General features: G+C 38.1%; 1 protein-coding gene across 2 annotated transcripts; it reads left to right on the forward strand.

Moving 5' to 3' along the window:
* Positions 1 to 14,706: 14,706 nt before the first annotated feature.
* Snca (synuclein alpha) lies at positions 14,707 to 110,653 on the forward strand. Of its 2 annotated transcripts, none has more exons than XM_021165283.2 (6): positions 14,707 to 14,905; positions 16,938 to 17,084; positions 26,046 to 26,087; positions 28,647 to 28,789; positions 109,041 to 109,124; positions 110,065 to 110,653. In XM_021165283.2, the coding sequence occupies exons 2-6, from the start codon at positions 16,964 to 16,966 to the stop codon at positions 110,095 to 110,097; spliced, it is 423 nt and encodes a 140-aa protein (XP_021020942.1). In that variant the 5' UTR covers positions 14,707 to 14,905; positions 16,938 to 16,963; the 3' UTR covers positions 110,098 to 110,653. The 2 variants fall into 2 exon arrangements, with proteins under 2 accessions (XP_021020942.1, XP_021020941.1); XM_021165282.3 differs by lacking the exon at positions 14,707 to 14,905 and adding an exon at positions 15,666 to 15,852.
* Positions 110,654 to 144,179: the final 33,526 nt, after the last annotated feature.

Below are 144,179 nucleotides of genomic sequence, written 5' to 3' on the forward strand. Positions count from 1 at the left end.
GGATGGGTGGGGGAGCTCCCTCATAGAAGCAGAGGAGGGGGGTTTCAGGTGGAGATCAGGAAAGCAGATAACATTTGAAATGTAAATAAAGAACATATCCCCCCCCCAAGACAAATATCACAGAGAGAGAGAGAGAGAGAGAGAGAGAGAGAGAGAGAGAGAGAGAGAGAGAGAGAGAGAGAGAGAGAGAAAGAGAGAGAGAAAGAGAGAGAGAAAGAGAGAGATGCAGAGAGTGGAAGAGGCAGTTGAGAGAGAGAGAGAGAGAGAGAGAGAGAGAGAGAGAGAGAGAGAGAGAGAGATGCAGAGAGTGGAAGAGGCAGTTTAACCAGGACAGTTGAACAGAGACAGATTGCACAAAGAGAACAAGCTAGACACAGAAGACAGAATAAACCAGGGGATGAGAAAGAGGCAGAGTAAAACATATTGCCAAAGTTAGTATGAGGTCAAGCAGAGCAATTTAGGGGAGGCTGAGAGAGAGAAGCCAGAATGAATAAATCAGTGTGGAGAGGATTTTGAGCCATAACAGCTGAGTTGAACCATGTAGAGTTAAAAAAAAAAAACAAAACAAAAACAAGAGAAGGTGAGCTTATTCATCATTAAGTCTTAGAGGCTGAAAACATTCTAGACCTAGATAATACTGTATGGAGGCTAGAAGCTTCCAGGACTAGGCCTATGTTAGCAGAGAGAGGCAGTAAGCCTCTGATATGACAATTACATTAGGTGAATAATAGTTACAATTACATTTAGGTAGCATATTTTCATTATTCATCAACTGACAGACATTTAGACTGTTTCCATTTCATGACTATTATGAATAGAGAAGAAATGAACATGGCCGAGCAAGCCTCTCTGAAGTGGAATATAGAGTTCTTTGGGAATATGCCCAGGAGTTATACAGCGTGATGATATGGAAAACTTACTTCTTCTCTTTTGTAGAATCTCTACATTGATTTTCATAGTGAATGCTCTCCTTTTTTTCCAACCATCATTAAATTAATGTCTGCCTTTCCTAAGTCTTACTAGAATTTGTTATTTGTCCATTCATCTTAGAAATCCTGAGTGGGGTAAGATGAAACCTTAAAGAAGTTTTAATTTACATTTTCCTAATGGCCCAGGATGTGGCATATTTTAAAAATGTTTATCAGTCATTTGTCTTTCATCATTGATTATGGAAGGCTCTCTGAATAACTTTAATGGCTCATTTTTGATTAGATTGTTTTCATGATGTTTAGATACTTTTTAGTTCTTTGTACATTCTTTTTTATTATTATTCATTTATTTTTTACACTCCATATTTTATCCACATCCCTGTCCAGCTTCCAACTGTTCTACATTCCATACCTCCTCCCCAGGCCCTTGTTTCCACATAGATGCCCTCACCCCCACACCACCTGACGTCTAAACTCCCTGGGGCCTCCAGTCTCTTGAGGGTTAGGTGCATCATCTCTGTATGAACACAGACCTGGCAGTCCTCTACTGTAAGTGTGTTGGGGGCCTCATATCAGCTGGTGTATGCTGCCTGTTTGGTGGTCCAGTTTTTGAGAGATCTTGGGGGTCCAGATTAATTGAGATTGCTGGTCCTCCTACAGAATCACCCTTTTCCTCAGCTTCTTTCAGTCTTCCCTAACTCAGAAACAGGGGTCAGCTACTTCTGTCCATTGGTTGGGTGCAAGTATCTACATCTGACACTTTCAGCTGCTTGTTGGGTCTTCTGGTCTGCGGTCATGAGAGGTTGGTCCCTTTGTGTGAGCGCTCCATAGCCTCAGTAATAGTGTCAAGCCTTGGGACCTCCCTTTGAGCTGGAATCCATTTTGGACCTGTAAAGGGACCTTCTTCAGGCTCCTCTCTATCTTTTCTCAAATGTATAGCTAATAAAATTTTTGAAAATTTTCCTCAGTTTTCAGAATGTCTCTTCACACAAAGGATGGTGTTCTTTTAAGCTTCACAGCCCTATTTGTCAGTTATTCTTAATATCTGTTCAACTGTGTCCTGTTCCACAACCTACAATTTGAGGTATATTTCCTTTCTTCTCTGAGGAATCACGTTATCAGATTTGTGTTGAGGTGCTTGGAGTTGGATTTTGTACAAGGTGAAGTAGAAGAATCTAGTTTCACTTTTCTACACATTGCTATTCAGTTTGAGGAACATAATTGAACTATTCTGAACTGAGATTCTCCACACTGAACAGAACTGAATTGAACTGAATTGAAATCTCTATCCTTCCCTGATGTTTAAGTAGCCTCTTCTTCGTGTCTGTTCTTGTGAGAGTTAGACATATCTTATCTCTGTCTCATTCTGTAAAATCTCTGTCTGTACCTCAATTAGACATCATTGTTTGGGATTAAAGGTATGTACAAAGGATATGTCTAAATCCCAGCCAGAGAGATTAAATGTATGTCTAGTCTGCATTCCAGTAGAATTATATCTTTGTATGCGATTCCTTGCCCAAGCATCCATGTTGCTTGATTAAAATCTCTACAGCATTTATTCCAACATATTTTATTTTTTTCTGTGGTTATTGTCACCACTTAATTCGATGACATAATTATTAAAATAATTGCTCTCCCCCTGAGATATAGAAAAGGTCATCATAAATTTAAAATTAAGGTGAAAGAGGTGGAGGAAGACTGAGCTACCTCATCTCTATGGTAGTTCAATAGATACTTCCTACTGGCATGAGGATTCTAATTGACTCCCTATCTTCTGAATTCAGAGTGAGTTACATATAACACACTATATTCATTAACACAATTAAAGGATAAGTATTAATATTTGGTAGTTTTTAATGTGGTCAACAGCATCCAACAATGACAGGAGAGTTTGAAAAAATTTCATAGGAAAATTGTCACTGGTTTTAATTAACACTTAAAAGGTGTAACTTTTTTTTCTATGTTATTAAGCTCTATTCCAAAAAGTGTTAAGTTCATTTTATCTATTTGGGAAAAAGAAGAGGTAGAAAATGTCTTGAGAAGAAGGAATATTGTGATCACGAGGCTGCAGTGAAATGGGCCATGTCGACTAGAGTAGTAGAGGAAAAGTAATAGAGGAAAAATCATGTATTGTAAAAATGACAATTTATTATCAGCAAGGTGGAGCAGTAGAATGTTTGTATGCTGCCTAGATAGGAATGAAAGAGCATGCTCTTTTCTTTGATGGGAACAAATGACTTTGTACAGAAGCATTTTCCTGGAGATAGGTCTCTGAGATGCGGAACTTTCCCTAGTGAAGAGGACCATGTTTCCTTCTGTGCTGCCATGAATTTTTTAGTCTTGCTCATCTTTGGCTAAGCCTCAGTGTTTGTGGATACCAGATGCATTGTGCAGGTGTGATGTGGAAACAGGAAACCTGACTACTTGCCATATTCTCAAACATATTTCTTATCTCCCTGAAGCAAAAGTAGAAAATAAAACACTTCTGCTATCACCTATTCTAATTAAATGCACATATAGGATTATTTATTAAAAATAGTATTTATGAAAAAGGCTGAAAGCTCTTTGATTTTTCAGTTAACTCCTTTATGCACATGGCTATACCGCTGATATCTGATGAATATGTGTCTGATGCTATTTGTGTTCATCCCTTTTCTGTTGCTGTGACAATATACCACAACCAAAGCATCTTATAGAAGGAAGAGTTTATTTGGCTTATGGTTTCTTATAAAGATCCTGAAAGGAAAGGAAGCCCTGAAAACCCATTGTGTGAGGCTTTGAAAATGAAGCCTGGGTTACAGTAGATACCCCAAGACTTTAGAGATTCCAAAGCCTTACACAGTGGTCTCTCAGGTCTTCCTTTCCTTTCAGTATCTTCATTCAGGATGATCTTGCCACATATAGCTTAGTCTCAGAAACTCTCTGAAGCAATGGAGAAGACTCCATGAACCCTTAACTCTTAAAAAACAAACTTCCACGATATTCATGGAAATTATGATATTCTTGGACATTATTCTATCTCTGAAGATGCATCTTCCATTAGAGTCTATAAAGAGGCAAATAATAGAAAACAAGGCAGAGAAAAAAAATAGATAAAGGTAAGTGGCCAAAGGTTTGTAAACAACCTGAGCCAAAAGTTCCTGGCCTAGAAATGAGTAGAGTAACCAGATCATAAGGATGGTCAGAATCTCAGATGCTTAAGGGAAACTGTACTCTCGTACATAACAAAGTCATTCTGTGTCAGCACCAACATGGCTCCAAAGAATCAGATCTGGTCAACAGCCAAATCCTTAAGAAATCTAGCTCCAAGTTCATTTCCAACTGACTATGGGTAAATGTTATGTTTTCTTCTGAGTAATTTTCTCTAAATGATTTAAAGAAAGGGTGAAGATAATTTACAACTGAATTTAAAGGTTACTAAACAAAATTCAAACTTTATTTTCCAGTTCTTTTTCAGATGGTTTTTTAAAAAATATAATGATATCATTCCCACTTTTCCCTTTCTCTCTCCAAACTCTCCCATGTGCCCAATTTGCTCTCAAATTCATTGCTTCCTCTTTATAAAACTGTCGTTACAATTTTGTATATTATCATTTTTAATACTTTATAGTATCTACAATAACAATAATTAATATAAATATAATACTAATATATAATATATATTTTCCTATACATAAAAACACCATCTCCTTGGACTGTATAGTGTTACTGTGTGTATATGTTTTGTGGGTTGGTCATTTGGTATTGGACAGATCTTCCTTGGGGAGCACTATTTCTACCAGTCTCATCACTCCTTAGGAACCTGCAATTCTTTGTGTAGGGTTTGAGGCCTCTTCAGTCCCTATTCACGTTAGCATGTCTATTGGTGTGTTCCTTGTTTGGGTCATGTTTAGGCAGCCATGAGGATGAGACTTTGGGTATAGTTTCTTACATTTCTTGGAGACACAGTTTTATAGCACACTCTGTGCACTTCTGGCTCTTATAGTGTTTTTGCTCCCTTTTCACAAGGACCTTCAAGCCTAAAGGAAGAATTTGTGTTGTAGTTACATCAGTTGAGGTGTGGCTCCACAACTCTAAATTTTAATTGGTTCTGGTTTTCTGCTATAGTCTCTGTCTGTTGCAAAGTGAAGTTTCCTCAATGAGGGAGGAATGAGAATTATACTTACCTAGAAATAGAATGACATATATTTCAAATGTATTTAGGGATTATAATTGTTTGTAGGCTCTCCAGTGTTCATGACTTTGCAAGTCCTGTGAGGTTGGCTAAGTTTCAATTACCAGACATGGTTTCTCCCTTGTTGTGCAGGTCATAAATTCAATTAGAGCTATTGGTTGTCACCAAGATATGCATGCCACTTATACACCCTAAGGGTTATCATTCCATGCTGGTCACTTGTGTTTCACAGGCATATATCTGGGTAGAACAAGGGGTTTCTTCCCACCTTTGCTAGTGTACATGGTACCTTCTGGTACTGTGAAAGCTACTCCTTAGGGAGGAGGCTTTCAGGTCAGTTCCAGCTTAGGGCCTCTGTGCTCTGTGTTTGAAGTACATATTGTCTTCAGCAATAACAATTTACCTTCTACTTCTGAAGAGCAACCAAAAGCAATAATATCAGTAACATATAATGTTTTCTGTGTCTCTTCTATAACCCTGACCAATAACTCAAAAGAGGTTTTCTCACTCATCCACCCCTGTGAGTATTGTTGTTGTTTTAGATTTTGATATAATTGCAATATTTCACCTCTCTTCTCGCCCCTTCAAGTTTTCCAGTATACCCCTCCCAGGTTTCCTTCACATTGAATGTTCTCTTTTTCTTTAACTGGTATTATATAATATATGTATATACATATTTATTCCTCAATATAACCTACTCAACCTGAAAGTGAATAATGTTACTTGAATGTATGTTTTCAGGGCTGACCACTTGGCACTGGACAAGCAATTTGTGTGCTCTTCTCTACAGAGACCATATATCCTGCACCCAGATTTTCTCAGCTACCTATTGTCCTTCATGTAGCATTGAGGGCTCATGGACTTTTCCCTGTCCACTTTGACATTTCCCCTTGTGCTATCCTTGTTCAGTTCAGGTTTGGGTAGTCATGAATGTGAGACTTCATGGGTATAGCTTCTGACATTATTAGCAGACATAATCTCATGCAAATTTTCTTGATCCTCTGGCTCTTACAATCTTTCTGTTTCCTCATTCGTAAATGTTTCCATTGGGACTGGGCTCTAAAACTTTGTATTTTGATTGGTTGTAGCTTTTCTGTAGTGGTCTCTATGTGTTTCAAAGAAAAGATTCCTTGATAAGGAGTAAAGACTATACTTATCTGTGGGTATAACAACAAATGGTTGTAGATTGTAGCTAGCGATTATGCTGGTTTAGTAAATTAGTGGTTGTAGTTTCTCCTCCATCATCCATGACTTCACTAGCACTGACTAGTTAACTAGGTTTTCAGGTACCAGGCATGGTTTCTCTCTTGCTGAATGAGTCATACCCACAATTAGAAGACTGCTGGCTAATACTCACAAGTATGCATGCCACTCCTGCATCCTTTTGGTTATCATGGACTCTGGTGCCACTGAATCACACTAACATCACCTTTTTTTTTTATTTTATTGCTTTCAAGGAACCGAAAATAGGGTCTCTTTAGGGAGCTTGAAATCTTGCTTTGTGGAGTATTGCCTGAGGACACCCTTCCCTTCATTTCAATGCAAAGTAGACCTGTCCTTAATGGTAAAAACCTTTTTAATAATTACAGCCTTCCTTCAGCACTTGCCTTGGCTGTAACATAAACATACTAGTGGTCTTTTTCTCTCTAAACTGCACATTTTGTATTTCTGCCCCAGTTGCTCTTTCTTTCACTATAGATCTGCATAAGTGTTATAGTACAACCATTCCACAGATTCATCATTATGTTGTCTTACAATCTCTTCCACTAAAGAAATTCATCCATTACTTTTCAATTGAGTCTCAGGGAAGTATTCTGCTCAGGACATGAGCAGAAGGTGGCCTCAAACCATGATGAAAAAATGAATAGCCTCCAACCCACTTGCTGTTAATGTCCTTCATTCCTTCTGAAACCTCTTGGTCCAGGCTTCTACAGTATTTATCACTCTCAACTCTGCTGTCTTCCAAGCTTCTACTAAAAAGACCTTTTAATCTCTGTCCATAGCATTCATCGGCCTTTCGCTTCCAATGTTTACATTCCTCCAAACCCAAAAGTGATTGGGTTCTTCACAGACATAGCCAACTTTTTGGTACCAACTTCTGTCCTTGTTTTTCTGTTGCTGTGAAAGACACCATGTCCAGAAGCAACTTTGGAGGCAAAGCTTTATTTCAGCTTGAAGGTTATAGTTTATCATCAAAGGAAGTCTTGGCAGAAACTCAAGGCAGAAACTGAACCAGAGTCCATGGAGGAGTACTACTTGCTGGCTTACTTCCAGAATCACATTCAGCTACCTTTCTTTCTTTCTTTTTTTTTTTTTAATTAATCTTTTTTATTAGGTATTTTCCTCATTTACATTTCCAATGCTATCCATAAAGTCCCCAATACACTCCCCCCCCCACTCCCCTACCCACCCACTCCCACACCTTGGCCCTGGCATTCCCCTGTACTGGGGCATACAAAGTTTGCAATTCCTATGGGCCTCTCTTTCCAGTGATGACATACTAGGCCATCTTTTGATACATATGCAGCTAGAGTCAAGAGCTCTGGGGTACTGGTTAGTTCATAATGTTGTTCCACCTATAGGGTTGCAGTTCCCTTTAGCTCCTTGGGTACTTTCTCTAGCTCCTCCATTAGGGGCCCTGTGATCCATTCACTAGCTGACTGTGAGCATCCACTTCTGTGTTTGCTAGGCCCCAGCATTGTCTCACAAGAGACAGCTATATCTGGGTCCTTTCAGCAAAATCTTGCTAGTGTATGCAATGGTGTCAGCGTTTGGAAGCTGATTATGGGATGGATCCCTGGATATGGCAGTCTCTAGATGGTCCATCCTTTCATCACAGCTCCAAACTTTGTCTATGTAACTCCTTCCATGGGTGTTTTGTTCCCAATTCTAAGAAGGGGCATAGTGTCCACACTTTGGTCTTCATTCTTCTTGAGTTTCATCATTTATGGCCCAACTTCATTGTTCACAGTAGACTAAACTCTTTTACATCAGTCATGAAGCAAGAAAATAACTACATATACACCCACAGGCCAATCTCACAGGTATCAGTTAAGGTTCTCCCCTTCTCAGATATATCTAAATTCATAACACATTGTAAGCACAACCAGGACACTATTCAAACAGATTTGCTTAGTGATGGGGGAAGCAAAAGGAACTGTCTTTGACTGATATGCTTGCAATGTTTTCAAATAGCTTCATCTCTGAACTAAATTTTGGGTTTTTTTTTCTTTTGGTTTGTTTATTTCAAATGTTTATATTTCTTTAATTTTGTAATGTAAATATGTTGAGAAATAGTATATAGTATATGTGGAAGAGCTTTAATTCAATCTCCTTGAACTTCATATCCAGTTATCAATCACTTTTTATAAAATTATATTTCCTTTTGTCCTAAATACATGATCTAGGAATCAGTATAAATACAATAAAATCAAGCATTTATATGTCAATAGTCTTTGGCCTCTTAGTCAATTTGTTCTTTCTTTATTTTTTGTTTGTTTTTCTTTCAAGACAAGGTTTCTCAGTATAGCCCTGGCTGTCCTGGAACTTTCTCTGTAGACCAGGCTGGACTTGAACTCAGAAATCTGCCCGCCTCTGCCTCCCAAGTGCTGGGATTAAAGGCATGTGCCACCACCTTAGTCAGTTCTTGTGGCTGCTTAAACATGGTTTCATCACTAGTTGGAAATAATTTACTTGCCAGAGTAAGATTAATGGAGAGTTTGTATAATTTTTCTTCTTTTTCACCAGTTAGTAGCACTCTGGACACATATGCAGATCTGCTTATTAATTGGGCAAATTTCAAATGGGCAGACATATTTTATTACATATATTGGTTTCACCTAAGAAAAGCAGAGCAATGTGAATACTCTTTTTTTTCTTTTGTTTGTTTGTTTCCTGATATATATTGCATAAGTAAGTGAGTCACCCATCATCACAACACTTGTTTGTATGCTTTAGGTTGCTATATGCTTAAAAAGACTCTGGGACCAGAATGGTTGGTCATGTCCTAATGGATGAAACACCTTTTCACATAAACAGTGGATGACTTAGATAGATACCTGAGCAAAAATTTTACATGGACAATTGCTTTGACAAAAATCGTGGAAAGTGCAGGATCATTATCAACAGTTTATAAAATGGTAAAACATGTTTCTTTGACATATGTCAACATTCTTAGGATGTATATTTTATAATCATCAAGGAAAGATTGTCTTTTAATATAAAATTTTAGTCAAATTTAAAATTTGTTTGTGAGGAAGACTGATACCATATTGAGTTTAATTTTTCTATCATCATTGATCTAATTTTCTTCAACTAACAGTAAAAATGAACCATTCTATATGTATTGTATGAAGTCTGTTCATTTGTCACAGAAACTCATGTTGATTTCCCATCTGTCTTGAGTGTTATTTTAACTACTTAAATCATCTCTGTACATAAGACCACAGCACAAGATAATTAAGGATCTAGAATGCTCATTCACTTAATTATTGCCCAAAACACTTACAGAGCTCCATTTTACATTTGAAAAGTTGTCAAATTGTTTTACTCTCTCTCTCTCTCTCTATATATATATATATATATATATATATGTATAAATATATATAATGTGTGTGTAGTAGTATGTTGTAGTATAAGTATTTATACAAATGTGTTTTAACATGTATAGTCTATCACTCTCTATTTTCAGTATCATTAAAAATTTTATGCTATTTCTTTGCTTGAGAAGAAACTGAACATTTGAGTAAAATAAATGGGATTTTTTCTTTGCATAATTACATTGTTGAAGATGTTTAAATAAGTGTTTTTTCATATGCATATATTAAAGATCATCTGTGAAACATCTATATGTGTTATGAATTAAAAAGACAACAATTTAGAAAGCCCTATTTCTATAGTCTAGGCTTTGACAAGTAAAGTAAGAATCCATACCTCTGTTCTTTCCATCTTGAGCATGACACACACAGTCTCTTTGTAAATTACTCAGGCTTTCTTATTCTGATATAAATACAAACACAAAATAACTTGTATTTTAATGAGAAAACTGAAGTGGAACTTAAATATAAATGGACTTGAAGATGCTATATTTAGAAGCTAAAGTATTACTTTGCCCCTAATTTCATTTTCTAATTTGTTTAATCACTTGTTCCATATTTGATATGGAATAACAAGCTTTGACAATTCTGATGATGCATTTTATATAATGTTGTAGGAAATCGTTTCAATGCTACTCCATACTTTCAAATTGTCTAAACAGGTAAAAAGTATTAGAATCTCTGAACTCCTGCTGGACATGCTCTTTTTATTGACTTTCTGTTATTTATTTCCTTGAAAGGCATAATAACCAAATCAATGCTGTAAGAAAAAACATAAATCCTCTTGATATGCTATTTTATCCATTTATTTTTCCCTCTGAACATAAATATTACTGAAAAATATATCTGTCTTATTAATCTGCCTGGTTTTGCTCACAAAAGATATTATAAGTTGGATTTCATAACTTTTCTATCTGGTTGGAAATATTTTACATACTATAGTACGATAAAGCTATTGATGGCAGTAACAGACATCTCAGGTATCTTGTGAATGGACTAAGAAATGATTCAGGGCTGCAAATAAGACTCAGAATGACCAAATTAAAAGAAATGCTTCCTAGCTCACCCCAAACATCAGTTTACGTAAAGATCTCCACTCATCGTACTAAAGAGACAGTTTAGTAATCAAGAGCTCAAATTGCTCTTGAGAACTGAGTTTAGTTTCGAGCACCTACATCCAGAGGCTCAAACAGTATGTATCTCCTGCTTCAGGTGACCTTATACCTCTAGGCTCCTTGAGCACTGGATTCATATTTATATACATGAAAGTAAAAATTAAAAATATGCAGTCATTTTTAAGAATGCACTCAGTTGAATTATTTCTAAAAACACTCTTATTTCTGTCATTACACAATACAAATAAAATACCTGCCCTATTTTACAGAGATTAGAGAGGTGAGGTGCTATCTCTAACTCACTGCTAGTTCATAGCAGCACACAGGTCCATCTAGCCTCTGAGTTATATGTGGACACCCTCTCTTAGATTTATGTCCTGCTTTCTGGAGTTGAGTGAATTTCTGGGGTTCATCAATAGGATATTTTTCCTCATTTTGAAGTAAATAAATTTCTTATATTCCAAAATATCAAATGTATTTTCTATTTGGTTTTATAGTCTTTAAGTCTTGACATCATGGACATCTTCATTTTCATAGGATTATAGCAATGGTTGTGATGTTTAGAAAGACATCCAACTGAATTATTCACATATGCCATGCTGTTTTCCTGTGGCCAAAGTTTACACCTGTTCTTCATTGTTGTTCATTACCCTCTGCTGCATATGGAATAATAGAATAAACTGCACAAAAGGTCAAATTAAAGATTTTCTTCAGACACTCCATTCCCTCTTCATTGATTCTTTTTCTCTTTTTAAATTTAGTGTCCCATTATTGTTCTGTCTCAAGTTTATGAATCTTTGAAAATGAAACATGATTATCATCTTAAAGCCATGTATTGGCAGCTTCTCTGCTGCACATACCATATAAGATTGTAAGATACATATATGCAGATCTCAGCAGCACATGTCTCATGTAATTACAGAAGATGAAGAAGGGACAGGCAGATACTAAGAAGCACAGCCCAGAGATAAGCATATTATCTCTGTACTCAGTTAATCCCATTAAACCAACGTTTTCCTCCCTTTTAATCACTCTGTCACCATCAGCTTCCTTCTCGCCATGACATTTCACTCTGCTTTCTTTGTAATAGTGCACTGTTAACCTCAGGACAAACCTCAAAACTCACTTGTCTCATGGGAAATCAAAGAGAGTGCAGGTCAAGTATATATTTGCCTAGAACATTAATCTACAGCATAATTATGTGATTAAGCTCAGTTAAGTCAATGCTATTAGCATGGCAAAATATTAGATTTCATTCATGGGAGAGCACCTGGTAACAAATGCACACATCACTCACATGTTCCCTTAAGTTGCTCTGCCTTACACTACAGGCTTTGAGTTTAAACTTGAAGTTTTAAAGTGATTTTCAGAACAAGGCTTTGATACTAATGGAGGTGCGGAACAGAAAGGAGAAAACAACAGGAATGTCCAGTTCCTCTCTTTCTTACAGAGGGCTGCAGCTCCATTATAAATGCAGAGACAAGAACCCACAGGTTGATCTTAGAAACCATCAGCATAGTTTGAAAAGCTGCTTACTGTGCTCAGAGTGCTTTGAAGTGTGGATAGAATAAAGCAGGAATATAATAATAAATCAAAATGGTGAAAATTATTTTACAATTTTATTGTAGTCTTTTTGCAATTTGTGCATGTGTGTGTATGTATGTATGTGTGTATGGAAATAATTTCCCAACACCAAAGAACGCTGATACAGATACTCCAAATATAACTGATATGTGTCTTCATGTGGACCTCAGCTCCTGATTTTCCATGTTCATATTCACATCCATTCCTGATCTGGGAGACTTCACAGACTGGTTTACAATGATAGAGGATTGTGCCTTCTGGAAAAGCCTATTGGATTATCTCATATCTGACTCTGATGTGATCTGAGTCCAATGCACTCTCAGAGCTCCAGTTTCCCTGTCTAGAAAAGTGACACAAAACTAAATTTATCCCCTTGTGATGATTAAACGGTTCAGCACCTCTGTTCTTTGCCAGACATAAAACACAGTGCACAGATGTGGAGTTATGCTCCATTGTAGGAAGCACAACTATCCCAGTGAGTCCTTCGTTGCTCGGCACTTGGGTCTTAAAGTATCTGACATTTTATTTCTCTTTTAACTGAAATCCCAAGGCTTAAAAGGAGATCCCTGTGAACTTATAAATATGTCATATCGGGAAATTAAGTAGTTGTCGCTGCAGTCTATCCAACTAACTGAATTTTATGGGTCACTGTGAAAATGCATTATTGGCAGTAATAAAAGAAGTAAAGAAACTAATAAACTAGTGATTTATGCAACAGCATAGGTGAACTAACACATGATGCTGACTGGCATAAACAAAGGCCATATAATCCACGGATATGTACAGAATCAAATAGAATTATAAACATAGTTCAAAGGGATGAAACATTTCCTTTTATCTTTTGAGATTTCACTCAGGTCAGACAACTGGCCAGACTGTGTGACTGAAGATAATGGAATCCAGACAGTGCTGATGTTAGGAGCGACACCTTGACCAGTACTGCTTAGTTTTGCATGCAATGAGTGTTCTAGATATTGAAATAGTCTCTCTTCAAAATGATATGCTATCACTGGGACTTTTTCAAAATCTGGAGACACTTAAAATCAGAGCAGTTCACTCTATAAACTATAATTCAATGTAGAATATCATTTGATGCCATCCTGGGTATTTCAGTCATTCTCACATTTATTAATGTATGCTAGAATATTTCCAGATGGAAAAGCATGAAAAGCTTAAATCTCTAGAAGGAGAGAAGCCAATAGTGACAGAGTAGCCATGCTGAAGGCACAGAATGATGCTTGTCGAAGCTGGTGATATTTATGTAGGAATCTTAGTCTCACAACTGTAAATATGTTTAAATGTTTTACATTCTAAAATTTTAGAGGAGAGGTGTCACCACAATTCACTTTCTCTTCTATAATAGAAAAAAAATCCTGGCTAAATAGAACATAATTTGGTAAAGTTCTGAGAGGCAGAAAACCAACGCCCAGGTGCAACCAAAACAGGCCTGGCAAAACATTTTCCCGAGGAGACTTTGTGTCCTTTCATCTGGCTTTAGACTATTGACAAATAGACCCCAAGAAATTGGAAGTCCTCCAGGAATTTGCTGGGGGAAGGAAAAGGCTGAAGCTTTGTGTCAATTACAGGGTGAGCATGTCTCCCAGGAAGAAATATCAGATATCAGATACTTAGTCAGAGCTCCTTGCAGAAGAGACTGGAGCGCAGACAGAGACAGTAGCTGGAAGCACACTTTGACCTACTGCTTAGTCATACATACCTCCTGACCTCTATCTAAACAAGATGAACTTGGGGCACTAAACCTCTGATCCTCTTCTTAATGTGGTCACATTGAATTACTCCCATTTCTAGTATTTCACTATTTATATGTCACTTTACCTGGCTGGTTGAGGACAGGTGTCCTAACTTGGCAGGTTGGGGATGCTAGAGCCCAGGATCTAACCCTATCTACTGCAGGGGTGCCACCTTTTCCTTTAATTTCAAGTAAACATGGTATGTGCCACTACTGTGTAGGAAGGTTGATTTTTAAAGGGAATAAGAATAGAAGGCATTGATTAAACAGATAATTTCTGTCACATTACTTGTACTCTGCATTTGTGGTTTTATAGCATGTCAAACCAGTTGCTTGTCCCTTGTTTCAAAATGCTTTTTAGACTTCAATTTTATTTATTTATTTATTTATTTATTTATTTATTTATTTATTTATTTTTCAGGATTCAGAAGTCAACTGACTTCAAAGATCAGAGAAAGCATTCCCTCCTACGACTTTTTCCCCCTTTTAATATAGTCAACGCTTGATTTAGCTTCCAGTGCCCAACACAAGTTCAGAATACATACAAGAAAGGAAAAGCAAGGCACTCTGCTGGGGGAGGAGCTTGGTACTCAAATTGGCTCTGCTATAAAACAGTGGTATTCTGCTCATCTCAGAAAGAAGTGGGAACGTGTTAAGTAACAGAAATTGTCTCAAAGCCTGTGCATCTATCTGCGCGTGTGCTTGGATTGGAAGAAGGGTCTGTTCGCTGGAGCTCCACGCAGCCAGAAGTCGGAAAGGTAAGAGGTGTGCAAAATCTGCCATTAAGTAGGGGCTAAGGAAGAAACTGCCTGTAATGGTCCCAGAGGGTGAATCCCACAGGCGCTACCTTCCTATCCTGTAACTCTATAGTAAGCCACTTTTTCAAGTGCAAAAAAGCCTTGAGGCAGCTGGTTTTCGACGGTTGGGGGATATTTATTCCTTGCTCCACAGATGGGGGAAAAAATCAGCGTCTGGCAGCCTCTGATTGGTGGAAAAGAAAATGGTGATAGTGGAGTGGGAATGAGGATTTGCTGAGCCTCCCCCTGCTTCTTCAACCTGTAACTCTTCCTTAGTCGGCTCCCCTTTACACCCAGAACCCTTTTAGACTCCTCCGAGGTAAAAACAAATGGAAATCTTAAGCTGTGTGAACAAAAGCAACCCCAAGGGTGTGTGCTCCCTCTCCATTGCCTGGCTCCGCGCACACACACCATTTCAGGCGGTCCAGCTCTCTCGTGTGGCGTCTGGGCTCGTTCTGGAGGGGGATCGCTTAGAGGAACTGGGAACAGACTGAGGCAGGGAAGGAGGGGGATGGGGCAGGAGAGGCGCCAGCTCAAGTTCAGCCACGATAAAGCCAATGGCCCTCTGAACTCGAGGAGAGGCTCAGGCCATCCTCTTTTCCCTCCTTCCTGGGGATCGTGCTCCTGATACCCACAGCCCTCACGCACCGCATCTCCAAACCGTCCCCTCCCTAGGAAGAGGAGCGAAGGCACGAGGCAGGCGAGGGGCGGGGAGAGGCGCTGACAAATCAGCTGCGGGGGCGACGTGAAGGAGCCAGGGAGCCAGAGCGCCGGGCAGCAGGCAGCAGACGGCAGGAGACGGCAGGAGACCAGCAGGTGTTCCCCTTGCCCCTGCCCTTGCCTCTTGCATTGAAATTAGATTGGGGAAAAGAGGAAGAATCGGAGTTCTTCAGAAGCCTAGGGAGCCGGTAAGTACCTGTAGATGGAGCAGCTCTGGGGATCTTAGCTAGCCGGAGCAAAGAGCCGGGACGCCTAGAGGAGACCAACTACAGCTGCTTTGGAGGTGGGGACTGGGCCAGTGCGTGGAAAGTACATCACTCGGCTTTCCTTTCGCTGGAGACATGCCCTTCCATCCTGTCAAAGCCCTAGGGAAAGGCCAGGTTGCCTGTGGCATCTGCTTTTTCAAGCGGAAACGCTAGGGTGTTTCATGTTGAGTGCTGGATGGTGGAAGCTTAGTGCTGGGCATTGGGTGGAATTTGAGCATCCAACTTTCATGCTCCAACCCGAGGTATTTCAGCTTCTTTCTGTAGAGGAAGAAGGGTCCATTTGGCCCATGATTAATAGAAGTGCAGAGGACAGTAGGCAACAGGTGATAAAGGGTTAATGAGCATGGGGTGCAGGGTCTTCTAGAGGATTCCAGCTGAGGACAGAGCTTCTTGGTTGGGTGGTGCTCAAGTGAGACTGCTCAAGTGTATGGACAGCGCCTGCTCTGGGCAGATAGCAGGCAAAGAGCTAGTGGTGGGCAGAAGGTCTTGCAAGATTAGAAAGGCTGGGCTGCAAGCAGTTCCCTACTTCTAGATTAAACAGTTCCCCTCCCTTCCTTCTCCAAAGACTGACACCTTTCTGGGTCTTTTATCCTCTTGCCCCTACTCCATCTCTGTACGCCCACCTCCCATGTTCCTTTTCTAGATAGTCTTTTTACTTTGAATGTAACCTTTGGGCCCTGGGAACTTGATGGGGGTGTCCTCCTCCCTTTCTGCAACTCTACTTCTGAAAGATGTATGTAAGAGCAGTCGAATGATCAATCTGGATCCATCTTATCCTTAAGTGGCATGACTTTTTCCTAGTGTTGAGTGACATAGCTCAAAAATCAATCAACACTGTGCCCAGCACGCCCCACACCCCTCCCCCAAAGAAATTACACTTACACCAGGACTGGGGGGAAGGCATACTGATTTCCCCCCTCAATTTCCTTTCTTTCTCTAGCTGTTTTAAACCTTATTATTTTTTTAATCCAAATTTTCTAATTCAAAATGTATTCTGTATTCTCTAGTGTGGAGCAAAAATACATCTTTAGCCATGGATGTGTTCATGAAAGGACTTTCAAAGGCCAAGGAGGGAGTTGTGGCTGCTGCTGAGAAAACCAAGCAGGGTGTGGCAGAGGCAGCTGGAAAGACAAAAGAGGGAGTCCTCTATGTAGGTAGGTAGTGACACTGTGACTAATGAATTGGGGTGGCTGGTGTGTGGTGTCTGATTCGTGTGCATCACAGCTTCTCAGAAGAGTGACAGCTATGTGGAGGTGAGAGAATATGAACCTGCATATTAGCTCTCAGAAATAAACAGGGACAATTCTTTCTTTCCTTAGATTCATTAATTTTGTTATTTACATAGGGTTTTTATTTGGTTTTCTGTTTCTGTGTATGAATACAGTGAATTTTAAAAATTGGCAACCCATGAAAAATAACCAAGAATATGCTTATGAATCAAAGACATGTATGGCAGTAAGCCTGGTGGCGTTTGGGAAGTGGAGGCCCAAGGACCAGGAGTTGATGGTCATCTTCAGCTACACAGAGAATTTGATGCCAGCCTGAGCTATGTGAGAACACACACACATGCACACTCTCTCTTTCTCTCTCTCTCTCTCTCTCTCTCACACACACACACACACACACACACACACAAAGAAAGAAAGAAAGAAAGAAAGAAAGGAAGAAAGAAAGAAAGAAAGAAAGAAAGAAAGAAAGAAAGAAAGAAAGGAAGAAAGAAAGAAAATGAGCCGCAAGTATTCATGGGACTTTGATTTCTTTCATCATCACTATAGGTAATACCTGCTAAGTTTAATAAATTATAATGCTTTAAACAATAGTTTTGCATAATTGTATTTTACAACTGTGAAAATACAACTCCTTTGACCCCAAAATAGAAGAAAGAAAGCAAGTCTTCTTTGGTGGATCTCCTTTTAGGGATCACTTGGTCAGTGGGAACAGCGGGACTTAAGGAACCTCAGAAATGTTTGTTTAGTTCACCTGTCAGAGATCATACATACTGAAGAGTAAGAGGTTGATATTTAGTGCCATTTTTTGCCTGACTGTACACATTGAAAGGAAGGCCAACACTCCCTTTCTCTGTCTTTCCCTGTGTTAAATTGGCTGTAACTTTACAAATCCCTTCCAGTACTTTCATGGAAGGAATAGACACCCATGCACACATGCTCATCCCCAGCAGAGACACAGGTGCACATGGGAGCACAGTTGCAGGGTTCATCTACCTCTCTTTCCTTCTGTGAACACTGTTTCCACCTTCTTAGGGGGGCATCTATCTTGGTGGAAGACTCAAGATAAACATTCAGACTGAAAAGGAGCAGAACAGGTGGCAAAAGTGATGTAGATGCTATCCAGAGTACCAATTGAGGCAAGCCATGCTGACCCTCCAAACGATCAGTGAGGAATTTATACTTGTAAATGTTTTCATGAATGTGTCTTTTCATGGAAGTTTCTAGCAGATCGCCTTTCCTAGTTCTTCATAGAATAATTTTACATTGAATTAATTCTCTTTTTCTACTTAAAACATCCTTTCCGAAAGTCTTGTAATGAGTATTGTAAAAGGAGGGTGTCAGTGAGCTAATTTTAGAGTGTTTTTTTTTTTAAATGAACTGTGAAGTATAATGTTTTAGATAGAATTCAGAATACAAAAGCAGTATTTGTAGATTTGTGGAAAAGCTCAATTCTTCCACAACTACAGACTTGTGACTGATTTTTTTTACTTCAGTTGCGTAAGAAACATATCTGTAGATCACTAATTTAAAGCAAATTTAGAAGTTGTTGAATATTAATTTAGTATATTACTCTTTCTGGATAATAAATGGATTTTGTCAAGTAGAACACTTCTTTGTTTTTATTGTTAATTTCGAGTTTGGGCAAATAAAGTGATTATATTTTTCAAAGATTAATTTTGTTGGTCTCTGTGAGGCCATTATATTGAAAGTGTAATTTTAATATGTCTAATATTATTAAAATTATCAATGTCTGTTATTATATTTAAAACATGTTTAATTAATCAATTGCTGATTATGTTCTGGGATCTAATTAAAAGCTGAACACATGCATAGAGTTTGGGATGAAGAGTAATGTGTGAAGATAAGAATGAGAGCTCAGATATTTGTCAACTTCTGTTAATGTTCCAACACATATTAGAAAATCTGTCATAGATGATCAGCTGTACTGTTGGCTATACTGATTATTACTTAGATAATCAACTGTGCTGTTAAAGTATGAAAACAACCATAGGTAAAAAACAGTGTGACTCTGCCTCCGTCTTTATCAACTCGGAGACTATAGAGAAATGAAAGGAATGTAGACTCTGGACTTGACTTGATACAGACAGAAATTTAATTCAAGACACATGTTGTCTGCCTTTAGCATCTGCAGGAGGTAACTTGATGTCTTTGAGTCTCCTCCCCTTTTTCACACACACATAGTCCATAAAAATGCAACTGCTTTGTAAAGTTAGTAAAGTTATGTAGTTAAGGTAGTAACTGAGTGCACTTTCATATTTAGGAACCTTGAATCTTGTCAGAGAAGTTGTTCAATTTACCTGTTACTCAGTCAACATAATTTCTTAATTTTTATCCAAGATATGAAACTATTATTAATACCTAACCTGAAGGATTAGAAATAATCTGGGCTTTGGACATAGCTCCAGTGGCACAGTGCTTGTCTGCCAGCGTGCAGCACTGGGTTCTATTCTGGTACCAGAAAAACAAAAGATTAAAAATAAAAGGTTAGACGTTATCAAAGAAAAACAATTTAAACTTCAGCACTTATGGCTGAAAAGGCTTGGCAGAAGTCTCATCTCATCTCTAATAACAAATGCCTTGGACAACTGCCTTTCAATGAATTGAAGACAGTGTGCTGATTGTCTCTGTGATATTTGCACAAAAAATTCAATTAACATATTTTAGTTTCATAATCAACAGTCTCAATGACATGATGTATAATTATAAATTGAATTTAAAGTCAAAAAGTTTTCTTCACTTCATGTTAGTTTTATTAATACTATAAAGAAAATCACCTTCAAATTCTGTTTCACTGCTTAGTGAAGAGCTGTGTTCACACATCTAACTCCTAAGTCTCACATGTGAGACTTAACTACATGTTGCTAAGTAGTCAGCATATAAACCAATGATATGACTCATTTCTCACATTCCTCTCCAGTCCGTACCCTTGTAATATTCCAAATAAACAAGACAGGGTGGGGTGGAAGGCAGGGTACATTTCTAGGCTCAGAGAAGCCATTATTATATTGTCCCCCAGCTTCCATATCTTACTTCTTATTTCCTACTTAATGCCTAATTTTTTTTTTCTATATCTTATCAGTTAGATCTCACCTGTAAACTGAAGATAAATTATCATTTATAACTTAACTGATAATTAGGATCACAAAGGTGAGGTATGGTTTGAGATACAGGGCCTTCAAGACTCATTTGTCTTTCATTAAAGAGACATTCCATGATTTTACCAAATGTCAAATTCTCTGTTACTGCTGAAGCAAAGAAGACAGACAAGGGACCAGCCAGTGAGCATTAGTTTTCATTAGTCATGCTTTTTTAAAAATTGGGTATTTTATGTATTTACATTTTAAACGTTATCCCCTATCCTATTCTATACCCCTTCCCCCAGCTTCTATGAGAATGCTCCCCTGCCACCCATATACTTTCACCTCAAGGCCCTGGCATTCCCCTACACTAGGAAATCCAGCCTTCACAGGTTCAAGGGCTCTCCTTTTATTGATGCCAGACAATGTCATCCTCTACTACATATGCAGCTGGAGCTATGGGTTCCTCCATGTGTACTTTTTGGTTGGTGATTTATGGGAGCTCTGGAGGGTCTTGTTGGTTGATATTCTTATGGGGTTACAAACCCCTTCAGCTCCTTCAGCCCTTCCCCTAACTCCTCTATTGGGGTCCCCATGCTCAGTCCAATGGTTGTCTTCCAGCATCCGAATCTGTATTGATCAGGCTCTAGCAGAGCCTCTCAGGAGACAGCTGTATCAGGCTCCTTTCAGCAAGCAGTTCTTGGTATTAGCAGTAGTGTCTGGGTTTGGTGTCTGAAAATAAAATGAAGCCTTTCTTTCAGTCTCTGCTCCACTCTTTGTCCCTGTATTTCCTTTAGACAGGAGATCTTAAAGGTTATTGTAGTGAAGATGAAGGATACAGAAGTGTTGAATTCTCTCACGCAAGCTGTTCTACTACTTGGGCAGGGTGCCCTGCCCACCACCATTTCCAGTTGTGATGTGAATAGCACCTGTCTCATAAAACACAACTTAAACACCTGTGATTCCAGTGCATAAATTAATAGTAATTATTCGAGGTACAAACTTTACTGCTAGCACTTCACCCTAAAAATCATCGCAAAAAATAATGAAAGCCCAATATAATTGGTGACTACAGTAAACTACTTCTTTCAGAATTTGTCCATGGGCTGCCACTTTCCATCTGTTACAAGATTCACACAAAAAGCAGCACCTATGGGTGTGCTGTCTTTTGTAACCTGCTGATAAATCCGTGTGATATTTTTACAGACACACTTCTCAGAAAGGGGAAACTGACCAGCTGAGGTGAAGTCACCTCAAGGCAATAAAGTGCAAAACTCTGGGAGCAATTGGTTTATAGAAAAATAACAGCTGACTATTCAGATTTCAGAAATGTAAATTGAATATTTAATAATTTTGGAAATAGCAATTGGTTCATGTGCGGGTTAGTGTATGTCAACTTGAAAGAAAGTAGAGCTAGCATATGTGGCCTCTAGTGTAGTCCTAGATAGTATGTACACAGTTCAGGGTCAGGAGTTAAATGTACAAGCTTACACTGAGGATTGTGACATACCAGAAGCCATTGTCTCAGAGGAAGTAATGCCTTCTTAACCCCATGCTAAAAGAACTATCAGAGTCAGATCATGGCATGAAGAGTTGTGGTTTGAATAGGAATGCCACCCAGAGTTTCACGAACCTGGTCCCAGCCAGTGGTACTGTTTGGGAAGGAATATGCAGTGTAGTCTTGGTAGCCGAGGTATGTCACAGGGAGAGGCTGTGAAGGTTCAATAGCTACCCATCATTCTCAGTGTACTCTTGGTCCCCTGCTTTTGGATCAATATGCAAGCTCTCCATTGTTCCTGCTGCCCTGCCCTCCCTACACCACTGTGGATTCTAACACACCCAATGTTTTAGGACATGAAAAAGATACCCACACCGTAAAGGCATATGCAATGAGAAGAAGGCAAGCTTTGTTGAAACTACTTAATAAACACGTTGTTTTTGCAAAAATTAAAAATTCTAAACTACAGAATATAAAATAAATATTAGCTTTAATATTTTACCATTTCCCAACATACTTATGTTTAATAATTTGACTAATAGCCCCCTCACCATCCCCTGCTTATACAGTTTCCCCATTCATTGTTAGGTCTTGTACACTGATCAGCTCAGCTTGTCCTCACAGCTCTACAGTCCCTTGCAAAATGAGCAGTGCCTTTGAAATGCACGCAGACAGCACCCATGCAGAACACATGTCCATTCTTGCTAACAAGTGTGCCTTTCTCTCTGCGCTGCTTCTAGAACTTTCTTGTGCTTTCAGCTTCAGCTTCTCCTTCAGAAGCATTTGTATGGGTAAGAACAAGAGTTCGCACCATGTCTGTATCATGCATTCAACAGTACTGAGGGCTTTACTTCAACGATTTCCTTTTATTCTTTTGCCAAGATCATGATGTAGATTTCGTTAACCTTTAGTGAAGTAAAGAGTTAAATCTGAACTCTGTATCGGAGTGGGGGTAGGTGGTTCTTTATTATCAAAATAAAAGTTCTTACATATGCTTTTTTATTTAAAGAGGGTTTAATTGACTCCTTTCTAAAATATTATTTTAAATAAAATAGACAAAAAATTCTCTTAAGGCTATGCATATATATCTTCAAAACTATTTACTAAATAATTTAACATACTTTTGTACATGTACTTAGATTATCTTATTGATCATATTATTCAACTTGTATAAATGCACATCTGAATTTTAAACAATTTTGGAATTAGAAATTACCTCATAGTGTTTGTCAACTTGACAGGAAGTAGAGATATGTGGGAAAAGGATATATCATTTGAGGAAATGTCTACCTCTGATTTACCCATAATAATGTTTGTGAGGATATTTTCCTGATTGACAACTGATGAAGGAGCACCCAGCCCACTGTGGGTGGCACCACCCCTAGGCAGGTGCTTTTGAGTGTTATAAGAAAGCAGGCTGAGAAAGATATGGAGAGCAAACCAGGAAGCAGCATTTTCCTGAGGTCTCTACATCAGAGCCTGCCCCCAGGTTCCTGCCATGCTTGGAGTTTCTACTTTTGGTTCCCTAGATAATGAACTTCCAAACTGGAAGCTGAGAAATCCCCTTTTCCACACTTTGTGTTTGGTCACAGTGTTCATCACAAAACAGAAGACTTTGATATGTACAGGAAGTGTTTACTCTAAATGTTGGTATCTGTACTTTATTACTGAGCAGTTGGCTTCTAGGAAGCTATGTATATGATAGAGTCTTTGTACTAGTTTTTTCCTACTTATTTTCTGTACACGTAGCAAGACATTTTTTTTCTTCTCAAATAGTGCATTTTTAAAATCCACTATTTTAAAGTTTTAAAACTTTCCCCCCATACACTGGCCTAAGTCTTTTTCAGCATATAAGTCCTCATGCCCTTTTTATCCTTTGCATTCTTCTGTGTCTAGATAAGATTATTTTAGTTAATGTTCCTCTCTCCATCTCTTTAGTTCTTTCTTCCTTGTTTTCTTGGTAATATTGGGGATCAAATTTAGGTCCTTAAACCTCAGAAAACAGTGCTGCACTAAGAGCTATGTCTTTATCCCTATAGGATAGCTTTCACTTAAAAATATGTATTTTTATATATTTGTATATATGGTATATATGTATATTGTATATATACACAGATATATAAAAATTTTATGCATGCAGACAAAATTATCAATATTAATTGTACAAAGTGATAGGTCTCATTATGATGTGTGGGTCTCCCCTTTCTTGGAGGCCATTGGCAACTGGCCTAAAAGGCTGAGGGGAGCAGAGGAGGTTCAGGCTTCAGACTACCATAAGTATGATGGATTGACTTCTGGGATCAGCTTTAGTGAGACATAACAACTTAGACAGTGGTAGGGATTTCTGGGTGGGTGTAGATTATTGGCCAGGACTGAGGTGCTGGGGATGCGTCATTTAAAGGAAGAGGAATTCAAAGAATTATTGGGAAAGAGGATGTTGAATCTGTAATCTGGCCATTGACAACATGATTGTCTTTACAGGTGAGGGACATAGATGTCTTATGCCACAGCAAGTAGGCTAAGAATAGGGAGAGAGTGATCCTAACTCCTGCATGTCTAAGGATGAGATTTTTCAGCATCTTGATCACGTCTCACTCTTGCTCTAGGCTAGTTCTGCTGGCTAAACATGCTCACAATGATCTTCCCACAGATGCATTTAATATTCAGGGTTATAGCCACCCTTCTATTACTTGTTTTTTTTTATTATTTGTATAGATGATGCTTTTTATATCTCTTTGTTATTCCTGCTCTTTCATTTTTGTTGTGTATACTCATTGTTCATGGTTCCATTCCATAAGGACATTTTTATGTAAGTATATAAAACATGATTTTTCACAATTCATGAATGTATTTTGATCATAACCTCCTTCTCTTATTCTTTCTCTCCCTTGCTCTTCCTCTCCACTTCTTTAGTAGACCCCAGCTGCTTTTGTGTACTTTTGCATATCTGGGAGAAAAAAATGATGCCATATTTATCTTTGTGAGCATGATGATCTGTCTTTTTCCCTACACATATCATCATTTCATTCTTTTTTATTTCTGACTAAAAGTCAATTATGAAACTCAGTGTGTGGAGAATTCTTAAAAAGTTATAAATAGAATTTCCAGCCATGTCTCTTCTGTGCAATCACCAGAGTCACCATACAAAAATGATGTACTGCATACCCATGCATATTTGACTATTCAACCACAGAGTGTTATGGAAGCAGCCCAGATACTCACCAGTGGATGACTGGAAGAAGAGACTCTGGTATAAATCAAAACCAGAGTTTTTCAAATGAACCTTAAATCTCCAAAATATTTAATCAAAAGGTGGTCATTAAACTGAAATTTTAAGCATTAGAAAGATTATTCTTAAAATGATTAACAAACTTTTAATAATATGTGCAATAGCTATTTATTTGTTTAGTAATGGCTCAAGGCATAGGTGAAATTCTTATTTTACATACAGACTTAGTTTGAAAGTGCCCATAACATGCTGTAACTTAGTATTATGCAAATCACTTAGTTATGATTTTTAATTTCCTTATGTATGAAATGAATACATAAGGTATTGAATGGCTGCATCAGAGGTGAGATGAGGTGAGGTCAATCTGTTCCAGGGGTTGGGCAGATGGTGACATCTTCTTTCCTCTCCCTTGTTTGTTGTGGATTGTGCAGTCTGCTCTGTTGTGCTCTTACAGCATTCTCAGGTCTGCACAGAGAATCTTACTATGCCTGTGTTATCTCCCCTTTCCTTCTCTCTGTAAATTGATGTAGAAAGCATCAAGCAAGGGTTATGTAAAGAGTCATTTTGCTTTGTGCATTGTGTTTTATGTTTTATCTGATATATAAAGGCACAAAACTTTTAGCCTCTGGTGCAGTTCCCATCCATGTTCACATTGTGTTGTCAAGCTACACATATCTGTTGCCTCTAACATGTGTCAGATCTTTATGATACGAACCATTGAAGCTTGTAGCCTTTTGAGCTCCACAGTGCCCAGTTGCTGTCTATGATCTCCTCAGTGGAACAGCACAGGAGCTTCATACTGCTGACTAACTCAACTGGCTACCCACTAAACCCTCTCCAGGATTCCCTCCTGAACTCAACCTGGATAGGCCGGTGCTAGCTTTCCTCTGTGGTGGTGGCCAGATCTTCCCCACTCTAGTGATTTCTGAGTGTGATTGGTGGTTGTTAGTCTTCTGAAGTTATCTTTGTACATTCCCTTCTGAATATCGAGAATTTTTAATTGGCTGCTGTAAATCGAAGGACAGTTTAATATTTATGCATTCAATTTCTTTGTTCTTTAGGTTCCAAAACTAAGGAAGGAGTGGTTCATGGAGTGACAACAGGTAAGCTCTGTTGTCTTTTATCCAGGGGTGATATGCCAAATGCCTTCTAGGCTAAATTAACTTGATGCTTACAGTTCAAGATATGAGTATAAGAGCCATTGTCAGAGGAACATGGGTCAATTTATTTTTTTATGTATCTAATTTTTAATTTTGGTATGGTGAGACAGAGTTTAGCTACACAAGCCAGAATGGCTTCTGCTTCAACCTTCTAAGAACTGGTAGTGCATGTATCACCAATGGACCTTGCATATTGGCTTTGTTTAAAGTTTGATGTTTATGCAATGAAATATTTTTAAATAGACAAATATGGATTAAAAACGTATAGTCCAATATTCTAATGGCTAAGAATGATGGATTTAGATTAGTCAATGGTATTTAATTCTAATAATTTGGTATTTGGGTAGTAGGCTAAATAAATTAAATATAGTGATGTTACTATTAATTTAAATATTTGATGTAAACATTTCTTTTGTATTTAGTATTTATACCATCAGTTATACTGATTAGATATTTCCTCTGTGATTAATGATCCTTTTTAGAAAGTATACTTAGTAGTGTGTTATTTTTAAAAAGCTGTATATTTTTATTTTATTTGTATCCACTTGGCACAACTTCAAAAAGATTTTCAGTAAGACTAAAATAATAAATATTGAACTATAGGACTAAAATAATAAAGATAAAAAATGACAAAGACAATGAATTGACTGTGGGAAGAAAGGAACAGAACAATAAGACGGGAAAAATCAAAGAGAAAATGATAAACATAACCAAGTTGCCAAAGCTTGGTGGTAGCTAAAGTCCCTTATGTCCATTTGCCATGCATCAGACTTCCTTATGTGGGAAAAGTCTTGTCAGAAATGTACTTGATATGATCAGGAACCTTGGCCGTGACACCATAAAACAAAGCAAATACATTGCATTAGACAGCATCACACAGTGGCAACCTGTGTCTTTCCAGTGGCTCTTTCCCGAGAATCATTTGCTGGCCATGGAGGAAAAGAGCTCCTTCTTTTTAGCACACTGATAAAGAATAATGATGCTAAAGCAACATTGAAGCCCAGGAACAAGACCCTTTTGGAAGTTCTTTCAGTTGCTGTCCCACAAAAAGTGCAGATAGCAAGATAGTAAGCAGACTGATTGGTTCCTGGAAGTGGAAACTTAGGCTTGACTCTAATAAGATAGATAAGACAGGTACAGAGTGCTGGAGGCCCACACTCAGAGCCACGATGTTCCAGTTTCCATAGTTGAGGGAGAAGCAACTGGTGAGATTCAGTCTATTGTGAATGCATTGTTCTCTATTGACAACTTTGGAAGTGTTTAATATTCCCTGAATGACAAGGATATAAAGCATGAGTTTTATACTGTGTGGGAAATAGAGTGGGGGCTGGAGGAGCAAGAGAGGTAAGAGGGGTATGGAAAGTTTCTGCAGTAGGCAACATTTTACAAATATTTTCTAGAGAATAATTGTCAGCAAGTTTGCATTTCCATAGTTTTATAATGTTGACAATTTAAATGCCTTTTATATATCATTTTAGTCTATTAAGGAACTTGAAATGCTCCACAGTAGGTAAAGACACATTATATAATATAACCCAGGATTCTTGAATATTTACTACTGAAAGTTCCCTTCCATATTTAACTATATCAAATCTAGTGTTTACAAAACACTATAAGAGACACTTTTTTGTTTGTTTGTTTGTTTTTTGTTTTGTTTTGTTTTGTTTTGTTTTTGTTTTTTTTGGGACAGAGTTTCTTTGTATAGCCCTGGCTGTCCTGGAACTCACTTTGTAGACCAGGCTGGTCTCGAACTCAGAAATCTGCCTGTCTCTGCCTCCCAAGTGTTGGGATTATAGGTATACGCCACCACCGCCCGGCTATAAGAGACACTGTTAAGCAGCAAGGACACAGTGGTGTGGTTGTGGGCATCGTGTACCACCATTCTACCAGTTTAGAACCCTGACAGTAATATATAATATCAAATATACTGTCACAATTAGTCAGACTATGAAGAAATGCATTGTCAAGAAAGGCCACAGTAAGTGCTATTTCTCCCCATCACATATAAATAAATTGCTTAATTTATTGAATAGTATTGGTGCTGCTCAAAAGTTAAGAATTTAGGAACATTTTGAATTCTGGACTTTCAAAGAAGTGCCATTACATATGTTTGAAATGTTACTTAGAAAGGATAATAGAAGTGACTTTGGGAAGTGAGGTCACAGAGCTGGCTTTGACACTGAAATTGTACAGGGATGCTCAGACTTGACACTGCACCTGGCTGCAATGTTTTGTGTCCACTCGCCTCAATGCAAACCAAATCCAATTCACTTGTTGCTATGTGTTATAATTAAACTCCCAATATTTTCTAATTTCTACACTAAATTCATATTCAGTGTTTGGCTGAAACATGTCACTTCTACCTTGCTGTCTTGTTTCTTCAGACTCCTGTTACCTTTGGTATATGTGTCTATAGAAATTGACAGCTGCTAGAAGTGGGGTTATTAAAGTCTCTGTCACACCATCATCTTTTACTCTGTTGTCACTCTTGATTTTCTTAAGTGGCTGAGAAGACCAAAGAGCAAGTGACAAATGTTGGAGGAGCAGTGGTGACTGGTGTGACAGCAGTCGCTCAGAAGACAGTGGAGGGAGCTGGGAATATAGCTGCTGCCACTGGCTTTGTCAAGAAGGACCAGATGGGCAAGGTATGGCTGCCTGTTTTATGCTCAGTGATAACCCTGGACACCATGGTCCTTGCATGCATCATAGAGCATGCACATGATGCACACTGTGGGGAAGGACTGCCTTTAAAGGGCTCTTATTTTGATGCACTGATGTCCTTGGGAAATGTCATGCACACAATAACCCTGATTGTTTTAGTTTCTGGAAGAAAGATATAGAACTAAAAAAAATGTAGTGAACACTAAGAGACCAGTGACATTTCAGAAAGAATGACTGCTTTCATGTAAATGGTAAGTCTGGAATTCCTCTTTATGGCAATAGCAAGCATTTTCATGAGTAATTTCTACTCTGAACTTAGCCAAAAGGTTGAGAAGCAATCATGAGTAATTTCTAAATTTTCAGAAAGAAGATCTTTCATTTGATTTATTTGGAATTACATCATCTCTTATTAAATGACATATTTGCATATGTAACAACTCATTACCAAACATGATTTTGCCAACTGGGAGACTTAAAGTTCATACCAAACACAGATCATGGTTTCATATGGTGATTCTTACATTTTCAGAATTTTAAATTTGCTTCTGGATAAATATGAGGCTGCAGTGACATATTCTAGGTATAATTTTCCTATCAAATGTTAAAGGAACAGAAAATGAGGACCCCTGAAAGATGATGTTTCACAAACCTCATGATCTTACAGTAGGATGAGTTTTGCATTTTTTATGTCACATGTCCTTCTATATTTTTTTGAGCGATTCCAGATTCCCCCCTAAAAAAGCCCATCTCAGTTTCTCTTGCTCTGGGTCTTTGTTAAATGACACCTTCCTTGCAATGCCTAATTTATTTAAAGTTGGAGCTATTCTCACCCATGAAAACCATAACCTTTCTATTCTAATTTCTTCTTGTTTGATAAAGTGTCATTGCATTTAAAATAAATTAAATAATCTACTTGTTTTGAGTATGTTATTTTTCTTTGTCGAGGTAGGCACTATCATAGTGTAAATATTTATTTTGCTTGTTGATACTTCATATGTCTAGGCAAGTTCCTAACTACAAATTCAGTAATGAATAAGAGCTTATTAAGGATAGAAAGAGTGGAGAAATGACAACTTTCTAAGGATTAATAATCATATACATGGTGTAAAGCCATTGGCTATTGACTGATCCAAAAGTTGTATTCAAATGGGTTCTGAAGTAGACATCCTGAAACCCAAAAGAAAGATACTTTCACCTGTGGGCAGACTACTGTGTGTCTTCTCTATTTCACTGGTCCTAGGTGGCAGAACAGACTGGGAAACTGAGGATGTACGTTTCATAGACAGTTCTGTTGTTAGGGCAATTAAATGTAACCCAAAATAATCTAGGAAGTGTTCAGAGAAGTGCTCAGCTGATGTCACCATGGGATTGGTCAAGTCAGCTCTGCTCTGAGTGCAATATGCTTTTGTGGTAATCTCATTTTTGTGGTAATAACTATATCAATGCCTATTTTCCATTTGACATTGTAATCATATGGTTATCTTTATCACACTTAAAATTTTAAGAGACACCAGATTACTATCAAGGAGTCTAGAATTGCAGGTTCTTTGACAATCAAATGAAAACAAGGGAACCTCTTGTCAGAAAAACACATGATCACACATATACAACAAAGCACCAAAGGAAGGCCATCAACAGACCCTCAATTTAAAACCAACTCCCGATGAGGAATGTGGAATTTGTAGAGAGGAAGTGAGTATCAAGTTCCTGAGTGACAGGAGTTCCCTGATGACCCTCACACACATCTATCTGCACATCACTTGCCTAGCTATGCCACCAATACATACCTTCCTTTGTCTACTGATTGAATTGTGCAATACTAGAGTGAGTGGAAAACCTTAGTGCTTTGGAATGTATAAAGGCTGGGAAGCATGTCTCATTCTATTTTCCACTTTGTCTGCACTTAAAACGTGCATTATAAGTCACAAATGGTTTATTAAAACACTTCACATCTTGTCAACTCAGACTTATTTTCTACCTTTTATAATAACAATCCGTATTTTAGTATTCTAAAGCGGAAATCTACCAGTGTTACAAAATGAAACATTTGCAGATATTTCTCCTAGAGGAATTAACTGTGGGCTCCTAAAATTTTCTAATATAAAAATGAAGCCATAAACAGAAATTGCAATAAAAAAATTGGGATAAAACCCTGTTGGTTTGGGGGTTAGATGGTTGATCTTCATAGTATACTGGTCATTTGGTAGCTATGAAAGCTTGTGCTAAGTGCCCAAGACCTATTCTTATGTAATGGGGAGCTCTGAGTTTTGCTACCTTACCAAAAAGCTGGTAAAGCCCAATTTAGAAATGAATTCTGAATATCTACAATAACTAAAGGAATACACAAATAAATGCCAGTAATTGTGGCCATATTTCTTGATGCAAAACATATCCACAGTTTAAATAAAATTGAATTTATTTCTAATGAAATTTGAAATATTTTATTTCATCTTTCAGATTCTAACTAAAATTATCTTGGTGAAAAGAAACAAGCATATATTCGTTAACTTTTAAAATTGATTGTCAGTGACCCCAATTGACCCATTTGTAACAAATAATGATTGTGTCTAGTGCGTGAGAAACTTGGAAGAACAGGGATTTGACCCATAGCTCTCATATACTAATAGAAGGCTAATAGAAGGGATTAGTCACACTGTCTTGGTGGTTGGGTCTCAAGGACCAGCATTTTTTTTTGTAAAGATTTATTCATTTATTTTATGTATATGAATACACCATTGCTTTCTTCAGACACACCAGAAGAGGGAGTCAGACCCCATTATAGATGGTTGTGAGCCACCATGTGGTTGCTCAGAATTGAACGCAGGATCTCTGGAAGAGCAGTCAGTGCCCTTAACTGCTGAGCCATCTCTCCAGTCCTGTTCCCAGCTTTAATAAGACAATTAATTATATTTATGATATTTATTTTTATCTATTTTTCTGAATAACTATGTCTGCCTAGCACTCAGAAGGAGTTCAATGATGATTAATTATATCTATCTTTTATTATTTATTTTAATTAAAAATAACAATAAAATTTAAAATGATTACTCTACAAAAAAAGATGAATGTGTTTATGTCATAACACATGTTAACAGCAGAATGTTATATTAAGTATACATACAACCACAAACTATTATAGCAATCAAGGTAATTAACATAATCAATGACTTAAATGACTGTGGTGGCAGTCAGGTATTATTAACTGTAACAACTGTGTCACATATTAAGTTTCAACGGTATTCCCTCCCTCCCAATTCCTCCCAATTCCTGATAAGTTATGAGCACCATCTTGCCATTTCTTCCACCTTCTAGCCCCTGATAGCCATCATTCTAACCTGTTTCTATGGACTTGATGTTTTCTTAGAATATATTCTACATAGAAGAGAGATCCCAAAGTATATAGCTTTGTTCCTCTGGTTTACTTTGCACTGTATAATGTCCTCAAGGTTTATCCATGCTGTGGCAAATGTAAGGATTTCCCTGTCTGTATAGACCTTTTGAAGGCTTAATAATTTTGCATTTGTACACATATGCACACATCTTTACCCATTTAGCTGCTAATTACTCTTTGGCATGTTTGCACATCTCAACTATTCTGAGTGGTTTCTTTCTTTATGTCTACCAATTCGATTTTCAGACTATATGGTAGCTGTGATTTCAGTGTTTGAGGACTAGCACTCAGTCTTGGTAGTGGCTCCGTTATATTTTAAGCAGAGGTGCTCAAGCTTCCCTGTCCTATACACCCTCATGATTCTTGCCGTGGGTTGTCCTTTTGATGACCAGTCTAATGGCTATAAGGTGATAATAGATCATTGTGGTTTTGAATTGCTTTTACTTAAGGGTTAGTGGAGAATTGTTTTCGTATAGCCCTTGGCTATTTGTATGTCTTCTTTGATAAGTGTCTCTCCAGCCAATCCATTCAGTGTGTGTGTGTGTGTGTGTGTATGTTGTTTTTGGTGTGTTTATATGTGTTATGTGTCTGTGGTAGGTAGAGTATATGTGTATGTGCATTTTATGTGTAGTTTGCATGTGTATATGTATGTAATATGTGCATGTGAGTTTGTGTGTGTGTTATGCAAATCCACTTGTCTATACAGGCATGTATAGAGTCCATAGATGGACATTGGGATATTTTTTTCAGTCAGTTGTTTCAGGATCCAAATGTATCCTTTCCTAGTGTTGAATTTACAGGTGTGCACTGTCAAGCCTGGCTTTTCACGTGGATCTTGGGGATCCAAATCAAGGACATGTATTTACACAGCAAGCATGTTACTCAGAGAGCCACCTCTCAAGCTTCTTTTGTCGATTTTTTTCTCTTAACCAAAATAGATTTTTTTATACAGAATATTCTGAATATAGTTTCCCTCCTCCAACTCTTCCCAGTTCTTCCCCATCTCCTGTCTCATTTGTATCCATACCCTTTCTGTGTCTCTTAGAAAACAAACAGGTATCTAAGGGATAATAATAAAATTAGATAAAACAAAAAACAAACAGAAGAAAAGCAGTGAAAGAAAAAGCACAAAGAACACAAATGAATGCAGAGACATACGTTTACACACACAGGAATTCCATATAAATCACATGAATGGAAGCGGTGATATATGCTTAAAGACCTGTAAGTTAAATACAGTGCCCTGACAAAATATTAGAAGAGAAAGAACCTCCAAAGATGCCACTGAGTTAATTTTCTCTTTGGCATCTACTGCTGGGCATGCAGCCCATTGGTTTGTTACTCCAGTGAGTCTTGCTTGGAGAAACCAAGTTTTTATTTGCAAGTGGTTATGGATTGGAGCTAGCTTCTGGTGAGGGCTGGAGGCATGTGTCCACTTCTCCTTTCATTTCTAGGACTCCATCTGGTGCAGCTGTGCAGGCTCTGTGAATGCTGCCTCAGGCTGTGTGATTTCCTATGTGGCCATGTTTAGAGGCCTTGTTTCCCTGGTGTCTTCCATTCCCTTTGGCTCTGATACTATTTTTCACTTTCTTTCTGTTGAGCACTGAACAAATACATGGTTTGCAAATTGTTTCTCCTTTTTACAGGTTACTCCTGTATCTTGATAGTAGTCTAATTTACAGTGGAGAAGCTGTCAGTCTGATGCAGCTTCTATGTGTTCCCACTCTAGCCAGTAGATTTTGAGTTTTACCACCACCCCCAAATATTGTTCAGACCAATGTCGAAAAATTTTTCCTTTGCGCTTTATTATAATAGTTTTCAAGTGTTGAATGTTGTGTTTAGCTTTTGGCTGTTCAGTTTTCCCAGCAATGTCTATTGTTGACTTCCTAGAGCTGCTTTCCCCATTGTGTGCTTTTGACACTTTTGATGTAGCTTGTCTGCTGTCGAGTCTGTGGGTCTACAGTTCTCTGTTCCAGTGCACACATTATGCCAGTATAATGCTGTTTTGGTTACTCAAGCCTGGTTATGGATTTTTAAATCTGGCATTCTGATGCCTCCAGATCGAATCTGAAATTTTGATATTATTGCTTGTTGCTCAAAGTGGCTTTGGATATTTAAAGTCCTCTGATTTGAGTCTTGTGGGTTTAGGGTTTTTGTCTATGTCTGTAAAATGTTTCATTTTAGTTTGGGGAAGAGGCACATCCCAGCTCTAAGTCATTTTGGTGATGTTGGCGATTCTTCAGATCCATGAATACAGGTTTTCTTCCCATTTACCTCTGTCTCCTCATTTTTCTTTAAATCAATGTTTTATAATTTTTAGTTATTTAGACTTTAAAACCTGCGTTCGATTTATTTCTATGTACTTTTTATTGATACTCTTGATGCTCTTGACACTATTTAAATGGAATTAAATGGGTTTCTTTCTTAGTTAGATGTCTGTGTAAAACTGATACTTAATTTTGCCTATTGACTTCATATCTTGAAACCACTTTATTTGTTTATTAGTTCAATTTGGTGTAATATTTAGATTCTTTACATGTACATGTCAATTTGCCTATATAATATATATGTATATATTATGACTGTACTATAAACAATCAGGCATAAACACTTAATGATATAAAATGTGGAAGATTTTAGAAGTGACTCAGTACTAGGTAGACCTGATCTACAATGTGCTATGTGTAAAAGCTTATCAGTTGTTACAAACTCATTCAGTTGATTGTTACTGTGGAAATTGACTAATATGAGTTGACAGAAATATAAGCTAGTTGTGGTTTTATGTACAGCAGATAAAACTAGTACCCATTTTCACAGAGAGAAAGATCTGCTTGTACCAAGAATGTTGAATTTAGGAAGTTACTGGCCTCCATGCTGTTGAGTAATGGCACAGTGCTTACAATGCAAAGCTAGTCACCAAGCATCTGTCTGGGACATCTGGTCTGTCTGTCTGCTTAATGGTGTTCTGTTTGGGCCTACTATTTAAACCAACCATTGCTAAATAAATGGACATCTTTTTAGTTCCATTTAGAGTGCTCTGAAAATTTGTAGCCAAATATTTAAAAAATGTTTTGAAAATGAGTGAAGGACTGAATCAATTGTGGAGTGTGCTGCCTTGCATATATGATATTGCTCTGCCTCTTATCCTGTGCTTTTAGGTATCAACCTATCCACATGATAACTCATAGTTTTCACACAGGTAAGCTTGAAGCACCAAAGATCAGGCATGTTAATTATTTTTCTCCAGAGTCAGAAGAAAGTGCTGAAGCATTGATAATTGTGAAACATTCATCATTAGATTATAAATATTTTTTGAATTTATCTGTCTGGTCAATTTTATTTTTTGGATTGCATTTTATTTTATTTATTTATTTTATTTAGTTATTTTTTTACACTCCAGATTTTATTCCCCTCACCCTGCCCACCCTCCGACTGTTCCATATCCCATATCTCTACTCCACCCCCTTGTCTTCACAATGATGTCCCCCGCCCTCACTCAACCAGACCTCTAAATTCCCTGAATAAAAATAATGTTTGAAAACCTTAATTTCAAGACAGAATAAAACACATGCAGTCTATAATCATTTCTTGATTGATAAGAAGAGAGCTAACCAAATGCAGAAAGAACAGTGTCATGTTTGGCATGGTCTTTAATGATCATGACATTCTTCTCCCTGCTTCCTGTTGGCATGATTGATGAGCGCAGTGCTGTGCACATTAAGTCTTAAACACTGAAATTGAGCTCGATCAGATGATATATGCTGCCTTTCGGTGAGTCATTTGATCACAATCTCACAAAGAATCCACAGGCCATAGGCAACATTTTGCATTTCTCTAAAGAAATATATATATATTAGAGGTGGAATCAAAGGTGAGGATTAATGAAATATTTTCCTTATAGTAAGATATTTTCCTTCAGTGTTTAATAACGGTCAATGCAATAAGTCATCTGAAAGCATTAGAACTCTAAGTTCTGTCTGTCCAGTCGAAGATAGTTAAGACAGTATTCAAACCTAAATGAAAGCTTTGTGAGACAGTGAGTGATCTGCTCTGATTGTTGTGGCAGTGGTGTCTGTGAGCAGCATTGGAATCTTAAAGTATGATAATACCCCTCAAAGGAATAAACACAATGGGCTTAATTAATCTGTTTCAAAATCAGTGATGTTCCATATCATCAGTAGCATTTTTGCAATGTGATTCATCTAAGATAGTATTTTCACTAAAAGGAGAACATGCAAATTGTGTACATTATCCTTGCTTAGAAACACACATGTTGAGTGGTTGTATTGTACATGAATGTTTCACTGCACTTATATGTATGGAGAGGAATTGTGAATCTTAGTGATTTCTAATTAGGGAAAGTTCTAAAAGGAAAAGAATTCTGTAATTGTAAGGAAAAAATAGCCTTACTGGACTTTTGTTTGTTGTAATTCCAAAGCACTGAATCATTTGCTAATATGTGATTGCTATCCAGATGGATCAGCAAGAAATGCATGAATCATGAATGCATGACCCCTGTCTTATGTATGTAGACCACTGAGGGCAACAGACATGATTATCCCTAGTGAAAAAAATGACCATAGTATGTATATTCCCTAAGCTTATATCTATTATAGAAGAGTTAAGTAGCTTTTGTTAGAAATGAAAGAGAATCTGTATTATTCCAAATAAATACTAACTCTGACGAGTGTTAAACTGGGTTTTTGTGAAAAGCAAATGAAGTAGCCTCAGACAAATAATAACCATAATAGTTCACCTGTTTAGACACAAGAACACAAAACTTTTCCCACTCAAGTTCTATGTTCAGTGGTTTATAATCTGCCAGCATGAAACCTTCAGCAACATAGACATGAATAAAAATGTTTAAAGGCCAGACTATGGATGATGCTCTTTACAAAAGAAATTGTAAGGCCAGCATGGTAGTATGACTTTAAGCATATGAGTGGACAAATATAAGCTATACTATGCAATCTGTTTATTTTCTCACAAATGCTGGCAGAGATTAATATTCTAACAAGTGCTAATACAGTTTCATGAATTGGTTTTTAATTTTTTTTATTGGCTATTTTATTTATTTACATTTCACATGTTATCCCCCTTCCCGGTTTCCCTGCATAAAACCTCTACTCCATTTCCTCTCCCCCTTGCTTATATGAGGGTGTTCCTCCCACTCCCACCTCACTGCCCTAGCATTCTCCTACACTGGGGCATTGATCCTTCTCAGGACCAAGGGCCTCCCCTACCACTGATGCCAGACAAGGCCATCCTCTACTACATATGAAGCTGGAGTCATGGGTCTCTCCATGTGTACTCTTTCGTTGGTTGTTTAGTCCTTGGAAACTCTGGGGAATCTTGTTGTTGGATATTGTTGTTCTAATTGGTTTTAGTTGTATACATGTGAACATTTATTGCTACTGTCCTTTCACATAAAACCATTGTATAATATTTTTGATAGGGTTTCATTTGAGCTGCTACTATAATATTTAAGATGATTTCAAACTTACATGATTTTATGGAATTTATTTATTAAAGGGATTAAAAATGATACCCATACATCATGCACACACACACACACACACACACACACACACACACACACACACCACACTTCTACAATCAAACAAGTTAACATGCCTGCTGTCTCACAGAGTTACTTCTCTTTATTTTTTAGTAACAAAAGCTAAATTTTACTCTCTTGGAAAATTGCTTGCATACACTCTATATTAGGTATTGTCTTTACATTCCTAAGCTCTCCAGACTTACTCACACAGCTGACTGTATTCTTTTTAATATCTTTGCACATCTAATTTGTATTTTTACTTTGTAATGAAATGGCAAACTCTTCATATGGAGACAGAATCTGATTATAATGTGTTTATGTGACAGTCACTAGTCTTATCCCAAATTCAAAGAAGAAGAAATAATTTGATTAGTTCCTTTTTTTGGATGTAGGCTTTGACTAGAAACATAGCTTGTATTGCTACTTATCAAAACCAAATGACAGAAAATGTTCTATAGTTTTCCAAATATTCACAATATACAACAATTCAGGACATAAGTCAATTACTGATATTTCCTTCGACAATTTCAGGAATAGAAATAAATAAGACCAGTTGTGTTTGCATTGGAATATATGATCATGAAACTGGAAATTAGATGTTATGTATCATGAATTTGATCATTCTGTTAGGTGAAAATGAATTATCAATTCCTATATAAGGTAATTGCTCCATAAGAAACTTTACTAAAATTTCTAATTACACTTTAATTTTTAGGTATACTTTAATAATCCACCCTACTCCCTGGTGTAGTGGAATTATTAAACATATTTATAATATTTTCATGGTAGTATTTAAATTTCCTTTAGAGCTATAATACACAGTAAAACAAACAGTGTAGTCTGAAATGAGTGAATAGATAATGATGAAATAAATGAAAAATGTGAAAAATTATGTATATTTCAACTTCCTTTCTGTCTCACCTTTCATTCATATTTTCTTATTCAAACAATAGGACTAATTTGTTTGGAACTCAGTTCAACAAATGAATACAGTTGCAGGTCTGTGCATGCAAGGAGTAAAATGAAATTTACATTTTAACTACATTTGTGAGGCGATGAATTTGAAAATTCACATCTCTATTTGATTATTGGGTGTCTGCACAAAAAAAAAAGAGAAACAATTTAAATATGTTATATGATTTCCTGTCATGCAACCTTGGGGAGTACATATTCAGCTTAGCTTGGACACTTTAAGTTTTGTTCAGTGGATTGTATGTTATCTGATAAGTCTCTGGGGGTAGGCATGTGCTTCCTATTTATGCTACCTAGCTTGGAGTTAATCTATCTGTTATAGAAAGTCTAAACACTACTAGAATATTTCACCTTTAATCTAATTTTACAACAAATGTAAAGCCGATACCTTTCAAAATATCTCTGCTAAAACTAACAGAATTGCTTATAGTAGCAATCATGTGTCCATGGAGGACAGCCACTGTAAGATTGACACAAAGGTAGTTCTAACATGTTCTGTTAGAGCTACTTCATACCTGCTACTTGATCCACTTTGACAGCCTGATCTGTATCCCCAGGGTCTGGTTTATATGCCCTACATGCTCAAGCATATAGAAAGTGTGACTGGGTATAGAGGGCAGCTCTGTACTTCATGGAGTGTGGCATTATCTCTTTCACCATGCTGGATGAGGTCACCACACTGCTTTGAGCACTGACATTTTAATCCATGAAATAGAATTGCTGAATGAAATGAGCTCAAAATGTTTTGTATCTCGATTCAGTGGCTTGAAATTTAGGACAGTTGTTTTTCAATTATGCATTGCCAGACCCCTGGCAACTCATTTAACCTTTCTTAAAAAGCGCTTATCCTCTGTAATTGGCCAGCCAACTGCGGAGTTGGAATGAAAAGGAAATGTAGCAGCAAAGGCAAACAATCAAATGGACTGGAGCATAATTGTGATATTTTTCTATAAAGAATCTGATGTTTCTATTTATAGCTTTGGTTTAGACATGTGATTATTAAGATGACTTTTTTTTTTTTAATTTTGGTATGGTTTGGCTTTGTTAAGTTTAACACCAAAAGGAATACATTTGAGAGAGGGAATCTCTTTATTGGGCTAAATAAAATGAGTCACATTCTTTGTCTTAGGGTTTTTTTTTTCATGTTGATATAATTAAAATCCACTGACTTAAGCAACTTGAAGTAGAACAGTTTTCTTTCACTCACAAATCATGGGTACAGTACATCATGGCAGGGAAGCGATGTACTGGCAGGGAGGCAGCAGAAACATGAAGCGTCAAGTCACTTACAAAAACACCTAGTCAAGTACAGAGAGTGAAGAATGCTAGCAATTCAGTCATGGCCTTTTTTTAATATATATAATTCAAGATCCTAGTCTAGGACATGGTGTTACTCACAGTGGACTGGTTTTCCCAATTCAGTTATCTAATCAACATAACCTCTCACAGGCATTCCCAGAGGCTAATCTCCTAGGTCATCCTAGATCCCATCAAATTTACAATTGAAGTTAGCAATAACACCTCTGTTACATTGAATTAAATTTCTCAAAACCACTAGGTTTTATTAAATGTTATCTTCATGTTTTAATTAGAAAGCATCCTGTTCAAAGGATTTTGAGAAAGACTGATATAAACAAAGTTTTAAAATTTATCTTTTAAATTGAAAATGCCAAGTACTTAGCATTATAATGCAAGGGCATAATTATCTTTCTTAGTGTCTCTTCACACCAGATGTACAGAGAATAATTCTAAGTATTCATGGAACACAGATACAAGATGGCCTGGGTAATGACCCTCCTCACTCTGTTTTCCTTGTCTTAGTAATAGTCGTTTTAGATCCCAGATAAAAGGACACTCAGAACAAGTGAATGATCTCTCAGCATTTTATATCACAATCTATTTTTTGGAGACACTTTTAAAAACATTCTTGAAAGAAGGACAAAGGCATAATCCCTGTGTTCCATGTGAGGTTTTCCATCAAATCATGGAAAAGATTCTGATAGTCTAGATGGTGAGTGTCCAGCTAGACAAGCTATGAAATTTTCCTTGCTCTCTTCTCTCTTTGTAGTGAGCCAGCCTACACTTCTTTCCAACACCTAATTTGGACCCCGATAACCTAGGAATCTGCCATTGCAGTGTTGAATCTCATGAACTGAGGTTAGTGTGGAAAGGGCACAGTGCTTTCTGCTGATGCTCACATGTTGAGCATGTCTGTGCCACAGGTTAAAAATGCAGTGATAGAAGCATCCCTGAATACACATGGTACACTGGCGGAAAAGCACTGCAACTATGCCTCTCCACTCAGTGTATTTTGTGTCTAAGAGTTTAACAGCTCTAGATTTACATATAAGGTTATTTATCAAAACATTGGTAATGATACATTTCTTAAATGCTAGAAACTTGGCAATAGCCACTAGGTTAAATACATGATGGCTTATCCCCTGTAATAATTATTTCAACAGAGTGGGTGACATAACAGGTTACTCTTGTTGCATTAAGTGAAAAGATGAGGTTATAGAACATATTAAAGTTTGTAAACACTTTTGTTATTAAAAACAAACATGTCGTGTGATGTCTGTCTGTATTTCTAAGCAGTCTTTTCATTTAATTATAATTAGAAATTAAAGGTACAACATTTTATTTTACTTGTCCAAATCCCAACTTTAATTGATTTATAAAATAATTTTAGCTATGCAGGACATTAATGCAGTTATTAATATGACTGTGACCATTGCTGTTTATTCATTAATTTAGTCACACATATATGTGTTGGCCTACATAATTCATACATGTGTTCTACTTTGTACCAAGTATTATAACTGTAGGGATGTAGAGGTTGATTTCCGGGACCAGTGCATTGACATCAATCATCTTGTCTCCTCCTAGTATGAAATCAGATTGTGTTGTTTTGTTATGTTTTGTTTTGTTTGTTTGTTTTGTTTTGTTTTGTTTTGTTTTGTTTTTTCAAAACAGGCTTTCTCTGTGTAGCCCTGGCTGTCCTGGAACTCACTCTATAAACCAGGCTGGTCTCGAACTCAGCAATCCACCTGCCTCTGCGTCCCAAGTGTTAGGATTAAAGGTGTGCACCACCACTGCCCGGCGAAATCAGATTTCTTTTGTGAAGTTCTGAAGCTTTTAATCATTAAAAATTCCAAGCTGGAATAGTTTTTATATATTACTCTTGATAATAATTATCAAATCAATATAAAATACAGTTTCAGCAATTCTCTTTCTTGTTGGCTTATGATAATTCTATGGCTTATCCAAATACCAGAACACACTTGAACAAAAAATTTCTATGAGCAAAGAATTGTATTACCCGAGTGGTTAATTTAATGGCTCATGTATATTTGACAAGAATTTCTGATCTGAGCCCTGATAATTAACTGACTTTGCTGATTCTTATCTTTGAACTCTGAGAGAGAGATGTCCTCATAGTCATTATATGCTAGGGTAACAAAATACATGCAATTGAGTAATTCATGAAAAACAGAATTTACTTATCACATTATAAAGCTGGGAACTCAGAGATCGAGATGAGTTTAGTGTCCTGGAGAATCTCGTCTTTGTTCTAAGATGACATCTTGTCACTGTGTCCTGGAGGAGAGCATTTTCAAGGTGAATAGAACTGAAGGGGTAAAATTGTCCCCTTGAACAGCACAAACCCCATATGGCACCATTACCTATAAAGAGCCCTACCTTACAATTGGGACATTAGTGACTACATTTCAAGTAATGGGTTTTGGGGATATTCAGGTCATAATAGCTATTATCTTTATTTTCATGTACCATTAGAATGTTAGCTTCTTCTTTTTATTAATATTATTCACAGTAGGGAGTAATCCCTGTATTATATATCATTCCCTATGTGCTTGTTATCCAGTTTGGTAAGACACAGAAAGCCACAAAAGCACACTCTGGAACTTTGCTATTATGGTCATTTCACTACCAGTAGTTAGACACATTCATAGTGTATGGGTTTATTTTACAACTGAACAGAAATCTCACATGTCATGTGGGAGTTTTTTTAACTATACATGTTTGTATTTGAATGCAACATTTAACTGTGCATTTTCCTTTGGAAATAACACCTTCCAAAACAATTTTCCCCAGCTCAAATACAAACATACACAATGTTTCCTGTAGTAATTAGAATATAAGAAAGAAAATGAAACTCTGAGGTAGGCCCAGAAAAGATTTCATGTTCCTTCTGCCTTTATTGCCTTTAACTAGTCATACAGGATGCCAGTAAAAAAAAAAAGTAAATTCCTTGAAAAAGAATACTTCAGTTTACTTAATGACAAGGATGAGAGAGACAGAGACAGAGAGAACACATATACACACAACTCTCTAGCTCTCTCTCTCTCTCTCTCTCTCTCTCTATCTCTCTCTCACACACACACACACACACACACACACACACACATGCATGCACACACATACACTCAGAGGATGTGTATTAAGGACTACAAATGAGATTATGCTGCTGTGATGGATGGGACAGTGTGATTTTATCACTGGACTCTGCAGTTCAATGGAACCCTGTAGGTCCTGCTGAAACCCTAGGCTGCTTAAATTCTTCAGCAATGATAGTTTCATTATACAAAGAGACATGCCAAAACACATTTGCTTTTGTGATTCTGAGTATTCACTTCTGAAATTAGTCAATGTTCCACAAGGAAAACTGTGATTTCCTTTATTTATAGCTTGTAATAATCTAGCTAGATATTTTTCATTTGGAGGCATATCTTCAATTTTAACAAATCTTTGTATTTCAAAAGCATATTCAAAATTCCCAAGAAATTTACCCTACTGCACTGTTTGTTCTGGTTGAAAACACTGTAAGTAGGTGTCTTAGTCAGTGTTCTATTACTGTGAAGAGACATCATGACCATGGCAACTGTTATAATGAAACTCTTAAAACTGGGGCTTACTTACAGATTCAGAGGCTTAGTCCAGTGTCGTTGTGGCAGGGACCATGGCAGCATGCAGATAGCCATGGTGATGGAAAATAGCTGAGAGTTCTACATCTAGGTCTGAGAAAGCCACTGGACCTAGCTTGGGTTACTGAAACTTCAGAGCTCTCTCCTAGTAACACTTCCTCCAACAATGCTACACCTCCTAATTCTGTTAAGTAGTGTCACTTCCTGATGAGTAAATATTCAAATATAAATATCTATAGGGCCATTCTTATTCAAAACATAGTTAGCAATTTCTCTTTGGTGGGAGGGAATCAACTGATACGCTATAGCACAACCATGTTCAATGCTGTTACCTGTATATCCAAGGCATGTTTTGTGTGCACTTATTCCTTCATTCAAAACACACCTGTGGTATCTGGAGGCCAGTGAGAATTTTGTGAGCGAGATGTGTGAGAGACACAGTCTTTCACTTCTGTACTTGCTTGACCCTCATCTAAGTGACGTTGTTAGAGAAGTCCAAAGCTGGCGTTGTAGCATCCTGCCGCCACAGATCATCATCCACACCTTATCCTATTAGTTTGGGATAATTACTTGGAATTAAAACCAATCCAATTCGTGGGGGAATTGGTTATGTAAATAATCAGTTTAGATTTTTCTGGATTTATTCACAGTATTTAAAGTGTAATTATTTCTGCCCTCACTTTTACATGTTATTTACCCAACATTTTATCCAAACCTAAGACAGGCTGCATGTGCACATGGGCAGGGCTTTTTTTTTTTTTTCTTCTGCAATCAGAACCATTTTTTTCTTGGAAAATTAATTTCAAAATACATTCAGTCAGAAAAAAAGTGTTTATAATGTTTGTCTGGTGTTTCACAAGAGCTGCCCTCATGTCCCACTGCTTACATATCTATAGTTTCCATATAAAGTTCCATTTTCTATGGGCTCTTCATGTTAGTTCCTCTATGTTTTCTCTCAATTTGAAATTTGTTTTCCTCAATTTCTTTCCTATGTGTTTCCATTTGGATAATTGAAAGAAGATGCACAATTTCTTAATTCTTATATTTGAAATAATTGAAATGTGTTTTAAAAATCATCACTGTTACTATAGCACAGTTTTCCACAAAAGTTCTATCTGTGGTCTTTGCACATTTCAGTGTGCCTGGCTGATGTTCAGTGTCCTAGGATGCACTGAAATGCTATTGCATCATTTCATCCAGTTATATTTCACATGAGCTGGTAGAGATAATCCTTTAGTCGGGACCTATTGATGCCTAGTTTTTAACAGTGTCATACTTTCCCTGTTTTAGCATGTTGTCCTAAGTCCTAAGACACAAGAATGATTAAGTTGAATGATTAAGATGTATCCTTAGATCCAGGATAATGAGCATAGCATCTCCATGGAATACCCCTTTCTCTTATTTTCTATTGAATTCCCATACTAAATTCAAAAATTAATCAAAAGGTACAGTTTCCTCAGTCTGCCTTAACACAAGGCATTCTGAGCAGTGCCGTTTTCTCCTGTCCACAGTGGAATCATCCCAAACCTCAACTTTTGGGCAACCATGAAGATGAAGGCTAAGATACTAAATCTTCCACAAATTTATCTTGATATTCTGTCTAGTCTCACTTTTACTGACAGTGGCAAACAGAGTTGAGGTTGTTAAGAGTCTGTTGTTGTTACTTATTTAATAGAAGGAAAAAGTAAAACAGTATTATTGCTACAGAGCCTTGATCAAAACCAAGACTCAAGGAAGTACAAATCCTGCCTGTAAGAGCATCTGGCAAAGAGACCCAAGATTTTGGCTCCATCCATATGCTATGTGATAATGTATGCATATGCTTTGGTTTTAAGAAACTAGAATTCTAAAATAGTCTGTATAGTCAGGCTATGTAATGTCGCTTTCTCTAGTGTCCTGTGGAAAGTGAGAATGCACTCATTAGGTACCTGGTCAGGAACAAATTGCTTCATTCTTCAGTTATTTAATAATGGAAACTTAAAAACCAAAAACATGTTTTAGAGGTGTGGTGATAAATGTCCTAGTGCCTGCCATAAAAGAGCTTAGAGTTTATAGCCTTGGTATTCTTTCGAGGTCTAAAGATTTTAATGCTTTATCCTGAAATTTATTAAATTGCACTGTGGTTGGTGAGTGTCACATTACCCTGAAAAATTATTAACATTATAAAGAAAGGACTGTCACCAATGAGTCAATACAATTTTTATAGTGTTTGATAAATTTCATATTTTGTATAACTTAAAGTGCATGGGATATTTATTAATTTCTATTTGTTGTCAACTCTAATGCTACATAAAATGTAATGTAATTCATTTTTGCAAATACATTTTAAAGTTTGTAAAAAGGACCCAAATATACTCCAAATCTCATAAATGGAAAGTGACCCTGAAAGAAAACCTACTGAGATTTAGTGACTTGAAAGTCCATGTTTACATGACTCATCATAAGGACTGTATCTCAAGGAATTTCATCTTAAATCATAGAATTCTCATGAATATAGTCATATGTATCTCAACATGTGGCCTTTTACTCAAAAATCCTAACAGTTAACAAATCTATATCCGGGGGCTGGTGAGATGGCTCAGTGGGTAAGAGCACCCGACTGCTCTTCCAAAGGTCCGAAGTTCAAATCCCAGCAACCACATGGTGGCTCACAACCACCCGTATTGAGATCTGATGCCCTCTTCTGGTGTGTCTGAAGACAGCTACAGTGTACTTACATATAATAAATAAATAAAATAAACAAAACAAAACAAAACAAAAAAAAATCTATATCCTATGAAATATTTAAACCAGTAGAAAATGTGTAGTGAAAGATTTATATCTTGTGTATGCAGAAGTCAAATTTTAAAAGTCACCCATTAAAAATCTTAGCTTAGCCTGGCGTGGTTGCACATACCTTTAATCCCAGCACTCGGGAGGCAGAGGCAGGCAGATTTCTGAGTTCGAGCCAGCCTGGTCTTCAGAGTGAGTTCCAGGACAGCAAGGGCTATACAGAGAAACCTTGTCTCAAAAACAAACAAACAAACAAACAAACAAAGAAACAAAAGAAAACAAAACAAAAATCTTAGTTTAACTACTTTGATATTCCCTGTATTTAACATTTTGTCTTTCAGTAGTATCTATTCATTTCTTTAGTGTTTCATTGGAACAGCAAAGAAACTCTATATGACAGATAGCCACCTGAAAGCTCACTATATAACTGTTGGATGACCAAATCTATATAGAAGAGGGGTGGTTAGGAAGAGAAACCCAAGCATTGCATCTGTATACACAGAGCATGTTTTGTCATTTTGGAATACAGTTTGGATGTTTCTTTTTGTTTTTGTTTGTTTGTTTGTTTTTACAAAGCTAACTCTGTATATGATCCAAGAGTCAAAATCATTGGTATTTGCTTGCTTGAGTTGAATACCTATGTTTACATGTGAACCTGCAAATAATTTGCTACCAGCTTTATCTGCAGTTCACCAGACATGGAGGAAGTCAAGAACTTTTTTAATAAGTAAAACACAATGCATTCATTTAGTGGAATTTTATTCAGTGATGATTAAAATTTGAGCCATGATAGCACAAAGGCACATGGAGGAAATTAAAATATATATGCCAAATGAAATAAGACAGTCTTTAGACTATGAACCAAGGATGTGATGACATATAAAAAATGTGATGGTTTTGGAATGCCAAAATTCTGAAGACAGTAAGAAAGCAAAGCTATAGTTTCAGGGGCCTCTGGTCAGGTGGAAGACTGTGTGGTCAAACAACAGGATGGGAGTGGGGTACAACTAAGCAGGGAAGTTTTATGACACAATCGTTTTCTATGGTAGGCATTTGCTGACTCATATAAAACAAGGAGGTGCCAACTATGATCTTCACTGATGTTATCTCAATTCTCATTAACAATAAGAACTTCAAGTTCATAAACTCAGTAAGGCAAGATAATAGCATGGGATTGTAACATCTGGAAATCCTCTTTATTGCTGTGTGATTATTCTGCCCAAAGTGTCTATAAAAACAACGTATTAGAAGGGTGTAAACACATGAAACTCAAGAAGAATGAAGACCAAAGTGTGAACACTTTGCCCCTTAGAATTGGAAACAAAACACCCATGGAAGGAGTTACAGAGACAAAGTTTGGAGCTGAGACGAAAGGATGGACCATCTAGAGACTGCCATACATGGGGATCCGTCCCATAATAAGCCTCCAAACTCTGTCACCATTGCATATACTAGCAAGATTTTGCTGAAAAGACCCTGATATAGCTGTCTCTTGTGAGGCTATGCTGGGGCCTAGCAAACACAGAAATGGATGCTCACAGACAACTATTGGATGGATCACCGGGCCCCCAATGGAGGAGCTAGAGAAAGTACCCAAGTAGCTAAAGGGTTCTGAAACCCTATAGGTGGAACAATATTATGAACTAACCAGTACCCCAGAGCTCTTGACTCTAGCTGCATATGTATCAAAAGATGGCCTAGTCGGCTATCATTGGAAAGAGAGGCCCATTGATCTTGCAAACTTTATATGCCTCAGAACAGGGGAACGCCAGGGCCAAGAAGTAGGAGTGGGTGGGTAGGGGAGTGGGGGGGGGAAGGTATGGGGGACTTGGGATAGCATTGGAAATGTAAATGAAGAAAATACCTAATAAAAAAAAGAAGGGTGTAAACTCTTGAGTATTGAAATTTCCAGAGTGCTCAGAGCCCCATTTACACCCTTTATCATCCTATGTCATGGAGTTGGTTTCACTGTGGTAAGAGTAGAAAGGTATATATGTAGGTTTAAAATGTATGGGAAAATATTGGTATATCAAAAATAATCTCATTACTCCACAGGCTGGATTTAGGCCCTCCTGCACATATGTAGCAGAAGTGCAGTTTGATCTTCATATGGGTCCCTAACTATTAGAGTCAGGGCTAACCGAAAAGCTGTTGCCTATAAGTGGAATATGTTCTTCTAGCTGGGCTGTCTGGTCTGGCTTCAGTGGGAGAGGAAGCACCTAGCCATGAAAAGACTTGAGTGCCAGGGTGAGGAGGACATCCAACCACTCAGAGGAGAAGGGGTGGGGGAGGCTTGGACAAGTGTTGTGGGAGGGGGTTGCAGTGAGCAGGATACAAAAGTGAATAAGTAAATAAATAAATACAACTGCAATCTTGTTACTGTAGTGTTCCTCAAATAAAGAGGAGCAGAACATGTCAAATGAGGACCTTAACCACGGAGGACTGGTAGGCATCAGCTATGTCTGTAGCTGGAGCCTGGGAGAAGTGTTTACTTTGATAGCTCCACACAAAACTGAAGCACTGGGAAGAGATTGTTGTCTTCTCCCTTCAGACTTCATGTAATCTGGATGCATTCAATAAGTATTTGTTGTGGCATTGTTGAGTAGTCCCTTTATAGGCACTGTAAAGGTTTCTTAGTGACACTGATGGTTTAATACTCATGTTTAATGTCCAGTCCCTGTATAGTCTTAATTGCTTGTCTTGCTTTGGAGGATTACACATCCTCAGGCTCAGACTGCATCTTACTTGCATTTGCACTTCTACAGTATTGATCTCATTTCACAGGCACCTAGAATGCATGGACTCATGAAATGATCCCATAACTAAAGGAGTAGCCAGCCATATATTTCTTGCTTGTTTGTTTATAACATTAGACAGGTGAATGCTGCAGAAGGTATATGCTGCCCATGGCCTCAGGGCATGACCTCAGGTCATGACCTCAGGGTTGACTGCCTTAGAGCACCTCTGGGTGCCCTTGCAACAATGCTGTTTTGCAAAGCCCATGATGAGCCACTTCTTATTATAAACACGTATCATTTCACATGAGAATGATAAGGTGAGTTTTTAATAATCTTTCTAATTAAGCAAATCAAGGTATGAAAGGAACTGAAGTGTTTAGCGCATGGTTACTACAAGGCTGTATGCACTAACATCCCAGTGACTAGGGCCAAGGTGGAGAGAACGTAGTAACTATTTACAATTTTTCTTTTCTCTAAATATTGCGATATATACTTTCTGTGTATTTATTATAATCCCCGTAAGAACAGATGGCCTGCACAGATTAGACAACTTCATTAAGTGACAAATTGTGGAAGCTGGTAATAAAAGCACCTTACAGCAACCAGTTAAACAATCAGGAGAGGTCATCATAAAGAGAAGGAAGAGAGCTAGGGAGAGGGATGGATTTGGAGAAGGGAGGACAACAGAGAGGTCATGAGAGCAGGGGAAGCAAACAGCAAGCCCTGTGTGAAAATGGCCTCCTGACTGGGCTTGCCATCTGTGAAATGCCTGCTTACCCTGGCCTGGCAGGCCTAGGACTGTCTGGGAACAGATTGCCTCACCTCATATGACCTCCCCCATGCCCTCTTTATGGAACTTCATTTGGCCAATGTCTCATAATTGTATAGACATGAAGCAGCATTTAGACATAGAGTAGTTCTTTATGTAGGACAGGTTTCTCCAAAGGGACTCTTCGAGTGCACCTCAATCCGTGAGAGAGATGTATTTCCCAACATTCGCTGCACAGAAGCTAAGGATTCTCTGTCCAACCTCTAGTGGTCAGAACACATCCTGTGATTCAGTCAACTGTTTAGATGTCAATAGTGTAAGTCTCAACAAGCCCCAGTGCAGTCCATATGGTTCTTCTCTGGGCATGGCAGGAGTAGGTGGTTGCCAGTGTCGGAAACATAAAACAGGTGAAAACAGACCTGCGGAGAGACAGCAGGAAAATAGAAGACAGCTCACAAGTACATCTGGTGGTGTTTATGAGATTTATTAAAATTCAACAAGGAGTGCTTAACATTTAGCAAATGAAGTTTGTCTTTAGGAATATCCTTGTGAGATTTATACAAGGATCTGTTAATAAAGGGCACATACAACACTCATAATACAGTCAGACATGTTATGTAAAACAGGACAAGAAAGTAATAGGATAACAGAGTGTTTGCACAAGGGATTTTGTGATATAACACATGATTCTTCTGCCTTAGCTGTTCGCTTTTAGAGGCTGGGATTTGCATAGTGATGCAGCCACACGAGACAGTAACCTTGACATTTTTGCAGCTGTACATATTTGCACACACCAAGACACATAGTCTTCCTGTCTAGTTACTATTTGATTCTTTTGTTCATCTCTTATTTATTACCAAAAGTAGTGTTCACAAAAACTGGATCCAAGATGTGCTCCCTGCTCCTGAGGCAGAGGGCTCCTGTGCAGGGCAGACCACTGTCTTCCGGCTGGGAGGGTGCCGGATGTCTGCGGCCCCAAAAGGGTGCTGCCTCAGCGGCTCTGTGGCTCCTGCCTGTCCCAGAAGCTGTCTGCCTCTGTGGTCCTCACTCTCACCTGTGCAGACTAAGTTCGGTGGAGTCCCAGAGCCAAGATGGTGCTCCCTCCCATTAAGTCTTATAATAAATTTAAAAGGATTATTTTGGACTTTTCTTGGGAATTAAACACACCCTTAATAAAAATTCTCAGGTGAAAAAAGAATTTTTTTTTCAGACTAAAGACTTGGTAAGTACATATTGAGAAGAAGCACATTTCTAACTTAAAATACACACTTTCTTCATGTCACATTTGGGAACACGATTGGTTTGTATATCCTTATATCTGTGCTTTCAGTTGAAACTAACAGCATTATTAAGGGAAACAATTTTTTTACTTTACGGCTAGCCTATCAAACCTCTTAATAAAATTTTATGCATAGTACAGTAATCAAGAGGTTTTTGTCAATATTTAATACAATGAATAGATGCAGAAATTATTGAAAATGCAAATTATTATTTTGTAAACCATGATACCAATGTTCAGGCCTGCCTTCATGCATTTGTGAGAACTTTTGACAAGCTGCTGTGAGTGTTCACCAAAGGGAACACACTTTTGGCAGGACCCTTCCATTTCCTACATGGACAGAAAGTGTTTACTGTGAAACAACTGTTTTTTGATGTGTACTGTGCTCTCCTGATTTAAGCATAAACCTCTTTTCTTCTTGAATGTAGAGTTCAGAGAAAGGATTTGTGATGACCCAAAGTCTTGACTTAAAGCAGGCAATGCTGTGGCTCATAATAAAAAGCTATAAGATGCTAAATGCCAAGCATACAGAAATAAGACATTGCCAGCCATCTGACTGTTGCAACTGGATGGTTTAAAAGAACATTTGTTTTCTCAAGTTGTCCTTAGACCATCCCAGTTCTAACAAGATCTTAAGTGAAATGTGAATGTCTGCATTTGGTTTCTGATAGGGATGTTTTAAAAACCGATTTTCAAATCATTCTGGCATGACTCTGAAAGCATACCTGGTCAACACTTTTCCCTTGTTCTTCTACCTGCCCTTAGATATTTCTAACCACCCCCATATCGGTATGGGGATATGAAATCAATAGTGCCTGGTATCTGAACAGGCCTGATGAACAAGAAAAAATCAAATTAAGTCATGTCAAGGTGAGTATCCAAAAGCCACAGAAGTGGGAAAGGAAAGAAAGAGGTGTCTGGACAGTGCTGAAAGAAGGCCATGGCTTCAGATTGTCTGTCACAGCAAAAATAATGGAACAAATAATAAGTAGAATAATTTTTCCATTGTCTGGCTTTCATAGTGGTGTTGTGGTTGGTATTGGCTTCCTGACTGATGAAAAATTTTATGTTTTTTGCATAGACTAGTCTTCTTTCTAGGGGATACATGTTGAACCTTAAGGGTTACGTTCCATCATCCACCTTGCTACACATACACACACACACACACACACACACACACAGAGAGAGAGAGAGAGAGAGAGAGAGAGAGAGAGAGAGAGAGAGAGAGAGAGAGAGAGAGGAGAAGAGAGGGAGAAGGAGAGAGAGATGGAGGAAGGGCAATAGGGAGAAGGAGAGAGAGGGAAAAGGGAGAGAGTGTGTTAATGAATAGAGAAATGAGGTAAAATGTTTATGATTAGAGATTCTGAGCAATGTGGGTATAATGCTCCTTAAAATATTATTGAAACCTTTCTGTGGGTTTGAATTTTGAATTAAGTAAAACTTAAATTACAAAATAAGCATGATTCATTGAATCTCCTATAAAAAAAGATTAATTATAATAAAGACAAAGTGGGTGTTTTGGAAAGTGGGAACTTTCTAAGCAAAGAATTTAGGCAACCAATTTCTCTCCTGCTACTGGTTACTGCCCTATCCAAGAGTGTGTCCATCATTCCTTCCTGTGTTTGGAGTAGCACATATCATTTGTTTTTTCCATACCTTGAGCTTTGATTCATAATCTAAGGAGGCTGGAAAAAATGTCCTGTTGTGTACATGTCAGACAGATAAGAGAACAGAATTTTGGCAGATCACTAGAAAGCCACAATAATCCCCCTATGAAGCACAATATGGGGGCTGATACCAGAAACTTTCCTCAAGAGGAGAGCTGAGTATTTTTCTTTTGCTTGAAACTGGGCTAGGAATTTAACAAGAAGACACAGTTCTGTCAGTGAGATCACAAAAGAATGTGTGAAAAATAATAATGCCTATTCAAAACTAGTACAATTTAAATAAAATGGAATATTCTAAAGTACAATTTAGCAATAAATTGCTGTAGGCAGACTGAAACTCACCATTAAATGCAATCATGTCAAGGAGAGAAAGATGAGTTGCAGAAATAGTAATTGCTAAAACAGTTCCCCCCTTTTTTGTTTAAAGATATTATACTTGTCAACATTCAGAGTCAAGATTGTAGTTTTAAAACCACAGTAAGAAAACATGTTATTAATGAAAATGTTGCATTTTTTCACAGGCAGCAATCTGATCACCTTGGTTGTTCTGTACAGAATTGACCCGGCCATGTATGTAGCCATGACCAGAATGCAAGGATGCCCATTTGTGCTGCAGATTTCCACCCACTCACATCCAATTCCTCCTCACAGAGTTTTACTAGTGGCATATTCAGAGGCCAGACATCCTCTTGGCTAGAACATAACCCTTTAAACAAATCTATATGCTATTCTAACGGAAACATTTTCAGGCATTGCCCTACTGGGCATAGATTCAAGTCAGCTTGTGGGCCAGCTTGAACTTGGCTCCTTGTGTGTGGTTCACCTCTAGAAGCATCTACTGCCAGCAGGACACTGGCAGCCCTTGTGAATGTAAGCTTGGAACTTTCTTCCAATATATGTTATCTTTTATTTGAAATAGTTTTTGGATTTATGAAGGAAATAAAAATGATTATGTAGGTAAGTAAATTATATGAAGAAGACTCAGATAAGTGTCTATGGTGACTTATCCCTTACTTTTCAATAAACTTTTTAGATTCCTTTTCACCCAGGCCTTTTTATTGCTACGTGAGCCAAGTGTTCATAGACTAGTTTTTAATAGACTATCAAACACTACTGTGACATTATGTAGAAGAAAAGGTGTTGCAGCCTGCCCGCAGTCCACAACACGAACGGTTCAACTGAGAATGGCAGTTCGAACTGAAAAGAGAGGAATCTAGACGGGGTGGAAGAAACAATGGAGCCAAGACAACAACGTTCTGATCAAGGCTCAATTTTACTATTTTCAGACACTCAGTTTAAAGGAAGGGGGAGGGAACCCAATATCCCGCCAAGTAACTCAGGGTCCAGTAGCAGGACGAACACGTGTGTGCCTCCAGGCGGCAAAGGCAGGTTCCAGCAGTAGGCGTGGCAGGACGAATGAGCCGGTAGCTCCACCCTTGAGCAAGCAGGTTCCAGGCTGGGGGAAGGGAGGCCACATTTCCTCCCATTAGTTAACAAAACAAAAATAAAAAAAGGGGTGGCCTGAGGCAGAAAAATTATCTATATTCAATAGTTCTGCCTGAGTTCTTAGGGCTAAAGAAAAAACCTGTTTCCGTGGGATTCCCTAACTTTTCTAATGGTAAACTGTATTTGGCTAAGACTGTCTTTATTATCCTAGTAAACCACTTAACAGAATAGGCTCTGACTTTATAATGCTAATTAGTGCTGAATAGGTAGCTACCTGTTTGCATTTTATGTAGGGCGTTGGAACCCTGGCTGAGTTTAACTAAACAAATTTAGAATAACACTGAGCTGATAATCCTCCGCAATTTTGGGTGACAGGCAGGGGAAACAGTGAGAAGGGGGTAAGACCACCTCTTTAGTACAAGGCCAGTTGGCTTTTTTATTTGGGTGGGAGGCAGTGAAAGGCCTGCCCTTACAACAGCAAGGTCTCCAACCTCTCTCCCCCCTATTAATTAAGTTTAAATAGGCAATGCTTAACAGAGGTGATCAAATGATTCTTTTCATCCATAGATGAGTGGGCCTTTAACCTTGACTTGGGTGGACATTGACCTGATTCCTCCCGTGAGCATTATAACAACTCACATCTGTGGCTCTTGGTATCTTTTGGGGAGGGGAGGCAGAACCTTGAGTATTTTTGGTTTTTAGCTGGAGTCAGATACCAACCTCTTTCAAATCAGGTGTGTCACACAGGGAACTCAGAAACGGTCAAGCTGGACCTTCCCTCCGCAGTAATCTCCTGCGCCAAGCGGTACCCATACTGTATTCATATGATTATGAATCAGCAGCGTAGTTTTGAGTTATGCGCGGTCTCTATATGAGACTTGTCAACCTCAGATTTAGCAAGGCCTAGACAAAAATTATGTCAGTATTAACACCATTAATTTTGGTTAAAATAGGAGCTGAAAGTCTTTCCTCTTCATACCTGTTATTCCCAATAGCCTGAGGAACTAAGGACACCTTGCAGTAACAGCCAGGGTGAAAAGCCAGAGGCCAGCTAAGGGACTAAGCCCATCTCTATCAAAATAAGAACTAATCTCTGTAAATATATATGAAATTTCTACTTCCCTAGCTCTCCTGGTAAATCTATATCTTATCTTAGACTGAAAACCACATGCTGGGATGTTCTTGGAAGGGAGATTAGCAGTACCACCTGTTTGCTCTTAGGGGCGGAGAACCGGAGAATGTAGATTGATCTGCTTGAGAAAAGGAAGAATTCTAAACAATGAGAGTGTAGCAATGTAAATTTTCTGTTTGGCGAAGTCAAGGTACTTTATTTAGATGCAAATTGTAAAGCTAAAGTTAATCCGGCCTCTTGTAGGGGAATTGGCTCAGAGGAAAACAGTTTTTTTTTTTTTTTTTTTTTGAGAGCTTCCACTCCCAGCTGAAATCTAAGCACAAGAGGAATTTTAGTCTTTAGAATGATACTTATGAGAAGAGACAGAATTTGTGTTTACCTGACGAATTAATCTCTCTGGTAGCCACCGTGCTTCATCTTCATCTCGTGAAAAAACACAAACCGAGCCTCTTCCCCAGATTAGAACTGGATCTGGACCCTTCCATTTTTTAGTCAGGGCGTCCTTCCATTTTACCAATGCATAAGAATTAGAAGTAACTGGGTGCCAGTGGCGTTCCGCTGCAGACTGACCTTTAATGTCAGTTTGCAAAAAGTTTAGGACAAATAAGGTGAAGGCAAGATGAGCCTTTGGTGACCTTGGGGGATATAGATGCCCCTCTTTTGTTTTAAAAAGCCAATTCTTTAAGGTGCTATGAGCACGTTTAACTATTCCTTGTCCCATGGGGTTGTAAGGAATTCCAGTTTTATGTTTGATACCGAATTCTTTACAGAATGCAATAAAGTTTTTACTAGAATAAGATGGCCCGTTATCTGTCTTAATAAGCTTAGGCAACCCCATGGTATTAAAGGCTTGTAGGCAATGATCAATTACGTTTTTTGAAGCCTCCCCTGTATGCAGAGAAGCAAAGAGAAATCCTGAACAGGTATCAATGCAAACATGTATATATTTTAGTTTTCCAAATTCTGCATAATGGGTTATATCCATTTGCCAAATATGATTAGGCATAAGGCCTCTAGGATTGACTCCTAGATGTGGCACTGGAGATAATGTAATACATTTAGGACATTGTTTTACAATCATTCTTGCTTGCTCCTTAGTGATCTTATGGCGGAGCCTTAGGGTGTGGCTAGAGAGGTGAAACCTTTCATGATCACGTTGGGCCAGAGCAACAGGATTTGAAACTAAAGCTTCTCCTATTAGAGCCCTGTCAATGCGATCATTACCCTCGGCCAGAGGCCCAGGAAGACCAGAGTGAGACCGTATGTGGCCAATATAAAACGGATTTTTCCGGGCAAGAATGATGTTTTGCAATTCTGAAAATAAGGATCCTGATGGCGTATTGAAGTTAAATGTGCCACAGGTTTCTAATAAGGGTACTGATTGAGCAACATATAAACTGTCAGTAAAGATATTAAAAGCCTCATGTACAGACTGAAAGACCTTTAGCACTGCTGTTAATTCGGCTAGCTGAGCCGAGAGACCAGGAGTCTCTACGATAACCTGTTGATTATTAATAAGATATCCAGCTCGCCCTTTAGAGGAGCCATCAGTAAAAATCAATAGAGCATTATTTAAAGGCTGTAAAGAAGTCATCTTAGAAAATATCATATCATGTACATTTAAAAATTTTATTAACCTATCTTGAGGGTAGTGGTTGTCTATAATTCCACTAAACCCTATTTGTGCAAGCAACCAATCTGTACTATGCTGTTTCAGCCAAGTGTCTTGACTTACGCTGTAAGGCTGAACAATGATATCTGGCTCTTTTCCTAAATAAGTCAATGCCTGCCTTCTTCCAGTGATAATCATCTGAGCCACTGCTTCGTGATATGGCAAGATATTACGTTTGGGAGAAATCCTTGAATGTATCCACATTATAGGAAATTTTTGCCATAGCAGTCCCGTAGGCGCATGAGTCGTATTAAAAATTAACAGGTGCAGCGGCAAGGAGTAATCTATATAGGTAACGAATTGCTCTTCAATAGACTTTTCCACTAGTTGTAAGGCCAGCAATCCTTCTGAGGTTAGGGATCTAGGGGAAGTGGGATCAGAACTCCCTTTAAGAATATCAAATAAAGGTTTTAACTCCCCTGTAGTAAGCTTTAAATAGGGGCGAAGCCAGTTAATATCACCTAACAATTTTTGAAAATCATTTAAGGTCTTTAAGTTATCTCTACGAATAACGATCTTTTGGGGAAAAACAGCTTGATCAGTGAGTCTAAAACCCAAATAATTATAAGGATCCTGAGTTTGTACCTTTTCAGAAGCAATTTGCAATCCCTTATCAGCTAGGGCTTTTTGTAAACCTTTATAACACAAAAGCAATTCTTGGGGGTCCTTTCCCGCCATCAAGACATCATCTGTGAAATGAACGATGTAAATATTTGGCCATTGTTGTCTAACAGGCTGAATTGCTTTCGCCACAAACCTTTGACATAATGTGGGACTATTAGCCATCCCCTGCGGGAGGACTGTCCATTGATATCTTTTCATGGGTTCCTTGAAATTTACAGAAGGAACACTAAAAGCAAATCTCTCACAATCCTTTGGATGCAAAGGGATGGTAAAGAAAGAATCTTTCAAATCTATAACAATCTTATAATATCCCTTAGGAATGGCCACTGGGGAGGGGAGCCCCGGTTGTAAGGTTCCCATAAGTACCATGGTCTCATTAACTTTTCTTAAATCTTGTAACAGTCTCCATTTTCCAGATTTCTTCCTGATAATGAAAATGGGTGTATTCCAGGGAGAGTGAGACTCCACCAAATGTCCTGCTTCTAACTGCTCCTGCACTAGCAAAGAAGCGGCCTCTATTTTCTCTTTAGGTAAAGACCACTGATCTACCCACACCGGAATATCATTATGCCATTGAATTTTTTCCGCGTGGGATGCAGGCAAGATAGTGGTCGCTATTGAAAATACTTTAAACCTCTCATGTTAGAGTGGGGGTTAAGATCCTCAAAGGTCTTAATTCCCTGTCCTTTTTTTACTAGTTCATGACCAGGCAGGAGTCCCTGCCTGAATGTCTGCTCAGTCACCATCTCCTTAGAACTGCACAGAATAACACCCATCTGTGACAACAGATCTCTTCCCCACAGGGTCACAGGCAAATTTGACATAACATGCGGCTGAATCTTTCCTGATTTCCCTTCCTCATCTCTCCAGGTTAGCAATTTGGAACTACGTTTTGGGTTACTGGCGTACCCAATTCCTTGAAGGTGAGTCAAGGAAGCAGTCAAGGGCCAGTTTGAGGGCCAGTCCTGCCCTCTTATAATTGTTACGTCGGCACCGGTATCTATTAATCCTTCAAAGCCTTTTCCATCAAGAGTCAATTTAAGGTTAGGTCTCTGATTTGTGATAGATTTAACCCAATTTACGCCCGAGGAGTCAAAATTATTTTGTCCTTCCTCACTTTCAAAGAATCTATACAGTGACTGGCATAAAGGGATCAAAGTAAGTTGAGCAATTTTTTGATTAGCAGGTATAGTTATAACACCACGAGGGCAAGCGGCTATGATTTTAAGTTCTCCCTCATAATCATTATTTATAACACCTGGATAAATCTGCAGGCCTTCTACAATAGAACTGCTTCGTCCCAAGAGAAAGCCACAGGTTTCTGTGGGCAGTGGTCCGAAGACTCCGGTAGGCAGAGTTTGGACTCCCATTTCTGGGGTTAATACTGCGTGGACAGTGGAACAGAGGTCCAGTCTTGCATTTCCTGGGTTTGACCTGACAAGCTCAAGAACTGATCTTGTTGGCTGGGCAGCAGATTTATAGCCCCATAAGCTGTCCTCTGAGTAACTCGGGGCCTGGGGCTGACCCCTTTCCTCGTTTCCCGGCACCGGGCGGCTCAAAACCCTTGGTTTATGCTTACAATCTTTTGCCCAGTGGCGGCCCTTCCCACACTGGGGACATATTCCTGGGGTACGGCCTGTTTGTCTACCCTTGGCGCCCTTGTTCTTAGGACAATTACTTCTAAAATGATCCAAGCTTCCACAATTAAAGCATGCATTATTTCCTCGTTTCCTCGAGAACATTGCTTGCGCGTGGGTTCCCTGCGAGAACTCGCAGGAAGGCCCGATGTCTGCGCAAAGACGGACATATCCCGCCAAATCTGTCTGTCCCTTATGCGGTTGAATCGCAGCTCGGCAAGTTGCGTTAGCATTCTCATAAGCCAGCTGCATAACAAAGGGACTACCTGTGTCTGGACTTCCAAGGATTCTACTAGCGGAAATCAACAGCCTGTCCACAAAGTCCTGATATGGTTCATCAGAACCCTGCCGAATGCTAGCTAAACTTCCGCTAGTATCTCCTTTAACTGGCAACCTTCCCCAAGCACAGCATGCGGCTGTCGCAACTTGCGCGTACACTGCAATGGGAAAATCAATCTGATTTGTCTGTCCCTCATATGGACCCTCTCCTAAAAGCATGTTGCTATCCCAGTCTGGGTTACCAGCCTGAGCATTAGAAGCAGCAGTTTTCTTACTGGCGTCTCGCCATTCAGAATCCCAAAGCAAAAAATCTCCTCCTGACAGGGTAGCCTTGGACAGAGTCTTCCAATCTGAGGGGGTTAAGTTTGACTCCGCAACTGTGTCCAGTAATGCTTGAGTGAATGGGGCTGAAGGACCATATTGCACAACAGCCGCCTTTAACTCTTTTAACAACTTGAAATCCAAGGTCTGGTAATGTCTGGTCCTAGCATCTTGCTGATCAACTACCTCGACCACAGGAAAGGCCAGCGTATTAGACGAATTCTGTCCTTTCCCATGAGTTTGACTCACAACTCTTTCTAGCGGCACCTGGTGAACTACAGAAGAGTTACTCTTCTCCGCTTCTGAGATCTTTTTTAGTTTCCGAAGCTCATTAGTCAGCCTCTGAAGCTTAATCTCAAATTCTAACTCGCTTAGCCGTGTGTCCCTATGAGTAGCACCTCCCGAAGTGGTGACTATAGGTGAAGCGGGAGATTCGCAAGAGGACCAATTCTCATTAAGGTAATGGGCAATTCCTCTATCTGAGTGATTTTTGTTAAAATTCAGTCCATCATCAGAGTTTCCACATTTATCAATTTTTGAGTTAAGAAGATCTTTTTCTGAGGAGGCCTTCTCTGATAGGCACTCCTCCTGAGATACCACAAGCTCCGCCTGAGGGCGATTTAGCCCTGGAAAAGTTGCATCTTTTATAGCATCATTTACAAGCGCCCAGAGACCTAGGGTAAAATTATCTGTCTGAGCGATATTCAGGGCCTCATCAACTTTCTCCCAGGTTCCACAATCTATCGTTTCTTCTTCTTTGAACCATGGACAACAGCTATCTATCTTATCTAAAAAATTTCTTACTAATTGTACTTCAAGCCTTACTCCTTTGGCCTGAAGCAACTCCTGAAAGCTAAAAACAACCGCCTGATCCATGACTTTAAACCCTTCCTTCTTCCACCTAAACAGCTTTCTAAAAAGCTGCGGCACACCGCCTGTCTCCGTATCTAGTTCCGATTAACGAACTACTGACCCCAAGCAGAAACAGTGTTGGGTCAGCACTGATTCAAACTTGATTCGTATCCTACCGCATCCTCAGCAACACTTTACAAAACTGAAATTTTAGGCTAGCGCTAGCATGTGTACCTGTCCGTTGCTCCGATGCTCCTCCGATACGAAGATCCTTTCCTTTCTTGTGGAGCTACACACAGCAGTCGTTTCTCTTAGCATCCCTCTGCCATTCTTCAGGTCCCAGTTCTGGCGCCAACTGTTGCGGCCTGCCCGCAGTCCACAACATGAACGATTCAACTGAGAATGGCAGTTCGAACTGAAAAGAGAGGAATCTAGATGGGGTGGAAGAAACAATGGAGCCAAGACAACAACGTTCTGATCAAGGCTCAATTTTACTCTTTTCAGACACTCAGTTATAAAGGAAGGGGGAGGGAACCCAATATCCCGCCAAGTAACTCAGGGTCCAGTAGCAGGACGAACACGTGTGTGCCTCCAGGCGGCAAAGGCAGGTTCCAGCAGTAGGCGTGGCAGGACGAATGAGCCGGTAGCTCCACCCTTGAGCAAGCAGGTTCCAGGCTGGGGGAAGGGAGGCCACAAAAAGGCAGGAGGACTTGGGTTTTAGGTAAACTGGAACATACAGTAAGTTTAAGGGCAACAAAGACTACATGGTGAGGTCCTGGATGTCCTGTCTCCAGAGAACAAAAAGCAAAAAAAATAGCAAAAAATCCCAAAACAGCAAACAACAACAACAACAAAAATACAAGGAAAGAGATTTAACATTGTCATATTATCTAACTTTTTGCATGGTAGCAACATAATAGTAGTAGCTCTACTACAGTCTGTTACCTATCACTGCTCATGATTTTATTCGAAAAATTACTGGTCAGATCCACAAGTATATACAAGATGAAGTTCACAGATGCAACTGCACCAACCACAAGCACTTTGGGTAGAATATGGCAGTATCCTAGCAGGGAGAATTTATGCTCAGGCAGCTAACAAGAGATTAAACCCAAATCTACTTTTGCCCTCCTGCAATGCAGTGAGGAAATCAGATAGCCCCTTTGCCCTCTTTTTACTTTTGAATTAAACTTCATCCACTCAATTTTTAAAATTCAAATCTATTTTACTAAATTAATTGTTTTATATATTATAAATACAGTTTTGTTGGACATCCTTCCTAATATCTTAACTGGTCCTTGGGAAAATTTGTAGTAAATACTAGAAGTACAAAATTGCCACTCAAAGTATTGTAAATTGCTGATGGATAAATTAATACATCATATCCAGTAAATATTTCACATTTAATATGTATTCACTTTTTAATTTTCACAATATTTTTTCTAAATAAATGCCTGTCAGGTCATGAAAATGCCAGTAAAATTTCATGAAATCATTTATCCATAAACAATCTTTTGATATTAGTGGGCTAGTTGATTCTATCAAAGGAATTTAGAGATTATCAGTAGCACACAGTTTTAGAATTCTATGGTCTGATTGTGTTACACCTCCTGTTAGAGTCTAGTTATAGCAGAATAGTTGCTGTCAATATCTTATGCATAATAGTAAGGCAGTGTGTTTATTGGTTGGAAACATGTAAATCTAACCACTTTATAAGCAGTAATAGTTTTTATAGTTTGACTGTTATTAATTTTTTATTAATAAAATAGATAAAACACTTAATGGTCTTTAGTTTTAACTTGTTATATATATATTCAGTCCTCTTTAATGCATCATAACACTTGTCAATAGCTATGATTTATTTATTATATTGTGTGTATGCAAATACCAGTATGTTCATTACATGTGTGTATGATCCCTGCAGAGGTCAGAAGAAGGTCAGATCTCAGGGAACTAGAGTTACAGAAGGTTGTGGACCACAGTCTAGGTTTTGGGAACAGAACTCAGATTCTTGCCAGGAGCATCAAGTGATTTCATAACTGCTTAGACATCTGTCTAGCCTTGTTTTTCTATTTGTTGGAGTAGGATGTGCTTCAAAATACAGTATCTAAATCTGTAGTCCAGGATAGCTTGAGATTCACTATACAGGCTTCCTCCTAGACTCAAGCAAATAGTATTGCTTTTAACTAACCTACATTTAAAAAATCCGTTTGACATTGTGTTTTAGTTGAACATATAGACTTACTTGAAGCAGTCCCTAGACACAGATCAGTTCATGGCTCAATTCCAAGATGGGTCTCATATGGTGTATGATAAAAGGAAAGTAGTACAAGAAATCCATCCAATCTTTGGAGGCTTGTAGAAAGGTTAACTTGACATCTTATCCCACCTTCTGGTGCAGGTAGGTAACTGACACAGTGATATGATGACTGGGCATGATGGGCCCAGAAAGAGAAAGCTAGATAAGCATGATGTTCCTTCAGAAGAGCAGCTTGTTTCATACAAAACAATGAAAAAATTATCACCTGCTGATGGAGAAATGGCTCATCATTTAAGATGACTTGCTATTCCTGCAATGAGCACCCACATGGTGATTCACAACTGTTTGTAACTACAGTTCTAGGAATACTACATCCTCTTCTGATCTCTATGGTCATTAGACATGTGTATCACACACAGACACACACACAGGGCAAAACATGTACATACATAAAAGGAAAATAAATAAACTTTTTTTTCACATTGAAAAAATATTTACCTCATCCTCACTTGTACATGAAATATGTGCCCAATACTATTTGTATTGTAGAATTTTATATTGTTTCCCTATACTGTCTTATACAAGTAAAACCTAAACTAGATAAGCTGATAATCTTATTTTATATATTTGAAATTCTTTTTAGATTGAATCTCTGTTTTCAGATTAAAATGAGTAACTACACATATATTCCACACAAAATAATTTGTAAAAGAAACATGATTATTTTTAAGTTTTATAATTGAGTAAATAGTATTGACTCTGAATGAGTTATTAAAGTTTTTCTTAATTCTCATTTATTGGGAAGGAACCATCAAAGAGATGGTTTACTTTACACTCATGGCAGTTTTTTTTTGATTAGAAAATAATTTCTTATAACATATCAAATTCCTAATGTTCTGGGCAAGCTTCAAAAGATGCCAATGAAATTTCCAGAACAAGAGTTCAGAGACAACTGTCTATGTTCAGGCAGGATGCACACTGTTCTTTATGTTCAGTTTTATCTCTAGATCCAGATGAACTGAGTTACAGTCAGTCAACTAGACAGGGAAAATCAGCATCTACACAGCTCTAGCTTTGGCTGGTGGAGCCATCTTACTACATAGCTTCCTGTGTTGTGGTATCATCAAATATTTTACCTCTGTGATATTTCTTTGCCTGTTGCATAAGTTTAACCAACAAAAACACATTTCCCATTGCCCATCCCAACATGTAATAGCAGCAATTTATTTAAAAATCGTAGTCATTTGCTCTTTATTGTTTACAAGACAATACTAGTACTTGTTAGTACATCCAATATAAATGTTTTCTTTCACACCAAGTCAGAGTTTCCTGATTCATTAGAGGGAATTTTTTATATGAGCAGAGGAACTCTCACGTTCCCCGCTTTCCCTTGTTAAAACATTCTGAGCTCCATGACCATGTATTATTCCAGCCCCATGTTTGGACACGGGTGAAGGAAGCATATCACATGTTCTTCCTAAGAGACTTAGAGTAAGTATGCAAAAGACCCAAAGGTTCTCAGGTCCAAGTCCCTATCTGTTCATAAGTTCATCCCTAGTCATTCATTGCTTCAGCTGCTGTTTATGGACCAGTATTGAGTCAACTTCACATGCAATTTCTCCCTTTCTACCATGACCATTTGTACATCCTCTTTGTTTCATGGTTTAATCCTGTAAAAGTATATATTTACTTTTGTTTGGCCTAATCTTGACCATAACCTAGATTGTACTATAGACTTCTTACTCTTTAAAATTTTAAAATGTGCAACAAAAATAATTTTTTCCTACTTTGATTGTTAATCCAAAAACTATTTCCAAGGTCATTATAACAGGTCCCAAATTATGAGTTATAATATTATGGTCAGTAGACCTATTTGTGCTCTATAACAGTGTTATATAATGTTTTAATAGGAATATTAAAATGGAAATTGGCCTCATGTGAACAATCCTTTATCCTTTCCCCATTTATCATGCCTGGTATATGTGAGTATGTATGTATGTGTGTATGTTTTATATATGTGTTATGTATATACATGTGATATATATATATAATATACATATGTGTGTATGTATATACACATATATTATATGTATATACATATTATATATTATATATATATAATATATATAATGTATGTTCATTCTGGTGCATTTGTGTGTGGAGGCAATAATTCTCATAGAATTTTTTAAAACATTATCTCTCACTGAATTTGGAATCACTGTTTCAGCTAGACTGCCTGGCCCTTGAACTTCTTCAAAGCCCCATGCACTGGGTTTATAAACACATCTATGCCAGCTTTTGGTTGTATGGTAGGAATACAAGTTAATTTCCTCCTTCTCTTCAGCAAACACTTTACCCATTCTTCATAATTCCTATGCTCTAAGCCAAGATATATATTATTTTAATGTGTCCACCATGGCAAAGGCTCAGAATTATAAATGTGTTTCTCCAAAACCCTCAGTTAAGAATGTGGCTGCCTAATTATGCATTTAACTAATAGACTTCTGAAATTAATAACCAATATAATATCATGATTCACTAAAACAAATATTTGTAGATTTTAATAAAGGCAGGTAATGAAGCTAAAGTTAAAGAAAACCTTCAATACTATTTATCACCATTTGTTAACAAAATATGATGAAAATATTTTGCCCATAACATAACATTGCCTTAACTATATCCATCTTGACTCAAAAAGATAGAAATCCTTTATGTCACTCACAGTATGTGTTTGCAGATGAATGCTAGAACTGAACACAAATGGGAAACTGGGTGTGCATTGCAGGGGCTCAGGTATAGGTCACAACTCCATCAGTCTCTGGACATCATGACACAGGTAGGAAGACCAAGAAGAAATGTGTTTTGTTTCAGGCCTCTATAATGAAATGTGAATGTGAAAAATCAAAACTTCACCTTGAAAAGCCTCTGTATATCTTATATGTTTTTCCCATTTCCTGGTGAATAGGTAGAATACAGGGAACAAAAACCACTGCTCTCATCCCAGTATCAGCCCAGACTCTTCTCCCAGTACAGCATCTCACAGATCTTCCTCCCCTCTCCTCTGAGAAGAGGGAGCCCCACTTCTCCCTATAACCTTACCTCATCCCCTGACACATCAAATCGCAGCAGGTCCAAGTATATCCTATCCCACTGAGGTCAGACAAGGCAGCCCAGCTAGGGGAGCAGGATCCACAGGCAGGCAACAGAGTCAGGAACAGCCCCTGTTCCAAACCATTCTCACTCCTAGTAATGCTGTCTTAGCACTATGCTGATGACTGGACCAAACATAAAATTTTTGTTCTTACTTGACTCTTACAACTTCAAACATTAACAGTGTAAATTTCCAGTAAGCTTTTGATTTTAAGACAAGTTAATTGGTGAAGAATTAGGCACAGAATTCTACATAATAAAATAATTACGGAAAAAGAATGTATCTAAGGTCAGCATTAGTATGGCATCTTATTCTCTGTTTGTCATGGGGAAACAAGCAATTCCATATGGATGGTTGAGGTCAGAAAGAGGCGCTGCTGATCCCACGCTGCTGTTCTATCTAGCACAAGCAGCAAGAGACTCTCCAAAGCCCAGGAAGCAAAAGCACCCTGCTTATGTTGGCTCCACTAGTGCAGGGAATTTCAAAAGATGGATGAATTAAAACATTTGAAAGAGGTTCCGCCTGACAGCCACTCATCTGTGATATATCCTTCTCTGTCATGATGATTAGCCATCTGTTCCTTTTCTAGATCTTACCTATCCACTATCATTACTATCCACCATCACAACCTACCACTAACATCATTAAACCACAGTTAAAGATGTGAGGTCTAGGAATGGTATCTTTAAGGTAGCATACATGTCCAGTGTGCTAGCACGTGCCCAGGATAGGCCCTGAGTTCTATCCTCCAGCACCATCAAACCACAAAAGATAAAAAAAATGAAGATATATGAACTATATACTTTATTAGCTTCTATCTATTACTAGCAATACAATGTCACACTCCATGGCAGTGGAAGGAAGGAGATAACAAGCATGCCACTTGACAAGTTTTTAGGCTTGTGACTGGTTTCCGGTTATGTTCATAAACGACACATGGAAAGGAAAAGTAGTTAAATTTGTGTGTTTGGATGGATTTACTTTGAGGACTGTGATTATGAAGCACTTGTTTCTATATTATTTCCTTTTATCCAAAGTAGAAGGGACTTAAAATTGTCTACGTTAGTAGTTCTCAACCTGTCCCTGTGGATTGCAACCCCTTTGTGGTTACATATCCGATATGTACATTATGATTCACAACAGTAGCAACATTACAGTAATGAAGTAGCAGCAAAAGAATTTTATGGTTGGGGGTCACCACAGCATGAGGAACAGTATTAAAGAGTTGCAGCATGAGGAAGGTTGAGAACCAGTGGTTTAAGGTCAGTGTACAGTCCCAGTTTGCAGCAGCACAGATGCAAGTGCTCCTGGGTAACTTCTACATGGTTGTTTTACTGTACTTACTGATCTAACTGTGAAAAGTGGTCAAACTGTTGCAGACTGAATCTGAATAGAAATCAAAATTCTGCATACTCCTGGTTTCATGATTCCTTTATGCACATCCTTCTGAGACCCTGGTTGTACTACACTGCTACCACTTGGGCCTAGAGCCCCTCTCACTGTGAAAGAATGATTGTATCCTTGAGGTTATGACTTTGTGAATTAATCTCAAATCAGGGAGCCACAGGACTTCCAACTTTATTTTCAAATCTGTGTGAACTCCCCTGTGAGATAGTTTATTGAAGCCTTTGGGAGGTGCAGCCAGTTGATTGACCAGTTATCTTATTTGCAATTGACTCTTTTATTTTATATGAAGCTCTGTTTGCTAAGAAGGATAATCCAATCAGCAGTCACTCATAGAACTACTCAGTTGATGTAATGAATAAAGAGACATTAGGGTCAGTGAAATGACTCAGTGGGTAAAGAAACGTTCTGCCAAGTCTGCTGACCCAGGTTTGATGCCCTAGGATGGACATAGTTGAAGGAAGGAACATTATTCCACCAGTCGTACTTTGACCTTCCCATTCTCACTTTAGCACATATGCACGCCCATACTAAATAAATGCAAAGTTTAAGAGAGACACTAAGACTTATTCAACCAATTTAATAACTTATTAGAATACTCAAGTACACAATCAAAGAAAGAAGTTACATTATGGGTTAATAGCAAAACACATACTGAGTGTTAAAAATTATATCCTGGAGGAGACTGGGGAAGGGTAGATTGAGAACTAGCCATATACAACAGAGGGAAGTTTCATCTGGTCCTTCAACATTCTTAGTATGGAAAGGAATATGGACTTGCAACTTAAAAGAACTCTAACGGCAATTCGTAAAAACATTAGAGTAGAATTTAGAACAGGGAATTAAAATTTTAAGTCTACAATCAATTCATACAAAAGTCTCATTATATAACAGTGTTTTTTGTACACTGAATACTGTGCAAATATTTTTTTTAAAGTATCAAGAACTATTCTGTTAACTGTGGCTTGCATATAATCAGACAAGATGGCATACATACTCTACATAACACACATTGGTATAAAACATAAATAAGTTGTAAAATCAATAGCCTACACATTATATTTTTAAAGTAACATTTTCTTATTTTTGTAATAAATAAGATTTTTGAAATTTAGCTTATTTAGCCAACTAATCATTGACCTTTTTACAAGCAGATGTAGTAATTCTTAAGTCCCCAATTAAAATAAAATGCAAAGTTTTTGTTATTGGTTTTGATACACTGACTCCAAACCATATGGTAGTATTCAGATATTTCTTGAAAACTCTGAAATCTTTTCATTGTCTTCTCTTGGAATTGTTTTATGACTGTTCTTCTTTAACAGGGAAGATGAATGAATGAACATTCGAAATGAATAGCCCAAGCAGCCCATGTTAGAAAATTCATTAGTTTTACTGGATTCCACTGAGGACTGGTCAAAAAATGACAAAACATATGAATGCAGTTCTGTGGAAGCTTCCTCAGGATTTAAATAAATTCAAGCAACACACACACACACACACACTTGTGTACAGGGAGGAGAGCCATTGTATTAGAAAATGAAACCTGGACGGTCATCAGGGTGTGAATGTCAGTTTCCACAAAATATATCAGACTCAAAGCTGAACAGGCACCAGTACTTTTTATGGAGACTTCAAACTCACAAGTATCCGTCTCCTCCTCCTGAACACTGGGATTATAAGTGTATGCCACCACATTTGGTGAAAGAAAGGACTTAAAACGGGATTCTAGTCAGACAACTTGAAATATATGGGTCAGAGTAACAGTATCTCTGGAATGCAGGCTTAAAACCTGATTAAGATCAGATACTTGGGTACCATACAGGGTTTTATGTGTGTATTGACAGATAATGGCAAAAGAAGATGGTTTTTAAAATGACTGATTCATAAGCAAGTCAACATTAAGTGAAACTTGAATGGAAATTTAGGTTTCTAGTAATAAGCATTTAGATAATAAGGAGTGCCTTATGATTATTAGATAATAAGCTGGTATCCCCTGTGCCTTGGCTATGACTCTGAAATGAATAGAATGAAGTTACAGTTAACAGAGATGCAGAGGCAGACACTTCCCAGAGCTACCTAAACAGGTACTTAGTGTATTTTGAGCATTCTTTCTGACAGGTCTGAGATGTAAAAGGAGGGAAACCGGTGCGCCCAGTGATTCTGGCGTTGCTGTGAACTGCTCAGAGGTGGTTTGTCATTGCACAGAGCTGTTCTCATAATAGTTATGATCCCACGCCTTAAATTGTTGGGAACTATGTTACTGTTTCTTTGTTTTTATTCCCTCTACCCTTGGGTTAAAATATACTTTTGATGCTTCAGCATAGTTATGAAGGGGACTTACTAGCAAGTGCTTTTTAACACTGATATTTGGGTCTCCTTGGTTCTATGCAAGTCATAAGTCTCCTTAACTACTTTATCTCCTGCACCGCCCCCCTCCCCCACCCATCCACAGAGCATCTGAATGGTCACTCCTGGTGGCCATGCTCCAGAGGTGAGTGATGTACACATGGGTGGAGAACCCAATTTAAAATAGCATTAGAATGTAGAAGAGACAAAGGAGCGCTACAGGAGTGTGTGCAGATATAAGTGCTGGAAGTCCCCAGACTGCTTTCTCCAGACTTTCTCAGCTCCTGGTGTTGCTGCCCACTCTGCTACCCTGGTCCTTACCTTAACCAGCTCCCTTATATGCTTCCATGTTTTATCCTTCACTAAGTCTCTTTCTCTCCGATTCTGGATGCTTAGATGTTCTTCCTTTTGGTTCCATGTCATACGATCATTTCTGTTTCTGCAGCAGCTAAACTGTTGGATAATGGTCTGCAGGTCTGACTTCTAAGTACCACTGTGAGCTCATTAACAATGGCTGCCATCTCCTTGTATCCTCTGCACTATACCAGCAGATGAAGTTGGACCATGGGCTCTATTCCATGGTTTATGAGTGCTCTGTGCTGGTTGGAACCCTATCGCAATGGACAATGTGCATACATTGACATTGTTTTGTTGTTGTTGCTGCTGTTGCTGTTGCTGTTGTTGTTGTTGTTGTTGTTGTTGTTGTTGTTTTTGGCAAGATACTCACTTCAGGGTTTTAAGAATATGACCCAACCTGTGCAAAATCAATAAATTCAGACAGAGGATTTTTCAGTTAAGAGTTAAGGTACAAATGAGAGATCACTGAAGGTTTTAAGCAGACTGTAAGGTAAGAAGGGAAGAAAGCTCCCAAAGTATATGCTAGGAGCTAGGGCTCCAGTGTAAAGGATGGCTAAACATGGGTCTGTTTTAAGGGGTGTACAAACATATTTGGGCTAAGCAGGCCCAATATTTACTTTCGAATGAAGGAAATTGCTTGTGACTTAACAGTTTGCCTGTGTAATGAACTAAAAAATGTAAACTCTTACTCCATAATCTCTTTAATATCTCACTTTTGCCAAAGGAGTCTAAGCTTATTGCCACCAAATCCCACTGAACTCCTAGACCAGCAAAAAGAAGGGAGTTCTACCAATCCCCATGACATGCTGCAATTTTCTAATTATAGATAGAAAAAGACGGTTGAATTCATTTCATGGGACCTTCACTACGTGTCCCTACAGGATACTGAGCCATAATTGACCCACACATGTGGTGTGTGATATTTGATCAGGGATCCTAGGCTGGAAAGACAGCTCAGTAGGTACCTTGCAAACACAAGGACCTGATTCTGATCCATAGAACTCAATTTTAAAAAGCTGATCATGATAACACACATGAGTGATCCCTGCTCTAAAAGACAAGGATAGGAAGATGTCTGGGTTTCTTGGATAATCAGCACAACCTACTTGGCAGACTCCAAGCTTGCTAGAGATATTGTTGGAAAGAAAGTTGTCAACAGAATCTGAAGAACAATACCAGAAACAGTCTACATGTCTGTTGCGGCCTGCCCGCAGTCCACAACACGAACGGTTCAACTGAGAATGGCAGTTCGAACTGAAAAGAGAGGAATCTAGACGGGGCGGAAGAAACAATGGAGCCAAGACAACAAACATTCTGATCAAGGCTCAATTTTACTATTTTCAGACACTCAGTTATAAAGGAAGGGGGAGGGAACCCAATATCCCGCCAAGTATCTCAGGGTCCAGTAGCAGGACGAACACGTGTGTGCCTCCAGGCAGCAAAGGCAGGTTCCAGCAGTAGGCGTGGCAGGACGAATGAGCCGGTAGCTCCACCCTTGAGCAAGCAGGTTCCAGGCTGGGGGAAGGGAGGCCACACATGTCTACACACACCTATCCTCCCCCCACATCCACATATACACATATACATGTATACCTACAGATAAACATTACCCTCCCCCACACTTGAAAATACACATATACACAACATTCATTTTAAAGTCACAGGCTACAGTTTTCATTGCCTTGGGCATTGCTCATTCTTTTTTGTTATGAAACTGCCAATGCCATTCCCCTCAATAATGTTATAAACTGTGGTCACATTATGCTGCAGTAGAAATGCCAGAGACTCTTCCTTTCTACTAGTATTCTGATGTGTTTATTCAGTTTCGTCCCACCTCCTCTATCCCTGTTTGCCCTTCATAGCGTCTCATGATAGCTGTTCTACTCACGATATCCATGAAATCAAGAATTTACCAACATTTTAATAAATTTAATAGTCATTTATTGTAACAACCATTTCAAAAACACTTGTTTCCTTAGAATGAAAAGTTTTAACTAGATAAATGTGGTTATCCACGAAAATATTAAAGAATATATAATATACATTGTATTATTGTATATATAATATGATATAGCACATAATATAACAGACACACACACACACACACACACACACACACACACACTTTACAAAAATGTTAAAAAATAATACCACACAGAATGTTGTGAGAAAACAGCATTAGTGTCTGATTCATCTTCTCATACTTTTAGAAATCTTCACCCTTTGTGTAAAGCCCAAAAGGTTCAGCCCTAAGGAAAACTTGAAATTTGGGTGTTAAATAAGCCACCAGTCTAAAAGTTGGACATTTCTGAATTAAGGCTCATGCCCCATTTCCACTAAGTGCTGCTTCAAAACAAAACAATGATAATGGCCATAAAAAACCTCTGGCAACTCTAATTTAAGGTGAAATATACTGATGAATGATTTATTTATCTTAGAAGTGCCAATATTTCACTCTTTTCAATGCTTGAAAGCAACTGAAATAGTTTCAGGAGCACAGGCATAACTGGGTTCTGGGATTTGGCGAGAAATGATTTGGCTGTGTGCCTGTTGCTGAGGAAATTAACTGCCAACACTGAGGATGTTTCTAAAGCCAAGCGCCAAATTGTTTGTGCTTAGAATCATGTATCAGGCTGGCCCTGCAAGATGATTCCATTCCAAAGGTCAGAAATACTCTGCCCTGTTTCCAGAATTTTATTCAGAAATTGGAAATAGAGACAGCTTCAAAATAGTACACATCTCATCTTCTCAGAATGAGGGCTTTGATCCAAGCCTTGCTATGTAAAATACATAGGAGGAAGAGGAACCTAATACAAACTTTGTTTATTCTACCCCCTCCCCATCTCTATTTTCATCTTCAGAAGTATTCTGCTATTTGGGTTAGTGGCAATAGCTTGTACCAAGTCGATGGCAACTCCACTCAGATAATGATGAGTTTGTGAGAACAAATTTTTCACATGTTTGAAGAATAGAGCTACATAGGGTTGAATCTGCCTTGCATTTTGATCTTTATCAGTTTTGTGGAGGCGTATCTCCATGATTACCCCTGTGTATGTTTACTTTAATTAGATAAATAACAAGAAACCATTGCTCCCTCATCTATGATTATGTGTATTCTCAGTGGAGTGAGAGACAATGGCTAGTAGCCATTTGTTTTCCTTCTTACTTTCTTACTCTCACTACCCAGTATTTCCTAATTAAAGCTATCAACAGCCACCATATGCCTGTGACATGAGTCTTACTCTGTGGAAACATGATCAAACAAACAAACAAACAAAAAACAGGTTGCATGCTCAGAGATAGGAAATGCTCAGCAGTTCTAGAAAAACTCACTTTCTTTTGCATTTTCAACTTGTTTTTATGTTAATTACAAACATTAACAGTCTAACAACGTAATGTGTTCACTTAAAGATAAATAACACAGCAGTTGATAACTGAAACTCAGATGTCAGCACTGGGTTAAGTGAATTATGGTAATTCCTCTAAAAAAAAAAGTGTCCCACCATTATTTTCTCACATCTTGTTAGAAGGGTATCTAACAAGAACCTTAGGTATGCATAGCCAGCAAGCATCTGGCTTCTCATCTCCATGGTGGAAGTAATTAAAGTAGGAAGTGCCCATTTTGACCCTGCTGTCAGCAGAAGAAGAACACACTAGGCTTGTTAGTGCAGCCTTAGCCAGGCCATCTACTTCCCTGACATGGGATAGGTATAAATTAGCATGTCCATCCTTTCTTGTCTTTGTAGATCATACAGAATCCAGGAAGCAACACATTCAGGAGTGGGAGGTGTACCATTTTAGCATAGGAAATGTACAGTTTCAGTGTCAATGCAGGGATTTACACTGTTTACAAAACTCACAGAATCCCTCTGGCTGGTGCTTTTTAGTCAAATATGAAATGAGAAGTATTGGAATTACAAGCTGGCATCACTTCCGTCATTGGAGACCTATTTCTGCAGTCACAGCTGCTAAAATAGCTTCATGATTCCTTTACTACTAAGAGTTTTGAGGTCCTGCAGATGAAGGATATCAGAGTACATTTCCTGAATCTCTCATGACACTCGTGATCAGCACACAAGACTTTTCTTTTGTCGAGAATTAAATAAGAATATGGCCAAGGAACAGAATTAGTATTGTGAAGAAGGTGTGATGAGATAAGATAAAGAATGATTCAGAGCTGCCAATCATGTATCCCACTTGCTGGGTTCATTGTCTCTCTATCTCAGGCATTGAATGAAACATACTCTTGTTCCTGACTATAAAATCAGTAATATAAAACAACTAATTTAATAGCATTTAGAAGAGACTCGATAGACCGGCAGGGAGAAGACTGTATCCACTGATTTAAAATATGTATTATGATACCATAAATTTTAAAAAGAAAGGAAGGATAGTCTTATGAATTCCTAAGTTTGATAGCACATCTGGGATGAATGGCGATCAGTTGGGTCTCCTTTACCTTCGTTGGTTCTTTGCATGTTCACCTCGAGTAATTGATTGTGTTTCGCTTGTTTGGGTTCTCTGCCATTCTCCACAGTCCATGATTTTTTTCAACACTGTTCCCCTTCTTGCCCATATTGTAAACATGTGAAGTAGAAAAGTGAAAGTGATTTTGGTGTCTTTTCTTCAGAATCATTACATTTTCCAGCAAGAACTAACACTGAAAGCTACCCGAAACACAAATAAATTAATAGAATTGAGCCATACAGTCATCTGTATATAAAGGTGTAATGTAAAAGGGCCACTATACAGGAAGGCAGTCAGCTTAAGGCTTGATTTTAAAAATGGCAGAACAATTATCCCTTTGATGAGATAGACTTACATCTTACAAGTGTAGTCATGCTACATCATAAATTGTCCTCATTTTCTAAATTAGTCAGAGGAGCATAACTTTTTTTTCTGTCTTTCTTTTTTTGTTTTTGTTTTGTTTTTGTTTTTCGAGACAGGGTTTCTTTGTGTATCCCTGGCTGTCCTGGAACTCACTCTGTACACCAGACTGGCCTCAAACTCAGAAATCTGCCTGCCTCTGCCTCCCAAGTGCTGGGATTAAAGGTGTACACTACCACCACAGCCTGGGTCTTCAGTCTTTGCTAAGTATGCTTCCTCCAGTATATGTAATGTTTCTCCTTTTTATCCCATATTTTCCTGTTCTGGGCAGCTGTTAGGATTTACAGATTGGTTGCCTTTGGTTATTTCCTGTTGTGCTGTGATAAAACTGCCCTCTTTTAATAAACATAGGCTTTGCTTGGCTTCAGAACCTGTTTTAGATGTGTGTTTCCAAAAAGGTTCCCATCTGTATTCTTAGACCCCTTAGTCTGCACAGGTGAGAGTGTGCACACAGAAGCTGACAGCTTCTGGGACAGGTGGGAGCCACAGAGCTTCTGAGGCAGCGCCCTTTTCGGGCTCCAGACATCCGACCACCTTTCCGGCCAGAGGACAGGTGTCCATCTGCCCCGAGAGGCTTTTGCCTCAGGATCGGCGGAAGCCATCTTGGTTCTAAGATGTTCTAAGGAAATTTCAGTTTAAAATGAGATTTTATGTTGATGTGATAAAGGTACAAATTTATGACAACTACTTTATTGTTGCAAGTTAAGAACCACATTGTAAACATACCCCCTAGAATACATTTAATTCCATAGCACTTAACTATATGTCCCTACAAGTAAGGTATGGCACTCTTCTGTATATAAAGGCATCCTCATAATCTTTATTATCTGTGTTTGGTAAACATTTGCCTGTTCAAATTCTGCTTCATAGTGAGAATTTTTATTTCGAAATATAGCAAACTAATTAAATCCTTTTTTTTGACAGTTTTCTGTATTATTTAAATACATCATACTAAAGATTTTAGTATATTAATTAAATTAAGATTATAATATTATTTCAAGTAAGCCCATCAATGAATAAGATATATATATCTACATAGGGACCCCTTAGTCACAGTCTAGTAGACTCAGGCTTCTCATTGTTTGCTTTTACATCCTTTCCTTTTCTAGTTGATACCTATGAGTTTGCAGGGTTGTTGTTGAAGGAAGTTGCTCCTGAAAGACTCTGTCCAGGCCAACAGTGGCCACAAGAGCAGGGCTAGATGCAAGTCTCTCTTTCAGCTCTACAGTGATAGTTAAGATGGCTGCCATCTTACCCTCCACAGCTACTGTCAACCATCTGAACTAGCAGTTCCACATACATCTCCCCTAAGCTTGCTTACATTAAGGCCAGCATCTCCTTTTCCCTGGTCTCTAGTTAGATCTTTCCATATTATATTTCCAACTACAACCTTTAAATACTTCCTCAAAACCTTCAAAACAATGCAAAGGATATTATTAACAAACTCAGTTTGTCACTGGTCTAACTTCATTTTCTTCTGCTGCTAATTTTCCAGCAACTGGCTTCCAGTGCAAGTAAAATTTTACTATCACCAACACAGGAGAGGTAAACATGAAGCCAGAGGAGTCTGTGTGTGTAGTTTGTGCAATAAGTTGGTCCATGGCCATTACACCAAATGCCTGGTTGTACTGGCTGACAACTGTCTTTCTACCAGATAGACTGTTTGCCCACTGTGCAATCTTGGACAACATTTAAATTTTTGTGTTTCTTAGCTTTTTCACATGTGACATGAGGATAAAAATTACTCCTACTTCATCAGATTTAAATAAAGTGTTTTAACATAGACCTACCCTATAAAAATTCAGTTCAATGATGGTATCATGAAGAGAAAACACATGACTTTAATTGAATTTTAGGGTTCTGATATGTGTGTGTGTGTGTGTGTGTGTGTGTGTGTGTGTGTGTGTGTGTGTGTGTGTGTGTAGATATAAAATATGAACCAGAGGATTACCTGGAAATAACTGGAAACAGAATGACAGAATTTGTGATAGATTCGGAATGACCATAGAATTTATATTTGCAAATAAAAGGAAGAATGATTCCACTGATCTGGAAACTAAAAGAGGGAAGAATATTTCAAACAGCTTTCAGTGTGGCTTTCTGTGATGCTCTCTGTCCGCTGCTGCAAAATAAAGCCCCCCCTCCCTTATGAGTGGTGAGAGTGACACTTCGCTGTGGGTGTTGGGTAACTATTTAGAATGCAGCTAGAAATTATATTGCTTAGAAATGTGGCAATAGAACTTCTCTTCTAGGGTCCATTGAGTCACCAGACACAGATAGTTGGCTGATCTTACAGTAACCAACCATGAATCTCCCCATATTTAGCAGGCCATGAGTCAACTAGGAGACCAGTATAGAAATTTGTAGCCAGTCAGAAGGCAGAGAACAATTGACTCTTGCTTGCTTGTCCCCATCAATACATTTACAAACACCACATATACTGAAGACATTGTGGAAGAGGGGGTAGAAAGACAATGAGACCAGAGGACTCAGTGGTTTGTTAGCATATGGGGTCTTCCTAATAAAATGCAAAAGGGGTATGGAGAGGGGAGTATGAGTGAATATGTGCATATGACCAGATACAATGTATGAAATTTTCAAAGAGTTAAATTCTCAATATAACTCCTAACTGCAGGCTAGAGAGTTATTCTTAGACTACAGATAAGTGTAGCCCTCACCATTCATCATAGAAAGCCACAGCTAAAAGCCATCTGAATTGCTTTTCCCTCTATCAGGTTCCAGAAGCCCAGTGGCTTCATTCTTCCCTTTATTTACAAATATAAATTCTATAGTATTTCCATTTTTTAAAATTTCCTGTTTTCATTGTTTATTGTTTGTTTGCTTGTATGGGATTCTTGTTGTTGTTGAGGCAGAATCTCTCTACATAGTTCTACCTGTCTTATAACTACTTGTGTAGACCAGGCTGACTTCAAAAGCACAGAGATCTTCCTGGCCTCTGCCTCCTGAATACTGAGATTATAGATGTGCACTGCCATTCCCAGCTACTTAGTTTCAAAAAGCTGTTCATATTTTGGTGCCTGTTTTTGTCAAACTCCAAGTGAGAAGATTTGGATTAAGATTTATAGCCCCTTTGCATCTGGTCTGCACCTAATTCTGATCCTAAAACAAAGTAACCTTCCTTTCAAATTATCTTTTATTTATCAAAATCATAGTTTAAATTTCCAGCATGAATATACAATTTGCCATTTAAAAGTAATGTTTAAAAGTTGTGACAGCTGACCAGAGACAAGGCCTACTGAAGATGAGTTCCAGTGCTGTGGAGGGAGAGGTCATGAATGGTCTTGATGAAGCTTATTGCATGCAAGGTCACCACAACTTCAGAAAAGACCTTAAGATACCAACTAACTATGTTATTGCTGGGTTTCAGAGAGCCTAAAATGTGGTGTGGATTGTATTGGCAATGTAACTAAAGAGCAAGAATGTTCATATTTTATGTGATTTTAAAGGTATTAAGTGTCAATGAACTAATTCTTTCAAGACCAGAGATAAATGAAGCATTTTATTTTTCTGTTTTCCTTCTTACTCTCTAGGAGGCTCATGTTGAAGACAAGTCTGAATAGGAATGCTTGTGGAAGCACTCATTAACTAGAATTAAAATAGCTCGCATGGATTCACCACAGACCTTACAGTAATGGGTCTGCAAGCCATTTAATCCTGCCACCATAACATTAGTCCTTTTTTAAATTTTTTAAATTTTATTTATCAATTTCAATCTGATTTTATGTAGTGAGGTTTTCAAATTTCAATGTCTTTGGTCCCTACAAGCTTTATTGAAAGATATATTCATCTGTCCAGGGCTAATGGTATTTATAAGCATAACTGTACTCACATGGATTTCTTAGAGGAACAATACATACAATTTACATTACCGCAAATTTTGTGAAGACTTTATATAAGTGTGCTCAGCTTATAGAAAGTATAGATAGAAAGTTTAATGGCTATCAATGCCATAGACTTTATGTTTGTAAAGTTAACAAGAAAGTCTACACTATAAAGAGATAATAGATAATTATATATAAAGTATGTAACTAATACCAATTCCTTTAATAAATTGTAGGGAATTTGGCAGTAAAATTACAGCAATGTGCTAGCCTAGTAACTCAATCACTGTGTATCACCTCTAAAATTCATTTTAAATTCAATAGTGAGCCGGGCGTGGTGGCGCACGCCTTTAGTCCCAGCACTCGGGAGGCAGAGGCAGGCGGATTTCTGAGTTCGAGGCCAGCCTGGTCTACAAAGTGAGTGCCAGGACAGCCAGGGCTACACAGAGAAACCCTGTCTCAAAAAAAACAAAAAAAAAAATTCAATAGTATAATTTCTCATAAGCAGTGGCTTACTCACTCATTGAACAAATGTTGAGCATTTGTGGAGACATGGTACTTATTCTAGCCAGGTATGTTGTTATGTGGGCTCATTCTGTATATACAGAATATAAGACATTATCTGAGAAAAGACAGAGTTAAAAAAATTCAACAGTAATGCTTGAGGGTGGTTATGGTTTGGCAAGGCACCCAGCTGTCCTTTCTAGAGAGTAACAACTTCAGCATTGGGATGAGAAATTCTCACTTCTTTGTACCTCACTGACCAGGGGTGAGCAGAGCTGCTCAGAAGCTCTCTTGGTGCCTAATACCCTCCATTCTTGTTAGTGATCTGAACTCTGGAATCTCCCACAGTTCCTCGTTCATAGAGCCTGTTTCTCTAAGTGAAAAAATAAAAATAAAAAAGGGTGCTGTAACGAATACACAAGAAATATGAATGGCGTTCTCACAGTGTTCTTGTGGAAATGTAATAGAAATTTAAGCTGATGTTAGGTGACAACTAAAATCTGGGAGGTGTTTTGTACACTATCACCTCTTTGGGATGAGATCTTATGAATGAGTGATGTCTAGTAGAAAAGACCTGTAATCATAGGTTTTGCTGACCCTTTTCCTAAATAATAGATGCTGTCTTAGAAGCGCCACTAACCCCTGATATTTTCCTCCAAGACTTCTGCAAACCTGTATTCTGCTTATTGTACATTGACCATGGCAGTACTGTCTAGTCTGCCCATCCAGGTCCCTATTCATATGACTCATTTGGCTGCAGCACAGGAGAGGAGTTAGCTTCACCTAACTAGCAGCACTGTGGCTTCGAGGAAGGGACATGGGAAAGAATAACCTGCCAACTAGCCAGCAGGCCTGCTCGTTCCCTCTTTACTTCCAATAGCAACTGCAGGATTATAGCCAGTACAGATCACTGTTAATATTAAAAGCTTGTGAATCATGGCAAATCATTGTCTTTTATGGTCAGAAAGAATGACGCGTCTTAAGTCTTTTCTGCTTAATTATGGTAGAAGATTTCTACATGTTCCTTTAATTAGAGCAAATATAATCAGACTAAAGCTTAGCAACTAATGCTATACTTATAGGAAGTGTATAGAACAGTGAATAATGTAGATGTTGGTAATATACCATGCTAAATTATCTTCTAAGAAAAGAAGGCAGTGTCACAAATGAAAGTAATTTAAGTGAAAGTGTTCCTATGAAGAATCACTGCAGTCACAAGACTGGCAACATATGAATGCATAATTCCTGTGGTTCCTTCTGTGATAATATGAACTTGATCCTTTTACTTCCATAAAGCAATGACAAGCCAAGCTAGAGGAACAAGAAAGCAAGCAAGGCAGACAAGTATTGCCTATTTTTTTCTTTTTTTTCTTTTCTTTTTTCTTTTCTTTTCCTTTCTTTCTTTTTTTTTTTTTTTTTTTTTGATTACACAGTCGGAACTCAGCAAATGCCTATATCCCCTGGTAGCCTTTAACAGTAACATTTTCATTGTCTCTGTCATAAAATGACTGTATGTCACATGGATTGAGTGAAAGGAAGGCACTGAGTAAGAACTGTGGATTCTGAATGTCAGTATAACCTGTTTTTACACCAAGGCTGTATGTTAACCATCTTGATCAATGATGCCAAACTATTCTAGATTTAGGCTGTGAGATAAACATTTGTTCTTGTATGCAGTTCCCCGATCATGGCCAAAGGACAGCATGAACAGAGGTGAAGGCTCTGGTTTCCCAGACAGTGGTCTCATGATCTCTTTTGCATATTTTATGGGTCATTCTTAACTACAGCCCAAGACTCTTGATAACAGGGCTCACATAGAATAATTGCAGGACAGGTTTAGTATAGTATCATTTTTCATCCTCCAATGCTAATCAGATTGAAAATAAACCTGTCACCGAGCCGAAGCGACAAGGCCAAGGCCATTTGCTGCATGTGATCTTTTCAAACTGGCTTGCTGCATTTCAGATGATTTTTCTGTCACACTCCAAAGAACACGAGTCCCTGAAGACTTTTGTGAATGTTTAGCTATTATCAAGCCATTACCTCATGGATGACTTCATAAATGTTTGCTTTTGCATCAGGTAATGGCATACAACATAATTTGTTCCTGGCTCCCCATTATACACACATATATCTCCTTTGACATTAGCTAATAAAATGACAGAAAGACTTTGATTTCTGACTGATAATATCACAAGAGCTCCCCACACACTGTCTCCTACACATAGAGTGGAATTTACAGTTTTATAATGTCCTTAACATTTTTCTTTCAAATGATTACATTTCAACATCTAACATTTATCCATACATTTATAGCAAAGCATTTAATTTCAGGAACTTTCCTGCTCCTAATTAAACGGTCATTTACTCTAGAGAAATAAGGAGTATATCAATCTCAAAGGCCACCTTTCAACACGCTCACACTTGACACTCTTGTTTCATTTACCCATGTTTTCTGTCACAGATTCTGATGGATTAATTTCTGATTTCTCTCAAAGCCTATCAAAAATTTTTTTATCATAAAATCATTTAAAGTGGTTATTTTTAGGAATAATTAATATTGTATGCTTGTGAAAAATATAGATATTTAAAATTATAAAATATTAGAGTTAATAAAATAAAATAATCATATAATGTGTTTGATAAAATTAAGCTAAAACAATATTTTATTTATTAAATTTACATATTTTCTTATATATATTTAATATATCTGTTCACAGTGTTCTTATAATAATCATCAAATACCCCTCTCAGTGGTCATATAAAGCAAATTTTATAAATTTCTCATTTCTGTTATTTATCTACCAATAATGTATATGTCATTGTCCTTCTATATAACACTCCTGCCTATTGGTTATGTAAAGTATGCTTTGTAATATTTTCTCTTTCTTAAAATTTACACATCAATAATTCATATACCATTGTTCCTCCATATCTGTAAGTGAAGGCTCCAGACCCTCTTCAGATGCCAATGATTGAGGTAGCATCGTCATCACTCTATATCTATAGGACATGGTTTTAGAACCCCCTTTAGAACCCTGGGCATTGGAAAATGCCCAGGAGTCAAGTGTTATCATCCATTTATATCTATAAGAAATGGCCCCAACACCCACTTTGAGAGGCCAGATTGAAATTGCCTGAATTCATTAAATTGTATAAGAAATACTTCCAACTTGTATCTTCCTACAAACTTAAATTTATCATTAGATTATTTATAGTACCTAACACAAGGTAAATGTCATGTAAGTAGTTGTTATAATGTAGTTTTATTTACTTTTGGTCTAGCATTGATATCAATCTATGGCTTCACAAATGAATAAGATTCTTTGCTTTGATTAATTACAGTTGCATCTTTTCCTTCTGTGGGTGTATTTGCTGTTTTTGGAGGGCACTAGGTTGTAGAACAGTTTGGTGATATTTTTGTCTGTTAGACTGGTATCTCAAGCACCAGGTTCTATATCCAATCTGCCCTTGTGTACTCTCTATGGCAAGTCTTTATCCAACAGTGAACCACTCTGATATTAAAAAAAGTTGTGGCCAAAACCATATACTTGTTAGGTGCTTATTAGTTTGAGGAGTAAGGTGACTGTTTAATTAGTAGGTTTATGATTGGAAAGGAAAAAAAAGAGTTCAGAAATGATGGGAAATGAGTGACAAGTATTAGATTATTAAATAGGAATTAGAGGAGGAGGATATGTGTGTGGGAATAATTGGTGCAAAGGGGAGAAATGCCATGTATGTGTGGAGGTTCGAGTTAGTAGACTAAAAGGAGTAGGTAAAAATATGTACTCAGATATCATAAACCAGGTCAACCTCTGATCTTTGGGAGATGTGACAATAAGTGGGAAAGGTACAGAAAGAAGGAAAACAAGGAAAAGAAAAAGAAAAAGAAAGTCAGAAAAGGAAAGAAGATGAGGGAGATAAGGAAGACAAGCAGGAGGAGAAGAAAAGTAAGAGAGGGAGAGAAAGAATGCAAATCAGTAACAGGTGGAGAGTGAAGGGGCCTGGGTTGAAGGCTACTTGATCTACTAGACTGTAAAGACAGAAAATAGATGTGCAGAGAGAAGAGCTAAACAGAAATAGGAAATCTCTGCCAGATATGTTACTGGTGGGGAGATATGGACGATATAAGGAAATGAGGCCATTGGCTTGAATGCTGTTTTTTCATCATCCTGGTGGATCTGGGGCTTAGGCTTCCTTGGTCCTGGTCTTTGCTTTATTCCTGTTGAGTTTTACTGGTCCAGCTCTCTTCTGTACTTACATTTCTCCTTGCATTTGGTGTTTCTTGACTATCTTTTGTGAACTGTGGATAGTGTGGATGCAAACTCTTTCAAACTGAGTTGCTGTGATTTTTTTTTATGATCAACAGAGGAGGCTGGCTTTGTGGTGCCCAAAGGACTGTTTTGAACTTGCCTTTCCTCACGGGGTTGCTGATGATGGCCTGAGCAGCAGTCACAGCAAACTTCCTTTTTAATATCTGTATTAGCACAGCTTTTGTAGATTCTTTGATAGGAAGCTTCAGTCCACTTTTCTGGAGTGTGATAGAAAAGGCAACTGGAGGTGGAAGCTGTGTTGAATTTAGATTCAGCTGGAAATCCAGGGTAATGGCAAAGAAAGTTTGTGCATCCAATAATTGACTTTTGTTAGTGTGTTGATCAAGTCAATACAGAGGCTAGAGAAGCTGAGCATTATTAAATACTTCTATTTACTTGTTTTTCCTAAGTAAAGATATGTTTTAGCATGGCTTCTAATCACCATTCTGTACAAGTTTTATATATATATATATATATATATATATATATATATATATATATATATATTTACTTGAATCTCATTGATTTGAAACCCACAGTTCTATATGCTAGTTGATTTTAAACCCTGTGGAATAAAAAGCAGAAAGAACCAGAGGAACTGGAGGACACCAGGAGAACATGCATTCTGAATAAAAAAAACAGGCTCATGTGAGATTGAATAACCAAGCACAGGGCCAACATGGATCAACACTAGGTCCCCGGCATACATATCACAGCTTCCAGTTTAGTGCTTTTATGGTTCTTCAGAGTGTGAGAACAAGTGGGTTTTGTGCCTTCTCCTAGGTTCTTTTCATTCTATTGGTTTATATTGTCCAACATTGACATGATCATTTTTGTTTTATGCTATTATATTTTATTTGCTATTTTTTTTATTATCTCTTGGAAGCCTGTTCTTTTCTAATGAGAGACAAAAGGTGGCTCTAGAGAGGAGGAGTCCTTAAAACCTTAAAAAAGTGTGTCCTGATATTTTGTATTTATATCATAATAATTATGTCTGAAACAAGCAGTCAAGTTCTAATTAGTTTCTTGTGCTATTGTATATTTTTGCTTTTGGGACCCACATAGACTTGTAAACAGCGTTACTATTTTTGAAATTCACCATAACTGCAAATTGAAGCCTTCTCTTCACTGGCCTGGGAGCCTGACTGGATGTCTGAACCTTATCCTTCCGAACCCCCTACTGCTGTACAATATGGTCACATAGGTGCATACACAAACCTGTCGGACTCAGTCTCCAAGCCATAAATAGTCTGTCGAATGACTTAATTGGAGTCTAGAAATGGAGCTGTTCACATATCATGCCTCTCTCTTTGTATCCCATTACCTTCCTTATGAGTTGATGAACAAAAACTGTTAACAGTTGAAGTCTTCAAGATCTTTGTATTTAGAATCAGCCAGTGAATAAAAGTTCCCAGAAATTTAAAAATGCCACCCATGATTAGCAACTATCTTTATTTTTGTCTTAATCGTGTCTATAATTATCTTTAACAAATGACTGACTGCATGTGGGCATTCGTTCCTGTAGAGGATATCAAACATGGTTTTGAAACATACAAAGATTTGGTGTTAATTGTAAAACACATTAAGCACACTTTAAAATCAAATTGATTGCTTAAATTTAGTTTTAGATTAAAAAATGACAACTCTTGAGATCAAAAAAGCAATTCAGTAACTCGATTAAATATAAACTTTATTCCTAACAGCTACTCAGCTTTATATAAACTTATCACTGACTGATGATGTGATAGCAAATGTGTTTTTAAAACTAATAGTTATGCTGTGTTCATTTTCTAAAAGCATAATTTATTTGACATTAAAGGAAACACCTAGTGACCGAATATATACTCGGCCATAGCCACTGCCTCTCAGAGACTTCCTATTTCACTTAGAGTAGGTCAATGAAGATATAAAATGGTTCAAGTTAACTGACATTGCAAGAAAAACTATGACCCTAGAATCCTGTGCATTGAGAGGATCATGCAATACAGAGATGAGTGCCCATTCCTACTGTCACATCAGTTGCAGGTTTCCATTGTTGAAAGTTAAATGAATTCTTACATGTACTCCATCATGGAGTTAAAGACAATGACAATGGCATGTCTGTGCTAAAAGAAAGCTGGTTAGGAACAGATGAAATCCTGACTGATAGAGTTTCACTAGTTATTTAGCTTATGTGTGTCTTCACTTGTCTGTTCAACAGATGACCTATAGCTGTTTAGTAGTGAGGAGGGGAGGGCTGAGCAATGAGTGTGTACCTGACAAGGCACTGAAGTAGGTTTGTGGCGTTTCATAATCTTAGACACTATGTTGGTATAGAGATGGATCTGTAACTGCTAATCATTGACTCTAACCCCACAGCTCATTTCCTTACCCAGAACATCTTCAAACCTAGTAGCTTGAGACTAAACATGTTTTTTTTTTTTTTTTCATTGCAAATGCTATCTTTGGGCAACAAGCCTCCTTCCCAGACCACTAGCGATTTCTTAGCATCTGTAATCTTTTCTCATACACTTGAGAATGAATAAGTTTGCTTTGACTTGCTTGGCTGTCCTTCTTGAAACCAGCTACCTATGAGTTACTCAGGGAGGAATCATGCAAGTCTGTTCCCCTTGCTAATGACCTAGTTTCTTCTGTCTGGAGTATTCCAGCTGGAGAATTCCCTGTGGATAGCAGTGCAATCCTTCATGCCAGACTGGAAATAAGCACTGCTTCCTTAATCTCTCCCACAGTTACTTACATCCATTGTGATTTTGTGAATGCAGGTACATACATATTTTTCAAATTATTATGAAATAACGGCATGAAATATGAATGTAAGACAGTCCGTTTTATATAAAGGTTATATAGAAAGGCTGCATTTCAATGTGGAACATACAGACAAAGAGTCAAACCATATCACAATAGCAGACTGTCAGGGATGGTCCCATTAGATTGTAGGATTGACATATTCAAAGCAGAAAAATTCCTGTATGAAGTTTTAAAAGATTTGAGAATCTTGTGTCTTAACTTCATGAAACTGCAGTCTGAGGGTAGATGGATTAGTTCAGTTATAGTAAGAATAAAATTTTAATTTTGTCTATACACTTGTTAATATTTTATGAAAAGAATTATTATTGTCTAGCTTAAGACATATTTTACTTATAACCAATTCTAATCCAGAAACAAACTTGGACACTGATACTGGGATGATAGTGGTGAGCAGGGTCACAAAATGCATGTATATGCTTTATACAGATGTAAAGATCTTTTACTACTTTGCTTATGAATTTATACATGCATATGTTTATGAATGCTAAATTTTATTGGTGATGGTTGCTAAAATGATTTCCACTTACTAATAAAAAACACATCACTGTTGAGCTAATGCATGCACATTTTTTTTTTTTTACCTTCTTGGAATACTGGAAGAAGAAATTATTTCAAAGTGTACATAAGGGCTTTCAAGTAATTTTGTGACTAGAGAGTGTGTAAATGGTTGGTTGATGACTTCAAATCCATCACTGAAAGCAGATGTATAGTATGGATTCCCTTATCTTCATTCATTTTCTAGCTGATGAGTATCTGGGCTTGTTCCATTGCCTATGCTTGAGAAGGAAGCTGAGGGGAGGAAGAGAGATACTGAGATAACAATGGAGAAAGAAATAAAATAGCTCATGTTTTCTCTCATATACAGAATCTAGATTTAAATCTATATTGCTCTAAGTATGACATGAAAATACAAATGAAGCATTGGGGAAGAAGAGAGGCATCCGTATGAAGGAGAGAAGGGTTAAAAGAGGACAACTGGGAGGATGTGATCAAGTACAGTGATATAAGCCTAGGAAAATACTGTAAGGAAATCAATCACTTCATATGCTCACTTAAATATTTAATTTAAAAGTGAACTTGGAATTTACCAATTGAAATAGACTCAGAATTCCCACATTCTCAAAGCATTTGCTTTCATGGATTGCTTCAAGTAGCAAGACATCTTTTTAAAGTGTTGAGGACAAGACTGTAGATTTTGCTGTATAAAAAGATGCTAAGAAAATAAAATAAAATAAGAAAGAAAGAAAGAAAAAAAGAAAGAAAGAAAGAAGAAAAAAGAAGCTCCGTCTGAGACAAAAGGATGGACCATCTAGAGACTGCCATATCCAGGGATCCATCCCATAATTAGCCTCCAAACGATGACACCATTGCATACACTAGCAAGCGTTTGCTGAAAGGACCCTGATATAGCTGTCTCTTGTGAGACAATGCTGGGGCCTAGCAAACACATAAGTGGATGCTCACAGTCAGCTATTGGATGGACCACAGGGCCCCCAATGGAGGAGCTAGAGAAAGTATCCAAGGAGCTAAAGAGATCTGCAACCCTGTAGGTGCAACAACATTATGAACTAACCAGTACCCTGGAGCTCTTGACTCTAGCTGCATATGTATCAAAAGATGGCCTAGTTGGCCATCACTGGAAAGAGAGTCCCATTGGACACGCAAACTTTATATGCCCCAGTACAGGGGAAAGCAAGGGCCAAAGAGCATTGGAAATGTAATTGAGGAAAATACGTAATAAAAAAAAGAAAGGGAAAAAAAAGAAGCTCCGTTTACACCAGTATTACATGACTTTATTTACAAATGGATACTATTCTGTCTTTCTGCTGGCAGCCTTACTGTCTGCTTGCTCAATCTTCTACTGATCTCCTTGCTAGACTTTAGACACTTTATCCATTTGATGTAATCTTCTCAGAAGACCAAGGCTGCAGTTACAGTCCAAATTCAATATCTTATTCTTTTCCTTTATCTTGAACATAAGTAACAGTTGTCTCTAAGTAACAAGGTCAAGGTTTTTGCTTTATTTCTGCCTCCCTCAAAACATTTCTCTTCCTCTCTACAAGTTTCAAACTTATTCACAAAGGAATATTGCAATACGGATGCTATTGTCCGCATTTCTTCCTGGAACAAGTGTTAATTGATCTCTTTGGGTCTATGTGTAGAGAGGAGTGGGGACCTAGGAAAGATATTATCTGGGGAGTTCCCTTGTCCTTGGAACAGAACAAAGAGATGCTGTCTACAAAGGCTTTACCTCCCCAGGGCTTTTCTGTGGCTAGACTCAATTACAGCTGGAGAAGCTGTGGCTTATGTGTTCCCAAGGCCATTTGACAAGATAGTCAGCTGTTTATTCTTGTTTCTTCCCTTGTACCTGTACTCCTCAGAAATACATTCTTCGAATAAGTGACACATTTAATCTGCAATCTTCAAAGGGCATAGTGTGTTCAAACACAAAAATAAATGAGACAATGCAATTTCTGAAATCGACTTGCAGTGATATCCCATGGGAGTGTACTCCAAACCATCCACCCAGGCTCATTGCTCTTCTAGGCAAGAGCCATTACAGAGAGCACAGCTGGAAACCTGGAAAACAGCTTTCCCTAGCATTTGTGGTTGTGGAGCTTTTCTTACCTACTTAGGTGACATTATAGTACTTACAGAGTCTATAAATAGACTAAGATATTTTCTGAGGTTAAAACAGTTTAAATTGTACAGACTATTAAAACTAAAAAAGGAAAATGATTCCATTACACTTGAACTTAGTTTACAGGTTGCTCTCATTAGACTAGATGAAGCATTTTTCAAAAGCTAAAAGGCTGTGGCGATTGCACAGAAGCAAAAACAACACATATCATAGATGTTATCTGATTATTTAATGGATAGGTGGGAACATTGAAACACTGCTTCATAAGATCTGAAGTGGGTTAACCAGTGGGAAGACTGATAAGCATTATCTAGGGTTGAACCTGTGCTTTCTACTGCAGAATACTACAAGTTACTTATAAAACTGTGAGGTGGTAGGGCTCTAATCAATCAAATAGTTATCAGGGCAATGCCTGAGTCAGTGAAGTTCTTGCCATTCACAAGACAAATACCTGGTTCCTGTACAGCCAGCCTATACTAGTCAGATTCCCAGGCTAAACAGAGACCTTGTTTCAAGAAACAAATTGTACAGAACCTGAAAAATGACACTCAAGGTTGCCCTATGGCCTGCACCCCCATCACCCCCAGATATACATGTGCACATATGCATGTGCACACATATAAATAAAGAGAAAAACAAAATAGTAAAATTGAGGGCATGCTTTGGTTCCCTAGTTCTAATATCCATATTCTCATGAAACTGAATGCTGACAAAACTTGACAAAAGCCAAGAATCACACAGGGTCTCAGAACAACCTCTCAAAAAGCATGCCTAACTCAAGTGCGACCTAAATAGGCTTCTTAAGTACCTGTATCTTACCTGTATCTAACATACAAAGTTGCCCGTTGATAACCACTGTGGAAGAAGTGTCAGTCTCTAGAGATGCAATCTGAGAATGACAGTATAATGATCCATTGTGTTATCTGTTTTTGTTCTTCTAAATATTTAATAGACGTTTGTAAGAAGATGTATAAGTTTCTGAGCAATGTGACCAAACTTAAAGCCAAATCTAGAGGACACTTTAAATTAGAGAATAAGATGTCAAATTAAAAAATATTTTCATATGTAAAGCAAAATTTGTGTGTGTGTGTGTGTCTGTGTACAATCAATTATAAAGTTCCCACATGTCTGCGATACCTTTACTATAGTATTAGAAAGTGCATAATGCACACTGAATGAATTCAATGGTTCTTTCTATTATTTTGAAAGTAAAAGTATTTTCTCATCTTCTTGGAATTTCAGACCATAAGGTGAAGACTGGTAAGTGGTTTCTGCCATACTGGCTTGCTGTCCCCTAAGCATGAAGCCACACATGAGTGTGCTCTGAGAGGCCCTGGGGTCTGGTAGCGCAGAATGAAGCCTCACTTCCTAATCGTCCTCTGTAACTGAGAGCTCTTCAGAGTAAATGTAATCCTTGATGTCACCTACTGAGACTGAGGTAAAATTCTGTAAAGGGAACTTAAAAAAAAAAGTGCCATTCCACGCTAGTGCCGGCTACTCTCTGACCCCGGCAGTCTCGGTGCCTGCATGGCTAGCCCCATGTAGCAACCTTCCATCTCGTGGTTCTCTTTTTGCAGATTGTAACCCGATAAAATTAAAACTCTAGAGGCTTGTGATTTATTAATCAGATTTATATTAGTAAATTATCAATCCACAAAATGCCTGCACAATGAACTCAAAACTCAATTAATATATACACAAGCTATACCCCTAGATAAGGCACATAAACCCTACTTATTATTTAATCACCTATGAAAGAAATCCCCAATATTTACAGCTCCTAGGACTGTTTGCTTCTAGCTCCTCTTCCTCTCCTACTGGTTCCATCTTATCTCTTCCTCTCCTTTCCTTTTTTTTCTCTTGGTCTCTCTGACCTCATCTCTAAAATCCTCAGCCCACTTTCCTTTTCTACTGCCCAATCACAGGCTCTAACTGTCCTCACCTACATATAGACAGCAACCTTCAAAGTTCTCAGTGTGTTTCTGACAAGGACTAAATCTTCAGAAATGTGTCAATGTAAGTCCTCTGCCCTACAGCCTCCTTTATTGTCAAGATTCTGGAGATTTAAACCTTGCCCGTATAACTCATCTTCTGGCAAATTCTGAGAAACTGTGCCTCCAAGTAATGTCAGAAGCTACACCCATAAAGTCTCATCAATATGACTGCCTAAACATGAACTGAACAATGACAATGAAATGCTAAACTGGAAGGAAAAGAGCCCATGGGATCTCAACTCTACACAAAGAACTATAGGCAGCTAGAGAAAACTGATAATGAGAGAAATAGTCTTCCCCAGGGAAGAGCACAACAACTGGCTATCCAATACCAGACAGCTCTGAAAATGCACAAATAAGTAACATTATAAAGACTGAAGAATTTTTATTTAGAAATATGTGTAATATATGCATACATGTACATATGTGTATGTAACAACAATGAATGAAAAAGCTGCCATTAGTTTGAAAAGGAGAAAGAGGGGGTATATGGGAGGGATTGGAGGGAAGAAAGGGAAGTGATAAATGATGTAATTATATTAAAATCTCAAAACAGAAAAGAACAACTCAATATCAACAATGCACATGTTTTTCCTATTATATAATAAAATCATATATGCTTAGGACAGTAGTTCCTTTTAAAATTCAGCCACAAATCATTGAGAGTTTCCAGTTTAAAAAAAGTTAAATTGTCTCACATATTTATGCTTTCCATTTTCAATTTTCAGTTTAAAATTGAGAAAAACTTATAAAAGTTGCAGATAAGGGTATGTGATTTCCTTATTTTTAAGATCTTCATCACCATGTCAGAATAAAGGCTTTTATCTACACCAGAACTGTCCATCATGGCACTCTATGTGGAAGGGTACTTGCACTAGCACATAGGGAAGAAATAATTCCATTAGAACTAAGGCTGGCTCTCATCTGTAGGATCTAAGTATAGGGAACACCATTACGTTACTCTTCTCATATCCCTTTTCTTCTTGGAGTGTATCTCCCAGCCTTAGCACAAAGGAGTTAGGACAATAGGTGATGGAAGGGAGTCCAAGTTTATCAGTCAAGTAACACATTACTCTAACATGGGCAGCCTCCGAATGTCTATGGGAAATATGCTTTAATGCTCATCTTACCATCACAGTGTTATCCCAAGAGAAGCCCTTGGGCTAGATGTGGGCCAGTCTCCAGTTGATCACTTCAGTTCTCAGCTTACTCCTCGTCTTGCTGTGCTTTCTCACCTGATAGTGGTGATACACTGTGAAGACAATTTTAGCCACTTGATGACAGCCAGCACCTGGTTCACATGTCTACGTTAGTTCAAATGATTCAGCCAGAAAAGTATATTAGAATTCACCAAAGATGTGTGAATTTCAAAATGACCTATTTCTTTAAAATGTGTAAAAGTACAATTGTGAAGGCTCATTCTAGAAGATTCTTTCCTTTGCTTCTCCCCTTTTCCTTAAATCTCTGAGTGAGAAAATGTAGCTGAGAAGCAGGCTTTTTATCTTAATATCTCCCCAACTCTGTTAGAAATAAAAGACTAAAAATAAATTACTTTAAGATTCAGAGCAGCAACCTGTCCCCAGTGTAGCTCTCTTAATTAATGTGGTGACCTGTGTAGAGAAAAGGGACAACTGTAGAGTCTCTCAGTAATTATCCAACCAAAGATTCAGATAATTACAGTAGGGAGGTTTTTGAGACACCGGGCATCCTGAAAACTTGAACTTCCTTGTTGACTTAGGCCTTCTATTCATTCATGTTGGGGTTTGTAATTGACAAAGTCAGAGCATATCAGAAACTCACACACTACTAAAGTCTCTGTGTTTGTACTTGACAAAGACAGCACATATCAGAAATTCAAACACTACTAAAGTCTCTGTGCGAGTTCTCAATAGAAAATAAAGTGCCACATAAAATGGTAGAAATTAGGGGATTAGCTAAAAATATAATTGAGAAGTGCTCATGCAGTACTGAGTAATGTGGGCCAGATAAAAGATATATTTTATATAGACTATAAGATATATTAGACAGCAAATTGAGAACTATTGTCAAAGATTGATACCAGACAACAATATGTTGTATTCATAGAGTATTCTTCAGTACTCCAGTAATGGGCAGTGTTGGAAAATCTTTATTCATGAAAGTTCAAACTACTCATTAGTTAAATTTCCTTTTTATTTAAACTCATAATTGGTAATCAAAATAAAATTCAATTTCCCCCTTTGCAGCTTTAAAAAAGTGGAATCTCAGTGGCCTTCAGGTGACTCACTGGACTCGTACATTCAGTCAATCTGAACCCACATAAATGGATTTGGTTTCATTAAAACCACTTCGCCCCAGTGGCTTTCTAAGCCTATAAAAAACCTGCTCTCAGTGACCCAGTGTAACTTAAATCACAGCAGTGCTTTCTCAAAACAATAAATGTTATCTTTTCCATGGGAGTCAAGATGAGAAGCTAAAATCACCTTAGAGACCAAGCTATCTCATAGATGTCCTGTCCTTCAATAAAGAAAGAATATTTGCTTTGTTCTGAGTGGCCACAGTGTACATTTTAGCCACAGACCATGCATGTTCTTTTTGTCACAGCTATGTAGTAGGCTACAAGATGGAAGGCTTATATTGACTGTTCTCAGTACACTCCTCATGTCTCCTGGGTTGCTCTCCTGCTTTGGTAGCCTTTTCTCACAGGTGCCTTTGCTGCACAGTACTGTGTGTTCATTAAGCAAGAGAGTCATTGTTTCTTCCAGAAAGAGAAGGCCTTTAAAAGAAAGGGTCTGTGGCAACAATGGCCTGTAACATGCAAAGCAGATGGAATGATAAATTAAAGAGTGGTTTGGGAGCAATCCGTGAGCAGCTCCATTTCAAATACAGTCACAAATGGTTGCACGTGATGACCAATAACGCTGCTCAACTAGTTGCAGCAGATTGCTGACTCATCCGGTACATATTTTGATGGTATATGAAGAAAATAAAGGGCAATTCTAAATTTTATAGGTGTGCTGTTGATATGCAGCATATTGGGTACTCAGTCAAATCGTAATTTATCAGTGCAATGGACGTGGCCTCATTCATTAATCAGTAGCAGTGGATTGTATTATGTATGTCTTTTGGTAGAAATATGACTAAGTTCACTGCTGTGGTTTTCACACTTGTTCCAGTGAATCATATAGATACATTTTATGTGTCTAAGTCATATAATCCAGCAGAGGCAGGTGGATCTGTGAGTTCAAGGCCAGTCTGGTCTACAGAATGAATTCTAGGATAGCCAGGGTTAAACAGAGAAACCCTGTCTTAAATAATCAACCAACCAACCAACAAGATATTTCTCCCCCAACTATATATATATTCCCAAGGAGGCTTTGATGGGGGCAGCAGCTAGCACAAGAGGTGGTATGCACTGCTCCTTCACACTGCTGGGCTTTCACACCCATCACATTTGTGCGACCTACATCACGATAAATCTGCACAGATTGAATGTTCAAGTACTAGACACAAAATTATGATTTAAGGAATGAATAATAAGCAAGAAGAGCCACAGTTTCAGGGGAAAATGCCAGCATTCAACAGATGTCACTAGGGAATAGCTCAGAATTGAGAGTTATCAAAAGCAAGTGATAGAACCAATATGCATTCTATCTATTTGTGAAAATCTCAAGGAGTAAAAATGAAATTTAATTAAAAGATTAAAGTAGCAAGAATGTATCAAATGTGGTAAGTTGAATAGTAAGTTTATCTAGAGAGATAATAAAAAAAAACAGTATTTGCTCAGAACAAATAAATAAAAACAGATCCAATTGTGTTTCATTTCAAAAAGGAACTCTCAATATTTAAAGTTCATTGTGTAAAATTGCTTTTGTATAAGTCAATTTTATGTTCAAATGATATTTTTTTCTTTTAGATCTTTGTTGGTTTTCTTTTACATCCAATATTTTAACACAGGAATTTAATTCATGAATTTGATAGGATTATGTTTTGCATATGTGTTACACATGTGTTTAACTTGTCATTTAGTAGCTGTGACATTGTAGGACACCTGACTCCTTTATGTCCCACCTAGCTGAAGATGCTCCTTGGAGAATTGTTGCTATCTGTTACTTTGGATAGTATTTTTTCATTATAGATACAAACAGTCTGTATGTTATTTTGTTCTTAAAAGATTAATAATTTATACTATCTTTAATTTTTAGAGAAAATGAAGACATTGGGCTGACTGACTACCCCTAAATGGCAAGGCCCAGGTTCTATTTGTTATGCTCCACTTCTTCCTCAACAATGCCCAGGTCCCATTAGTTACACATTGCCTCTCTCAGCAGTTGGCTAATTTCCTTCTAATTTATTTTTCAGACTCCATTATAGAACTTTTCCAATTACAGCTACATCTCAGCACTTAAGACCCATGCTTTGGTTTAACATTTGCATGGCTGCAGACTGAGCTTGAAGGCCATCACTGTCACTCCAGAGATAGAGATGTACCCTCAAGTTTTACTACTTTAAATAAGATAGGGTGAATGCCTGCTTCACAGGGTTACTTGGTGAATAAATGAATCCCCCTTTCTCTTTTGCTTTCTTATTCTGGATCTTATCAGTTTCAATGAGAAAAGAAAGGGTGTGTCATCTTTGGACTCTCCCATCAGGGTAGAGGACTATTGCTTATACATTAGTCAGAGATTTATGCTTGTTGGCTCAGTTGCAGACTTATTTCTCTGAACTTTAACCACCTGTGACCCTGGAAATTACTTCCTATTGTAACCATCAGTTTCCAGTTCCAATGAATGCTCTTGGCATGCAGACAGCTCCTGCCAGTGATAACAGCTCTCTGTAGGACACCAAGGCTAGGACCCATAGCTACCATGGCTAGTGTTGTAGCCTTCTGAAACAATTCTTCGTTACTATTCTCCTCATCTCTAAAGCAGTGTGTCATAGTTCCAGGGCTGGATTGTTTGGGTTGTCAGCTGTTGACAGCAGCCAGGATACAAGGTCTAAGTCATCTTCATGCCTGCGGGCTTCCTGGAACTTTCAGTGGAGGTAGGTGTGCAGCTTATTGTATCTAGCTCCTTCCAGCCTTCATGATCTTCATGACCTCTGCTCCCTGACATCTCTTCTCAGCTTTTCTCTGGAGCTTTTCAGCCTCTCTCTCTTCACTGCTGTGCAGCTGCTCTCCTTTCTTTTGTTGCCATATCAGCTACTCTACTGATGGCTAATTGACTGACAGCCAGTCACTCAGACAGACAGGGTAGCAGAGAAATTCTAGCTGCTGTCAGTTAGCGAGCTACACTCCACACCAACCCATTCCATAGTTTATTTAAAAGAAAAGCATGCATCAAAATAGTCTTCAAGATGAAGGCTTATCATAAATATTACTGATGTTTTAATGGTATTTAGCAATTTCTAAATCTGCCCAGTGCCTCTGTTACAGTGGCCTCCTTCTCTTATTTGTCTTTAAAACACACTTATAGGGGCTGGGGACAAAATAACCACACACTTATATATCTGATATCTTTAATGCATCATTTATGGTAGATTTGAAGAAGCATCTCCGACAATGTATACCAGACAGGATTTATGTGCCCTGAAATGTCTTTTTTGTCTATAGTTAGTAACAGTCCCTGTCTTGATGATCAATCAGACACAAATCCCAATAACTGATCACTGAAGACATATATATATATATATATATATATATATATATATATATAAGTAACATTATATGGAGTCAACAGGCTATGTTAGAAATGTATATCTATATACAAATACATGTGTATGTGTGCAATAATGATGAAAATATGACCTCAAATTTGAAGTAGAACAGAGGGTGGTATATGGAAGGATTTAGAGGAAGAAAAGGAGAAATATAATTAAATTATAATCTCAAAAAATAAAAAAATATGCTAAAAAAACCAATCAGTTCATCCCCTTTTTTCTAATACTTATCCAGATTCACACAGTCTTGGAATCCACAGATCTCACATTTCTGCATATTTTAAACAATGCACCAATTGCTTTCACTTGGGTCTGCCTTTATGAGGATATTAGCACAATGATCAGCCTTGAAAGGTGGAAGAGGTTTCTCCTCCTGAGTCAAAGACATATGTGAGTGTGTAGCCTTAGTCAGATGCTCAGTTTATAGTCATTCCTTATAATTAAAAAAAAATCTGGGTTGGTGAGATGGCTCAGTGGTTAAGAACACTGGCTGTTCTTCCAAAGGACCCTGTTCAGTTCGTAGCATTCACATGGCAGCTGACAACTGTCTGTAATTCCATCTCAGAGGGTATGGCTCCCTCACATAGACATTTGCGCAGGCAAAACATCAATACACATGAAAATAAATCTTAAAAGATGCTATTTCCTTAAGTTCCAAAGTTCTCTTCTATCATGAACCCAGTGACTGGGAGTTTTGGTGTCTTTAAACTTTCCTGTGAGAATTGGGAAGTTCCCTGTGGCTTTGGGATTTCCATGTGAGGTCTGTGCTCTGGCTCCTGCTATTTTCATAAACAGTAATGTAACTTGTCTCAAAATTTTGTATTTTTTCAATTTCTATAGTATTGATCTTGACAAATGTGATAATTTACAGGTAGTACAAAACCAAACTGTGGACAACTTTTAAGTAATCATTGCTAATTCAAATGAAGTAGATTATAGCTACTCCATCTTCATTTTTAATACGCAACCTGTCCAACATAAGGTTTCGCTGTCATGTGCACCTGATCCTCATGTTCTGCAGCCATTCTGCAGGTCACAGCCAGACTGATTTACCTGAAACCAATTTTCACCTTATATCTGCCAGTCAAAGCATGGTGGTTATTAAATGTGCAAGCCCTGTTGGCAAGTGTTCCGGGTACTCTGCCTCCAATTCCCATTAGCCCTAGGACAGTATCACTTTTCTTCTGCCATATTTTGTTCATGATATATCCCATTTTCCCAGCTAGCCTCAAAATATTGAGATTCAATACTGATGTTTCTGGGAGTAATCTCTCCTCATTTTGCACATGTTATTTTTACGTCTCAGTGCCCTAGGCCAAGGTTATAGTCTGTTTTTTCAGATCTCACATTTCATTTAATTTTCTAGAATTGATCATGTTTGAGGTGAAACATGTTTCACAATATGCTTTGCAATTAGTGACCTCGTTCACAGTATATGCAAATGTTTATACTGCTAATTCCTCCTTCTTTTGAAGAACCAATAGGCTGATATTAGCAGGAGCATTGTAGATTTGTCAGCATTAAGCATAGATCTCATCAAGGAGTTAGAATGTAGAGAAATAACATTTCTATTCAATTTCACGAAAGTTTTGTAGGTTTTCTGCTACATAAAAATGCAATGTCCTTGTGATTTGATCAATTCTTCATATAAAATAACTTTAAGTCTACATTTTCAGAAGTCTTATAACCTCTTAACCCACAAAATATATCATAGTTTTCAAATCTGGTTACTGTGCGGCGAGTTGCTGTCATAAGCATTAATACTGTGTGATAATTAATTGTCACCTTTAAGACAGTAACCTTCCTTTCTGTGCTGTGCTTATGTCACAGTTGTGCCTGTCCAATATAAGCAACATACAGTTTCGTAGAGAGTACATTAGGTCTTTTGTGAGTTTGAAGATAGAGACTCAAAGAAAAAGTCATGCTTTTCAGAGAGTTCTTAACCTGCTTTATTTAAAGAGAACCAGTGACTGAAATATTAAGAGCTGTTTTCTTGGCAGCATCATAAGAATCAATAAAAGGCTACTCATTCTCCAGAACCAAGGCTGGAAAGTTGTCCCACCAAGTGCGTTGTTGTAACCTCAGCTCCAGCTGCTGTGGGTAAGCCTGCAAGTGAAGGATCCTGGCAGCTGCACTTTAGTTTCTGCTCTGTGCCTTTGTCTTACACCAGGTGCTTCCTACCCATGGCTAGGACTTCAGCACCTGTTCCTACAGTCTGCATCTCAATTCCTGGGCAGCTGAGAGTTGGGGATATGGAATATGGAAGGAACCTGTGTCCCACTTTGACAAAGACAAACATTGAGGTTTTGTAGAGTCTCAAATGAAACTAATTGGTGAAAGCAGATAAATGTTTCTATTATAAAAAGATAAAAAATTAGGCCTATTCTGAAGAAAAACTTAGCTACAACTTAATAATATAAAAATAATGAGTACTCATTAATGAAATAATATGTGTTTATTGAAATATGTAACAAAATTAGAAGCTATCCGAATACATAGGGTCTCAGAAATATTCTGTTAAATAACTATGTACTGGTGATTACTGGCTAGTTTATCTCACCGTGTTTAATATCTCTAATGTCCCAGGTACCATTTGCCACATGGCTAGTCAGTTACCAAATATTTTGTTTAGAGAGGGAGGGGTATACTTTATCCAGAGTTTCCAAACGACCCGTCATATGTGCAGTTTTGAGGAAGGGACTCTGACACAAGGTGCTTGGAGTGGTTTTGTAAGGAAGCTTTTATTTGTTCCATAAAGTGATAAAGCTGGTCATTTTTCACAGATGTATTTCTCTGTCACATACGCATGCACTCTCACCACACAAGAGTGCCTGCAGCCACTGCTCACATGCATAAAGATGCTCACATTGTCTTATTGCAGATACTCTCTGTCTGTGAGAAACTGAGAATTCCTGTTGAACATTCATAAGTAGGTCTAAAGGAACCAGGCTGAAGGAAGATCCATTGAGAATGTTGAGCTGAGTGGTGGATTGACTTATTGAGAGTTTTATAATGTGTGTAATCCAGAAATAATGGATGCTTTAGAAGTAATAGACTATAAATAAACACCTAGTGCCTTACTATAAAGAGGAGAAAGACAACATTGAGCTCATCAGCTGTGATGAGGAAGTAATCTTTCTCTTTAAACTCTATGTGAATAAGTAAGCAAACTACACTTGATGACTAGATACAGCATCTGCCTCATGGACTTAATGGATCATGATGCCTTATTATAATAATCAAAGTGGACATAAATGCAGGGGCTTAAGAGGGATTGCCACCTTCAGTGCTCAGCAAAGCTTTGCTCCTTGTCAGCAGGGGAGAAGAAAGCTCTCAAGTGATGATAAAATTCAAACTATTCTAGTTTGAAGTTCCTAGTTGGCAGAACCTCCAATAAAATGGCTTACTACAAATTCAGAAGATATCATTGTCTGAGTAGCTCTCTTCATTAGAAGCAATGTGTTCATTGCCTCCTAAATAAACAGGTCCATTTTTATACTTGGCAAAATATCAGGCACACACGCGTGCGCACACACTCACACACACACTCAATTCCCTTAGCTGTCTGCGATTACTCCTCTTGATGCAAATAGTAACCAGCTTTAATTAATACCGGAGATAGTTGAGGTACTCAGATATTAATTATACCTCATTCATGGAATCTGGCTTAATGCTTTATTATGAAAGGTTTATTTACAAGAAGCTTCACAAAAATACAACATAATAATTAGGAGGGCAGACTTTGGAACCAGGTGCAGTCTGTTCAGCAGTGGATAAAATGGGAATCAAAATGACAGCCTTCTCTAAGGACTAGTTTGTGTTCAGGTAAAGTATATAAGGTCTTTGGAATGTGTCCAGACCCCAGTAAAGCACCAAGGAGAGTCTGGTTTGTTGTTGTTGTTATTGTTATTGTTTTTAAACTGTCATTCATTTATAAGTAAGATGGACAAGAAATCTTTTAGTAGCATTTGGTTTTAATTACCTTATTTTTTTTAATTTAACTTAGTGTATTCATTTACTTAGTTTTAAAATCAAGCCTTACTCTATATTTCAGCCTGGCTTGAAACTTACTAGGTAATAATGGGTGGCCTCAAGTCCTTGGCATTCCTGCTTGAGTCTCCAAGGGCAGTATTAGAGGCATGAAGCACCATGACAGGTTTCACCTTGCATATCGGGTTTCTTTATAATCTGGTTTAGAGTTCCCCTTTATCACTCATTTGTCCAAACAGATTTGAAGTTCCCAGAAATACTTTAAATAATTTTTAAAAAAGTGGCCACTAGCACTGTGTGACAATATTTAACTGTGACAGTATTTTCAAATCCTTCTGAAGTGTATTGCTGTGATCTGTGTGGCCCTACTTCCTCAGTGCTGATGATCCCATGGAGACACTGATAGCATAGTCAATCTAATAGGCTGGGGCCCACTGAGGAACTTTTCCTTCTAGATGGTAGACCTGGTATACTTCACTTGGCCTCAGCTCACATTCTTGCTTCATATTTTTTAAAGCCTTTTAATCACTCAGATAAGAAAGACATAGCCTCCGTGTTTTCTATAAAGAACATACGTAATTAAAAAAAAAGAGTTCTTGGTTTCATATCTATTGATTTCTAAACCTTCATAGTCTATGTCAGAACCTTACAACTCTTGTCAATTTTTGGATACAAGCATCTTGTTTTGCCTGAAGTATTCTTCATCAATCTTATAGTAAGATAGACTATCTACCATTTCTTTCTTTGTTTAAAGCAAACATCTGTGCCATTGCTTGTTAAAGTGTGAATGTTCCCTCCTTTTTCCTTTAATTTCTTCAGCATTCCCTAAGGTCTTCTAAAATGAAAGCATCAATCCTGTTTTATAGATGGCCAAAGTCTACCTTTTTTATTCAGTTACTGCTTTTAGGACTTCCTTTCAAAGACCATTGCATTAATAAACAGGATGCAGCTAGTTCTTTCTGAGCCCAATGTGCAGCAAATCTTCCTGAGATCATCTCACTTGAACTCTGATGATACCCTGTGACTTCCTTAACCAGGGAGTTTATCTTTAAAAGTCCAGTCCATACATGTTCAAAATAATAGTAAAAAGAACCTCATGTATACATGTAAACATACAAAAATAATACATTCCCTCAACAGTCCTAAAGCATTGAAAATGCAGGTTATTCTCAGGTTTCCATTGTTTGTTAGTATTTCCACCAGATCATATTCAAATAACAGGAACAAAAGCTGGCAGTGGTTGCCTCGCTGTATAGACTCATTAGATGAGTCAGCTAATGACTGGGTTGTGCATTCAAAAGGGCAGGCACTCTGCCACTTACCAAAGAGAATGAGGATTAAGATAGCATGTTACCTCCTGAAAACTCGCCTTAAAAATGCTTTTGCCTAGATACCTACTTAGTGTGCCAAGTGTTTTATACAACTGGGTTTTGAATAACTGATTAAAACCCTCTTAAAAGATTCTTCAAGTATATTTAATATATTATCTTGCTTTTTCCTTGTCTCCCAAAACTTTTAAAAGAATGAGGTAAAGGAGTGTTTATCTATTCTCTATACTGTTCTGTCCCTCTAAGAGATTAAATCACTGTGCCAGAGCGGAGGAGAACCTGAGCAATCAGACTTTCAAAGCAGAACACAGGCACATGTTCAATGAGAAGCGGAGTACACGTCATTTCCATGTAGGACGAGATTCTCCATGAATGCTACCGAACTGTATAAATTTGTATTCACAATCTGAAAAGTGATCTGAGTTTTCGGCATTGCTTATCAGTGTTCCCTAACTTTGCTATTCCAGTGTGACACATGCAATTGATGGCATAGCAATTTCCTGTTCACTGAGGGAATCTTGCTAGATGTAATGAAGCTGGATGTGCCATAATAAATGAGGGCAGATAAGTCACTCTGATCAGCAAGTAGCCTTTCAGATGAGCTAGGAAACTCCTATCTTCAGTCAGCTTGTGGCTAGTCATTTTGTTGTGGTTGTGGTTGTTAAAATCAGGCTATAGTTATGGTTTTGTTTTATGTTTTTTAAAACTCAACTACTGAACCCTTTAGTTTTATTATATATATATATATATATATATATATATATATATATATATATGAATATAGGGTGCCTGGTATAGTGTTTGCCTGTTAAAAGACATATATAGGCTAAAGACAATCTGGAAGTACTTGTTCCCAGGTACCATACAGGCAGAGTCATTTGGAGACATGGAACTGAGAGTAGATAAGCTTGTCTAATCAGCAAGCTTCAAGGATCTACTTGTCCTTCATGCCCATCATTAACCTGTCCCCCATCCTCTGCTGCCACATATACACACATATCCTATCCAGAGAATACAAGCACACGCTACTCTACTTGGTTGCTGGTGCATAGAAAGGAGCATTTTTCAAGTGTTATCTCCCAGCCTCATGTTTTCATATAGAACAAAGCCCCTCCAAGTTGTAAATTGTTTACGATGGTGAATATCTAGGCCAGGGCAAAAATTGGCAACAGAAAAGGCAGAATACATGGTAAATATCCTTTTTTTTTTTCTTTCTTCAAAACAGGGTTTCTCTGTGTAGCCCTGGCTGTTCTGGAACTTACTTTGTAGAACAGTCTAGCCTCGAACTCAGAAATCCGCCTGCCTCTGCCTCCCGAGTGCTGGGATTAAAGGTGTGCGTCACCACACCTGGCACATGGTAAATATCTTACACTTCTGTTCTAACAAGTTTTTTTTTATTCCTGCCAAGTTCACTTTTTTAATGTGTCCATATAATACATGGCTATTTCTCTTAGTAAAATGTGCTTTGTAATATATATTATGGACTTCCCTACGTGGGAAATGGAGTATATGGTGTGTACACTTTTTCTATTAAATTTACTTAACCGTTTTACACACACACACACACACACACACACACACACACACACACACATTACTCTCTCCCTAACAGCATTATTTTTCTTTCATCCCTATTAAGACCTTACTCCCACCATTGCTACTAGTCCCTTTCCCAGATTTATGAATTTTGGTTTTGTGACTCATTTGGTTTAGTCAGACCCTTTGCTGTGAACTTTTGGTTGAGACCACACATCAGTACATGATGTGATCTTCAGTGGGTATAAAACTGAAGGCAAGGATTTACCCTTTCCCCAAACCATCAGTATAAAGTAGTATAGAAGTGACAGGGTCATCTGAGTCCTTCTATCTATTCCTGACCTTTGACAGGCTCATGTTTGTGTATATACAAAATATTTATGCATATATCTGCATATATTATGCATATATTTATGCATATACAGAGCAAGCACCTGTAGCTTCTATGAGTTCATGATTGAAATTCCTATGATTTGCCATGGAACACTATTTCTTCCTTTTGGCCCTTACAATCTTTCTGCTGCCACTTCTTCACTACCTACTGGTCCTTAGAGGAGACAGGATAAGTGTAGTGTTTATACCTGAGCGCTAATACTCAGTGTCTTTTGTAACCTGTAACCACGTGTCTCTACATTTACCACTGTTCACTGAAAGGAGAGGTTTATCTTATTAAGGCTGAAAGTAGCATTTGTTTCATGCTACTGTGACAGACAACAAAGAAGAATGGCAAGAACCTGTACTGTTTTAGGGGTTTACTTGTGTCTTTGTGATGAACGTTTCTGGAATTTGATTTTTGGTATAATAAACCATGGCTTCTGGGAGAAATTTTGTTCAGCCCGTACATTTTTTTTTAATAGATCTATGTTATTTTTTATTTAAAATAGAATTCTGGGATGTATTTTATATTAGAGACATTTAACACAGTAAGATGTATGCTTAAATAAACCTTGCCCTATCATGTCAAAGTTCTTTTAAATATCTTCCTTTTTCTTTATGGCTGTTGTTTTCTCCATCTTTATGATCTATTGAGCAAATGTGTTACTGTATTTATTAATGGGTTGATTAGTATTACCTGACATTATAACAAAATACTGGTCTCATCCAAAATATATGTTTAGCATAAGAGCGGTAGGGTCAGATCTTGACCTGCTGCTTTCAGTGTTATAAGTGTAGATATCAGGTACTTGTTTAGCCCTTACCATTGAAAAACCATCATATACTCTTGCAGCTGTCTTTCAGAAACCCCAGTTTTCCTTTACTTCCTTGTAAATTTTGAAGCAGAGATCACCTTTTATTTTACTGTATTCATATTGGTAGATAGAACATTGTTATGTTCTTATACTAAATGTCACCGTGGAGGTGACAAATGATTGCTGACAGTAGACAGTAATTACCAGGGTCAGTTGGAAATTTTGGTCAGTTCTGATCTTAACTTCTTGTTTGTGTGAATAATCTTTGTTTTCTGTATTGTAACATTGCCACCAAGAATTAGCCTATACAAAACACTTGGTGGCAAACATTAGTGAAGATTATGATGCTAATAGATGTATGCTATACATGGGAGCCAAGTAGCATGTAAGCTGTGCATGGGGAGACAGTTAGGGTACAGTCTATGCATTAGGGGCCAAAAAGTTTCAAGACATTTATGAGGGTTGGGTAGGATGGAAACTGTACATGAAAAGACAAGGTAGCATGAAAGCTATATTTTAGGAACTAGGAACATGCAAGATATGTGTGGAGGTGGCAGGTAGGATATAAGCTATGCATTAGGAGTCCAGGCAGAATGGAAACATTTTAGAAGGATTCAAGCTATGCATTAAGAACCAGACAGAATTCAAGTGATAAGGAGGGGGTATGGGGGGAAGTGGGATACAAGCTGTGCATTAAATGCAATGTGACCTGCTGGCTATACATTAGGGGCTAGGTAGGATGCAGGATATACAGTAAGGACCAAGTAGCATGCATGAAAGTCCAGGTAGTACACGAGTATACAAGCTACACAAAAGAAGCTAGGTGGTATTGCAGCACAGATCTCTCTGAAAAAGAGGAGATACATATTTGATATCCTTGATACAGAATTTTGATGATCTTCTCTGCAGGAAAAATGGTGGATGAGAGCCTGTCTTTTGTATGGCCACTAAATCTGTACCAACACCTTGACCTGTACTAGATCCTTTATCTTTGCCCTTTGACAGGTCTTTCCCACCTGCAGGTTAGCAGTTAGTGTTTTGGGGTTTTTTGTTGTTGTTTTGTTTTGTTTTTTTGTTTTTTTTAATAGGTCAAGACACTCTTGCTTTTTTTATTTAGACAGCATCTCTCTTCTTTTGAGTATGTATTTATATTTTAAATGATACAGTTCTCTGTTCACAGATAAACTTTTGGACACATCCGTGGTTTCACTTTTATTATAGAAATTATGGGTCCTTTATGATTTTATGGAACCCTTGCCTACAAACTAAGTTGTGAATTTTTTAAAAATCTTTGATAAATATGTAGCTGGAGCTGTGAGTTCCTCCATGTGTACTCTTTGGATGGTGGTTTAGTCCCTGGGAGCTCTGGGGGTACTGGTTGCTTTATATCGTTGTTCCTCCTATAGGGCTGCAAACCCTGTCTGCTCCTTGGGGTCTTTCTCTAGCTCCTCCATTGGGAACCCTGTGCTCAGTCCAATGGTTGGCTGAGAGCATCCACTTCTGTATTTGTCAGGCACTGGCAGAGCCTCTCAGGAGACAGCTATATCAGGCTCCTGTCAGCAAGCACTTGTTGGCATCCACAATAGTGTCTGGCTTTGGTGACTGTATGTGGGATGGATCTCCAGGTGGAGCAGTCTCTGGATGGCCTTCCCTTCTGGTCATCAATGGGAGGAGAGGCCCTTGGTCCTGTGAGGGCTCAATGCCCCATTGTAGGGGAATGCCAGGACCAGGAATTGGGAGTGGATGGGTTGGTGAGCAGCGGGGGAGGGAGAGAGGATATGGGGTTTTCAGCAGGGAAACCAGGAAAGGGTATATACTTGAAATGTAAATAAAGAAAATATCTAATAAAAATATTAAGCACAAACACACACACACAAACTTTGATAAAGATAACTCCTCAAGATTTGTGGAACACGGTGTTACCTAAATGAATGCCAGGAGAGTACAATCTTTAGCACAAGAAAATGTAGTACTAAGAAACACAAACACATATACTATGTTTTTTAAAAAGTAACCAACCATTATTGATTTACAACTTTGATGATATTATGATTAAAATTGACATGAAGGGATTTTAATTGATTGTATTACATGGTAAACCCAGGAAGGAATTTCTAAGCAACATTCAGCATTATCTGGATGAACTCTGAAGGGCAAACACAGTTATCCCCTTATACACAAGGACACCCATAGCCTGTGACATCCTCTTCTACTAATGTATATCAGAGTTAGGAGCCCCCAAGGTTGGCCTTCCATATTGTTTTATCCAGTTTATAACATAAGTCTCACAGGTTACATTGGAAAATGCACTGAAGATGTGGTTTACTATATTTCCTTTCTATGAGCTGTATAAAAATCACGTAAACATCAGTGAGAGGGGTCCATTGTGTCACTTGCTTCTCCCAGTTAAATACAAATGAAAAGATCTCTTTGCTGTCTTTTCTCACTACAGTTAGTTGATGCTCAGGGATGCTCAGAGTCACAAAAGATTGATAGCTTAGGCTGGAATTGTAATGTGCATCCTGTGATCAAGTTCTGGGGCTGAACCACCACACAACCAAAACCTGGATTCTTATACTACCATGTAAAATACTGTTACTCTACATTTTGAAGTGAGGTGATTTGGGGACAGTTTAAAACTTATTTAACTTATAAACAAATTGTCCTCTCTGGATTTGTAACCAGAGATTTTTGATATCTATATAGTATGATAAGATGATCTGTAAGGTGCCCTGCCAAGCTGCCGAAAGCATGACCTTCAGAGTCTGACCTTGCCTTAGTGTCAACTCTTATTTCTTCCCTCTGCCCACCTGTCCATCATGCCTATGATAAAAGCAGAGGGAGATAGCATTTACAGTGAGCATATTGTCAACAGAAGCTGAGCATCCTTTGATCTCGTTGAAATAGACCACTTAGATTCTAGTTGCTCTTTGAGTATTTGCTGAACTCTGTCATTCAATAATTACTTTGGTGGAACAAATGGAAAAGAACAAAAGATCTTTGATGGAGGAGACAAAAAAGCCCCATCATGTCAAGCTGAATACTAGGGTGTCTGCATTGTGGAGAGATAATCTAAAATTTTGTCCAATCATATCTTTGTTCTTTTTTTTTAACTTCAAGTATGTATAATTTCAAACTTCAGCTTCCCAAAGAGAACTATTTCTTTGGAAGCATTTAAAAATGAATTATTGGGGCTCAAAATATAGCTCACTGTTTAAGAACATATGTTTTTTTCTTCCAGAGGACTCTAGTTTATAATCTAGCACCTATATGGAGAATCACAAGGATCTATAGCTCCAGTTCCAGGGAATGTGCACCACACATGCACATAGCCCACACACATACTCACAAATAAAATAAAAGAAAGCAATGAGTTATAAAACACATGTACTTTACCTTTTAAAATTTAGGAAAAATAATAATAATAATAATAATAAAATTTGTCAATATTTGTTTTACTTTTTTGGAACATTCTTACTTTTGCATTGAAATGTTATGTGGGTTCTGTCTACAAATGACATCCTGTTAAACATTACACCAAAAATAAGCTATCCTTATTAGAGAATTGGCAAATGATTTTAGAAAGGTTTGAATACTTTTATTTGAATACTGTTATTTGATTCATCATCACCCATTGACTACAAACCATTGTTACTACAGCATTGCACTTATGGAGAGAACTTATGGAATTTAGCTTTGGCAATTTCCAGTGTAATTAATTACCTGTGCAAAATCTTTTTACTCTTTAGATTGGTAACCCATGCTTGCACAATATTTTCCAGTGGTTTGGTGCACTTAGAATCCATCAATAATACAGAAGAATGCACTTCTGATAACACTTCTTGCAGCACCTCGAAGATAAGGTGTCTTTTTCAAGCTGGTTTTCAGAAGTTAAAACACTCTCTTATTGTGCTTTCTCTTCCCTCTCTGTAGGGTGAGGAGGGGTACCCACAAGAAGGAATCCTGGAAGACATGCCTGTGGATCCTGGCAGTGAGGCTTATGAAATGCCTTCAGAGGTAAATGCCTGTATAAAGAAAACCAAGAAAAACACTTTAGGTGTTTAATTGGGAACACATGCCATAAGAACCTTGCCACTATCAGATCTCTCTCACATTATGGTTGGCATAGTTCAATCAAGAAAATATTTTAGAGCAAATGATATTAATCTTTGAGGGAGAGAGTAAGGGATATAGTAGGTCAAAATAAAAACATTCTAGAACAAGAGACTGCCAGAAACAAAGGCATATGGAAATGTCTGAGTAACAACGGGCAGTTATGAATCATGGTTAGAAAACAGAAAAATGATAGATTAAGGCTGAAGACATAATCAAGGTTTTAGACAAACTGTAGAGCCCCAAGTTACCATCATTTAAGTTTATTTTTACATTTGGAAAAAGAAGAGTTTGATGATATGTTTAATTTAACAGCGCAATCCTAATTAGAGTTAATTTTGAGGAAGGCTATCAAATTTAGTTACATTGGGTCATTACTGTCATGAATGTTATCTGGATTTTGTCCAGGAGGCTTGGGCTTTCATATGAAAGAGCCTTCATGGAAGCAGTTCATGAAGGTAGAGTGTTCTAATGGGGGAGAGAAAGGAGAAGGATGAGTTCTGGAGGAGGCTTCATGCAGCTTACCTAGGTGTGCACAGCTCATACTGCAGTGCAAAGGAGAGAATCCAGAGACCCTGCCAATTCATACTGCAGGATGAGAGTACAGATCAAATGATATACCTAGAATTGGGCCTAATAATCTAACAGTGATGTCCTCTATAACCTATAGTTGATACGTATGAAAAAGACAATAAATGTTAATGACAGATAAGTTCCAAACACTGCTCTGAGGATCAATTTTATCTGATTGAAAGGCTGATCCCTCCCCTGCTGTGAAGCAGACAGTTGATATCTGTCACTTCACTGACAAGGCATGCTATTATTTTTTTTTTCCTGATGTTAGGAAGGCTACCAAGACTATGAGCCTGAAGCCTAAGAATGTTATTGCACCCAGTCTCCTAAGATCTGCCGTCTGCTCTTCCATGGCGTACAAGTGCTCAGTTCCAATGTGCCCAGTCATGACCTTTTCTCAAAGCTGTACAGTGTGTTTCAAAGTCTTCCATCAGCAGTGATCGGCGTCCTGTACCTGCCCCTCAGCATCCCGGTGCTCCCCTCTCACTACAGTGAAAATATGGTAGCAGGGTCTTGTGTGCTGTGGATATTGTTGTGGCTTCACACTTAAATTATTAGACGAAACTTAAAACACCTAAGTGACTACCACTTATTTCTAAATCTTCATCGTTTTCTTTTTGTTGCTGTTCTTAAGAAGTTGTGATTTGCTCCAAGAGTTTTAGGTGTCCTGAATGATTCTCTCTGTCTAAGAATGATGTGTTGTGAAATTTGTTAATATATATTTTAAAAATATGTGAGCATGAGACTATGCACCTATAAATATTAATTTATGAATTTTACAGTTTTGTGATGTGTTTTATTAACTTGTGTTTGTATATAAATGGTGGAAAATAAAATAAAATATTATCTCATTGCAAAATCTTTTTCCTGGTCCCTTTCACTTTAGTAACAAAATCATGCATATCGGGAACATGAACATGAAATGACAACTGACAGAGTGAACTAGAATGAAAAGTGCAACATGTCTTAAGGAACTGAGGGGATTTAGAGATGGAACATTCACCAGCAGGAAGGATTCTCCAGTGAGATTCAACACAGCCAGCTTTATCTACAGTTCTGCTCAGAGCTGTGGCTGCATTTGAGAAACACTTCATTGGAACTAAAAAGTGTGAGGGATAGTGAACTTTTACATATTCATAGGACACATTAGTATATCAGAGGCAGGCCATTGAAGAACCTTAATTTGGAATTTATGGCACATAGGTATATGTGTGTATATATATGTGTGTGTGTATGTGTGTGTGTGCATACAAGAACCCAGGAAGTACCTTAAAACTCCTCAGGGACCCCAAGCAGCAGGCTATGTATATGATACCTTAGCAGGTATGCAAAGGTAAAAGCAAAATGGAACAAAAGGCAATGTCAATTTGTGAATAACAGGGATTTGGGAATATCTTTTAGGAAAAGTTTTCCTTAGATAGGCTTAATTACCCAGGAATAAAGACAAAAACTTGAGTGACTAAAAAATTACTCAGTCCATCTTCCTAATTATTCAGAAGAAAAACAGCAAAGCCACAGTGAAAATCACTTGCAGAGAGTACACTTTCTGTAATGAATATTGTTGCTCCTGTATGGTCATGAGTAATTGATGCGTGTTGGACAGTGACAGGAACAGAAGAGGAGTGGGAGACCATGAAAACAGCACCACTGTAACTTCCTTCTGCCCAGTTGAGAAAATACTATGGAGTGTTGAGTTGCATGTGTGCTTTGACACTGGAAATAGGTGATAACTCCTTATCTATGTTGTTTAGGGTACATTTTATATTTACCGAAAGTACCCTCTTCTTAAAAAGGAAAGATACAAACAGAACACAATCAAATTGATGACAATGACAATGAGCACTGTAGGACTGGAGGCAGACAGGGCTTGACCTTGAGAACTGCTATTGATGGATATGGTATTGTAAAGATCTTCTTCTCTTAAGCAGTGCCCTGCTGTCAATGTGCGAGCAGTTAGTGAGTTTTTGCTGTTTAGCTTTCTCTTAAGAGTTTTTCACTCACTACCTAAAGGAAGCTCCTTAGTTCACACAAGCCCTGGTAGGAGTCCTGCCCTTGAGAAGCACAGTCTGAGGATGCCTCTTGACTAGAGATTTAGCTTTTCAGATTTAAATCCCAAATCAGAGCTCTTTGATTTGTAATGAGTCCATGAAGAACTTTAAAGAAAGCTGTCCACGGCAGGCTTGGGCCCCACAATTGGCAGCACTACACAATCAAGTGTACACTTTGGAATTTCAACTTTTGTCTTCTTTTCAAATGTCTCTCCTCCAGATTGTAAGATGCAAGTATACTTCATAATTTGTATAGCTATTTGTGGTATAATGGAATTTATAAATAGGGTGTCATACAACTAGTACATTTATAATCGATTCAGAGGCAGGAGGATTATGGTTTGAGACACTGTCTCAGGAAACATATCCAGATTGTTTCTACCTCTAATTCCTGGAGGAGTAATTTAAAAGCATTGTGATTTTATGAGCCATATGATTGCTAAGTGTGTCTCTTATTCTAATAACTGATCTATCTATCTATCTATCTATCTATCTATCTATCTATCTATCTATCTATCTATCTACCTATCTCTCATCCATCTGTGGTTTGGACATAGCCCCCAGTGCTAAGAATTTCTTGACTCTTGTTCTGATGAAATGCACACAATTTGGCTCCTGAAGCTGGCTGATGTATAAGAGAGAAAGTACTATATTTACCTCAATCAGCACAAGGATGGCAGGAGATATCTCTGTAAGAAAGAAGGGCAAAATGAAGAGCTAACTTAGCTAACCAACGTTTTGCATGATAGATGAGTAGTCAGGCATTAAGGGCTAAAAATACTAGAAAACTATATTTTTATGGCTGAATTTTGTAGAAGAATAAATAGTTTTTTAGAACTATGGTTAACTTCAAATGTCATATCACCTAATGGAAATATACTGAGAAGGCTGACAAATCCTGTTTGTATTTTTCTTGCTTCTATTAGTATTCTTTCCTTTGGAGGTGGGTGGGTATTACATAAGGGTCTTCAGAGATGGAAAGGTCAGAGAGAAGGAGGGGGGAGGGAGGGAGGGAGGGAAGGAGGGAGGGAGGGAGGAAGGGGAAGAGAGAGAGAGAGAGAGAGAGAGAGAGAGAGAGAGAGAGAGAGAGAGAGAGAGAGAGAGAGAGAGAGAGGAGCTTTCTGATTCCAAAGCTTTATGTTTCCCTCAGTTTCAAATACACAACAAACCAAAGTGTTAATATATTTCAAGACATGTATTCTGAGTCCTAGCCTTGGGCAGCAGAACTGTGAAACCATGATTAGCAACTTAAAGCTTTTAGACCCTATTTCAGTCCCCCAGAATGGGGAAAGATCTAGATCTTAAGATCCATCATCACTATTTCTTTATAAAAGTCCGTATAAAAGGCTTAGGCAGCTTCTGGGCAATTGAGCAACTAGAGATGTCCTGAGGTTCCTAACACACACCTACCATGCTCTTTGTGTCTTTTTTATCTGTTTGCTCCTGGAGTCTATCTTTTGCAATAAACTGGTAATATACTGAGTAAGTTGTATATTATTACTCCTCAAAATCATTAAAACTAAGCAGAGAATGTTGGGAACCTCTAATTAAGGAACCAAGGCCAGAAGTCGGGAGTAACTTGAAGACCCAGTACTCACTACTGGCATCTTTTACTGGAATTTTGTGGGACACTTTATCCTGAGTGCAGTATTTTTTTTCTTTTTATAAGAGACTGTGGTATTTAAACCCATCCCAAAGAAGAAAATACATTCTTCTAAAAACTTAGCACACCACCCTGGCATTGCCATGAGGAAGTTGTATTTCTATGTAGGATGGGTGTGTCTGCATTCTTTCTCCCTTAGGCATCGCAACACATCAGGACTGGCATGATCATGCTAGCCCTGTCTCTGGATTTGGATATACTTTAAGAAAACGTTATTTGACTAATATATATTTAGGTATGATTTTAATACATAATTTTAGGTCATTTAATTCTCAAAACAATGTCAAGAAATAGAATTTTCTGTCTCACTTATTACATGAACAAGATTAAGCACCTACTGTCTAATGAGTTTGATCAAGACTACCTCTCCAGTAAATGGAAGGATTTAGAGTTCCAGCCTTCACAAAGTCTCTAGAAGAAGAATGTGCCACTCATTAGAGAAATTTCTAAATGTCTGATCACTAGTGTGGATTGTACTGCTCAAGGTACAAATATTGGGATGTTTCTATTTTTCTTTAGGTGCCTTTGTGCTATGAGAGTTTTATATCTGAAGAGATATTTCTTTTTTGTTTTAAATTGGATATTTTCTTTATTTACATTTCAATTTTTTCCCTCTTTCCAGGTCTCCCCTTTGGAAATTCCACACCCCATCCTCCCTCCCCCTGCCTCTATGACGTTGTTCCCCCACCCACCCACCCACCCACTTCTGTCTTTCCTCTCTGGCATTCCCCTATACTGGGGCATCAAACAACCTCAGACTCAAGAGCCTCTTCTCCCAGTGATGTCCAACAAGGCCATCCACTGCCACATATGCAGTCAGAGCCATGGGTCCCTCCATGTGTATTCTTTGGTTGGTGGTCCCGTCCCTAGGAGCTCCAGAGGGTGTGGCTGGTTGACACTGTTGCTTCCTACATGGAGCTGCAAAGCCCCTCACCTCCTTCAGTCCCTTCTCCAACTCCTCCATCAGGGACCCCATGCTCAGTCCAATGGTTGGCTGCGAGCATCTGCCTCTGTGTTTGTCAGACTCTGGCAGAGCCTCTCAGGAGGCAGCCAAATCAGTCTTCCATCAGCAAGCACTTCCTGGCATCCACAATAGCATCCAAGTTTTGTGGCTATATATGGAATGGATCCCCAGGTGGGACAGTCTCTAGATGGCCTTTACTTCATTCTCTGCTCCACACTTTGTCTCCATATTTCCTCCTGTGAGTATTTTGTTCAACCTTCTAATAAGTACTGAAGCATCCACAGTTTGTTCTTCATTGTTGGGCTTCATATGATCTGTGAATTGAATCTTGGATATTCCAAACTTTTGCACTAATATCCACTTATCAGTGAGTACATATCTTGTGTGTTCTTTTGTGACTGAGTTACCTCATTCAAGATGATATTTCCAAGTTTCATCCATTTGTCTGCAAGTTTCATGAAGTAATTGCTTTTAATAGCTGAGTAGTAGTCCATCGTGTAAATGTACCGCATTTTCTGTGTCCATTCCTCTGTTGGGGGACATCTGGGCTGTTTCCAGCTTCTGGCTATTATAAATATGGCTGCTATGAACATAGTGGAGCATGTGTCCTTATTACATCTTCTGGGTATATGGCCCAGAGTGATATAGCTGGGTCCTCAGGTAGTACTATGTCTAATTTTCTGAGGAACCACTAGACAGATTTCCATTCTGATATTAGATAATTTAGTCACCCATTGACAGGTATTTTATTGTAGTTAAAAGATGCATTTCCTGATGATCTTCCTCATTTATTTCCAGTACAAACTGAAATGTTGATGTAATCATAACAATAGTCTGTCACAAGGCAAGCTTTGCCAAGTCTCCATTGAATCATTGGCTTCTGCCAAATGGCCAAAGAAATAGATACATTTTTTCTTAACTAGGAATTTTAATTGTGTTTATTTATCAGTGAAATAACCTAGTATATGAATATATTACCATAGTAAGGGAATGAGCTAAAAATTTCCATTGGTCAATGATATTGATCCTTTAATGTTTTGTGATAAAAATCCTAATTTCTAGTTATACTTTGATACAGTGAGGCCTTATTTTTATAGTTTGTGAAACATATGATAGAAGAACTCAAAATGTAGCAGAACAGATAAATCATCAGAACTTTTTGAAGGATGACTTTGCTTTCTTTAATCACAACATTTCTTCTTCTTTGCTGCTCACATGGTCACTGTGTTTATCTTAGATCTCATATTAGAATCAGTTAAAAATATTTCTTCAAAGAGCTATACTTTGACCCTATAGTAATGCTGAACAATACAATTTAACTCTAAAACCATCCAGGATTACAAAGGGGAATTCAAAGCACTCCACCAGAAACTAGAGATGAATATCCTGGGCTGATTACTCTTACGCGATTTATGAAAGTATAACCTTGCATTCTCTGAAAGGTCAGTGACCAGAAATCCCCGTTGTTTCTACAGCAACACAGCAAGTCATGCTGCCGTAGAAATTTGTTGCATTTTAAGTATGTTCCTCAAGCCTTCTTAACTGCCTTTTGTAGGTAAATAAACACCAGGTTTATACAGTAAAAGGAGATAGACACTAACTCATGTTCATAAATATGGAGGTTAAGCTGGGATCTAGTAACATCAAATCTAAGCAAATATAGTGGCAAATCTATGTGTTTATCTTAGGAATGATATGATATTCTTGATTTGGAATAGACAATGATGCATGCTTGGGAGCCTGACCAGGGGAGTGTTGAAGACCCAGATATCGAAACAAGACCCTTAAACATTGTCTCACCTATTGCTAGTGGTAGTACAAACAAATTATTTGATACCCAGATGGGTACCTCTATTTATTGGTCAAAAAAATGCATATGGCAATCATAGTATGTTAAAGCATTGCTCCACAAAAGATAAATATTATGTAGCATGCTTTGGATTATTGCTGGCTGGTAGAAAATGGTCAGTGAGTCTGTGATGCTATTACTGCTTAGAATGAGTTATATTCTTAGAGTTCTGTAAGAAACATGATGTCAGATATGCTCAGTTATATAATTTATATCTACTCTTAATAGAAAATACCAAACAAGGTTAAGATGATGTTGGAACTACTTTGGGGACTAGAGACAGAAGCTAATTTATATTGGGACATTTTAATAGTTTATTAAAAAACAGTACTACCATACATAGACTTAATGGAGTATTTTTAAAATTTCAGAACAATGATGAATTACTGAGAGCCAAATATGTGTATTATCCATAAACAATGTGTTGATGAAGCACATCTGTCTTTAGATCCAACTATATTCATCACATCACTTAGCTTTTCAACCAGGTGACATGATATATTATAGACTGATAGAAAGAGAATAAATATATATAAGTACATAGTATTTAGTGTACTTATAGATTAGGGTTCTGGTCATGATGGTAAAGAGACAAAACTCATAGTAAAAAATATCATGGTAAAATATAAAGTTACTGACCTAAAACTCATTGATATATAAACTAGAAGAAAAAAAAAAACTTTAAAAATCTGTCCATGAATGTCCCTCAGATTCCAAAATCTAATTCATTTCCCATATTTCTTTATGTTCTTCCCACTGGGTTAAATGTTTGACCCCAAAGAAGGTAATGTTTAGATGACAACGTCTACACTACTTCTGAAACAGCTGACATGCCAGAAGGTGTATTTCCAGGGAAAGTATTGCTTGTTTTCCTTTATTTCTACGGTTGCACACTATTAAAAGAGAGTGACAGATGAGGTAGTTTTTATGGCAGCTGCCTGTAGACCACCCTAAGGGCTAGAGTTGGAAGTTAGTGAGTAGGACAATATGAACTTGACATTTCATACCCTGGGTCCTCACAATATTTCACAGCATCAGCAACTAATAGCAGAATATTGTTATCCAACCTTATCACTCCTAACAAACACTAACTCATGTAAAATCTCTCTCTATATACACCCTGTCTGTTGTATGTGGCTTTACTTCTATGCGTAAATGGTAGGACCAGTCTTCAGAGTCTGCCAAGTATTTGTAATTTGCCAAGACAGGCTCCTGCTGTTAAAGATGTAGTGTCATGTTGAATGATGAGAAACTGTCAAGTGTTGGCAAATGTCCCTAGCCACCAGCCTTGAGAGACCTTAGCAGAATATGCAATAGCTTCCCTCAGGCAATTTCCTGAGCATGATGAACAAAAGGGTAATTACAGAGATAATACCTTTCTCACAACCTTATAGATCTTCTCTAAGCTAAGTGAAGATTCAGAAACAAAGGCTAGTGCTGTTGATAACAAACTTTAAGATTTAATAATCATACCTTGTGCTGGGGAAATATACTAGTACATATTTGATGTGGTTCTAAGGAGTCTAGCATATCTCAAAGCTGTGCCTCAGGAGAACTCTGGGGTATCATTTTTATGACGGCTGTCTTGTCATTGTCTGTGGTGACCAGACATTCAAATGCCATACTTTATTTGCTTCCTCCTACCAGTCTTAGTTCCAAGCCATTAGAAACATCCTTAGATCATCATTTTCATGACAGTTTCTGGATGAGATAGAAACAATTTTTTTCCAGAGTAACTCTTCTTGGAATAATAATGACTTGAACTTTCCTTTTTATGGATGATAACTTCTATTGACAGGTTTTAATTGACTTGAATTCCTGGAGCAGTTCCTCGGCTGACATACTTCTCCATCCCACTCCTCCCACCCATCACAGCTTATACAGACCCATCTGTCATCCTCCATATTTAATCCTGTAATATATTAAGATCAGATATGTTCATATCCGGTATTTAACATGTAACACCTATCTAATGTTTTCAACCATTAAATACTAACTTTATACATGTATTCAACTTGTCTCCAAATAATACTTTGCTAATAATTAACAAACAAGTAAGTCACCAAAAACCAGACACAAAATATTACAGTGAACTTAAAATAAGGCTGATTTACTATTTTAATGTAAAAAATTCTTAAATAGAAGAATAATGTAACTACAGAAAGTGTGGTAGAAAATAATTATCCAAATGTCTCTAATTAGCAAATGTCTATTTTAAAGCATGGCACCTGATAATGTTCTCATTTTTTCCTCCATCTCTCATCCCCACCCAATTCCCTCGCTCTTCTGCCTTCCATGATAGCTTTCTTCTCCCTGACAGGTGGGACTGAAGCATCCTCCCTTGTGCCCTTCAGCTTGTTAACCTTCTTGAATTCTGTGGATGCTATTTTAGGTATTCTGTACTTTTTTTTTTTACTAGTATCCACTTAGTGAGTACATATCACTCATGCCCTTTTGGGTCTGAGTTACTTCACTCAGGATGATATTTTCTAGTTCCTTCCATTTACCTGCAAAACTCCTGATGTCCTCATTCTTAATAGCTAAATAATATTCCATTGTGTAAATGAACCACATTTTCTGTATCCATTCTTCCATTGTGAAAAATCTGGGTTGTTTCCAGCTTCTGGCTATCACAAATAAGGCTGCTATGAACATAGTGGAACATGTGCCCCTGTGGCCTGGTAGGACATCTTTTGCGTATATGCCCAAGTGTGTGATATAGATGGATCTTCAGGTAGATCTATTTATAATTTTCTTAGGAAGCTCCAGATAAGTGAAGCCCCGGATGGCTAGCAAATTGAATGGAAACAGACAACCTCAGGAATTGGTAGGTGGAGGGGATCTTCTAGAATGTACCAGAGACCTGGGAGGGGAGAGACTCTCAAGACTCCAAGGAAGGGACCTTAGATGAAATGCCCAACAGTGGGGAGAGGGAAGTTGTAGAGTCTACCATCAGTAGAAAGACAAGATATCATGTAAAGAGATGAGGTTGCCACCCCACAGTCAAATGCAGTGACCAAGAATTGTTTCTGTCTGAAGGAACTACAGGGACAAAAATGGAGAAAAAACTGAAGGAGAGGAGGTCCAGTGACAGGTCTGGCTTGGAATATATCTCAAGGGGAAGCTCCAAGGCCTGATACTATTATTAAGGCTATGGTGTGTTTACAGAGAGGAGTCTAATATGGTTGCCCTCTGAGAGGTCACACAAGCAGCTAACTGAGACAGAGAGGCAGGTGTATATACTTACACCCAACCAATGGACTTTAGTCAGGTATCCCTGTGGTTGAATAAGGGAAAGTTCGGAAGAAGTTGAGGAGGTGTGAGACCTCATAAGAAGATCAGCAGTCTCAACTAACCTGGATCCCCAGGATCTATCAGACACTGAGCCACCAACTAAGCAGCATACACTAGCTGGTCTGAGGCCTTAGACACATATTCAACAAAGAACTGCCTGGTCGGGCCTTAGTGAGAGAAGAGGCATCTAACCCTTGAGAGACCTGAGCTCCCGAGGACTGGGGAGGTCTATTGGGGTGGAAGGTGTGGGGACATCCTCTTGGAGACACGTGAGAGAAGGAATGGGATGAGGAACTGTGGGAGAGCAGACCAGGAAGGAGGGGGGGGGAATAATGACTAAACTGTAAAAAAACAAAGATAATAATTTGAAAAAAAGTACTTGGCACAACCAAATAGCATCCTTACAAATTATACTTTATAATATTAAAGTGCATCTTAATTACAATTTTTTTCCTGAAGGAGAAATACTGGTAGCTCTCAGACTTACTAATAGCAAAGGATTTAAATCAATTGTACTACCTTCCTCTTAAGTCAATGAGTTCAAACACACAGGCACATGTTTCAGTTTGTCAGTTCTGCTATGCTTCCAAAAGCAGTTATCCTAGTCCCAAGTGCCATAGTGACAGAACTAAAAACACTAAAACACATTTCCTTAAGAAAAGAGCCTGTTGAAGTTACTGTTCTACCTTATCAAGATATGGTAACAACACTTGGGTACAGAGGTTCCTGATGCTACAAATCATGTTGGAAGAAAAGATATTGTCAAATTGGCTTGTTTTAGAGAAAAGGAAATGTCAGGGAAGATTACTGATATATAAAAATAGAAAATATTTCAATAAATTGTGCATTAAGGTTGAACAAATTGACACAAAATTTGAAAGGTGAAGCAGCACTCTGTACATAAGCATAGGTGGCATTCACCAGACAACAAGGAAGTCTGAGGGCAGAAAATATCATTACACCAAGTGAGGGGCTCAAAAGTGGAACTCCAGAGCTTTCCATGAATTGGTTACAGTATGAAATGCTATTTGTTTAAGATACCATATACTTCAGTCATACAACTTGGACAAATCATGACCTACTGACCCGGAAGTTTCATCCCCTCCTGGCTAGATTTCATAGTGTTGGAAGGTGCTGTGCAGCTACTAAAGGAGAAAAGTAAGCAGAAACAGTATTAAGCTGTGAGTCCAGTGTGGTAGTTTGAATATGTTTGGCCTAGGGAGTGGCACTATTAGGAGGTGTGGCATTGTTGGAGGAAGTATGGCACTGTGGAACTGGGCTTTAAGACCCTTCTAGCTGTGTGAAGCCTAGACTTCTCATAGCAGCCTTCATGTGAAGAGGTAGAACTCTCAGTTCCTGCTGAACCATGGCTACTTGGATGCTTCCATGCTCCAACCTTGATGATAATGGACTGAACCTCTGAACCTGTAAGCTATCCCCAATTACATGTTGTCCTTATAAGAGTTGCCTTGGTTGTGTATCTGTTCAAAGCAGCAAAACCCTAACTAGGACACTCCATGTGCTATTGTCATGAGTGGCCTTGTAAGACAGGCTTATTGGTGCAATAGTGTCACAGGCATGGAGGGAGTGAGTGTGTAATAGCCAACTACTTTCTGCTTGGATTTAAGCTCCACTCCACAAGATAAAATCCATATACTGCACATTTGTCAGGTCCAGAACTTATAGCTTCAGAGGTCATAGGCCCTAGTGGAAAACCCACTACTATTATTTTGCTATATATAAATGGTATTAAGTTGACTCTAAAGTTTTATTATTATATCCATAGATCAGTGCATCTTTCAGCCTTCATTTCAGAGAATTCTATATGCAATACACAGTGATTAACTGGAAGAACCTCAACTGGTCAAGATGCATGGAATAATGGACTTCAAAAATATTATTTCTAAATGGAGCATATATACAATATCCTCTCTTGCAAAGGCTTAGCAATCAGTGAGAAATGAGAAGTGGAGAAGGTATAAGAAACAGCCAGGGAGAGACTGAAAGGAAACTGTCTTCTGTAGACATCAGAGCATTTGAACTGATGAACTCTTGTGTGGTTGAAACAGTACACACAAAACTGTTGCAAGTCCAAGCCAGACCAAGCCTCAACATGGAGATGGGAGCTGGACACAAAATTTCACCTCTAGCTATGTGGCTATAGGTAAAATATATCTGATGGGAGAGGAAGAGACAGTATTCTCTAAGAGAGAAGTCCTTAGTAAGTTAACAACGCTCCAGTGAAAGGCTATACATCCAGTAACAGTTATATAGCACAAATTGGTCTTGATGTGTTAATGAAAAAATAAAAGGCACAACACATAGGTAGGGATGGGGGCTCTGGGAAGAGTAGTAGGAGTTAGTGAATGTGATCAAAACATGAAACTCTAAAATAAATGTATATGTATGCATATGTTTGACTTCATATCTATTAAATTACTCTGATACAGCACAGGCATTCAGCCAGGTAAATGATGATCTTATGATGATCTTGATATCTTGAGAGATGGACAAATTTCTGTTTTTAGAATAAAGTTTATAGTGTTGGTATGAATAACTTTGTTCATAAATAAATATACCTGCCTGGCAAAGTCCAAGGCAAAGAAGAACTTGAAACTTCATTCGCAACATATGCAGGACTCACAGTTTCTAAAACCCAGTGCATACTTCATCTTTCTTTGTTTCAGGGACAAACTAAAATTTTGCAGCATATAGATCTCAGGAAGAAAACTGCTTGGCACTGGGCACAGTGAATGTTCTCAAAGCACACCCTGGGAAAGTTAGGGTTTCAAGGTAGAGATTTGCTACCTCCTTAGTTTTCATTATGGTGGATGCATTTATCTTCTTGGTTCAAAAAAGAGTCATGGGTGGTCATGGGTGGTGTTGTTCTAGTAAAAAAAGCCTTCACTGTAGTCAAGTCAGAACAGCTTGGAGGATTCTACATTGATAAAGGACCAATTCAATGAAGTCTAAAGTGATAAAGTATACAGAAATTGAAAGTTTTGAGCTTCAGACTCTAACACAACTGGTAGAAGAAAATCCAATCTCTATTGTTACTACTATCATATTCTAGGAAATAAGCAATCTGGCAGTGCACACCTACCCTCTGCCTGGAAGCTAGTCCTTTTGACCTTAATTCAGCCCTACACAAGCATTGCCACAAAGTTGTGCACTGACTCAAAATTAGAGAGTCATATCATTTTTTCATTACTCAGCATCTTCATACCCAGCACTGAACAACTCACTGTTTTGAATTTGCATTACGTTTTTATATTCAATATTTAACTATTTCAGAAATTATTAATGAATTCCATGCTATAGAATGCCAGCGTGCCAGGAAATGGCTCTAAGGAGGAACAAACAAAATACCCCTCTAAGGCTTAGAATTCATTGCACTTTACTCCATGGAGCCACTATGTTCATCTTTTCTTCCAGATGTTTCTTATTGCTATAGGCAATGAAGTAATTGTGTGATAGAAATTTTATATAAATGTATAGGAAAGTAAACATCAAGTTCTATACCTAAACATTAAGCAATAAGAACAGAACATAAAATCAGGTTAAGAGCCAACCATATGTCTGTAAAAATATAATTTCATTAAATCCCTGGACATATTTTCAGAGCCTTCCTATCAGCCTCTGTAGCTTCTTGCTCACAGGAATTATCTGCATGAAAAAGAATCAAGTCATTAGGCATTATGTTTCCATGTAAAATTTCTTATACCAAGGCGGAGACAGAAGCTGTTTGTATACTCACTGAATGTCAAAATGTATCATTAGGCTTGTTATATTATTCAAGCATGTGATTAATATCTAAGTATAGGAGAGATAACCTTTCAAGGACTTCCCATAGAGCACAATGGCATTTGCTTTTGAAATGCTATCTCTCTGTTCTTTAAACCATGACCAAATTGTCTTGATCCTTTAAATGCAGAGACTGTAGGTTAATGAAAAAGGGAAGCAGTGCTAAGACAGAAAAACATCAGTCATCTTAGGACAGCATCAGCTTGAAGACGACAGTCCTTTTTTGGATTATGTTTGACATTTTTCATATATTTTAGGAAGGTCTTCCCGATCTAAAATTGTAGCAGATGGAGAAGCAGCAGGTGTGACTTCAGCAACTCCACAAGAGACAAGACTGCAAACTGGGCCAGCCACATACGGCCTTCCTCACTTGAGATTTGCAAGTAGACTTACTTTTAAAAAGATGGAGGTGTGTGTGTGTGTGTGTGTATGTCTGTGTGTGTTCATGTGTGTATGTTGTGTATATGTGCAAAATGTATTAAAATGATGAGAGTAGAGTAGTTTTCTGTATGACATATCATACATCTAGATATTAGAGCCAAGTCCTGCATAGGATCTACAGCATTAAGAGACACCAAAGTAAAAGGAAATTGAACCCTGGGCACTGGCAACTGGCTACTGTGCAAACCTACAGTTGTGATGTTTGGGAACAAGAGGTATGACATCAGCATTCCTGTAAAACTATAATGGAAGCCAGAACTGTTTTCAAACTCTGTCACAATGGCATTTTCACCACAAGACACCACAAAGTCCATATTCATAGTGACTCTTCTGGAAACCAACCTACTATGCTGTCATTTATGAAAATAGCACAAAACCATGTGTCAAACCCTTGATAATGACAGTGAATAATAACTTTTTGGCTTATGTATTTATTGTGTTATGGTTAATCATTTTACCTAGAAAATCATTTACTTCGAAAAAGAAAAAGGTTACTAAGAGATAATCTTGCATCTGTTTGCCATGTCTTTTGGTTGCAACACTCTGTGCCCAGTCACTGACCAGTGCTTTCTAGGTTTCACCCCTGAATGTCTGTAGAGTGATAGGATTACCCAGAGAAGAATCTCTCTGAGTGTATCTTTGTGCCACCAAGCTTTAGTCTCAAGACTTTGTTTTCCAAAAAAAAAAAACCAAAAAATCTTGCCTATTTCAGCAACTTTATTTTGGTATTTTGAAATTATAATCAATACTCATTAGAAATGTGGCCTTTTTAAATTTAATTTTTTCACATTCTATATTTTGATCATGGTTTTCCCTCCATCATCTCCTCTCTGATTCTGCTCACCTCCTCACCCATCCAATAGCATGCATTCTCTCTCTCTCTTTCCCTCTCTCTCATTCTCTTTCTCTATTTAGAGAGCAAATAACTTAAATAAATTTTTTTCAATGAAAGAAAAAAAATATTACGGAAGCAAAATACCAGTAAGGTAAAAATGTTTAAATAAAGCAAAGTAAAGCAATGTGAGATAAAAAGCTTTACAAAAAAAATCACTGAGTATATTTTGTGTTGGCCATCTACTGCTGGACATAAGGTCCCATCAGTTAACCAGGCTAACCCCAAACTCATGGGCTCAAACAATTTCTTCCTCATCTTCCAAGTAGCAGGGACTACAGGCATGCACTACCATGTCCTGCTGTTTTGACATTATTAAAAAAAACAAACACATTTTCCATTTATTCAACATTTCCATTTCTCCAAACTTGGTCTTACTTTTTTTTTTTTGGCTCATTGTCTTAAAGTTCTGACATGCTACTTCTGTAATCATAGGCTCTGAACATTAGATATAAATTGAGATTTTTGAACATGTATTATATGTTTTTACAGAGCAATTAAGATCTATTATAACTAAAGAATTGTTAGAAAAATCTAGAGTGCAGTCTTCTCATCTTCAGTGGATTAAGAAAACTTCATAAAACTCCAGAAAATCAAATAACCCCATTAAAAATGGGGCTCAGAACTGAACAAAGAATTCTCACCTGAGGAATACCAAATGGCAGAGAAGCACCTGAAAAAATGTCCAACATCCTTAATCATCAGGGAAATGCAAATCAAAACAACCCTGAGATTCCATCTCACACCAGTCAGAATGGCTAAGATCAAAAATTCAGGTGACAGCAGATGCTGGCGAGGATATGGAGAAAGAGGAACACTCCTTCATTGTTGGTGGGATTGCAAGCTTGTACAACCACTCTGGAAATCAGTCTGGCGGTTCCTTAGAAAATTGGACATAGTACTACCGGAGGATCCAGCAATACCTCTCCTGGGCATATATCTAGAAGATGTCCCAACCGGTAAGAAGGACACATGCTCCACTATGTTCATAGCAGCCTTATTTATAATAGCCAGAAGCTGAAAAGAACCCAGATGCCCCTCAACAGAGGAATGGATACAGAAAATGTGGTACATTTACACAATGGAGTACTACTCAGCTATTAAAAAAATGAATTTATGTAATTCATAGCCAAATGGATGGACCTGGAGGGCATCATCCTGAGTGAGGTAACACAATCACAAAGGAACTCACACAATATTTACTCACTGATAAGTGGATATTAGCCCAAAACTTAGGATACCCAAGATATAAGATACAGTTTGCTAAACACATGAAACTCAAGAAGAATGAAGACTGAAGTGTGGACACTATGCCCCTCCTTAGAATTGGGAACAGAACACCCATAGAAGGAGTTACAGAGACAAAGTTTGGAGCTGTGATGAAAGGATGGACGATCTAGAGACTGCCATATCCAGAGATCCATCTCATGATCAGCATCCAAACACTGACACCATTGCATTCACTAGCAAGATTTTGCTGAAAGGACCCAGTTATAGCTGTCTCTTGTGAGACTACGCCGGGGCCTGGCAAACACAGAAGTGGATGCTCACAGTCAGCTAGTGAATGGATCACAGGGCCCCCAATGGAGGAGCTGGAGAAAGTACCGAAGGAGCTGAAGGGATCCGCAACCCTATGGGTGGAACAACATTATGAACTAACCAGTACCCCGGAGCTCTTGACTCTAGCTGCATATGTATCAAAAGATGGCCTAGTCGGCCATCACTGGAAAGAGAGGCCCATTGGACATGCAAACTTTATATGCCCCAGTACAGGGGAATGCCATGGCCAAAAAAATGGGAATGGGTGGGTAGGGAAGTGGGGGGGAGGGTATGGGGGACTTTTGGGATAGCATTGGAAATGTAATTGAGGAAAAGATGTAATAAAAAATATAAGAGTTAAAAAAAAGAAAACTTCATAAAAGAAAATTGTCAAAATTTTAAGAGTAAGATGCTATCAAATTAAAATATTGTTTAAATAGACATGTTTACATTATAGTAATTCCTTATATTAATACTGTGAAAATTACTGTAAAAACAAGTAAGTAAGACTTCAAAGACTAAGAGATTAAGGCAAAAATATAAGTATTTTTGAACCAAAATTTTAAGCATTTTTGCAGAACTATTTTCTTGTACTTCATCTGAGATAGAATTTGATAACTTCCAAAACATCTTTTGATTGGGAATAACTTCATGGACATAGTTTTAAAACTTTGCAAAGCATCAAGTAAGTATAATCTTACCTCATCATAACTCATATAGAGGAAAATAACATTAAAAGTGGGTCCCTTGCTGCTCACATGGCTTTGGTAAGTCTCCTGCTGAACTCAGTATTATAGCTTTGGTGATCAATAACAACAGCAGGGAGACTCCAATGTGTCAGAAGTTTACACTACAGAAAAAATTGTATTTTAAAAAACTATTTATTTTAATTTTCATTGTGTCCATGTGAATGTGCACAACAGTGCAGTATCCATAAAATCTAAAAGAGGGTTTTGGATCCTCTGGAGCTGGATTGCAAGGCTTTATGATTCTTTCAGTGTGTCTGGTAGGATCTGAACTCAGGTCCTCTGGAAGAGCACTGAGAACTCTTAACCATCATTCCAGCTGCAAGAGTTTGTAGTACTTATATCATAATTCCCCATAATTTAGATGTGGTAAGTATCTGCAACACTCTTATATTGCCTTTCCAGATCACTTAAAAGAGCCCCAAGAGTAAAAAAAATCACCTATTTAAACAAATGGTAAGAGTAAAACCTTAAAATTTAAATTATCCATGGTTAGATGGAAAAAAAGAAACAGAAATCTTAGTTTTTAAGAGAGCTGAAAAGTTCAAAGTTTAGGTTTGCTTCTCATAGCGCCCATTGGTAGATTAAAGTATCACACTTAAATAATATGCAGATTTTGCATTTTACATAAAAGTTAATGGCCATATGTCTATGCAACTTTTTATGGCTGAACACATTTATATTTTGAACCACTTCTAAACTGGATGTGACCTAGAAAAGGTTAGGAAGCAGGAGAGGCACAATACTGTGTAATTGCTGGGCTTGCCTCATGAATCACAGTCTATCTTATTTTTATAGGATGTAATCTCTCCATTGGTTCTCAGAGAGTTAGGTAAATATTTTAAAAACTGAAAGGTAAATTAAACTTTTGTACTGAAGTATTTTTCAGAACTGTTAGCAGGTTTGGATGTAAACTTTTGTATTAATTCCTTGGGATTTTCATAGAATGTATTTTGAGCTTATTGATCCCACATTCCATTCCCAAATTCCTCCCATATCCATCTTATCTCCCAACTCCTCTCAAATTCATATTTCTTCCTCTTTTCTTATTTTTAAACAACTGAGTCCTTTTGTGCTGCCCATATACGTATGGATGTGGGGCCATGTACTGGAACATAGTTCATGTACCAAAATCCAAGCCCTTAAAGAAAATTCTCTCTCCCTAAGAAGCGATCAGCTGTCGATAGCTTCTAAGTTATGAGTGGGAGCTTATGAACTCTGTCCATCTCCATGTTATATTGACTGACTTGATATTTTGTGGGTCTTAGGCAGTCCACACAGAGTGTATTTTAGGTTTTCTTCATTTATCAGGGCAAGGCTGTCTTGGTCTGGATATCCTTTCAAATTTCTCCCTTACTAGTCAGCTGATTTACAAGGGAAAAACAGGAGGTATAATATTACCAATAAGTATGTGTCAGGGAGGGGACCTCACATCAGCTGGTATATGCTTCCTGTATGGTGGCTCAGTGTCTGAGAAATCTCAGGGGTCAAGGTTAGTTGAGACTTCTGGTTTTCCTCTAGGATAACCCTCCTCCACAATTTCTTTCAGGCTTTCCTTAATTTAACTACAGGGGTCATTAGATTCTGTCCATTGGTAAATATCTGCACCTGACCCTTTCAGTTGCTTGTCTGGCCTTTCAGAGGGCAGTCATGTTAGGCTCCTGTCTGTAAGCACACCATAGGATCAGTAATAGTGTCAGGCCTTGGACTCTTGAGATAAATCCCAAGTTGGGGCAGTCACTGGACTGCCTTTCCCTCAGTCTCTTCTCCATTTTTGTCCCTGAAGTTCCTTTTGACAGAAACAATTCTTGGTCAGAGATTTTGATGTGGGATGGCAACCACATCTTTCTTTCTTCTGGAGGTTGTCTCTACAAGTTCTCTCTCCCCACTGTTAGGCATTTCATCTAAGATGCCTCTCTTTGAGTCCTGAGAGTATCTCACATCCCAGGTTTTTGATACATTCTAGAAGATTCCCCCACCTCCCATCTCCTGAGGTTGCTTGTTTTCCATTCTTTCTGCTGCCTCTCTGGGCTTCTCTCCTGTTTTCTTCCACCACCAATACCTGATTATGTTCCCCTTTTCCCCACCCTCTCCCCTTTCCCACCCAGGTCCCTTCCTCCCTCTGCCTCCTGTGATTGCTCTTCTCCCTCCCAGGTGGGACTGAACCATCCTAACTTGGGCCCTTCAGCTTGTTAACCTTCTTGGGTTCTGTGAATTGTATCCTGGGTATTCTGTACTCTTTTTGGCTAACATGCACTTATTAATGTTCACGGCAGCCTTATCTGCCTATTCAGCTATTAGGAATGAGGGCATAATGAGGTTTTCAGGCAAATCAGACCAAAAAGGACATGTATGATATTTACTCATTGATTCTTCATATATAAAAAGTTATTTTGGCATTAGCTAGGGGTGGCTATGAAAACTGGTATTACTCCTTATTTTAAGATGACGAGGCTGTCATTATGACATCTTAGAGATTCTGTATTGTTAAAAAAAACCTTTATCAATATGTGACTATTTCAAATACTAATCTGTCCTTCAGTTTACTGTGTCCTTCCCAAGCTATCTTGTCACTAGCTAGAACATAAAATTAACAAAGCTTAGTAGGGTACACTGAGCTGTAGAAGTGATGGACATAGTCTAATTATATTACAAAAGGTATATTCATAAAAATATTATTTTCATAAGCTGGAATGCATGGAGTTTTTGTATGAATATTATTGAATTTTTATTTAACTTTTATTTTTTATGGTCAATAGAATCACTTTTATCTGAAAAAAATTTTCAAATAAATCTCTCTCACTTGCTTTGCTGTGCTACAGATTAAATTTGGATTGTTCTATCATTATTAATCATTATTAGAAAGCTGGAGATGTGGAAATGGATCAGTGGTAAACACACATGATAAAGATAGGCTGCAGGCATTAGTTAAGATTCTTATCCTTGAAAGTAACAGACACCATCTAGGTCTATGTTAAATAAATCTGTGCTTTCAGAAGATGCTAGTGACTATTGCAGAAGAGAAGGCAGAGCTCATCAGGGACAGGACAGGTTTCTGAAGTGCCCAGGTCTGTACTGCTACTGTAAGACTCAGCCGCCAGACCAGAAGCTTCTGTGTCTTTCAGTCTCACTAACCAAATTCTTGTGTTGTTCTGGCTGCCAGAGTTAAATGAGGCATATTAGATACAAGCAACTTGGTAGAGCTGTGAATGGAAGAACTCCATCGCTAGGTATGAGGTGTAAGTCCTAGAAGGGAGAACTCTTAGAAATACATGCACAGGCTAAGAGATACTTCTACGACTGAAAAAGCAGAGTATGGCAGTTTATTAGGTAGACTGTACTGACTATCAAAACTGATAAATACACATTTAAGGTAATATGTCTTCAGCACCAAGGGACAGATTATCCCTGTGTTTAGCCATGCAAATAACAGACATGCCCAGTTTTTTTCCCTTCTAATGCAGATACAAGCATCCAAAATGCTTTCACTGTTATTTTGGAAAGTAAACATTGAATTTTAGAAATCATCTCAGTTTGCTGTATTGTTCATTCTTTCCCTACTGAGACATTTGTCAAATCTTGGCTGCAACAATTGCCCTGAATTTTCTAGGAACTTGAAAGCTTTGCTGAAAAGCAATTTTATAGAAGAATAGAGTGATTTTCTATGTAATAGTATAATTATCAATAACATCTGGGCCCAGTCCTTCTGTAAAAGGACAAGCTAGGGTTTCCTTCTGAAGTGCGTGAGCTATGTAGCCTTCAGTACTCTTAGATAGAAGGATTTTACCCTATTACAAACTTCTCCTGATGAAAATGTTCCTTTATAGTGCTCTCTAGAGAAGTTATTAATTGTGTGTTGTCTTAGTCAGGGTTTCTATTTCTGCACAAAACATCATGACCCAGAAGCAAGTTGGGGAGGAAAGGGTTTATTCTGCTTACATTTTCCACATTGCTGTTCATCACCAAAAGAAGTCAGGACTAGAACTCATGCAGGTCAGGGAGCAGGAGCAGATGCAGAGGCCATGAAGGGATGTTATTTACTGTCTTGCTTCCCCTGGCTTGGTCAGCTTGCTTTTTTTTTTTTTTAATAGAACCCAAGATTATCATCCCAGGGATGGTGCCACTCACAATAGGCCCTCCCACCCTTGATCACTAATTGAGAAAATGCCTTACAGATGGATCTCATGGAGACATTTCCTCAAGAGAGACATCTTTCTCTATGATAACTCCAGCTTCTGTCAAGGTGACACACAAAACCAGCCAGTACCTGTGCTATACTTATTTATATCAGCATTCAAAATTTACCAAGGACTGAAGTGATTCTTCACATGATAAACGAATGAGAAAACAAACAAACAAACAAAGCCCACTGAGCCTTCCCAATAATTACATATAAGCCCTTTATTTTTAAACAACAAAACCTCATAGTTATTCTTTTGCTCATCAGGGTAACATCATAAAGAAACTGAGTAATTTTTGAGGATTACTGTTAACTAAGGAGAGAACAGTCTTCAGTGCTGTTATAAAAGCATACCATAATAGAAATGAACCAATATTTGCTTTCTCGCCTCTTATAATAACCAAACACTTAACTCCTTTAATGAACTGCTGTTGTTAGTTCTTGTGATTGATGGATGGATAGCAGGAAGTGCCATGCTTTTTGTCTGAGCAGATGAATGCTAAGCTGAAGTGATATCAGGGGGTTTGAGCAAGAGCAGATGAGACAAAAATAGAATGGAATTCTTTGTACATTCACTCGTGCTTTCAGATGAAGGACCATGGACCAGCAGAGTCTGAACAGTAGCTGGGAAGCACAAATGTCAGTGAAGAGAGGGATGCCTTGCTGTCAGGCACACTGGTGAATGGCATGTGTGCAGACAGCAGGGTTGTTTCACAAACAGCATCTCTCTTATCCTTTTTTCCTTTGGGGGAGAATAACGTACTTGGAACCTCTGACCCTCTATGGAGGGATACAAACAAGCCTCAGTGACATCCCCTCTGTAGAAGTGTGCTATCCTGTCTTGAGAGGAATTGCACAAGAAAGGAAGAGCAGGATTTTCTGTGAGCTTAGATAAGGTGTGTGTGTGTGTGTGTGTGTGTGTGTGTGTGTGTGTGTGTGTAATGGATCCCATTATGTTCCAGCGCTTAAAGAAGCATGGATGACATCCTTTGCAAGTCATAAACAATTCAGTTGCATGTGTTTTGTGCATATGTAATATGTGAAGATGGTAACTTCATATATTAACAATAATAACATAGTAATCTTTATCTAGTTGACTTAAAATGAACCTAGAGCTCTAACTGGAATTCATTTTATTACATGTGGAGATATATATGCCAAGAATTTTACTGCTCAATTCTAAGGAACCTGAGCAAATGAAGTATTGTCAGGAACTATGTATATTGGACTGAAGTGACCATAACTAAATATAAGATAATCATATACTTAGCTGAAATCTACTGCTTATGGTGAATTAGATTCATTCAATAAGATAGAAGTCAGTTTAGCTGTTTTAGAATTGGAATTTAAAAGATTCTGCATAGTAAAGAAAATAGGCAATCAGGTCAAGTGACAGTCTACTAAATGGGAGGACATCTTTGGTAGCTATATATATGATACAGAGTCAGAGGGTTATCATCTAGAACATGTGAAGAACTGAACAAAAAACCCATTAAACAAAAACAACAACAAAATCTAAAAACTAAACAAGACATCAAGCAGCCCAATCAATAAATGAGTTAATGAAATGATCAAAAGTTCTCAATGGATGAAAAAGAAAGGATCACCACAATAAAAATATGTTCAGTCTTACTAGCTATCAGTGAAATGCAGATTAGAACTAGACTGTGGTAAATATTATTCCTGTAAGAATGTCAGTCACTACGAAAGCAGTAACAAATTCTGGCAACATACTGACAGGAGTCCTTTCGTACACTGATGGTGGTAATGTGAAGTTGACTAGCCACTAGGAAATCAGCATGGAGGTCCTTACAAAGCTAAATATGGCTCTACCATACACCCCATCTACAACACTCAAGGGTATTGGTCCACAGGCTTCCAAATCAATATACCACAGAGATACTTATTCTTCAATGTTTACTGCAGTTTTATTCACAATGGCCTGTTAAATAACCTTACTAGATGCCAACAAGAGAGAAAGCAATAAGTATATGCACAATGGATTTGTAAGGCATAAAGAAGTTATACTTTTCAGAGGAAGATAGATGCAACTAGAGATATTCATTTTAAATGAGTTTAAATCAGGCTCAGAAGGACAAATATTTTCTTTCATCACAGTTCCTAAATTTATTTATGTCTATGACATGAAAATAGAATTGATACTGTTTAGTAGAGCCAAGGAACTAAAAGGAGGAGCTGATAGAGAAACAAGGCAGGCATTAGAAATTTTATTTACAGGGGAACGTCAGGGCCAAGAAGTGGGAGTGGGTGGATAGGAAAGGGGGGGAGGGTATGGGGACTTTTGGGATAGCACTGGAAATGTAAATGAAGAAAATACCTAATAAAAAATCTTTATTTAAAAAAATAAAAATCAGCTGGACTGTAGTGGCACACGCCTTTAATCCCAGCACTTGGGAGGCAGAGGCAGGTAGATTTCTTGCATATGAAGGTAACTTGGCTGTACTTTTTTTCCCCCCTCTGGTATTACAGGTAATGTTTATTGTTGTCTTTATATTTTTATTGTTTTTATTAGGTATTTTCCTCATTTACATTTCCAATGCTATCCCAAAAGTCCCCCTTACCCACCCACCCCCACTCCCCTACCCACCCACTCCCCCTTTTTGGCCCTGGCGTTCCCCTGTACTGGGGCATATAAAGTTTGCACGACCAATGGGCCTCTCTTTCCAGTAATGGCTGACTAGGCCATCTTTTGATACATATGCAGCTAGAGACAAGAGCTCCGGGGTACTGGTTAGTTCATATTGTTGTTCCACCTATAGGGTTGCAGTTCCCTTTAGTTCCTTGGGTGCTTTCTCTAGCTCCTCCATTGGGGGCCCTGTGATCCATCCAATAGCTAACTGTGAGCATCCACTTCTGTGTTTGCTAGGCCCCGGCCTAGTCTCACAAGAGACAGCTATATCTGGGTCCTTTCAGCAAAATCTTGCTAGTGTATGCAATGGAGTCAGCGTTTGGAAGCTGATTATGGGATGGATCCCCAGATATGGCAGTCTCTAGATGGTCCATCCTTTCATCTCAGCTCCAAATTTTGTCTCTGTAACTCCTTCCATAGGTGTTTTGTTCCGAATTCTAAGAAGGGGCAAAGTGTCCCCATTTTGGTCATCGTTATTCTTGAGTTTCATGTGTTTTACAGATTGTATCTTACATTTTGGGTATTCTAAGTTTCTGGGCTAATATCTACACATCAGTGAGTACATGTCATGTGAGTTCTTTTGTGATTGGGTTACCTCACTCAGGATGATTCCAATTGCTGTCACTTAACAAAACTTAATACAATTAATGTGATGAACAGCTATATTGGTAGGACAATCACAGAACAAGAACCACAGGGCACCATGGAAACAGGCTAAGAAAACCTGTCTTCACTGGTGACTAGATACTTTGGCAATCCACAGGATGATCACTTCATTCAGAAAATCAAAATAAACCAAGTGGAAAGATGAGTGCTACTATGACCAATAAAATACTTCAAATGTATGCCAGTTTCATATTCTGAAATCTGTTTAAAAGGAAAATGAGCTTCAAAGATAGATCACTGCATGCCCTTGTATACAGGTAAATTTTTACACAAAAGATCCATAAACACATGAAAGAGTCACAAAGTAATTCTAGAAGAAGCTGTAGCCTTTTACTCATAGAAGCCATAGGCTGGAAAGATGGAAATAAAAGAAGTTCAAGAACTATTGGATACTGGGTCTAAGCTAGCATCAATGCATAGGATAAGGAGCACCTAGTCAAAGAAATACTGTTCTAACGTCATCAGCTGCTTGGCCCCAAGAACCTTCCAGTGGTGGCTTCTTTGCTCTTGGACCTGAGCATACAATTTGCATAGTTCTATTCTGTTTTTGGAAGTTTCTTGCATGTAAATTGGTAGAGAAAAGAATGCTTCTACTGAACATATTTTCTCCTATTTATTCAGTCTAAGATGCTATCCCTGAAAAACAGTATCATCCACAGTTAAGATAAATTTTCCTGCTTCAATGAATGTAATTTAGATAACTCCCTTGCAAGTGTTCACAGAGGTATCAGAGGCTGTCTAGGGAATTCTGATCTTGTCAACTGGGCAACACTAAGCAACACAGGCTCTAGAGCAGAATGTCACCTTGCAGCAAATCCAAACAGGTAAGAAAGCAGCACTTATGTTTGCATCACCATACTATGAAAACATTGTTGTCCATTTATTTATGACCTATGTTTTCTTTGTAAAGGATGGTTGACTATAGTAACCTTAAAAATAAAGCTCCCAGTGGGGCCATTTGTCTGTATTCTAGAATAGTACAGGGAAGCTAGAGACATTTTCTTTCTCTCCCTGGAGGAGATTTGTTTACATTTCAAAACAGAAGTTCACATCTCTAAGAGGAAGAAGAACAAATATTGCAGTGGTCCTGCTGTGTTACAACATCTTTGACTTTATTTTCATTTCCTTCATTATTTAGTGGCAGAGTGTTAAAGGTGCCTGAGGTCCTCACTTCCAAGCTTGGTACCAATAAAAATAGGTGTATTGAAAGACAATTAGAGATATATGGGTGGATAGTTGGAAGGATAGATCATGGAGAGACACACAACCTATCATACTACCTTGTGAGTACAGTGATGTTTCATGTTTCTTACAATTTCAAATTTTAAATTGTGGCCAATCACTTATAATGGGAAAAGAGGTTACATGGAATTTCATCTCCTAATAGGGATTCTATGTCATCAGTCATACAAGTTTTTAAGTAAAACACTATCATCTACAGCAGAGAATTAATTCCATGTGCAAAACAACTTCTCAGTTGCTTTGAACGGTTTTATGAAAATAAAGCAGCTTTTTGGTATGAACCATGAGAACCTTAAAATTGCAATGAGGGGACAGAAATAATGTTCTGAAAATGGCAGTTTTTAGGTTGTTTCTGAATAGTGAGCAGTGTGTGTAGAACAATATGCAGATTCTCTTAAATTAAAACAAAAGCAAAAAGCATGTAAAATGGTAGTTAAGATTCACTCAAGTGCCAGATTTGCAAGGAATGTGATGATGTCTGCCATTCTTTAATCACAGTGCAAATGTGGGTTGAGTTTGCTGTGATAAACACTCACCAAAAGCAACTAGAGGAAGGAAAGGGTTGTTCATCTTATACTTGTAGCTTACAGTTCATAACTGAGATAAGTCAGGGAATGAACTCTCCAGGCAGGAACCTGCAGATAGGTCAGCATGCTATTCCATGCAGTATTACCTCTGACTGGAGAACATCAGTCATAGCCAAGTGAGTACTGCACAAATGACTAAGAGATAGGGGACTTTCAGATAGCATTTGAAATGTAAATGAAGAAAATATCTAATAAAAAAAGAATGCTGCATGCTTGCAATATCTTGCTTTCCTAGCTTTCTTACAAATCCCACAATCATATGCCTAGGAAAGTTTCTGGAATAGGACTCTGTATCAGTTAGCCATCAAGATAATCCCTCACACCCACGGGCCAGTGGAATCTGGGCTGAGAATCCCCTCTCAGGTGCTTGGAGTGACAAGGTCACAGAAAAAGTACCAAGGGGTGAACAAGGGGAAGAAATTTAAAAGGAACACACAAAGACAGTCAGATCAGATCAGATCAGATCAGATCAGATCAGATCAGATCAGATCAGATCAGATCAGATCAGATCACAGAAGCTCAAAGTGTTATTGACACGGGATGTACCTCTTATTGTGAAAGTAGACATTTGAGTGGTCGTTAGAAAAATTAAGAATATGAAGCTGGCATGAAGAGAGAATTGCACAGTAAAGGAGAGTAGGGGTTCCATACTTTATTGCAGCCCAAATGCAAGCAGAGCAACAGCAGTTAGAGCACACAGTATGGTGATTTTCAGATGGTGGATTTTCAGAGGGAATTTATGAGATCTCAGAAGGGGATAGTAGTATCCCTGAAGTGGTCTTAAAGAAATAATTATTGCCCTTTGGCTTCCATAAAAACACAAGCACACCTCAGCTGAAGGCAATATAGCTAATGTAGCTTTGACTGGTAGGGATGCAGAGTCCAATGTAGATGATATTGAAGTTAACCTAGACTCAGAACAGTATGTTGTGACTGTGTCATTCTCCCAGTGATATAAGCTCTGGTCTCAGATATAATTTGTGATGAAAACTATACTGTTTTCATTCTCTATTGTGCTATCCTTTTTATTAAGAAAAATAGCTATACTACCTTGACTAATACTTATTTCCAGATGGCTTAAGCATTGGACCTATTTTACAAGCTTTATCTCACATACTCAAGCAACTTGAGTTTTCTGAGATGAAGATGGAGAAGGAGGAGGAGAAGGAGATGGAGGAGAAATAGAAGAAGGAGAAGAGAAGGAGAAGCAGAGAAGTGGAAGAAGGAGGAGGAGGAGGAAAAGAAGAAGGAGAAGAAGGAAGAGGGGGAGAAGGAGAAGGAGAGGGAGAAGAAGGAGAAGGAGGAGGGGAGGGGAAGGGCAAGGGGTAGGTGAAGAAGAAGAAGAAGAAGAAGAAGAAGAAGAAGAAGAAGAAGAAGAAGAAGAAGAAGAAGAAGAAGAAGAAGAAGGAGGAGGAGGAGGAGGAGGAGGAGGAGGAGGAGGAGGAGGAGGAGGAGGAGGAGGTAATATCACAGAAAGCATTCCAAGGTCTAGTGAATTAAGTGAAGAAAACTTAACCAATGATAAATTTTGGAGCTTAACTTTTTAAAAGAGAAAATTATAAAGTCTTACATTTAGTTTTAATGATAGAATATGGGAGAAAGATGGGAGATGTCCATCATTAAACAAATACAGACTGAAAATAAACAAACAAAATCCCAGTTCATACTTATGCTTATATGGTAAAACATTAATTTAGATGGCACTCCCAAATACTACAGTACCCCCTTTGTAACCTAAAATATTCCCAACACAACAAATACTTTTACCAAACTGCCTTCTTATGTCTGCTACTGTCATTCCTCTCAACTTTTCACTGAACAACTTATGCCTATGTGGTGGTGTCTTAGTTAGAGATACTGCTGTGTGGTGAAACATCATGATCACAGTCAACCAATATAAAGGAAAACATTTAATTGGGGCTGACTTACAGTTTCAGAGGTTTAGTCCATTATCATGGTAGCATGCATGGTAGTGTGCAGGTAGACACTGTGCTGAAGAAGTAGCTGAGAGTTCTACATCTGGATGGGCAAGCAGCACTAAAGGAAAAAAAAACACAATGGACCTGACTTGAACATTTGAAACACCAAAGCCCACCCCCAGTAACGCACTTCCTCCAACAAGGCCACATCTACTTCAAATAAGTCCTCATCTCCTAACCATCCACTATACATTCCACCTTAGTTTGAATGCTAAAGCCTCATAGTTTGAATATTTGGTCTCCAGATGGTGTCCATTTGAGGATAACTAGGAGATGTGACCTTGCTGAAGGAGTTATGTCATTGGTTTTGAGATTTCAAAAGACACTATCTTGAGTTCATTCTCTATGTCTTATTGCTATGTCTCAGAATATGAGCTCAGCACCATGCTTGTCTTCCTGCTCTGTTATGCTCTCTACCACGATGGTCATGAAGTCTACTGTATGTACTTTTCTATTACTGTGAGAAGGCACCATGATCAACACAACTTATAGAAGTAAACGTTTATTTGGGGATTATCGTTTCAAAAGGTTAGTATCCAGGCTTTTTCTTGGAGAAGTAGCTAAAAAAACTTACAACATGAGACACAAGCATGAGGCAGAGACAACTGAGAACAGTTTGAGCTTTTGAAATCTCAAACCCCACCACAATGGCATATCCTTTGTTGAGGCTACAGCTCCTAATACTTTCTAACCAGTTTCACCAATTATGCACCAAATATTCGACTATGTGATCATGTGAGGGTCACTCTTAATCAATCCACCATATATTATAAGATTCCTCTGAAACTGTAATCCCCAAATAAACATTCTATTACAAGTTACCTTGTTCAAATGGTTGTTTTTGTTTTTTCTTTTTTGTTTGTTTGTTTTGTTTTGTTTTGTTTTGTTTTGTATTTCAATGCTGTTCATTGAGGAGTGAATGAGACTACTGCCAGACATGCCAATGGCACTTCACATTCAAGGGCCTGGAGTGGGACAGTCTCCACACCGAGTCACTGCAAAAGCCTTCTTAGAAAGAATCAGAGTGATATCAAGTGACAGCCCCATGCTACTGGTTTGTCAACAGTTGTTTGCAGCTGGTTGGCTGGTAAAGGCTTCTTTCTACCCCCCATAACTCTCACTCCATTTACAGAATAAACACTAGGTTGTGCCCCAGTCTGTAAGTTAGAAAGGACAATTTGCAAATTTACCTGGAATAAAAAAAAAAAAAAACTAGGATAGCAAAAACTGTTCTCAAAAATAAAAGAACCTCTGGGAGAATCACCATGCCTGACCTCAAGCTGTAGTACAGAGCAATTGTGATAAAAACTGCATGGTACTGGTACAATGACAGACAGGTAGATCAATGGAATAGAATTGAAGACCTAGAAATAAATCCACACACCTATGGTCACTTGATCTTTGAAAAGGGAGCTAAAACGATCCAGTGGAAAAAAGACAGCATTTTCTTTTTTTTTTTTTCCATTTTTTTAATTGGGTATTTATTTCATTTACATTTCCAATGCTATCCCAAAAGTTCCCCACACGCTCCTGCACCCACTCCCCCACCCACTCACTCCCACATCTTGGCCTTGGCGTTCCCCTGTACTGAGGCATATAAAGTTTGTACAACCAATGGGCCTCTCTTTTCACTGATGGCCGACTAGGCCATCTTCTGATTCATATGCAGCTAGAGACACAGGCTCGTGGGGGGGAGGGAGCTGGTTAGTTCATTTTGTTGTTCCACCTATAGGATTGCAGATCCCTTTAGCGCCTTGGGTACTTTCTCTAGCTCCTCCATTGGGGGCCCTGTGATCCATCCAATAGCTGACTATGAGCATCCACTTCTGTGTTTGCTAGGCCCCGGCCTAGTCTCACAAGAGATAGCTATATCTGGGTCCTTTCAGCAAAATCTTGCTAGTGTATGCAATGGTGACAGCATTTGGAGGCTGATTATGGGATGAATCCCCGGATATGGTAGTCTCTAGATGATCCATCCTTTTGTCTCAGCTCTAAACTTTGTCTCTGTAACTCCTTCCATGGGTGTTTTGTTCCCAATTCTAAGAAGGGGCAAAGTGTTCACACTTTGGTCTTCATTCTTCTTGAGATTCATGCGTTTAGCAAATTGTATCTTATATCTTGGGTATTCTAAGTTTCTGGGCTAATATCAACTTATCAGGGAGTACATATTGTGTGAGTTCTTTTGTGATTGGGTTACCTCACTCAGGATGATGCCCTCCAGGTCCATCCATTTACCTAGGAATTTCATAAATTCATTATTTTTAATAGCTGAGTAGTACTCCATTGTGTAAATGTACCACATTTTCTGTATCCATTCCTCTGTTGAGGGGCATCTGGGTTCTTTCCAGCCTCTGGCTATTATAAATAAGGCTTCTATGAACATAGTGGAGCATGTGTCCTTCTTACCGGTTGGAACATCTTCTGGATATATGCCCAGGAGAGGTGTTGCGGGATCCTCCAGTAGTATTATGTCTAATTTTCTGAGGAACCGCCAGAGTGATTTCCAGAGGGGTTGCACAAGCTTGCAATCCCACCAACAATGGAGGAGTGTTCCTCTTTCTAAACATCCTCGCCAGCATCTGCTGTCACCTGAATTTTTCATCTTAGCTATTGTGACTGGTGTGAGGTAGAATCTCAGGGTTGTTTTGATTTGCATTTCCCTGATGATTAAGGATGTTGAACATTTTTTCAGGTGCTTCTCAACCATTCGGTATTCCTCAGGTGAGAATTCTTTGTTTACCTCTGAGCCCCAATTTTATGGGGTTATTTGATTTTCTCGAGTCCATCTTCTTGAGTTATATATATATATATATATATATATATTGGATATTGGTCCCCTATCTGATTTAGGATAGGTAAAGATCCTTTCCCAATCTGTTGTTGGCCTTTTTGTCTTATTGATGGTGTCTTTTGCCTTGCAGAAGCTTTGCAATTTTATGAGGTCCCATTTGTAGATTCTTGATCTTACAGCACAAGCCATTGCTGTTCTATTCAGAAATTTTTCCCCTGTACCCATATCTTCGAGGTTTTTCCCTACTTTCTCCTTTATAAGTTTCAGTGTCTCTGGTTTTATGTGGAGTTCCTTAATCCACTTAGATTTGACAGCATTTTCAACAAATTGTGCTGGCACAACTGGTGGTTATCATGTAGAAGAATGGGAATTGATCCATTCTTATCTCCTTGTACAAAGCTCAAGTCTAAATGGATCAAAGAACTTCACGTATAACCCCATAGTCTTAGAAGTGTTGCAACACCATTTGAAAGCTCAAATTCCATGTCTCTCGTGAGACTAATGGCAATCTCTTAATTGTAACCCCATTTCAAATCAAAGTGCAACTTGCATGCCCTCCACATACAATATATATATGGGAGCTTATGAAGTTGGACTAAATGCATTTTCCATTATGATATGACCCACAAGCCTATGAAGGTCAAGGAACACAATGGGAAGTTTTTAATGGCAATGCCTTCCTCCTGAATGATTATACTTTTGAGTCTTCTTTCTTCAGTTGATTACTGAGGAGTATCAGGAGTATAATCTTGTTGGAAGAAGTGTGTTATGGTAGGTTTTAAGGCTTCAAAAAACTCACACAATTTTAAGTTACTCTGTATCTTTGTATCTCATGTTGTGAGTTCTTAGCTACTACTTCAGCACTGTGGCAGCATCCCTGCCTGTCTGCTCATATGTTCCTCACCATCATGGTCAAGGACTCTAACCCTTTAGAGCTTTAAGTTCCAAATAAATTCTTTCTTTTACAGTTTGCCTTGGTCATGGTGTCTTATAATAACTGTAGAAAATTAATCAAAATATCCAGCCTTGGACTTAGGCACCCAGCATATACGTAGAAGATGTGTGGCTTAGTCTGCATTTGGGTCCTGAACAATAGGAGTGTGTGTGGGGGTATCCCTAAATTTGTTGCCTCTCTGTGTAACCAATTCCCCTACCTTTGCTGTCTTGTCCGGCCTCAGTGGGAGAAGAGGTGCTTGGTGGAGGGGAACTCGGGAGGGGGGTACCTCTACTCTCTCAGAGGAGAATTGGAGAAAGGATGATGGGAGAGAATATGGAAGGAGGGAGCAGAAAGGAAGACAGACATCAGGATGTAAAATAAACAAGTAAAAAACCAAACAAACAAACAAATAAAAAGATATCTAGCCCTCTGCAAACACTTGTTTTACATTTATGTATACAATGCTAGAGTAGGCTAAAAGTTATTTTCCAAACTGCTGTCTGGCCTTGCTTCTGGGACTTCCAGGAACTTGTCCTGTTTGTTTATTTCTGAATAGATCCTGGAATGGGTCAACAAATCCTTTTATTTCAGAGATCCTTTACTCTCAAGACTTTTTGAGTTATGAACATGTATTTGATTTAGTGTTTGTATATTCATCTACTAGCAGTTTTCATGCTGTGGTCTTTTCTTGTTTTGCATATTTCTGGGAATATGCAAAATTCTTGTTTTGCAATATTCTGGCAACACTCCAGTAACAGTGCTAATTTATAGTCATTATAATATATTTTCTCAATGTATTGGTTAACTATAAGGTAGAATGGAAGAGGGGGGAAGAAGAAGAAAAGAAGAAGAAGAAGAAGAAGAAGAAGAAGAAGAAGAAGAAGAAGAAGAAGAAGAAGAAGAAGAAGAAGAAGAAGAAGAAGAAGAAGAAGAAGAGGAGGAGGAGGAGGAGGAGGAGGAGGAGGAGGATAGGAGGGAGAGAAAGGAGAAGGTGAGAGATATTAATGCAAACCTGAGACATTTATTTAGACACATTTGGTCAGAGGCAGAAAGTATTTGTTCCCTAATGCTTGATAAGGCTCTTGTCTTAAAATTTGGCTGGATATCAATATATTTACAAACTAGAGTATGAGGAAATAAAAATGTGATAGTACTTTCAGAAGCTCACTTGGGACACTTTATTTTCTTATTCTTGAGTCTCACCTACCATGTTGAAAAGCAACAAAGTTCACTAGGGTTCTATGTGGCAATCACATGGCTATATTGAACATGTGACTGTAGACTATAATTTATATTTCTGCAATATTGATATAAATTAATATATCCAGGAAACTTTCCATATTTATGAATTATTGACTTGAAAATTGACCTCCTATGGTTACCAAATTCTCCAGATATTTGAGTCTGCCACAAGAAATGGCATAACATATTCTCCAGCCCTTCAACACTTCAGCATATTTTATATCATACCTAGATTGCTGATTATATCTAGTACATTGGAAATTCTATGTAAACATTTGTTATAGTACATTTTTCAGGTAATAATGGGGAGGAAAATGTCTACACACATTTATAGCATGCATAGTTTTTTATTTTATGCGTATTATGATATACAAAACATATTTATATTCCATCTATTATGAGCCATTGTCTTTGTGGTCTACTGAGAGTCCTTAGGATTCCATTTTCGATACCTAGGAGACCCTCAATATGTATTTTTAAATGTAAATTATATAACTTTAGCTTGAATGTTTGGGTGAAATTCACATACCTACAGGTAATTCCTGGATGTCTACTGAGCCCTGATCAATAGCTTCATGTGATCTAGCCAAATGACCTGATAGTCCTTTCAATATGTTAGGAAGTCTAAGGAGATTGAGCCCTAATGAACCCATGATACTTAGAAAAACTGGTATTTGGTACTGTTGGAGCAGCATGATTTCTAATTTGGCATTTCTACTTTCAGAGTAATATGTTTCTGTCTTTTGGGGGGCCTGTTTTACAGAAATAAGTTATTCGTCAATGCACAGTTTGGTTATTGCATTCTCTTGTGTTTGTTTTTTTGACCTGAGAAGTATATTTTCAGGTGCCATGCTTCATTCTCTGCTGTGTTC

Source organism: Mus caroli, unplaced genomic scaffold (assembly GCF_978045245.1).
Source record: "Mus caroli unplaced genomic scaffold, Mus_caroli_1 scaffold_7, whole genome shotgun sequence".
Lineage (NCBI taxonomy): Eukaryota > Metazoa > Chordata > Mammalia > Rodentia > Muridae > Mus > Mus caroli.

Excerpts from the sequence above, each read along its gene's own strand:
- Snca (XM_021165283.2), top strand. The coding sequence starts at position 16,964 with ATGGATGTGTTCATGAAAGGACTTTCAAAGGCCAAGGAGGGAGTTGTG. Across the intron at positions 17,085-26,045 it reads AGAGGGAGTCCTCTATGTAG|GTTCCAAAACTAAGGAAGGA; the intron begins GTAGGTAGTGAC and ends TTTGTTCTTTAG. Across the intron at positions 26,088-28,646 it reads GGTTCATGGAGTGACAACAG|TGGCTGAGAAGACCAAAGAG; the intron begins GTAAGCTCTGTT and ends GATTTTCTTAAG.